Here is a 104,101-nt window from a genome sequence, read left to right on the forward strand (position 1 = left end):
CTGTGCGTGATATTTCCGTCTCCTATTCATCTCTTTTTTTTTTTTTTTTTTTTTAAATACCTAGATCCTGGTGGGGTGTTGCGGCGTGGATCGTGGCATCCGTGGACTTCTGTCTTTTTTTTGTGTGTTAATCCCCACCCTGAATTGATGCATTGCAATTTTTAGCACCTTTATTTCTATTCACAACGTCACTTTTGCGATAGAAGCATTGCACGTTTAGATTTTGCAGTGTATTTTTTTCCTCTCTGCCTTCGCAACTTTTTGCATCACTTCTAATAATTCGATTCACCTTCTTAGAGGAAGTACACAAAGGAATATACATACATATAGATACATATTTTTTAAGAAGACGTTTCCCCCGGCTTGTACGATTCCCGATGCCGAGAAGATGGATAAAGATCGGAAGATGGTAGAGAAGACGCCGGGGGGTGACGGGGCTGCAGCTGCCGCCGGGAAGCCTGGGGTGTGCACGGCCCCAGCTGCAGCAGAGACCGTGGAGAGCAGGCTGGCCCTGTCCGCCCGGCAACAGTGCGAGCTCATCCAGAACATGATCGACATCTCTATGTCCAACCTGCGGGGGCTCCGCACACAGTGCGCCGCCTCAAACGACCTCACGCAGCAGGAGATCAGGACCCTGGAGGTGGGTGACAAGGGCAGAGGGGCACCGGGCTGCTGCTTTAACCCCAAGCAGACCCTCATACACCCCGACATAGGGGAGTATACCGCTGGCGTCGCCCCTGCGAACCCACTGAGGGTTAATACCTTGCTGCAAGGCAAATGACTTCTGTGTTTTAGCGTAAAGGTGTTTGTGTGCGGTGCAGATGCCTCCTGGCAGCGAGGGGGTTAAACCAGTCATTTGTCTCTGTTTTGTAGTAATTGGTGGGTTGCTAGGCCTCTGCTACACACAATGCATTGTGCGGACTCATTTGTCCCTGCTTGGGGAGTACACTGTGGACTGTGAGGGGTTAATGCCCCCTTGGCTTGCTCTGTAAGGGGGTGTTAACCATTGCAGTGCCAGCACTTCTGTATTGTTTCAGGGGATGTTGCTGTAACTGGGTGCTGAGGGTATGAGTAATCTTAGCTCTTCCCCTACAAGGCACTGACCTCCTTTATTATCGGTAAGAAAAGCAGTTCACTGCAGTTGTGGTTTGAGTCATCACTGCTCCTTTTGATGAGCACTTTGTTGCTTTGCAAGGAATAGAATAACTTGCAGGTTTATTTAGAATATATATATATATATATATATATATATATATATTTGGCCAGTATTGTTTTAAATAGACTCTTTACTCTGTCATTGTACATGTACGGGGTTTTCAAAGATGATTGGTTATCATACAGCTGGCTCCGTGTGTACCTTGGACTGGTGAATATGAACCAGGCTTTGTTACCTCCAGGAAATGGAATTGTCTTTATAGTATAGCATTGCACAATGCCGAATATATATACGCCTGCGTCATTACGAATTTCTAGTCCTCCCAGGCATTAAAATGTGCAGGCAATTGCTTGCAAGCAGAATATTCGCCTATTTACATTTTAAAAAATAACATTGATGCGCGAAAGCTTGCATCTCGGGCATTGTAATCATCATTTTGTAAATTCCAGTCAATTTCTCAAATTCATTTAAATGATCTTGTCTATGAAATCCTATCATGGTTACGCAGTGCATAAGAATTTTAGTGTTTCTTTGCACTAGCTTTCATATTTCCATTTACTGATTGATTCTTTCTATAGATTTATTCTTATTGACCTTCCTTATGTTTCCTTGTATGAAGCACTTGACATTTGGGAATGACATCATTCCTTTGGCAGATGGCGGGCAATGTATACTAATCGCTTTTTAAGAATACATTTTGTCTTAAATGTGAAAAGAAGTCTTGGCTTGGTTTTGGCGTATGTAGTGTACTTACTGGAGGACCTCCTGAGAACAAACCAGTTTGGTAGGTGAGAAGTTGCTGCTCCTCCTAGACAAAACAGCCGCAGTTCTACAAGGTTAATGTTTGGCCCAGTTACTGGTGTTCAGGTCTACTGGTTCTCTAGTGATAGCTGCAGGGCAGAGGTGTTAAAGCTGCTGTTTTTAGTTGATCAAGAACCTTTTTCAAAATATGAGTTGTAGGAGATGTATAAGCATATTCATGGCCTCCGAAGGTTGATTCATGTTTAAATTGCAGTTTTTTTGTGTTTTTTGTAACCTAGTCACTGTTCCGTCCATCTGTTGGCCTGCCTTGTGTGTTTTTTCCTATATTAGGTAATCTGGAGGCTATTTATAGAGTAATTATGGAGCAACATTATAAAAGAGTCTTATCACCATAGCAACCGATGCCATTTGTCATGTCACTGTGATAATTTATACTTGTTGATATGGTGACAAGACCACTTTTATCCATTGCACCAGAACTGTACAGCTGTACAACTTTTAAAGGGACAGTCTAAAGTCTCTGACACCCCTGCTATAGAAGAATGCAGATTAAAGTACTTTGTGAGTAACCATAACCCTCTGTTAGCACTTTATTTTTTTATTTGGAAGAATGCCAATTTAAAGTATTTACCCGACAGTATTTACAGCCTGCAAAATTCTTTCTTCCTCCATGATCTGAAATTTCTTGCCCCTGATTTGCTGCTGAAACTGTCAATCAGTGGCAGGGAAGTCAATGCGAGTATGTTCCCGTCACAGATTGACAGCATAAGAAGCCAGTTGGTAGCCGGAAAGTACTCCAACTCAATGGTAAGACTTTATAGATGTGCAGTGGGGGTCTAAATGGACCCCTGCGTTGACCAGAGCCCGCGCTGGAGGGAAGAATATCTTGTGAAGAGAGAAGCCTTTGGCCGAGTGCATCTCCTGCAGGACACTTAGCTGGAGGGTGTGGGGGGGAAGCAGCATGTGCATTTGGGGGGGATTCTGCAGAATCCTATATCTGCAAAACAGTCCACATTAAAGGGACCATACACCTATTTTCCTCATTAAAGTACATATGATGGCTGGAGTGTCCCATTTTATATGAAAACTAGCTGTTTCTGTATCGGCCCAAAGATAACATCGAGTCTCTTCATTGCTTTTGGAGATGAGACCTGAGATCCCACAGGTTTGTGTAACTTTGCATCTTCTTTGAATAAGTAAAGCATGTTGACTTCAACTAAAGGCCTCTATATCAAAACCATGTTACTCCCCCTATGTAAAAAATATCTTCAGGCATTCATCATTAGAATTAAATGTAAATTCCTTCTCGCCAACTTACCAGGGGAGCTTGGCCGTTACTTACGTGGCATTGTGTTTTTCACACTGGAGTCGCATTCTTCTGTGGTGACAACATAAAAATGACATTGCAAGAAAATTAATCCATGGTTTCATATTTTCACTAGGACAGTAAATTGTAAAATAAAGACATCTGGCTAACACAAGCCTACCAGTGTGTTTCTTTCTTTGGTTTAGTTTGTGGTAGCTTTCTTTTGTGTTCCTGGGTCTGCAGTATGACAATAGTCATGATTATAAAAAGACTTTCTAGGGGCGACTATATTTTTACCTAGGTATCTGTGTGGGAGTGAAACCCCTTACAACACGAGAACAAACAAATGTTCCAAACATTGTTGTAAAGCCGAAACTTTGCTAGTAAGATAAAACCTGTTACAATGTAGCAGGCCCGGACTGGGACAAAAAATAGGCCCGGGCATTTAAGACTGAGCAGCCCATTTTTATTTATTTATCTATTGTTAAAGCCCACCCTTCATGTGCCATCTTTGCATTTCCCCAAATCACTTAAACATTCATGATAGACACAAACACTTACTCACTCATTCACACAAATCATTAACACATACTCATTAATGCAGTCTCACAAATCATTCAAGCAATTCATCCACACACGAATTCATTAATTCTCATACGCATTCACACACTTCATCCACACATTTACTCATTCATTCTTGTATGCATTCACACTACCCCCTCTCCCCATCCCCTTATTATCTTCCCCTTCTAACTATGTTCCCCCTTATCACTATGTACCCCCTTCCCCATTTCTCAATATGTACTCCCTCTCACTGGGAGTATCTGTCCCCTCTCCCCCCTCTGCCCCTTCTCACTGCACCCCCCTCCCTTACCCTACTTACCTTGTTGCCGGAGTAAGCAGCAACTGCGACCGGGTCTGCCACTCTAAGGGGCCGGGCAGCCCCCACCAGGGCCGGCCTTAGTGCCGCACAGGGCTTAAATTAAAACATTGGGGGTTTTTTTTTAACTTTATTTAACATCCTCCATGTTAAAGCAAACAAAAAAAAAAAAAACCCCGATGTTTTAATTTAAGCCCTGTGTGGCTGCACACCCCTAAGGCCGGCCCCTTAGAGTGACGGACCCAGTCGCAGTTGCTGCGGGCTTAAGGGGCAGGTGCCCCTTATGCCCTGCGTTAATGCGGCCGCATAGGCCTAGTCAGTCCGGTCCTGACTGAGCCTATTTTAAGGTAGGGGCCTAGAGCTGCAGCTCCATCAGCCCCTACGTCAATCCTGCCCTGGGCCGACCGGGAAAATGCCTGGTGTGTCCGATGGCCAGTCCGGGCCAGCAATGTAGTCCTCACCGCATTCGTGCTAGCCCTTGGCCTCTGTTCTATCATGAATTCAATGGGAATTCTGTACTGTGGGAAGTGATTCTGGTAACTTCTAATGGTTCTTGCTCATAAACCTGTACAAGATCATAGCTTTGTGTATATGTAGGGGATATGGAGAATTCAAATTTAACAATAATTCATTTTCAACTCATGGAGGGGGGAGCAGAGTCGGGTGACTCCGCTGCGTTCCTGGGCGGAACAAGACTCTGTGTGCGAGCAACGCCGAGACAGCCTTGCGAGATTACTGGGATCCACAGGTACATTGTCTGACCGCCTGCAACCCCCTGAAAAACCGCCTGTGCCTGCCAGTTTGTTTTTTTTTTGACTGGTCCCACGGGACTCGCATCCCAATGCAGTCCTCTACTCTAAGGTTGCAAAAGCTTCCATAACTTTACATGTTTTTGTGTCTTGGCCCAAGAAAATCCATCAACCTCAACTAAAGATGCCACTGACGGTTTCATTAATTGAAATAACTATAATTTTATATTTAATACAAATTATTTGTGACTTTATGGTACACTTAACTTTTGTTCTTGAGGACTTTTTGGTTTTGAGCTTCATTCAGTTTCTATGTAGGTAACACATGTTCCTCCAGGATTTCAAGATGTCTGGGAGTCACACAGTTGCCTCACCTTAGTAGGTTCCACAAGACATGCCTGAAGGAACAACCCCCGTGTTTCTATAAGGCACATTGATGTAGAGGGTTCCCTTTAACTTTTATCCCCCCCCCCCACACCATCAATTCAATTAGCTGATGAAAAGTGTTTTTGATTATTTGCGCCCCCCCCGGATTTATAGTTGGTGGGGCTAAATGGATATTATAAGCCATATTGGAAAGTGTGTGTGTGTGTACACACTCATACATACATGTCCTGTTGTAGCAATGCCTTCTAGTTCGGCACATAATGCATATGTTTAACTAGGTAAGAGATTCGTACAGGCAGGTTAAGACCTGCTTGCTTTGGTCTTCCCAGTCACCAGGTTTGTTTACCTACACAAGACAGGTTGAACATCTGGTGGTTATTCAGTTTGAATAGCTTCATCTTCTTTAAGTGGAGTATCATCTAGGTAGCTGAGCCAGTCAGTGCATCGTCCTAAAGTTGCCAATTTCTAGGTAGTCTTTCAATTTATACCGATGTAACCTTTTGTACACTGCTTCACTAGCGCTTCTCAAGTTTTAAAAAATTATGTTAACCTTTATCTGCAAATACTGCATAGATAAGCACTTTATTGGTTCTGTTATTACCTATATGTGGATCTATTTTTTATTTTTTTATTTTTTATTTTTTACTTTTGGGGACCTCTTGTGTTTTTTCTTTTTGATTTTTAAATGGGACTTGTCCTTGTAAAATCTTACCTGTTGCATGGATTTAGTCAGTGGAGTTCATGTAGACGTTAATCAGCAGACTAGCGCTAACAGTCAACTCCTAGAATTCCTAGCCTGAGTCAAAGGCTGTCTGGTGCTTCAGAGTGTAGTCCTGATACAGATGGTGCAAACTGAAGCACTGAAATATTCTGATCTTTTGCTCAGTGTTCTAATTTGGGGCTCTTCTGTTGGTTTTTTGTCAGATGGCTATTGGTTGTACAAGGCCACTTTTAAATATTACGGCTGTTACAGTGCGTGGCGCAAGAGATGTGAATGGAAAATATGAAGGCGATCAGGACGTTTAATGAATTCTTTCTTTTAGTTCTTGTGATACCAGCACTTTCTATTGTGTTCAGTTATGTGGCATTTACTAAGGATAGCTAGGAAATGCAAATCACAGCCACATTAAATAAATTTTGTTTTTAACAGACTTGTTAATTATTTAGACGATAGAGTGGTCAGGCAGACAATAGAATCTTCAGTTACATACTGATTTATTAGAGCAGTTTTAAGCAAATCCTGATGAAATAATGCTGTATAAGTTAGGTGATGGAGAAATGTGAAGGCTTCTATGCCAACAACGGGGCAGTTGTTGGCATAGAAGTAGTGTGCATGTGGGTTCCCGCCAGAAGCCTAGCTTATAACATAACTTTAATACATCACAAAGTTCAAACTGGAATGAAGCGGTGTTGTTGTGGCATGGTTTTCATTGCGTTGAAGCCACAGTTGAGGTTGGGAGTTATGACATCTTTAGCATGGGCTTGGTTATGTAGTTTACACAGTAGGTGCAAGGTAGTTGGACAGGTTTCCTGGGGTTTTTTTTTTATAATGTGCTCTGAATGCAGTTATGAAGAGGAAATAGCTAATTAAAGGCAATGTTAGTTTGTGGTTTGGGTGGAATTTGAGGCTAGCCCAGCCAAGCCACGCGTTTAACCTTATAAATCTTAATTGTATCTTTCCTGATCCCTTCTGCGTCATCGGTATGAGACACTGCAGTGGTTTTGAAGCATTATCTGAATGTTCCTAGAATGCACCCTAGCCTGATGCTGATATATGTAACACACGCACGCAGGCTTATTACATTTAAGCAGAGACGCATGGAGCCCATCAAGTGTCACCTTTTTTTTTTTTGTACTCTGTGTGAAGTGTTACAAGTTATAATTGCTTTGCAAAATCTTGTAGCAACGATAGTGCACTTATGTAATGACAACACCCTTTAGACATTTGAAAGTAAACAAAACCTAAGCCAAGTGAAATACTTACTTGTTACTTTACAATAGACTTAACTGCGCTTCAAGTTGAGCATGGTAATAGGACACAGTGATTACAAATTCAGGCCAGAATTCTCCTTATGTAGTGGAATTAGAAAGCCTTGGTAACACAATTGAGCTTCATTACCATCTAATTGTGGAACCCCAGTGTGCCCAGAAAAAAGGAAATATTCATATTTTCTGTGAATAATCTGCTGTGATATTTTTTTGCTATGGATAGTAGTATACAGGCTTCAAACATGGTAGAAAACATCAAACAAGCCATGGAGCCATATATTCTTTAGAAACACTTTTCTTACAGGTTTTCCCTTCTTGCAGTTTGAAGAACACTGTGGACGCTACATTTACATATGGCCAGTGAGTGGGTGGGTTGATGCCATGGAGAATTTGTTGCTAAAAATTCTCAGAAAAAGAGACTGAGTGGGTAGTAATGAATTATGGCTATACTGCATAACTATTGACATGTCAAGAATTATAAATTTTTTGTTTGTTTGTTTTTGCCCCACCATAGAGAACATTAAGCATGCACATCCTTGTTGGAGCTGCAAGTGCACATTCTCTATTACTGCAAAAAAAAACATGTACTCGGGCGGTATACTTTATCCTGCAAACCATGTGGATAACACATGGGGTACGGTAGCAAAGTATAAATTATATCCCTATAAAAACAACAAAAACCTGGCTACAAAGATATAGTACATTTTAAAAATTGTGACTCTCCTTGACAGTAACTGGGAGTAGGATAAACCACTACGATTTTGCAAGATCTGCAAAAAGGCTTCACAAATATTTTATATTTGCTCTTGGCCCTGCACCACCTTTAGGATGGCTTTGAGATATATATGAATTGTGCTGGATCCTAATTATAAACTATGGTTTAGATGAGCCGGTCCTAAAATTACTTGGCAAAAATTTTTTTTAAAATAACAATATATATATATTTATTTATTTTATATGCAGTTATTTTAGGATCACACTTCTGTTCGTCTGAGTGACGTTATTTAGTGATCAGTTGTAGTTCTGCCTTTTTGTTTTCACTGGGAAGTGCTGCTTACAGGATACAGAGAACTCCTTCCTTTTGCACTCTGACATTTCTTTTGTCTCTCAGATGCTGGAATATCTGTCCCATTTTCTAATTTTAGGTTTTTTTTGTGTTTTGTGCACTTCCCTGTGGGCTGTAACTATACAAACTCAAAGTAGTATCATCTAGAAGTAATTTAAGAATGTATTGAGGTCCTTGTCCTACAGAACGTCCTTTTTTAGGTTCTGAAATCTTGTTGATGTAAATTCTGTGTAGCACCATTTTGTTTTGGCGTTTTATTTATTTCTCTTTTAATGTTGGTCTGTTGGAAGTTTGGTAGGCGACACATATGGTTTATTATGTCCTAAAGTTTAGTGCTATGCCAGTGTGGTTTGAGGATTTGGTATTGGTGCTGGCCCATGTATCGCCTGTATCATGTATTCCCATTTTTTATATTGAAAGTATTTATTTTATGTTTTAGTCTGTAGGCAACATCTGAAACATTCTCATACTGGATGCTGCCTCATTTCAAAACTTGCTGATCTCGACTGTTAGGGGGTTGTTTGTCCTCCCACACTCCTAGTCAGATTTTAATTTTTATTTTTTTTTAATTTTTTTTATATAGGAATATAATTCATACTCTGCACCTATACCCCTAGTGTGGGCCACTGTAATGACTAGGGTTGCTACGGCATTGTAATTACCAACACGGTCAACAATACGGCTTACAAGGGATTTAATAATATACAGAAGGGAAGCTTATTTCAGAGGAGACATTTTAGAATGGTGATAGTCTAAAACTAGATGGCTCAAGTGGTTATCTGCCATCAAATATTTGCATCTGGATCTTCTTGGTGTACTTTATTAAGTTGTGCTTTTTTTTTTGTTTGTTTGTACAGTTTCATAGTGTTTAGTAACCAGTTAATGTTATAACATGAATAATAGGGTGAAACTGTATACAGAGCATATAACTAGAACGGTGACTGCGGCGTTCCTTTGTGAGAAGTTGACGACAGATCAACGCACACTTTCCAAACGAATTCAGTTTACCATGTTAATGATCCATTCCTGGCTTTGTATTCCCATTTGCTGGTCTCTTAGCAACCTGGAATACAGTGATGTAAAATCTGGGAAAAAGCCCGACCAGGATTATCGTTTGCTGTGACCAGGGATTAGTTGATGTGTCAGCCAGGCGCTTGCTGTGTGACATTAATTAGCTAGTTTTTTTTTTTTAGAATACATGTAAAAAAAAAATTAAAAAAAATGAAACGATAGAAGTCGTGTGCAAACATCAGAAGAATTATAAATATTGTAAATATATATTAGGGCTGCAACTGACGATTGTTTTCATGATTTGGCTGATTTTTTCGATTAATCATATCAAAAAATAAGGTACATGTTTTGTTTTATTTAAAATAATTTAATGAACAAACTGGGTGTTTAAAAACAAACAGCAGAATAAAAAATCTTTGCGAAAAATAAATTTCCTAACCTGCCCCTCCCCCAGTTATGCACATCTGAGACCAGGCTTGCCACTCTGCCCTCTCAGATATGCACATTACACCCCCCTATATGCCAAAATGCCCTCTGATATGCCTTATACCCCAGATATACCACTCGGCCCATCCAGATATCCCTATATGCCACTATGCTCCTCCATACTCCTTGGTGTCTAGCAGGGGCAGCTGGTGAGAGTTTGCAGACGCTGGTGCTCCATCATAGATTTCCCCAATTTAAGTGCCGGCAGCAGCGGGGGTTGTCTGCGCACAGATGCCCATCGGCTGCCAGAGTGGCGGATCCTCCTCTCTGGCAGCCGGTGAACGTTACGCAATGCGCGCAGACAACCTCAGCTGCTGAAGCTGACCGGAAGGTCATGTCACGCTTGTGCTCAATCATAGAAGCCCGGCGGAAGTGGAGGGCAATAGTGGAGGATGTCTGCGTGCAGACCACCACCGGCTGTCAGAGAGAGGAATCCATGTCCCTGCAGGGCTGCAGGGGATCTGGATCTTAGTGTTAGAATCTGGCCTCTATTTGAGGTCAGATTATAAAATGAGGGGTATTGTTCAGAGCATTTGCTCTGGAAAAATCCTCATCTTGTATTCGATAAAATCGATTCAACTAATCGATAATAAAAGTTGCTGGCAACGGTTTTTTTATTTTTTTTATTTTTATCAATTAGTTGTTGCAGCCCATACATTGCGCTGTGTAATGTATGGTGATTATCTGCAAGGGTTCTTGATAGGAACACCTGATTTCAGGATGTTCATGATTATTCCTCCTGTTAATGGAGTATGTGTGGGAGGGAAATACCTTATGTCATTGATGGTTCTAAAAGGAACAGTATAGTCCACAAATTTGTACTTTATTTTAAATACATTTTGCAATGAATTTTACTGCCTGTAAATTGGTGCATGCATTCTGTAATTATTGCGGTTATGCTTCTGTCTTATTAAACTCATCCTGCTGTCTCTTCTGAAACTAGGAATATACCCAAGAAGTATAGTTCCAGCATATAGTCAATCTAACTCCCATTGGCTGCTTCATCTCCCATTGAATTCAAGGAAATCTCCACTAACATTGACTGGAATGATATGGCTACTGAACATGTGCAAGAAGTATACATGAAAAGGGTTCCTGCTTTCAGTAGAAGCAGTTGGCAAAGAAGTTAATTGAGACATGCGGTAAAATGTAGGGATGCACCAAAATATCGGTGGCCGAAACATGCTTACCTGTGCGTTGCTCGCCCAGGGAATGCAGGAACCTAGCAAAGTCACGCGAATGTATGTCACGCCACATGACTCTGCTTCCCCTGGGCAGAACAAGAGAAGTTGTTTACACGGAGTGTGAGCAACGTAGAGGGAAGCAGCGGCTCCTGCGGAAGTCTGCAAGCGGCACCGAAATATGCAGTTCGGGTAAGGGGTGGGGGAGGGTTATGAACAAGTATGCGTAATTGAGGGAATGAATGAGTGAATGAAAATGTGTGTGTGTGGTGGGGGGGGGCATGGCACAGGGAGGTTGTGATGCCATACTGCTGGCAGCAACAATACACAATGACAGGGCATGATGGGAGTGTGATTGCTGTTAAATAAATATATATAATATAATTTATGAGTTTTGTGTCCACTTTTAATAAGTGTTAATTTTTTTTTAAAGGGGGGGTCATTTTTGGTTTTGGCTTCAGCCAAGTGAATCCTGAATTTTTTTTGGTTTCCGTCCAGAATTTTCATTTCGGTGCATCCCTAGTAAAATGCGTTGGAGTCCATGCAAAACTGACTTGAATATAGATTTAACATGAAAATGTCTGGCATGGAGCTTTCATTTGTTCGAGCATTCTTGGTAGCTGTGGGACAATTAGAAGAGGAGATTACATTGATTTTTTTTTTAAAAGGAAGCACAAGCTATAGATACCATTTTAAGCGGCTAAATGCCACGAAAGTAACAGTTCCATTGATCCATATATTTTTATTTTTTTATACTGTGGTGTTCATTAAAAATGATAGCTTTTTGTATGCAAGTTTATTCTAGCACATAGTTTGAACAGTTAGCTATGTTAATATGAAGCAATCTCTTGTCTGACATGTCTTTTGTGGATTCTTTCAGAGTCCTACACATTTCACTCACATTATTTTATCACTAAACATAATGACATGTAAAAGGAGCTTTATTTTCTTGTAATAAATTATCTGCTACTGTACTGAAGTGTGTGTTCAGATCTTCAATGTGCTTTTTTTTTGTTTTTTTTTAAATGACACGTTTTAACAATCAAAGTGGTGTATTATATTTCAGTATGTGGGTGAAATTGCATTGACAAATCCTGACATGTTTAGCAATTTTGCTTAAATGGCTTATCACTTGAAATGCATTTATCATGCTTCCAGGAACTAGAATTCTCGCAGTGTTGTGTTCCTTGGAGACTAGTATAAATGTTCACTTATAAACAGTTTAATTCATTGAGCTGATTTTTTTTTTTTTTTTTTTTTTTTTTTTTTTTTTTCTTTAATTAGGAACCTGACGATTTACTGGCATATTTTGGCTGCTTAGGCATGACCCGGGGCAGAGCCCCAGCCATACCCAATACTTGCCTCCCCAGCCGCCATCCTCTATGATGAGGTGCCGGGATATCACTTGAAATCAGATATGCTATGAAGTATGTAGTTTACGATGCCGGCCTTGACAGCTAGGCACAATCGTCCATGGTGTTATATTGGCCAGGAGATCAGAGATTTCTCTGACCAACCTATGGAACAGTAACATGTTGAGGAGCCTGGTACCCCAATAGGGTCATCTGGCCACACTTCCACCCTGAAATATGCCACTGCCAATATATTGTTGATCATTTTATTTATGTGTGCACGATTACATAGGATTATTTGGTGTATAGACAATTTGTTTATTTAAACCTTGTTAATGTGGTAACCCCAGCTACATTTAGATGGTGTTTCCACTTACTTAACTTTGCTTACAAGCAGACAATTTTTAATTGAATAGGTTAAACAATTCCAGACCTGTGTGGAAGTAAGAAAATGTGCTGATGGCCAGCTTGGTAATCCCACTACCTACATGATATCTAAAATCAACTTTTCTTGTAGGAAGATAGAGAGTGCTGCCATATGAGGTTGACAACTTGACATAATAGGTTTTGGAGGCTAACCAATGTTTTGTGTATTAGTGCAATGTGGCTGACTAACTTGCATGAACTCTATTGTTTCTACAAAAATGATACATGTGTACTTGTTAACTTGTAGCAAGGTCACGTTGTGGTAGCCATCTTGCTACCACATGTTTACAATCTATATTGTCAACATATATCATAAAATCATTGGCTGCAGCCAGGGGTAGGCACCAAATCTGCTCATGGTGGACAATTAAATGACATTATATGGACCTTCACAAATTTGCCACGGATGCCTTCCCTATACCTGGCTGCCGCACATGAAATACGGTATAAAGTGTCCTCTGGTGGTGGGTCTTGGCGATGAGTTTTGTTTGTTTGTTTTTTAATTGCTTTACACAGCAGGTCCATGCAAACTGAAAGCTGCAAAGAGTAGTAGACCCTTAAAATTAATGAAGCTCGGAACATATTAAGGATGGCTAAAAGTAAAATCTAATTAGTTCCAAGTAAGAGCCCCGCTGTGTGTATGTACTGTATATCCATGCGATCTTTGTTTAGTCGGAAGGCCTGCACTGTGGTCAGTTGCATATAAATGTTAGTTCAGAAGCTACTTAAATAATTACGGCGTTTGAATGGTTGATAGATTATTTAGCACATATTGTTTGATGTTTTTGTTGGCATGCTCACGTTTAAGTCTGTGGTCCTGGTCTTCAGGCTGTTTTTACGTATGAACTATGGAGTATGTAGTTAAAAACCGTATACTTCTGTCTGCGAATGTGTCAAAATATTTAGGTCTCTAGTGCTCGCTTGTCGCAGTTGACATTGCTGAGGATTCTTGCAGGCCCTAAACATACCTACTGCTTTTACTGTGTATTTGTTATCTGACATAAATCAGCTGACAGATTTTGACTGAAAAGACTATATATTTACACGGAGTCCCCACCAATTGTAGATGGCAGGAGATTAGGTAAGAATGATTAAAGCTACACACAGTGTGGGATGTCAGAGCTGATGTGAGTCGAAGCGCAAAGTAAAATGTTCTTACCTTTTTAAAAAAATAAATAAATAAATAAATGTACCTGTGTTGGGGTATTTACTGGGTTTATCCAACATGTGGTACATGGTGTCTTGAGTGTAGAATATTCCCTATAAACTGTTGAGCCGATGGGCAGACTTCCTTTTAAGAGCTCACATGGGTTTTTGCGAAGGTGTCCTGGAGTAACCGATCGACAGCTTCTGTGTAAAGTAAAATGCAGATCTGATTGCTTGCTTACCGTGGTAAACATGATAGGATGTGGGAAAAGTCTAATGCCTGCTAACGCACGCTGACACTGTAGTACAACTCGGCCAGAATCATAATGGTAACTGAACATAGCCCTCAAATGGTGAAGTGTGTGTTTTCATTTTTGTTACTTTTACATCTTGGTACACATGGGGGGAGAAATGGAAATATATATAATTTTATTTTTTTTCTTTCTTAACCATTATATCTTGTTATAAGATGCACCGTCTTATTTTTGCAATAGCAGTAACCCACAGTGTGTTTACAAACTATGAGAACTGGCTGCGGTGATATTGGATTTGGCCGTGAGTGGATTGGAAGACCTTCCTTATGATTTCAATACTTTTACACCAAGGAGCAGTCTATTTTGGAATTGTGACATGGGAAAAGAGCAGCAGTTCTGCGTTTTGTAGCTTGTTGCTTAGGCATGCAGTTACCGCAAGTAAGGTGGTTTAAAAGTAGTTGCTTTCCACAGAAAAATTACATTAAGTCATGGTGACGTAAAGAACATATTGTCTACGCAGGTGCGCTAGTATGCAGAACTTCAAAGCTATTCTATAAATATACTTATGTACTCTGACCTGAATTGTCAGATGCCTGAATAGAAGGGTAACTTTGTACAGCTGTATGTCTGGGGGAGGGGATACAAGGTTGACGGTGCAGTTTAGATAATGTTAGAATTTTTTTTTAGCATTATCATAATTAGTGTAGACCTGTTATATTAAAAATGACAAGGTGTCACTTTGAGGATGGCTACAGGTGGAAAGTAATAGTTAATCTTATATGTTTTGTTAGCGCAATCTGTATGTGTATCGTATACGGCAGATATAAAAAGTTAAAATGCCAGGTTCTTGTGATTTTAAAGAATGAGACAAAGATAAATCATGTCAGAACTTTTTCCAACTTTAACATGAACCAATTGCAAAACAAACTGAAGACTGAGGGGGGATAACCTGCACACCTGCCCTCACAAATAAAGTTCAGCTGTTCTAGTAGGAATTACCATGGTCTGCAGAGAGCTTCCAAAGCATCAGAGGGATTTTCCAAATCTGATGAAAAGACGAGAAGAAAACTGGCCAGGGAGGCTTACATCCTACTGCAACATTAAAGAAACTGCAGGAATTTCTGGCAAGTACTGGCTGTGTGCTACATGTGACAGCAATCTCCCGTATTCTTCATATGAATAGGGTAGGGTGGTAAGATGGAAGCCTTTTCTCGCAAAGAAAAACATCCAAGCCCGGCTGAAGTTTGCAAAAACAGACATCAAGTCCCCCAAAAGCATGTGGGAAAATGTGTTATGGTCTAAGACCAAGGTTGAACTTTTTGGCCAGAATTCCAAAAGGTATGTTTGGCGCAAAAACACTGCACATCACCCAAAGAACACTATACCCACAGAAAAGAATGGTGGTGGCAGCATCATGCTTTGGGCCTGTCTTTCTTCAGCTGGAACCAGGGCCTTAGTCAGGGTGGAGGGAATTGTGAACAGTTCCAAATACCAAACAATTTTGGCACAAAACCTTCAGGCGTCCGTTGGGAAGTTCACCTTTCAGCACGACAATGACCCAAAGCACACCTCCAAATCCACAAAAGCATAGCTTCACCAGAAGACTAACGTTTTGGAACGGCCCAGACCTGAATCCAATTGAACATCTGTGGGGTGATCTGGAGAGGGCTGTGCACAGGAGATGTCCTCACAATCTGTTAGTAGCTTGACAAAGGCCCTGTTTTTTTTTTTTGCTTTCTCTAAATACAGTATCCTAAAGATTGGAAGCTGTTTGGAGTGCTGGGATTCATTTTCTTTGTGTGGTTCAAGAGGGTTTATGCTGTCCCTTTTTTTCCTGCGAGCACCCAGCTTCCTGGGAGTTGAGTGCAGAACCATTTTTTTTCTTTAACTGCATTCTATTATATGTCAGCGAGTAAAGGTATCATGCTTTTAAGGGAATAGTTATTGCTTGATTTCTTAAGAACAAAAAAACAAACAAAACTGTACTGCCCCTTTATAATCTTATTTTCCCTTGCCATTCCAGGTGGCACATGAGAAGAAGGCTCCGCCTACCAGGTAGGGCAGGAAACACTATAAAAAAAGGAGACCTCCCCCTTCCTCCCCAGTGTTGTTTCCTGCCCTACTCAGGTAGCGGTTAGGCTTTAGCTTACCTTTTTCTCTTCTTTTTTGTTTTCCTGGAGCCCCGGGGGGGCGTCCTTTCTCTCCGATCCCCGATAGTGATCCCGGGGGATCCAGGGTGATGCGGCAGCCTCGGAGGCTGTAACTCCGCGTCCTCGCGGTTACTCGAGGCTCAGTCCTCGTTATATGCTGCCCACAGCCCAGGGGGCTCACTGGGAGGTGCATCCCCGGGCTCCGGTTCTCTCCGTCCCGGGGAGGAGGAATCCTCAGCGTGAGTCACGGCAGGAGAGCGCTCCGGAGGCGCTGCGAGCGGGACTCTATAGCCGGCTGTGCCGGTTTCGCGGCACCCGTTTTTCATCATTTCTCCTATCTGCTTTACTTCCGGCACTGCGTCCGGGGTCACGAGAGGTCAATTGACGGGGAATTTCCGGATGTGACGTTTTCCGGGCCTGGGCGCCTAAATGCCGCTATAAAACCGCCAGAATGGGTAAGATCCTTCCTTGCTCTCGTTCCTGTACTGTATTTTTGCTTTTTCTACTCCTTTTTTGTGCCTGCCTGTGCCTGAGGATTGTATATTGCCTTTTTCAAGTAGGTTTTCCCTCCTGGGTTGAAACCATTGCCTATTTCTATTACTTTCTGTGGTCTCATCCTTGTGTTTTTTCTCCTCAGTCATGTCAGACAAAAATCCAGACATTCCTCCTGAGGCCTCCCCACATAGGAAGTCTGTGGGAAAAACGAAACACAAAGCCTGCTCTTCCTGTAAAAAGACCCTACACGACCCCACGGCCAAAATGTGCAGCTCCTGCTCTCGGCCTAAAGAAGTTTCCGCAACAGAATTTACCTCCTGGTTGAAGGGAGAACTTCAGTCTACCTTTGACTGTTTTCGGGCCATGGCAAGCTCCCCTCAGGCGCCGGTGCCTCAGCATCAACTTTACCAGCAGGGTCCACCAAATGTTCTTCCAGATGCCCTGGAAGATTATTCGGCTCCTTTTTCGGAATATGACTACCAGTCGAATGACCCCCAGTCTTCGGATGAGGAGGGGGAAATTAAAGAGGAAACCTTTTTCTTCCCAATCGAAGAAACAGGGAAGCTCATCTCTGCAGTCAGATCTACTTTGAATCTACAGGATGACATACCAGTCTCAAAACCGGATCCTTTTCAGGGTCACTCTAGGAAACCGCAGACCTTTCCAGTTCACGATTCACTTTCAGCAATAATTACGGAGCAGTGGAGATATCCTGACCGGAGATTCTTCACGTCTTCCAGAATCAAAAAGCTGTTCCCTTTTGATGGTAAGAATTCCGATGCCTGGGAAGTTCCGAAAGTGGACACCGCAGTAGCCAAGGCTACGAAGAAAACAGCCATTCCGATGGAGGACGCGTCCCATTTCAAAGACCCCATGGACCGGCGGGCTGAGAATGCCGCCAAGAGGGCTTTTGAAGCAGCAGCGGTGAACTTTCGTCCAGCCATTGCCATAACGTCAACTTCTAGAGCCATTAAGATCTGGCTTCAACAAGCGGTGGAAGACCTGGCAGCTATTCCAGGGACTGAGCAGGTTGCAAGAAACCTGTCCGACACCTGCTTAGCAATTGACTTCATCTCCGATGCCTCCATTGAAGCTGTCCGTGCATCTGCTAAAGCTACGGCACTTTCAGCGGTTTCTAGACGAGCGCTTTGGCTTAAGTCATGGTCTGCAGATAATGCCTCAAAACACAAGCTGTGCAGCATTCCGTTCCAGGGGAATCACCTCTTCGGCAGCGACCTCGACACGATTCTAGAATCCACCACGGGCGACAAGCACTGGTTACCTCAGAGGAAAGGACCACCTCGTTTCAGGTCTAATTATTATAGAGCTCCAAGAGACAGGGAGTTCTACAGGGCCTCTACCTCCAATCAAGACTACCAGTCCTTTCGTGGTAAACCCTACGCAAGAGGTAGATTCCAGAGAGGAAGAGGCAGAGGCAGGGACGGTAAATCAGGAAGGTTCTGACGCCAGCAGGCTCCAAGTAGGGGGCAGGTTAACCGGTTTCTTTCATGCCTGGGAAGAGATCACCTCAGACCCATGGGTCCTTCGCATCATCAATCAAGGCTATGCACTGGAGTTTACTCACCTACCTGCCCAGAAATTCCTGCTGTCCATGCCTCCTGCGGATCCTTGGGAAAGAGCGGGATTTTTTTCCACACTCAACAACTTAATTCACGAAAGGGCTCTAGTCCCGGTGCCTCATCTAGAAATAGGAGAGGGAACCTATTCCCACGTCTTTGTCGTGCCAAAACCGTCCGGGAAATTCAGATTAATAATCAACCTACAGTTTTCGGATGGAATCCCTGAAGTCCGCCACAGAGATTATTTCATCGGGGGACCTCATGGTCACTATAGACCTGCGGGATGCCTATCTACATGTCCTCATCAGGGAAGACCACCAAAGATTCCTCCGTCTGGCCGTTACACTGCCTCAAGGTGTTCGTCATCTTCAGTTTCGGGCCCTTCCTTTTGGAATTGCTTCAGCACCACGGATCTTCACGAAACTCATGTCAGTGGTCGTGGCCTTCCTGAGGCAAAGAGGCATCAAAGTGGTCCCATACCTGGACGATTGGCTACTAATTGCAGCCTCGGCATCATTGCTCCAATCCCATCTAGAGTTTTCCCTCAGGACTCTCCACAACCTGGGATGGTTGGTGAACTCTCTAAAGTCAAAGTTACTTCCAAACAGACGTCAGACCTTTCTGGGAATGATCCTCGATTCAGACGTACAGAAGACGTTTCTCCCGCAGGACAAAATCCTAAGATTACGGGAATTCACACATGCGGTCCTACAGAGCAAGTCAGTGTCCCTCAGATCCGTCATGTCTTTGCTCGGTCTAATGACCTCCTCCATCTCGGCGGTTCCCTGGGCACTGGCTCACGCAAGACCTCTTCAACAGTTTTTACTGGATCACTGGGATCGCTCCAGGACGTCCCTATACAAGAAGGTCCGGCTTTCTCCCTTCGTTCGGGAGTCACTCCGTTGGTGGCTGTCAGCCAAGAAGCTTTCACAGGGACTCCCTTGGCAAACAAGAGATTGGGTGGTTATCTCCACCGACGCCAGTTTGACAGGCTGGGGTGCTGTCATGGGAAGCCATATTACCCAGGGAACCTGGTCTCCTCAAGAAGCCTGCACATCAATCTTCTAGAACTGCTGGCGGTCTGGAGGGCTCTAAGGTTCTGGTCTCCAATCCTGCGGCACAAATCCATCAGGATCCTTTCGGACAACGTCACCGTGGTGGCCTACCTTTCCAAACAGGGTGGCACCAGAAGCAGACGCCTGCAGACCCTGACTGCTCAGATCTGCCGATGGGTGGAGTTCAGTCACTGTACTCTCTCCGCGGTCCATATCAAGGGTTCACTGAATCAGGAGGCGGATTACCTCAGCAGGAACTCAGTACCTCCGGGAGAATGGTCCTTAAACAAAAAGGTCTTCGCCTTCATCACAAAGAAATGGGGTACTCCCCAGATAGACCTGATGGCCACGCATCTGAACACTCAGGTAAAGGAGTTTTTCTCTTTCACCAGTCGGCCGTCCCCGAGGCCTGGAAGCACTCTCGCAGACCTGGGATTTCGATCTCGCATACGTTTTTCCTCCGCTTCCCCTTATCTCCAGAGTGCTCCGGAAAATTCGGGAAAACCCACAAAAAGTCATCCTGGTTGTTCCTTTCTGGCCTCGAAGAATTTGGTTCTCGGACCTTACCACCTTGTCCATAGACAAACACATGCTTCTTCCTCAGGTGAAGGATCTTCTCGTTCAAGGTCCTGTTCTCCACCCAGATCCCTTCCGATTCAACCTCTCCGCATGGCTTCTGAAAGGGAGATCCTGACCTCTAAAGGATTAGCTGCACCAGTAGTGCACACCAGTCTCTCCAGCCGCAAAAATTCTACGACCGCCAAGTACCAGAAGGTTTGGGAAACATTCATCGCCTGGTGCAATGTGCACGAAGTATCCTCTCCATCTATCCGTGAGGTGCTGCGCTTTTTTCAAGATGGCTTTGATAAAGGATTCCAACCTGCTACTATCAAGGTCCAGATCTCGGCACTGAGCAACTTCTTGGACTTCCATCTGGCTTCCCATCCTTGGATCTCCAGATTTTCTAAGGGAATGTGTAGACTTCGCCCTAGGCTCCGTCCGTCGGTCCCGCCTTGGGACCTTAACCTTGTGTTGCACCAACTCACCACGTCTCCCTTCGAGCCTCTAGAGGATACCTCTCTCAAGCTGCTCACCTACAAGGTTGTCCTCCTAGTAGCCCTCACTTCTGCTAGGAGGGTGAGCGAGCTCCAGGCTCTCTCCAGGGTAGAACCTTTTCTCAGGATTCTGCCGGACTGCATTATCCTTCGTTTGCCTCCGGAGTTTCTCCCTAAAGTAGTCTCTCCCTTCCATTCGGATCAGGAGATCGTTCTGCCTACTCTCTGTCCGGATCCCAAGAATCCCAAAGAACTGGAACTCCACTCGCTAGACCTGCGGAGATGTATCCTGTCTTATCTCTCACGTACGTCTGCCTGGAGGAAATCCGATTCTCTCTTTCTGTCCTTTGCGGGAACCCGCAAGGGCATATCAGTATCCAGGGCTTCCGTGAGCCGCTGGCTTAAAGACGCTATCACCTTGTGTTACGTCTCTGCGGGAAGAGTACCTCCCTCCGGCCTGAAGGCTCACTCGACCAGATCCGTCTCGACTTCCTGGGCTGAACTCTCCGGGGTGTCTCCGTCTCTCATTTGTAAGGCAGCGACCTGGAGGTCGATTCATACGTTTGTAAGGCACTACAGGCTGAATCTTCATCTCTCAGATGAGTCTCGATTTGGTCGTTGTGTCCTACAGACTGGAATCCTTCCCTCCCTATCTTGCTAATTCTTCTCATGTGCCACCTGGAATGGCAAGGGAAAGAGAGAATTCTTACCTGGGAATTCCTTTTCCTTGTCCATTTCCAAGGTGGCACACTTTTTCTCCCACCCATTAAATTTACTTTGTTTGGTTTTTATTTGTCTGAGTCTTTCTTTTTAACCACACTGGGGAGGAAGGGGGAGGTCTCCTTTTTTTATAGTGTTTCCTGCCCTACCTGGTAGGCGGAGCCTTCTTCTCATGTGCCACCTTGGAAATGGACAAGGAAAAGGAATTCCCAGGTAAGAATTCTTTCTTTCCTGCCAATGTAGTGAAGGTAAATACTTTTTACAATGTCTCTTGACATTGGTTATGGAGAGGGGGGGGGGAGTCTGTTTCTGTTTATCACTGGAGTTTCAAATATGTATAAAAACTAGAACTGTCCTGGAATGGGAACACCCAAACAAAACAACATGTAAAGCATTCTGCGTGCATACCAGAGCTTCCATCCATTCTCTAGCCTCTAGGCGTGAAGCAGCTTATACTTGCAGTCTTAGGCGAGATTATCTAAGATGAAGCGTAGCAATTCATTGGTGACTTTTATATAACACTGTTTCGCAAGAGCAAGATTCTGTCTACTATATGCAAGTACAGTATATTAAAGCAGCAAATTGACATAATTTGAGTATCTTTTTATAAAGGACCATTTATCAGTTTGTTTTACTTTGGCTTCAGAAAACTACCGTTTCTCTTCAATAAACTGTTTTTGTGGATCCCACCCCTGCAGTTCCACTTGCTCGATGTGTGTTGTTTTGCACGTGTTTCGGGTTGCCGGTTCCTCTGGCACATGGATTCTCTTATGCCATCACTTTCTCCCAGAGTGCTCCTCAGTCAGTCAGTGAGTTTCGTTAAGACCTTTGAGATGTCTTTATTTATCATGTGTAATATCTGCTAAAGAAAATGTACTAAGTGCTTCACAAAAGTCAGATGTGTAATAAAAGAAATATCTGTTAAAGAATGAGACTTTCAACTCCTTAAGGATCATGTTTTTTTGTTATGTCTTTCTTCCACTGTTACTACTTTCTTTCTCATTAAGCGTACCCAACAAAATAAAATTACATTTTGATTTTTAGGACAAGGGCATTTTTATAAACCAATAAATACATGCAAGACTTTTTTTTTTTCTTTTTTTTATTTCTAAAGAAAATAACATTTATTCAATTTATCCGTGGCTAGTATAACTGTGGAGGGGGGCGGGGACCATGATCAACTAAGCACTCATGCAATTGATTCCTACTGTTGACTTATTCAGCAATTTACCAAGGTCTGTTGCATACCTGTATGTATTATCTAATGTGCATATACAGTGCCAGACAGTGTTATGTCCACTACTTTCTTCTTCTTCAATGATAGGGCCACCCATAACGAGTGGGAACACCGCTTGTTAAAACCTCTGAATATACACTGTATCTATGACGGGGAAGTCGATCGTTGATGAAAGTCTGATATAGCAAAACCGTAATGTACGTGATCTGAACTGACAAGACTTCAGCTCTTATGCCCTTATGGTTGAATGAGTACAGTCCGGTTCCTTTCTGTATTACCGTGTGAACGTTGTGCTCACCAAATAGTTGACCCTTGTTCTGGTGAGAAATGCAAAACTACATAATTTATTTCTATGAACTGGAGGGTCGGGGGATTAGGTGTAATGTAAGGAAGTTTCTTTATATGGTAGGTAAATTGAATAGCCTCCCAGCAGAAGTGGTAGATGTGGTTGCATAACTAACGCTGACTTCTCTATCTGACCTGCCTTTTCTTGCTCCACCTTTTGTGTAAAAATGTAGTAATCATAGACTGTAAAATTTATCTTTCAACTAAAGGAGCCTTTTTTTCCTGCAGAAATTATGCTTGTACATTTTGCTGACAGCTGCTTCCTGAGGTCATTCAGTCAGTGCTGCTGGATCGCTGCATGTGTCTGTGCGATGCATTCTCATTTTACTTCCCCTTACAATATCGGGTGTAGGTCGCATAGGATCACTGTTTATGCAAACTTGCCTGTAATCCTTTTTTATATATTTTTATATATATATAGGCTTTTACAGGGTGGGGTCTGCAGGGCCACTGGTGAGAGTCTCTTCAAACGCACAGCTGTTGCTGCTGCTTCTTCCTTCTCCAACATCAGAAGAATTTTGTATTATCTTTTTTTTTTTTTTTTTTTTTTTTCTTATGTTCGTTCTACAGATGGAGTTTTTGTTGGACATTGTCCAACTTTTTCTTCGGCAGATTCAAATGTGACCAACCTAATTCCCTTTTAGTTGAGAGCATTGATGGCCTGTTGGATGTAAGTGTAATAATTTACTAAGGGTATAGCATGAAGAAGGCCAGAGGGTTAGGTAGTCCCTTTTTGCTTAGGACTTCTCATATAAAGTATGCCGTAGTGAGGTTCCTCTTAATGGGCGACTATTTGTATTTTTAGCTAGACAACCAAAATTCGAGTGTTGCATGGAACAGAGACCCGGTTTACTTTATTTTCACATTGGTATAGTGGAGGAAGTGGTATAAGTCATTTGTGGTTTGTGTTAAGATTATGATACAGTGGAAGAAAGCATTGCATTGTGATCCTGGCTCATGTTCCCATTGTCATTTGATTACAACTTGTCAGAAGGCAAGTCTTTGTTTATATGGAGTTTTGTGTCAATTATACAACTAACATGCAAAGGTCAGATCAGTGGATATACAGAATATATGTATAGCAAGAATTCCGCACATGCCCACTGAATACCATTTAAAAAAAATAAATAAAAAAATAGACATAAATATTGGGGATTCCGTCACGCTATATGGCCATATATTGCTTAGCCAACCACCACATCAGAGTATTCCAAGTTTGACGTGTCATATCTAATTTTTGATGGCTAAATTGCTTAGCAAGGAGCTGAATCAATGGGACTGTTGCATTTTAACCCAAATGAGACTCTCGGGCAACTTAAAGCCCTCTCTGGACACCGTTAATGAGGCACCTGTTTGGTTCCTCGACTCTAAGGTTTGGTCCGAACCTGCAAAAGTACATAGCGCAAAAATATACAGAAAAGAGAGTGCACACCCTAAAATGCAAAAAAGTTATAACAATTCAGATTCCTCGGTTGCTGCTAGGATAATAATGACTAATGAAAGTACACAAAACAAGAATATAAATGTAGAGGTCTCACAAGAGCAGAGTCTATAATCTCCTGTTTTAAGTGCTATTTTGTTAATATGGCTATTTAATTTTTTTTTATTCTCTACAAAATCCACAGACGTTCTATAAATTTAAAATTGTACCTAGGGTAATTACAGTGGTTTCTAGTTTTAGGTGTTTATTTTATATACGTATTTGAGACCCCCCCTCCCTCTAATGTTTTAACGAAACACCAATTTTTTTCATTATCAACCAGATCACCAGTCTAAACCTCAGATGAGACAAGTTCTTGAGAAATGTTCTGCTTGTGATGTAGACAGAGGGCTATCATGACCAAACCCCGCTTCTGTAATCTATGTACTGTATGCCATATAATTTAAAAAAAATTATTTACAATGACGAGTGAGACAGACAGTTACACAATAGTGGTGAGGACAGGGAGGTTAAAAAAGAGAAAGAACTTACACCATTGGAGAGGCTTTGTCTGGAACTGAAGGCACCTTCCCACCTCTTATCCAAATTGTATTTGCTTTTGCTCTCCCCTGAGCCGGTTGCCAAGCCATATTATTTTAGCCTCTGGGAGAGGAACTTGGCTTGCTCGTTCGCTCCGGAGGACTGGTCCAAGATCCTCTCTATAGTCCACAGGGGCACGATGTCTAGCCGAATGCAGGAGACATCTTTCAAGATACTTACAAGATGGTATAGGGTTCCCCTAGATATTCACAGGTTCACTCCTCTGGTTTCCCCAAGCTGCTGGAGGTGTGGTGCCCACCCTGGTTCCCTGTTGCATATCTGGTGGTCTTGCCCTGATATTAGGCCCTTTTGGGATTCCGTTACGGCGGTTATCCGTGATGTGGCCGATCCCGACTTCCAGGCTTCTCCTGGGTCCATTCTGCTCCATCACACGCACCTTTCTTTTTCTTGCTACAAGCGCTCCCTGACTTTCCATCTTATTAATGCGGCCAACACAATTCTCCCCCGCCACTGGAAATCAGCCACCTCTCCCTCCTTCATGGCCTGGGTGAATCAGGTCGAATTCATTTACCAGATGGAGGTTTTGGTGTGGTCGACTCGGCGTGCGGGTCACAAAGTTGAGCTTAGGTGGTTTCACTGGAGGTCGTTTGTTTCGTCCCTGGAACACCGTTCTTTTGCCGGGTCACTGACCCTTGCGCCGGTTCTGCACCGCGCCTATTTGGTGTGTTTTATGTTCGGTGTTTTTGACTATGGAGACTGTGTAATGGAGCTACCCGTCGGACCTTGGGACATATATGTTTTATTCTGTTTCTGTTTCTTTTACGTGTTGCTTTGTGACACTATAATATGAGGAACCTAAACTCTTCCACATCTTACTCTGTGCTACCCCCTGGGGGGTGGCTCTCTTCCGCTGAGGTACCAGCTAGGTTCCACTACTGTTTTTTCACCGTGTGTAGTTTTCATCTATGCTGTATTTGTAAACTTGTCAATTGATGTGACTATGTACTTAATACTTTGTGCCTTGTTACTGTTACCATTTGTGTAATAAACTGAGAATTTAAAAAAAAAAAAAAAAAAAGAGAAAAATCTAATCCGCACCGTTTCCAGAGAGCAAGTAAAGTTTTGTGGCATTGTACTACAGACTGGATCCTGTACCCATCTTGGGGGCAGATTTGTTGTCATGCATTTCAAGGGGTTTGTATTGTATGCTATCTAGTCGTCTAGTGCTGTATAACCTTGGTCTCATTATCTAGCATCTGGGTACAGGATCAACACAATCGAGACGGTATATTGGAAAGGGAAAAACGCTCTGCAGAGTTCTTCGCATAAGAAACTCTGCTGTCAGACATACCAACAAACGTTGTGATCTTATGTTTTTGTGCAGTATGATCCACTGTGGAATCCAAAAGTAAACATGCATGTGCTTTTTATCTTGGACCGAGGTCTTTGCTGTTCCCTTTCCTTGTGGATGCTACGTGTTCAAATTTGCTGAACCCCTTTAGGCATGTTTTACAATATTTTCCACTAAAGGGCATATTATTTAATATTTGTTTGCTCAACCACAGCTCTCTCTTGTATCTTATAGCTTCACCATACACAGTCTTTATTTTTTTGTGTGCGCGGTATTGTCATATTATGTTCCATGTTCAAGAATTATAGACTAAATATGCAGATCTTATGGTAGTTATAATAAAATAAAGTTTTCCATCCATGATGTCAGAGGAGGTGGATGGGACACTGCTTAAGAGCCGATTGTTACAAACTTGGAGAAAAAAAAATCATCAACAATCACAACTACTCCTTTTTTAGTGTGTGTATAGTTTGCTTTGTCATGTCACAATGCTCCTGGTGGAATATGTAATCTACCATCTTGTAATTAATTTTGTTCCATGAGCTACATTTACGCCGTACTAGGCTCTTATGGATCTCCACCAAAACAAGTCGGTACAAGGTGTTAGAATATAGGAACGTATTGCTTATCAATGTGACAATGAAAAGAGGATGTCCCTTTTTGATAAATGTCTATTCCAGTGGGATGCAGTGATTTTCATAATTGAAAAACAAACCACAATATAAAGCTGATATTTTTTGTTTATTGCAACTAAAATGTAAGCTCATTTGAGCAAGGTCCTCTTCACCTTTTTGTTACTGGAAGTCTGATTCAGGGTATAGGCGTCCTGTATCTGCAGTTAGGAATGCCTGCTGACTGATACTGACAGAACCATTTGCTTAACTAGACCACAATGGCCATATAAGGCTAACCCAATCTATAGGTATTATGCATGTTCGCTATTCTTAATTGTATAAATTTTATTGTACCAGTAGTCTGGCTGGGTTGAGTTTTGAATTCCTGTCTGGAACTAGGAGAGATATATAGCCTGCAAGCTGCGTGTTTACGTTCTAAAATGTTAGGCAGTGGGGCTGAAAGAAAGCCAGGTGAAGTAAGTAAAACCAAAAAGAGCAAGCGAGACCAAAATAGGAGACAAAAGGGTGTCATTGTTAGAGATGGTAGTTAATAAAATAAAAAATAAAAAAAAACAACTATAGATGTTTGTAATGATCATATGTACGTTAGACTGCTTTAGCACATACACCGATCAGCCATGACACTATGACCACCTGTGTAATATTGTGTAGGTCCCCTTTTTGCCACCAAATGAACCCTGACCCATGGAGGCATGGACTCTGCTAGACCTCTCAAGGTGCCCTGCGGTATCTGGCACTGAGGTGTTGACAGACTATCCTTCTAAGTCCTGTAAGTTGCGAGGATGCATCCTGGTGCCATGTGTTCTTCAGGTAAGTGATGCACGCGGCCATCCACATGATTCCTTAGACCAGGCCACCTTCCATTGTTCCGTGCTCCAGTTCTTCTGTTCATGTACCCATTGTAGGCGCTTTTGACAGGGGTCAGTATGTGCACCCTGACTGGTCTGCGGCTACACAGCCCCATACACAACAAGCTGCAAAGCACTGTGTGTTCTGACACCTTTCCATCAGAACCAGCATCAACTCTTTCAGCAATCTGAGCTACAGTAGCTCATCTGTTGGATTCGACCACACGGGCCAGCCTTTGCCCCCACCCCCATGTGCATCAATGATCCTTTGCCACCCAAGACCCAGTCACTGGTTCACCGCTTTTCCTTCCTTGGACTTTGAGGGCGAGATGTTCACTTGCTGACTAATATATCCCACCCACTGACAGGTGCCGTGATAACATAATTATCAGTGTTATTCATATCATAATGTTATGGCTGATCGGTGTAAGCTCACCTGCTACGTCAAAACAGCCCATGAGAGGTGAGTCTTAAGGCTAAATGGTTGGGCTTCCAAACGAAGTATCTATGATAAGTAGCTTGAGTTCCATCAAGCAGTGCCTGGAACCATGGGCTCATTGTAAGATGTTTTTCATAGACAGTCATCAGAGCACAGCAAGACAAAGGGACTCAATATATTTCTATTAAGGGAGAAGTTGACCCAATGGTTAACTAGAGTCTTAATAAATTATGCCACACCAGTAATAAAGGTGGAATCATGTGGCTGACTGCACAGGATTCCTTTTTCAGACTGTTGCTTAGAGATGTTATAAATGTCTATATCGTGTTACACCAGTATGTAACTACCTATAAACTAAAACCGCCTTCCAAAAAAAGCATGCAAACCTGCCAAGTCCGTTGTGTGCTATTTTCTCTGCTGTGACGCTAATGGCTGAAGCTTTTCTTCTGAGATTTGAGCCATAATCATTTTAATTCCACATCTGACGCCTCATGGGAACGTAGGAATATAGTATTTAGTTGGGACTGTGTGTAGTGAATGAGGACCCCTTAGGGAAGTCAAATGAAAAAGCGAAAGAAGTGTGGTGCTTAAAGGGAAACTGGTTGTCAAAGCATATAACATAACTATATTAATTGGCGACCTGTAGCATGTAGTTTTGGTTTACAATCTAAACAAAGGTAAAGGGCTATCTAAATCTCACTGAAACCGAGAGCTATGGCTAAAGGCATCAGCAGCCCCATTATCTAATTGTCCTGTCCTAAAGTTATCTCCAACCCACCCGACCCTGTAAAATGTAAACCAATCAGCTGCCACCAAAGAAAGACTAACGTCACAGGGGAGGGATAATCATGTTGGTGTCCAACATGGTGTTGTAAACTGGCCCTTAAAATGGCTGTTCCCAGTGTTTTGGTATATACATGCAGTGAGGTTATAAACCGGTTTTTAAACTATATTCTTAAATACATAGGTGTTTAATTAACTAATTTGGGGAAAAATACATGCAACGGAGCATAATATATGTATTTCAATCCGTTCCCACTCCATTGCCTTGAGTTTTCCCGCAAGCACGATGACCTCATTTTGTGAGACGAGTTCCTCTGTGGAAAAAAAAAAAAAAGTTACATGCTTTTGTGAAACAGACGATCAAGAAAAATGGTAACTGCTGTCGGTTTGTGGTTTGACATCTGAGTTGTTTGTAAACGTAAGCACTTCTCAGAATTTGGTTTTGTAACATGCCTGCCAAGGTTTCTTAGGAACTTCTCATCATGATTTCAAGGTCTGTCCGTTAAGTAAGCCAAAAAACCCATTACACAGTCTTCCAGATCTAAGTAGATAATTTTTTTGTAATATTTGTTTGAAAAAAAAAGTTATACTCATTAGTTTGGCACAAAGGGTTCATTTTAATCTGAATTAATTTTGGGGTATAATTTCATTTTATTGAAAGTAAAGTCAGTACAGTAAGTGTAATGTTAAAGAAGGCGTTGGTAGAAACGTAGTTTCATCTCGCTGACTTCCCTTCCATTATGAAGGGTCAACGGCCAAGAACAGTTTGATTGGCCTTGTATAAAGCACGTTAATGCTTCTTGTGAAGAAATTCAGCAGTGATAGCCCTTTTATAATGCATTATGAATTTAAGGACTTGAAACCACAACTTTTCATGAGAAACTCTCCTGACAACCACTTAATGAATAAACCCCAGGGTCTTGAGCTGTGTCCCTTCTACATCCACACTTATTCAGCTGGTCTCTGGCTCTATTATTTGGGGCCAAACTGATTAAATCTCGTGACAGCTGATGAATGTGTGGTTCAAATACAAGTGAGGTGTGATGTATCATCTAATCTGCACGTTTTTCTTGTAGGCACATGGACCTCAGTCTATCCTTGGTGGTTTTAGGTTCAGGATAGCTATGTCTATACCATGCACGTTTAAATTCCCTGACTGCATTAGCTTCTGCCACTTGTGCTTGGAGGCTGTTCAATTTATCTACCACCTTCTCAGTAAAGTAAAACTGCCTTACATTACATCTATGCCTCTGACCCTCTAGTTTTAGATTGTGATGTCTTGCGCTAACACCGTATGCCCCCCCCCCCAATAAACTTCCCACCTATACTGTTTAAATGTTTTCAGAAGCAGCAAATACATGCTATAAAATAAAACCTATATCTATTGACTTGGGGAGACCGTGACAAATGGAGGATGAAAGTACATTCTGGGATGTAACATTTTGGAAGCTGGAATGATGGTAGCTTTTTTGGCATGAGGGCAAGTAGTGAAGGGTACAAGCTAGCTAATCATAGTTGGGACTATAACATTATTTGTGTATATATTATCCGTCAAATGTCAATCTTGTTGACATGTACAGGCTTATGAATGCTGAAATTATTTCTTTAATTTGCTATTATTGTGTAATAATGTAACGAGCACTTAAAATATCTTAATCCCCAGGCTTTTCATGAAATACTACTCATTTGTTGAACGTATAGTTGGTGACAGAACCTTATTCAGAGATGCATCACTGCCCCCCCCCCACTCCTGTTACTCAATCTTTATCTGCTCTGTATCCTGACTCATAAACTCTTGTGTACTGATATTCCACAGGTTGTTAACATCACCAGACAGTCTGGCTGTATTACGTGGTATTGTTACCCTGTGGACTGTTACTCTCTCAAGTTCTGTATTCCAATATTAGTAATTTGGTCTCTGTTGTATTGCACATGCTTTTGTTGTTTGGGCTTCTTTGATACTGTGTATGCTTTACTGATTTGTCTTGTTCCTTTTAACAAGCAGTGGTTCATTAACAGAAGTGTCTCTTGCTGGCTTCTATCAGCCACGAAAGCCAGGTCCAGTGTGGCATCAACACAGAGCATTGTACTGTGGCATGATCTGTCTGTGCCAATAGCGCTGTAACCAGTGAAACTTGTTAATGTCCCTCCACTGAGCTTCTAGGTCTCCATCCCATGGTGGGAGAGTTGTGTTTCAGCTCTTTGACTTCACTATCCATCCTCAATAAGCTTCTGCTCCAGGAAGAACTTGGCTGGCCCTGTATAATTAAATCAGCAAGACTTCAATCTCTTTACACCTAGTAAAGTGCGTTGTACAGGTCCAGCTCGTTCATTTTTGGAGAAACTTACCAGTGGTGGCCCGTCATAATAATCCACAACTCTCCATTGAGTAAATAAGCCCAGCGGGCTTTCAGAGACTTCTGTTTTTATACACTAGCAAAAAAAAGACCATATTACAGAATTTTGTCTCTGAAATGATAATGCAGTGTTTGCTCTCAGACAGTAGAGGAATGTCCTTGATGAAAGGATACTCTCTCCCTCTGTTGCCTTTAAAAGAATGTATCGTATTGGCCAAGTGTAATAAGCTAACAGTTATGTACATATACAACGTCTATAAATATTGTGCACGTATTGTAACTTCTATGAAGTTTATTTTCTAGCGTGTTTTTTTTGGTATTAATGGTCACTTGGCAAACACCAGCACCCCTGCATTGCTCACTGTTTTTTCAAAGGCTTGCCTGTCGTTATTTATAGAACTCTTAACACTGTATTTTTCATTGTGCAGAATATTAAAGGTTTAAACCAAATAAGAGCTCAGTTTCTATGGAGACACTTTTTGTAAATGCCACAGAGGTGGAGTTCTGTGTTATGGGATTTAGAGATAATTGTCGTCGTAGACTTTAACGTGTCGTGGTAAGTAACGCTTACCTGTCCTGTCCTTAAAGGGACACTCCAGGGTCCCAGGCGATGAAAGAATGCATTGTAAAGCACTTCGTAATTAGATTGTGCAGATAAATATAATGTTTAAGATCAATGTATTCCTTCCTTTGGTATGTAAATAGATCTAGTTCTCTCTCCACCTTGTCCAGTCTCTTGTATTTGGTTGCAAGAGACGTTGCAGTTTGTTCACTTACTAGTTGCAATGTACTTTATTCAGGGTTAATATCCAGGTGACTATTTGAACAATGCACTATTGAGGCTCTTGAGATTAAAGTACATTTTTGCTTTCTTGTGGTACATCCGACATAGACTTCCAATTAAAATGCTTGTATTGTTCGCTCTGATTTCATAATTGCTGCTTTTTCTGCATTCTGTGATTTTGTTTAATTACTGCATAAATATTATTTGTTTTATATAGCGCCATCAAATTCCGTAGCGCTGTACAATCACTGGCCTGTTATAAAACCAATGGGTGGCCAATAATCGAGCTTAACTAGATGATTATTTGCTATTGCGTCCAAATGGAATGGTGGTATAAGTTGCTTGTCTCCTAAAGACAAATTTTGGGCTGTTGGGATACAGGTTGGCTTTTCAGGTGTTTTGTACTCATTTTTTTTTAAATGTAATTGTACAACATTGTACATTTTGTGAAAAAGACGTTTCTATGAAGCAATGTTTTGTTTGTTTTTTAATTTGGAATTCTCCAAATCCCTATTTCTGTGTAAAATAAGTCAACACAATAGTTTACAAAATATAATTATGTCTATATTTGAACGCTAAATGCTAGATCACTTATTGTTTGTTTCTGCGTGTATAAAGCATGAGAAACGGGTAAATGTAGCTCTAGGATGAAAATCTCTTGAAAAGCTGTTTTACAGAGTAAAGTCTGTAATGAATATATGCAAAATAAGGAAACAAAACACACAAACGCTTGTTACACCTCCGTTTAGCTACAGTTTTTTTCATCTAATCGGTTCCCTGATAAGTCCCCCTGTTTTTAGGGGTATAGGGGGTAGCATAACAATTAATTGGCTACGTCTTCTCCCATTACAACCCATTAGAGGGTTCAAATAGCTAATAATTTGTACACGTGTGTGTGCCTTTTAAAGCACAGTTCTGACATACTACACGGTTATTGTTACAGGCAAAGCTGATGACCTATATAAGCAAACAGCTTCAGTGCAAGCTTCGCGTGCCTCATGTTGAAAGAACAGAGATGCTAAACAGTTATCCAAGAATAAGCGACTGGCTGCACACTGTCAATATGAAGAATGAGGTTGTACAGGTAAGTGTACTTTTCCATTCCTTGTGTTTTCATTCCACGTGCCATACCTAGTATATTATGGCTAGGAAAATATTTTGCCAAGATGCATTTGAATCCATTTCCCTGCTTCAGTTAATCCCTTTTCTGCTGTATTTAAACACCATAGTCTACTAGCCTTTTCACCTTTGCCTAAACATGAATGTAACACGAATAATAATAGATATTGATGGTTGCCTGACCAGCACCATATTTATGGTGCATACAATATATTGTAGTGTGTTTGTGCGTATACATGGGGTAGAAAGTGAGTACACCCCTCACATTTTTGTATTGTATTATCTTTTCATGTGACAACACTGAAGTAATGACACTCCACTACAATGTAAAGCCTGTATAACAGTGTAAATTTGCTGTCCCCTCAAAATAACTCCGCAGACAGCCATTAATGTCTAAACCTTGGCAACAAAGGTGAGGACACCCCTAAGTGGAAATGTCCAAATTGGACCCAATTAGCCATTTTCCCTCCCCGGTGATTGTTAGTGTTACAAGGTCTCAGGTGTGAATGGGGAGCAGGTGTGTTAAATTTGGTGTTATCACTCACACTCTATCTCATACTGGTCACTACAAGTTCAACATGGCACCTTATGGCAAAGAACTCTCTGAGGATCTGAAAAAAAAGAATTGTTGTTCTACGTAAAGATTACCTAGGCTATAAGAAGATTGCCAAGACCCTGAAACTGAGCTGCAGCACGGTGGGCAAGACCATACAGCGGTTTCACAGGACAGGTTCCACTCACAACTGGCCTCGCCATGGTTGACCAAAGAAGTTGAGTGCACATGCTCAGCGACATATCCAGAGGTTGTCTTTGAGAAAAGACATATGAGTGCTGCCAGCATTGCTGCAGAGGTTGAAGGGGTGGGGGGGTCAGCCTGTCAGTGCTCAGCCCATAAGATATACACTGCATTAAGCCTCTTCTAAAGATGATGCAAAAAGTTTGCTCAAGACAAGCAGACTAAGGATATGGATTACTGGAACCATGTCCTGTGGTCTGATGAGACAAAGATAAACTTATTTGCTTCAGATGGTGTCAAGTGTGTGTGACGGCAACCAGGTGAGGAGTACAAATACAAGTGTGTCTTGCCTACAGTCAAGCATGGTGGTGGGAGTGTCATGTCTGGGCCTCCATGTTCATTGAGGGAACCATGAATGCCAACATGTACTGCAACATACTGAAGCAGAGCATGGTCCCCTCCCTTCGGAGACTGGGCCGCAAGGCAGTATTCCAACATAACGACCCCAAACACACCTCCAAGACGACCACTGCCTTGCTAAAGAAGCTGAGGGTAAAGGTGATGGACTGGCCAAGCATGTCTCCAGACCTAAACCCAATTGAGCATCTGTGGGGCATCCTCAAACGGAAGCTGGGGGAGCGCAAGGTCTCTAACATCCACCAGCTCTGTGGTGTCGTCATGGAGGAGTGGAAGAGGACTCCAGTGGCAACCTGTGTAGCTCTGGTGAACTCCATTCCCAAGAGGGTAAAGACAGTGCTAGAAAATAATGGTGGCCACACAAAATACTGTATTTGCTCGATTATACGACAACCCTGATTTATAAGACGACCCCCCAAAATCTGAATATTAATTTATGGGAAAAAAAAGAGCCTGAATACAAGACGACCCTATAGGAAAAAAGTTTTACCAGTAAATGTTAATTCATGTAAACTATGAACAATTTTTTTTGTTTTGTTTTTTTTAATAAAAGCTATGATTGAGAAAAAAAAACTTATTTCCTTTTTTCTCAACCTGCCCCCTGGCTTGCCACTCTGTCCCAGAAATGCCTTATACCCCCTATATGCCACTGTGCCCCATGATATGCCTTTTGACCCCTTATGTGCCACTCTGCCTCCAGAATTGCCTTATACCCCTATATGCCACTCTGGCATTTAGGGGGTTAAAAGGCATATTATGGGGCAGAGTGGCATATAGAGAGGTATAAGGCATTTCAGGAGGCAGAGTGGCGTATAGAAGGTTAAAAGGCATTTCTGGAGGCAGAATGGCATTAAGGGGGTTAAAAGGCATTTCACAGAGCACTCTGCCTCCAGAAATGCCGTATGCCCCCCATTTAACACTCCCTCCCTCTCCCTCCTCCAAACTTACCGGACCTTCTGCATCCCCGGTGCGTAGTCCAGGCAGCGTGTAGAGCTCTACGCGATTCGCGAAGACAACTTCCGCTGCAGCCGGGAGGAGGTGCGGTTATCAGCGGGGGTTGTCTGCGTCCATCGCGCAGACCTTCCCCGGCTGTCAGAGATCACCGGGGGACTCAGAAGTACCGGTAAGTTTGGAGGAGGGAGTGTTAAATGGGGAGGGGAGAGACAGGAGGATCCAGGTCTCCTGCATCGCTGCGGGGGATCTGGATCTTGGTCTCGTAGTCAGACCTAGTTGAGGTCTGATTATAAGACGACCCCGATTTATAAGATGAGGGGTATTTTTCAAAGCATTTGCTCTGGAAAAAACCTCGTCTTATAATCGCGCAAATACGGTATTGACACTTTGGGCCCAATTTGGACATTTCCACTTAGGGGTGTACTCACTTTTGTTGCCAAGGTTTAGACATTTAATGGCTGCGAGTTATTTTAAGGGGACAGCAAATATAGCAGAGTGTCATTTCTTCAGTCACTTGAAAAGATATAATATTTACAAAAATGTGAGGGGTATAATCACTTTTGTGAGATACTGTATACGCATGAACATTTCATTGGTGGCTATGGTGACTACAGCCTTCTCAACACCAGAATTTGGTCTTTTTAAATATTCCGATTATTATTGCTTTATATAGCACCATAAGATTCCACAGCGCTGTATAAAGGATAGACGGGACATAACAATCTTTACTTCCCTGTATATGCGCAGCCCACTCAAAAGTAAACCCTGCTGTGCTGATAAGGCAGGTGTAGATTTATACATTCAGGGTGTTTTAAATTAAGTGCAATACTTTTTTCCAGCTGGCTGTTTGCAGCCTAATGTTTCCTGGTGTCACTCTAATTAATGCCATATAGTAATTTGGCACAGAAGTTCTTTCCAAGTTCCATGCAGTGTCGAAGAAGCTGTAATATGCCTTGGCTGTTAACCTCGTATGTACTTGTACATCAAATATCTAGCATAAGATTACTTGTCTGAAGTATCTCAAATTAAACCAGAACATGTCCTTGTGCTGATCGGGTTGTGTTTGTCAAACAGATTTATTCCCTTCTCCGCTTCAAACCTTTAGAATTCATTATCACGTCTGGGCTCATCAACACTCCTTCCTCCCCCATACACACTTTGCACACCACTGTTAGTAGACACACTGGATGCAGAGTGTTCCATACAATCTGTTCTGCAAAGCAAAATGAAAGCACAATCTTTGCCTGGTTAGCCGAGAAAAAACTTGTATATGTAATGCAAAATCCCTTTAACTCTTATCGGTAGATTGCATATACAACAGTATTATAGCCTACCTTTTATTAGGGAAACCTGCATCTATTGAATACATGTTTGTGTATGACAACATTGGGGATTAGATATAAGGTGATTCTGGTGGGCCATCACCATAGCAACAAGTCGGCAGGACAACACTATGGGTTGCCATAGAGAGACCAGTTTTTAAGCATTACACCAGAATCACCACCCCAATAGCTATGCTGTAAAATGAGTTCTGATTATATATATATATATATATATATATATATATATATATATATATATATATATATATATATATATATATATATATATATTACAGAATGAAAATAGTTTATTTTATTTAACGCAGCAAAATGTATTATGTTTGACGTTAATGGAATGTACTCCAAGGGGTCTGTATGTGGTCCCTTTTTTTTTGTTTTTTTTTTTCTCTCTCAAGTATCTGGATGCAAAACTATAGAAACATAATGTTTGATATCAGGGCAAATAGTTCTTACCGATCTAGTCTTCACAATGTATGGGCTCCAGACCTTAATCAGTCCCTGGTCTTGTCTTAGATTCAGGATAGAGTTATTGGCCTCTACTGCTTCTGATGGGAGGCTGTTCCATTTATCTAGCACACTCTCAGTAAAGTAAAAAATATCTAATATAATAAATCACGAAGTGTTGCCCTCCTTTATTGGAGAAAAATTAAAGCACATTAGCAGTTAAATGTTATATGGATTTTAATAATATTCATTTGAGGGTATACCAAGTGGTTGTATGTGTTTTATTTTAAACAAAAAGACATTTATAGTTTGCATTCGTTGAGCCAGAGAAGTAGATAAAGGATATCGGCATAGAAACTCCAGGGCTGACTCTTGATGAATCATGCCAGTTTCTTTATACAGGATCCATTCTAGGTATCGCAATTGGTGGAGTAAGTAAGCAATTTGCTGCAGTAGAAAGCAAATGCTGAATCTCGAGTAGAATCCAACCGGTCTTTTTCCCTTTCTGCGTGCTATGTTTCAGTGTGTGAAATGTATTTTTAACACCAGACTAATATATATAATTAATGTAGGCTACACCCGCTGGGGCCTTCAGCATTTCGCATTAATCCGTAGCTAATGACAGCTCGGATTCCACTCCTCGTATAACATTTTTATCAAATAATTGTACAAAAGACTTTTAACCCTCTGTGGTTCTGGCTGGGTGGGAGCATTCTACGTGCCAGCTGTCAAAAGTTTTCATGTGGAATCCCAGCCTGCCAGAAAATCCAGTTTACTCCGTCCTCTGCATGTTATTTTTATCTATAGCTACATGGTACATATAACTGTATATCCATTTATTACACATCAAGCTAAATAGAGCAAGCTGACGTCACTTGATAACCATAATTTAATGTTTGCCTGGTCTCCAGCTTTGATGTGCGCATGATATACTTATCGCCAGTTAGCATATGCGCGGAAAGCGCTACTGTTGACTTTAAGCAGCCAAACCCTGGCAAAAAATCACCAGACCATGGAAGAGAAGGGCATCTGCCGTTTCTTTCATGTAGTACTTTTATGTGTGCCTGTCTCCAAAATGCTGACTTCAGTATCCTGGCCTCTGCTGGATTCTACGTAATTTTACAATGAGCAGGTTTGAAATAAGAATGAGGAAGTTTGAAATAACAGCTCTTTTGTATGTTACTTATTTTACATTGTATACGAGCTTTAAAAGGGAAAGGTTGGAATGTTAATACATGTTTTATGTCCAGCAAGCAAGATGCCGTATGGAGATGATCATAAATAAGTGAGATGATTTATTTGGATTTTGTGCACAGGTGCTGCACAAATCATGTATACGGGTCCCTGGGGTGGAGCAACGGCGTTGGCCAATAGTCCATTCCTCCTTCCAGTGAAAAGTCCATGCCAGGATTTATGAGACTGGATGTCTGTAGGATCTAGTCCCCAATTCCTATGAAGCTTGCATGAGGCCCAGGTGTTGGACGTTTAAATCCCCTGAAGTCATACAACCAGGGAGACTATTAAGGAGAAAGGAAATTTCCCCACGCTCCGAGGGCAACGAGATGCCCTAAGCCAAGTGTGGTGTTACCTGTGTGCTGTCTAGGGGAGGTTTCCAGAGCGTGGCTTAAGTGAGTCGGGTGGAGGCATAAAGTGAATAGTTGGATAGGTTAGTCTGGGCCAGCAACGTGTGGCCAGAGAGGCCTTCATCTGGGAGTTAGGCTTTTATTTTTATAATTTTTGTAAATAAAAACAAATGTTTCTGCAAACTGGTGTTGCTGAGTCTTATTGCACTAAAGGACTGTGCTTAAGATCCCTAAAAGTGACTTCAACTAAGGTGTTTTGTCTTAACATATATGCACACACCTAAATATAATGTGATAAAATGGCATGGGGGATTCCTTAGGGTTTAACTTTTGTAAATTCTATATATTTGTTTTTAATTGTTTGCTTTTTGTTTTTCCATTTGTTGTGGTAATGGCCTACCAGTAACAGTGTCTGTGATACTTTAGCATGTGTGTACTTGTTCGAATGCTTCTGCATTATTAAGTTTATATAAGCAAATGTACTCTTCTGTCATAAGACTGTTGGTGTTTTGTATAAAAAGCAATTCTAGTGCAAGTATTAAAAAGTGATCTTATCACCTTACCAACCCAGTGGAATGGTCCCATTCCATTGGATGACTTCATGTGTTAAGTCAGAATGCCCTGTTACGGTATACATAACCCTCATTTGTTCCTTTTTAAGATACATTTTTGTTCGACTTTTATGCCTATCTCTTCTTCCTTTCAATTCCAGTTTGGATATTTGCTGTTTTCATAGTGCTTACACACAGGTGGTGTTTATGGGTCTCGGTGTGTGGACAAAAACGGGTTTCTTTTTCTGTCCAAGAATTTTAGTCCATTACAAATCATGTGCTTTGTTCTGTTTGCACATTATAGTAGAAGAGTACCATAAGGTCAGTGAGTAGATCAGAAAGAAAATCACAAGGACTGAAGAAAAATCCAAATAAACTTTTCACTGCTTTCTGATGTCATGCAGACAGGAGAGCATGTTTTGGGAGCATTCGCTACATGGTTTAAATATAGGTCACGACGATACAAAGCCGACAGTCTGTCACTCCACAAATAGCGCTCCACTTCTAACGTTAAAGTATGTGCTGATTTGCCTGAACATAAGGAGAGCCTATATTTGTCCAGAGACTTTCACCGCAGTCATTGTCCAGGTTTAAGCCTTGTGCATTCAGTTGCTGTCTCCAGCACGCGCGCAGGAATGAGCTGGGCTTACATTCTGTAGGGAGATTGTCTTGCTAATAATGCAGTGGCAGGCAGCAGCTAGAGATCCTGCGAGCGTGGATCACAAGCAGCCCTTCACACGGAGGTACTTTAAGGGGCTGTTTTGCGTGGAGACGGCAGACCCTGAGGTAAGCTGGGCATAGCGTAGGTATTGCTGCCGCCATTTCTTGGCTAATCTGTCTGTAGCTTTGTCAACCCCCCCCCCCCTAGTTTTTTGTTTTTATGTTTGTTGAGTTGCTATATACATATTTTTTGTTTGTTTGTTTTTAAAGTCAGACTGGAATTCTTTTCTGTATCTTATGTGAAAGTCAAATTTTTAAAACAAAAAGTTGCCAATTTGTAAACAAAAAGTCTGCTGCTTTAGGGAACAAGGAGCAAACACTACCAATGTCACTGCCTTTTTAATATTGTCTGTCTAAAGTCACCAACATGAGCGGCCTTTGCTGTATATATGTTAAAGGTGTTATGTATGTGGCATTGAGAGAGAAATCCTGATAGTTTTAGCTGTTAAATCCCTGAATTGAGATGTGTAGATTTGCCTTCCTCACTTCTTCCAGGGGAATAACGCAAAATCCTGCCCCCGCTCCATGGGTTCTGTCTAAGAGCTCCTTGCCGTGTATGTAGCCTGGTATTTGAATGGTCAATATTGTTGGACGTTTTGAATCAGTGCACACTTGCGCGCGTTACTTTATGGAGCAAACGAAGTGGCTCGTATTTTGATTGCTTTTAACAACCACCTTCTGTATGCTCTGTAATCAAATATTACAGCAGATTAGGGCCAGTTTCAAAGGGCCCTTTACTGCAGCTTTACACTCTGGGGCCCCTAAGACTTTTGTAATGCTCTTGACAATTAACATTCGAGTGAGGAGTAACAAATTCACAAAGAAAGCGGAAACCAGCATGGCTCGCTAGTGAAGGGTTGGAGGCATCGTAAAAGGTGAAGAAAAATAAACTCAAAATAAAATGGGGTAGCAGCATAATATATAATAGAGCAATATATAATAGAGGATAGAGCATAATATAGAGGCAGAGTATATTCAACTCCATTAAAGTCCTACTTAGCCTGACTAAAAAGCGATAATTTATATCTGTGGCTACACTGCTATGAAGCAACCGTTCCTAGACAGTGAGCTGCCTCGGTCTGTAATGAGTACAAAGCGGAAAAGCCAAGCACTAGTGAGTGGTGCTAGTTTTAGGGGTTTTTTGGCTAGGAATATGTCCTGCACTCTCTTTGCAGAGTAAGCGTGATTAAACTATACAACGTGGTTTCACCAGCCGAGCTATACACCTTTTTGTGGATGTCAACACCATTGTAATGTTGCGCAATGCATGAATAGATGTTTACCTTTCTGTTCCCTGTTTGTAGGCAGATACTATACTTTCCTTTTGTATGATTACTAAACAAGGCTGATGGGAAGACTTAACAAGCCCTTTTTATGATAGTGCTGCTGTAAATGAAATTCACATATGTGGCGCACATTCACCCAGGGAACAGACTGTGAAGACTACATTGGATTACAATAGTTATTCTGGTGGAAACCATATAATCAAGAGAGGTTGAGTTGAAAATTATCAGTTTCCAACAGCATGAAGAATATATGTTTTCAGTGCTCTCGCTGGTGGGCACGCTTAATGTAAAACGTTTGGTGAAAGTAATGTGGCATTGTCAGTTCTGAGAATATTTGTGTTACCATTACTACAAAGTCACAATTTTAGGGTACAAAAATGTTTTGTGTGTGTGTGTGTGTGTATGTATATGTGTATATATATATATATATATATATATTTGTATTTATTTCTGGTACAGTAAAACTCCCATTGAATTGAAGTACAACCAAGGGTGTCCCCTAGTTTCTTTTTTGATTAAGATGCTCTAAAATAATCAATATAAACTCTCCTCCTAAATGTGGGTACTGTAGTTGTCCAGGAACTATATAAATATTTGGTTTTTATCTTGTACTCACAGCTGGAGGCTGCAAAACCACTTCAGGGCATTTCTGATTGCAGAGGGAATAATTGTGCTTTCCTTCAGTCCTACAAAGGCTGGAGTAAGTGTGTAGGTTGAGATCTTTAATATTCTATTATTCTAGCAGCAACCCAGGAAAGTCAATGTTTATGCCTTTTATGTTTTTTTTGTTTTTGTGCTATACTTATTTGCAGGTTCTGACCCAATGTCATTTTTGGTCCCAGAGAGGGCTTTAAATTGCATCTGTCTCATTGGGTTAAAAATGCAATTTCGTCCCACCAGACTCGGCTCCTAGGTAAGCAATAAAGCCATGAAAAATGAGATGGGACTCTCCAAACTTGGGGTACTTTGACGTAGTGGCGGGCTAAGCAATATATGGTCATATATAGTGTGATGGAATCCCCAATACTTATTGCCTTAGGTGTTTTTGATTGGAATGCGCTGAATTCTTGTTTCGTTTTGTGTACTTTGAATATAAACCCTGTTAATTTTCCCAGTCCCAGTGAGTCGTGATATTTTTGTTTGACGGCCTTGTCACCAGCTGCATCTGTTCAGTAGGCTGTGGATCCTGCGAAGTCGATACTGAAGTGCTGGTGCCTGTGGCAGTGTAGGCGTAGTGACAGTGTGTGCTTGAAACACGCATAAAGGCAGTGCTCCATTTTGGATGAAGTGCTGTAGGCAGAACAGGAGTATTCTAGACGTCTGTGCTTGTGTTAACTCGCAAGGCTTGTGAAGTAAAGGCAAACATTCAGTTTTCAGGGCGCTGCTTGGACGGACAGCTTGCGTGTTTCGTATCTGGAGCCAAGTCATTTAATATCGGAACAGAATGTAGTTTTACGCTCCACGAAAGGTAATACTTTTAGAAGTCATGTTAGTGGATACTTGCATCCGTGTGTTTTTGTTACTGTTTTTGGAGAAATGCTGTACCGTATTGCCAAAATGTACACCTCTCATTGCATTGTAATGTGTTCTTCTCTTTGCTGTTTTCGCTTAAAAAAGATACATTTAGTATTATCTGTTTAGTAATAAAATTGGATTATTCTCTGTCCTTTGCAGCCCCTCCAAAATGCAGCTACTGTTTTACGCCTATAACTATACTTAAAAAGTACGTTTCTCTGTAATCCATTTTCCAGCATTGGGTTTTAACGGCCATCTGTTAGCCTTCTAGGAAGCGGAGTGATTGGAAAGCAGGGTGACAACAGATGAGTAACTGACCAAACAAGCCTGCTATTGTGCAGCATCATTGTTAATTTACGTGCACGCTTAGGGGTAGCTTAAAGCACATCCAAGTATTCTATGGCTTCTTTACTGTATTAAGCTTTATTTCATTAGGTAGACATGCTTCCCTGTTTCCAGTACCCGTTCTGTAATGCAGTGGGGTCTGGAAGGTTTTGCCATCATGTGTTGTACTGGTAATGTTGTGAAAAGCATGTATAATAGTTATTTTATAATGCTTTGTAAGTTACATAGGTTTATATTGGTAGAATGAAGTAATCGAATGGCGTCTACCATCTCTGTGCCGAGGAGAGCCCGGTGTGATGTTGGGCTGTATAAAACATATGCAGAAGCCAGGAGCGTATACTAAATATGAATTTATATAACAATAACGTCTCTTTTGTTTACCTTTTTTTAAAGATCTCTTCTTATTGCATATAAACTTAATGCACAGTCTCTTAAAATATGGGTTTGTATATAACATATAGTTAAACCAATGTAAACATTTATGTCTATGTTGAAGAAATATACAATTCAGACAGATAATGACTCCCATGTAAACCGAATATAATGGTATATAAGTCTCGGTTTGACTTTGCTTATATTTTGACTCTGCAAGAATGAAGGTTCGAGCTTTTTTGGCTCCAGCCACTAAATTCATGCTGATCAGTTGCCTGGGGCTTTTCCGCCTCCCACTTTTAAGATTAAGTACTCGGTATACCTGTTTGGTTTATAATATGCTTGCCTATCTCCTCCCAATCTTATTGATATTTATTAGTTTTAGCATATTGGATAATCATCATCTCTATCATGATTCAAGCATAGACGTACTGTGTGCCACCCCACAAATACCTTTATGGGGCTCTGACAGCCTGGACAGTAAAATGAGTAGTGAGATTTTGTGCATGATGTCTTAATGTGTGTGTGTATATGTAATAAATACATGTGTGTCTGGGGCCACTAGCTGGATCGTGGGTTTTATCCAGCTTTGGTACCTGTGTGTATCGAGGTTTCTGTTGATACCAAAAAAAGAGAGAGAGAAAAAACCCCAGAATCTCAAACAGGCATATATATATAATATATATGACCCGTTAACAATGAAAGCCAGTGAGAGGAACCATCTGTGGCAGTAAAACTTCACCTTTATTGCTGGACGAAGCATATATGGACAAAGCACGTCAGTGACCACTGCTCTATTGAGAAATATTGGGTTTCTTTTGAGATTGTCCTGTGTCGTGGATGAATATATTTTTTTAATTTTTATATTTAGCAATATAGGTGTTTTTTTACTGCTATATATAATATAATCCTGTTTGGGATTCTGGGTTTTTTTTCTTGAGTTGCTACACTCTATTGATTCTGTTCTTACCGGTACTATAAAAAAAAAAATAGGCTATGCAGGATTTCCACTGTTATGAATATCTATTTAGCATGGGTGCCATATAAAAATCTTTACAGCTACTGGGTCACTGACTCAAAGTCTGCGAGTGGGACTGGCAGCGTAATTTTACCTTTGGTATTGCGTTTAGGTACAACTTCCTAGTTATATTTCAGATATTATGTTGCATTTAGTCATCAACTAGTGATCATTATGCATGTCTTTGCTACCTGGCGTCGGTAGATTCCCAAGTTCAGCTGGTCCTCCTACAAAAATCCACAGTGTTGTCTACTTTCTGTTAACATTTCAAATCCGAATGTCAAATAAATATTTGACACGATCGCCTCTGTTAGAATTTGGTGTGTATATATAGTCAAAAACTGCAATGCAGCAGATATATCGGCAGGTGATGCAGCAGCTGGAGTAGATTTTCCATCTTGTAAGGAAGAGAATCTTTTTTTTTTTTTTTTTCCCCCAGCCCATCTGCCAGATCCTCAAGCAGTTGCTTGTGGGTTTTTAAAAATATTCCTCCTAAAATGTGTATATGTATAGAACATGCATATAATATATAAGCATTGTAAAGGTAGATGGTCACATGGATGGTTTACTAGTGGACATTTGGGCACATAGGAGAGTTGGCTTGTAGTTCAACAATCGAGGGAAATAAAACTCTGGTCTGTATCTGTTTTGGAGTGTTTTATTCCCATTGGTGAAGTGAATTGGGACACAGGTCTTGCGTGAGGCACCTTGTTTGACAAGATGAACTAACATTTAGTATTTGAAGTCTCTTCCTAATGATGAGTTAAGGGGCCAGATTACTTACACATTATTGTGGCCTTAGCCATCTAATATTTTTAGGCAGCAGTTAAAAAGCCAGTGTTGTAATTGCCCAAGAATTTTTATTTGCATCATTTTCATCTTTTCAGCCTTTTATATGATAATCCATAGATTAGTGCCATAAAAAGTGGATTATGTCAGTAGCTAGCCCTTTTGATTTATTGTCATGACGCATAGGCTATCTGTTTTTGATCTGTGTGCTACAGCAGTAAAAAAAAATAGCATTGACTAAATACAGGAAATCTGCAAAAGTAGAAATACTGTGGATCCTGCCTGGAGAAATTTGAACAAATGCTAAACCATGAACGTTATGTATAAACTGATTTTGGTGCAAAGTCCAAAAAGTGGTATTGCTTATTACCATAGCGACCAATATTTCTTCTGATCTATTGCTTTTGGTTGCTGTGGTAATAAGACCATGTTGGCTTATAAACTGCCTATGAATTTGTAAACCACATGAGCATTTTATTTTTTTTATTTTACTTCTGCATCAAACACCCCAAATATCTTGCTTGGTTAGCATACACCTTATATCCTACATATGTGTAGTCTGTTCAGCTTGATAGGATCTGATGCAGAAGGCTTATTAAAAGCCTCTTGTTTTTCTTTTTCTTCTATCTCCACGCTTAGCTATTGGTGTCACGTGTCATAAGTGCTGGCAGCACGTTTTTTTTTCCCCAAGATAATCTCCTTTCCGTTATTTATACCTTCTCAACACCCTTTTCTGTTGTACTAATTGCCTAAAGGAAAGTGTACTGAATGAACAGAAGAATAAAGTATTTAACCAAAAATGCCTTGGGTGCTGGGATTTGTAGTTGGCTTATACTGCACACTACCCATTTAATTGATCTCCTTATAAATAGAATGTGATGTGGTATACAGGAGAGGGTCTTGTGTCAAGACAACAAATGAGTCAGTAATCCTTACTATAACGCTTTAAAATAAACTTATGTGGCTGCAGGGCCAAACATCAATATCCTTCAAGTGCAAACCTTACTAGAAACTGGTCTCCCGGATTGGCATCAGCCTAGTGAAAGTAAAAATGGCATCTTTGTATATTTATGTAAATGTGGCTGTAAATATAGCATTGTTTACCTAGAATTCAGTAAAACCTTGATAGTAATGGCAGATATGTAGCCTAAAGGTTTAGTGTGGAGGTGACTGTTGTGTTTTTTGTTTTGTTTTGTTTTTTTCCAGTATCCATTATTAATGTTTGGGAAACATGATTGTTTCACACCTATCAAAGATTCTCGTCGATGAATTACAAGTTGGATGGCTGTTGCTTAATAAGTAGATATCTTTCTAATCGTCCACTTCTTCAAAGTTACATAGCTGTTTAGTGGTGTCTGTTACTGCGATTATATGTGATATCACTTGTTCATAGTTGACCTGTTTTGGTTGACTTTACACTCAATAAAAGAACACTGGTAAATTCTTTTCTACTACAAACTGCTTGTAACAAGTACTCCTTTTTAATCCATTGATCAGCTGTCTCCAAATTGATTACCAATCACATTGGCTCGGTTAGTGAGTGCTAACAAATGACTTGATCACTTTGATATGCTACCAGTTTTGCCTTTTATCTTGCACTATAACATCTTGGGATTGTAGGTGTACCAGTTAATGTCCAGGGATTGTGGTGGGCAGAGTTATTGGAATGTAATACACAAAAGGGTTTGTGTTGTGCTTTGAAGAAAAATTATATATAACCTTAACTTCTCAAGTTAATATGGACTCTTGCTATGTTTGCCCAATAATGAGTATTAATATGGACTAAATAATGTAAAGTACCACATCTATAAAATATATCGGCATATTTTTCTATTGCAAGTAAAGAAATGCGTTCTAAACCTAAGTACCACATGTTAAATGGGCAACACCAAGTTTTCATTGGCCATACTCCCAATTAGAAAATTAATAACCTTGTAGCATCAGCTCTACCTTGTAAACTTATGAAATGGCCTGCTAAATATAATTGGTTGTATTTTCTTTTCCTAGAAAATTGCAGAAGATGTAACACTAGATGCCTTATTGGAAATGAATGAATTAAAGGTTAAAGAAACTATGAAGAAATACGGAGCAACCACAGAGGAATGTTCCAGGCTTAATGGAGCCCTCACCTGCTTAAAGAAACTGGCGCGTTCAGGTACGTGCTTCATTCTTCTCTTCTGTTGTGACAGTACATCTTTTAGTCAACAAAGGGAATAGAAAAGGGCCTTCCCTAAACTGTTCCCACAAAGTTGGAAGTATAGCATTGTCCAAAATGTTTTGCTATGTCCCATCAGCATACCAAGACACTTTTTGCACAATGCTATGCTTCCAGGTTTGTGGGAACCGTTTTGGAGAAGGCCCTTTTCTATTCCAGCATGACTGTGCCCCAGGGCACAAAGCAAGGTCTACAAAGGCATGGTTGGATAAGTTTTTGGTGTGGAAGAACTTGACTGGCCTGCACAGAGCCCTGACCCCAACCCCATGAACTTGAACAGAGATTGCGAGTCAGGCCTTCGTGTGTGTGTGTGTGTGTGCGTGTGTGTGCGTGTGTGTGTATATAAATACATTTTGGCATAACCCACTGTAAAGAAATTGAATGAATTAGATTTCTATACACAACATAGAGAACCAGTGAAGTGGAAGTGGCATTTCTGTAGCAAGAAGTATCTAGATCCAACTCTACTAGAATTGTGGCAGGTGGCCATGTTATAAATCAAATGCCAGTGTAAAACAATAAGTTATTTGGCCTTTTCTCGTGCTGCAGTGGTCTGTTGGGGTACATGTAGCATGGCTGATTGCTTCCACTGTATAGTGTTTAGCACTGAGCCTGAAGATCACATTGAGCATATAACCACTGGACATACTGTAGTTAAGAAGAATAAGCCACTGCTCTACAGAGAATGCAAGACGTTACATGTTTATATATGCAATCTACATCTTTAGGTGGCGATATGAAGGATACATCGTGGAATCCAATTGAAACACGCAAAGAAAGTTCTTCCCAATTTCCTAACGATCTCTCCTCACCAGTGGGCACAGTATGGACTCTGAACTCTCAGCTTCCGAAGGCCAATAGCCACCAACCTCGTTCCGTATCGGTGTCTGCCATTCCTCTATCTGACTCCTTTGTCTCAAGCCAAGGATCTTATTATTATGCAGATAATCAGGACCCCTTTTCTTCCCCAACACCCAACAGATTAATGCTTAGGACTCCCCATGGTATTACTATCACCCCACCCACAACTCCACAGTTAAAGAGGCCCATGAAATTTAAGCCTCCCCGGACACCCCCTCCACCCAGTCGTAAGGTGTTTCAACAGCTGCTGCCCAACTTCTCAACACTCAAAAGGAGCAAGTCTCATGAATCACAGCTTGGAAACCGGATAGATGAAGTTCCTCCTGTAAAGTATGTGGCTTTTCTGCTTTTATTGTTGTCTTTGTGAAATACTCCCCTGTTGTGGTCACCCAGGGCAATACATAAACATTGGTTTATAGATTAATATGGATATTAATATTGGGAAGCTAAGCTTGGGTAGCAGTGGTTTTCAATGCAGTAGAGTTCAGATGTTTTGATGGCGCTGCTTATTCTTCAAATGTTGTTGTTAATTTCCTCCTTTATGTTCACGATAAAGATTATGTACCCTTTCTAGTCTGTGCGCGTTGTCCGCTTTTTAACGTGTAAATTAGGTGCACACTTTTAATGTTCATATAAGGGATGTGTTTAGTCACAGAAGATAACAACCATACACTCTGGCCATTCCTTCTCAAATGCAGAACTACCAATAATAATGCTTTCTAGGCAGCTGCATAAAATGTGAGATGGTACATACAGAGCTGTGTCACTGATGCCCAAGTAGGAACTGTGCATAGAGAGTACACAATGTCTTATACGCTTCACATGCACATACATTTGCTAGTGCCTTCTGTAAATCGAAATTTCACCTGTATCAAGTGCATTCAAAAAGATTTACTAAAAGTTAAAATGTGTATGAGATCTTAGTATCGGGTGCTACTGTTTATACCAGGGCTTGACAAACCCCAGATTGCGACTAGAAACTGCTTCCTTGCACCCAGGGTTTTGCAGGGCTGCCATGATTAATCCGGCACTCTGCTTTCCTCCGGGGGTATGGTGTAGCGGGTGCCGTGAGGCTGCCTGCGGGGGCACGGAATGCACGGCGCTCGTTGCACCCCTACAGGAAAGGGTGCCGGATTCACGATAGCAGATGATAGGCTGTGGTGTTGCAGGTCTCCACAAGGTGAGAGGGGGAGGGAGGAGGAGTAGTGAATGAATGCGAGTGTGTGTGTGCAAGGGCGGGCTGGGCAGGGGGGCAATTGCCCCCCAGGCCGCCCGAAATCTAATCTAAATGGGTGCTGATGCCGCCGGCCGGCGCTACTTTAATACTTTTAAAAAAAAATTTCATATGGCAAGCCGGATCGGCATATTAAATAAATAATAAAATTAAAAAAAGGATTAAAGTAGCTCCGGCCGGTGGCATCAGCACCCAGCGGCCGTTTTTCAGCAGTCTGATGGCCGCATAGTGATGGGAGCAGCGTGAGGGGTGAAAGGTGAGTGCGAGGGGGTGGAGCCACTTCACTTTACTTGCCCCCCAGGCCTTAGGCTGCCAGCCCTCCCCTGTGTGTGTGTGTGTGTGTGTGTGTGTGTGTGTGTGTGTGTGTGTGTGTGTACTATAGTGGCAGAGTCGGTGTGTTTGGGTGTATATGCATAGTACTGGAGTCAGTCTGTGATTGTGTGTGTGTGTGTGTGTAAACGTATAGTGCCAGAGTCAGTGTGTGCCCGTAGTGTTAGTGTGTAATTGTATATACTTATAGTATTAGCCAGTGTGTGCGTTATGTATGTTTGCTGCTAGTGTGTATGCTGTTTATTTTACGGTATGGTATTATCTTGTGTGTGTATAAGTGTATTGCGTTAGAATGTTGGTGTGTGTTTGTGAGTATAATATGTTAGTGTGTGGTGTTAGAGTGTGTAAATTTGTTAGTGTATGGCAAGGCTCGAGAAACTCTGGGTGCCAGGGGGGAAAAAAGAATGCATGATCAATCCATGTTAGTAAATAAATACATAAATTGCTCATGATGGTTGTATTTACATGCAACATTTGAATATGCAGATACATGTGTGAAACTGAGTGACTCCTACAAATTAAATTATAAAGTATTTTATGACCAGTGGTGTGTTTATGGGTCTCCGTTGTCCTAAGCCTGACCTAGCGCATAGTCTTCAGACGCCACAAAATCTTCATTCCTCTAATTCTCTGGCAGTTTTTGTGCAAAGTGCCAGGATGTGGTGTCATGTCCCAGCGCTTTGCATTAGGTGTCAATTAATAGCTGCCACAGATGCCTGCACAGAACCTTGCAGTGTAACTTGGCTACTTTCGTGTTAGATTTCTCCAGTTGGCCCTTTACCGGCCCCTTGTAAAGCTGTACAGGGGTTGCCACCCTAGACCAAGGTCAGAAATTGCCAGATAAAATACCTTCGTTTGGGGAGGTGATTGTTAATATAGTTGTCCATGCAAGCATTACTATTCTGTCCCTTTCTCTGGTAAAAATTCTATTTTCTAGAATATTAATATTAATGTTGGTAAGTTACTTAAAGCAGGGTTGGGCAAATTCCCTGTGTTAGGCCCAGAATACTGGCTTTTTAGATTCTCTTGAAGCATTTTACTGCTTTTATTAATTCATATTAATGGCCTTTCTTTTTGTTGTGTTTTGCAGGTTCGGTAAGGTTTGGCTTTATTGCTGTTCGGACAATCACGGACGATTCAAGACTAAAGAAATGTTTTTAATGATTCCCTTAGAGTTTGCTTACTTAATTTAAGTATCCATGTTTAAGGAACAGTTTATTGTCCCATGCAGCCTCACCAAAGAAGAATGCATGTTAAAGTACTTAAATATACATTCTTTAACATATATGCAAAAAATAAAGTACTTGCCTTTTAAGAAGGACTCAATGTCACCTCCCTGGTCTGTTTTTGCACCACTAGTGGCTGCTTCTAGTTGCATAAAAATGATGCCTTTTGAAATAAGTTGGATCACTTTACATACATGTGAGAGGTATCTTGAACCCTCCTGTGGGTGAGGGGTGTACAGAATTCCTCCATGCATTTGAAAAGAGAAGAAAAAAATAATTGAACGGAGATACCCAGGAGGAGGAAAACAGATGGAACTTAAGGAACCTGATCACCAATCCCATAGGTTAACGTTTAAACAAAATATCTCCTAAAACAATTTCACTGACTACCAAACAAAAAGCATAAGCAGTTAGGTAGCCTTACCAGGCTTTGAAAACGCCATTTACTGCTTCTGGTTCCCTTAGATTGTCATTAATATGAAATGTATATTTTAATTGAGCACTTAAGTTTTGTTGTTTTGGGGGTTTTTGAGCTGTGCAGCCAACATGAAAGTTGAGGGAAAAGACTTTCTACTAAAAGTGGCTTCTAGATCTATTTGGTCTCTTGTGATTTAATCTCATGGGTGTATTTGATTCAGGGATAGTCCTTTTTTTATTATGTGTTTTATATAGCACCATCATATGCTGTAGTGCTGTCCTTTTTTTAATTGTACTACCTTCACGTTTTATACGTTCTTTTAGATGTTCCTCAACTCCAAGGTTCCCCACAGATGGTACGGCGAGATATAGGAATCTCTGTAACACACCGGTAAGCTAAAATATTATACAGTGTATTTTTCAAAATGTATAATGTAGTGCATTGTTACAAAGAGAAACTTTCACCAGACAATGGGTATAAAGAAAACTGTTCTTTGGATATGTTATCATACTTCTGTTTTTCAAATTCAGTCAAACATTATGGGGCAACAAATGTATATTTGAAACAATTCTTATAGCTTAAATTGTATTAAAACACCAAAGACAATGATGTGTAACTTTTAGTGATTTTTTTTTTTGTGTGTATATATAGTAGTGTGTTTATGTAAGCATTTACTCTTGTCAGGTTTTCTACAAAATCTTGGCTTTCTCAAGTTTGTCATGTATGTCAGAAAAGCATGATGTTTGGAGTCAAATGCAAACACTGTAGGTGAGTACTCGTTGCTCATGCAACGCAATGACAGCTTGCAATATTTTTTATATATATATTTACATGTTGTTTTTTGTTTACTTGGAAATATTTGGATTGGCTGATATAAAAATCTTAAAATAGTTTCCCTAATGCCACCAATACATACAGAAGTCTTGCTCTGTATGTGTGTTTTCATTACATTTAGAAACTGAAAGCTACCTCATCATTTCAGCATCCGGGCATTACACAAACTGCAATCACACATGCACCTTTGCTAGTGGTTCAGTGCTTTTCACTTTTGTAGCTATATTGTATTTTGTCAAAATAATTCTAATCACAGAACACAATACAAAGGTGTTGGTGTCTTGTGCTGTAGTCAGCCCCCCCCCCATGGTCTATAAGTTTATCCAAAATATCCAAAATATGAAAGTTTAGCTTCCTTGTTGTACACTTGTTGAGTATAATGTGCCCTTTTTGTTTTTCAGGTTAAAATGCCACAATAAATGCACGAAAGAGGCCCCTGCATGTAGAATATCATTCCTTCCTAGTAAGTTCGAAATAGAATTTATTTTGGAGACCACCTACATCGAAAGGTGGAGTTTGTTTAAAAACAAAACTAAATTTTTTATTTTCATTGCAGTACAACCAAAAATAAGAAGAACAGAGTCTGTTCCTTCTGACATTAACAACCAGGTGGACAGACCAGCAGAACCTCACTTCGGAACCCTTCCCAAAGCACTCACTAAGAAGGTATTACACAAACCAAATTGTGCTTCTAGCCAGCTCATCAACTAAAAAAAATGAATGCTAATTAATGACAACGTAAAGCCTTGTTAAAGCATAACATTTTGAAAGCGGGTATGAAGTATGTTTATGACAAATCTTATTGGGTTGCAAACAAGATCATATTTATTTTTGTATAAGGAACACCCTCCAGCAATAAATCACCTTGATTCAAGCAGCAATCCATCTTCTACCACCTCTTCCACGCCTTCATCTCCAGCACCTTTTCAGTCCTCAAACCCCTCCAGCGCAACTACTCCCCCAAATCCATCTCCAATGGGCCAGAGAGACAGTCGCTTCAGCTTCCCAGGTAACACACAAACCATATATATATAAATGAGACTAATCAATATAGATTTCTCTAGATTTAAACGGTATTTATCAGGGTGGGGAACATTTGAAACCTCAACCCTTAATGTTCTTACTCATTTGAAGAGTGTTCGAGGATACCGGGAGTGGCAGTCAAAACAACCCAAATTGTCCTGCCCAAGCTTCACTTTATATGTTTTCTCATATGTATTGTACTGTTTAATGAAAACAAACAAACAAAGCATTACAATTAGTTAGTCAATACTCGGCTTTTTAGCATGGAAGATTGGACAGTTTCAGTGTTGTTTCACTTGTTTGAAACAAGTCCTGTTAGTAGAAGTGTCTTAGTTTGATGGAATATTTAACCATTGCATTGCAAACACAATAAAATTTCCTTATGACAATGTGGAGTCTAAGACATGCGTACAAAGACACAAGGCAGGCCACTTTTCCATCCCTTACCCAACACATCACCAAGGCATCGGATTGGTGATGTGTTGGCCTCCACATGGCTTCATCTGTATACAGCTGGTCCAGCCTTATTAGATCTCATCAGTACAGAACACTAACTACTCTGGTAAATGCAAGTGAATTTTGAATTTAGCCAAGGATACTGAAGGTTTGTGGCCTTGCCATTGTCTAGTTACAACTTGGGCAACTAAATAGATATTGCAAACACATATACAGCATATGGTGCGTTCTTAAAGCATAATACATTTTACTTAGAATATGTCTTTGTTCATTGCACAGCTGTTGGGTGTGAAATCCAACAAAGGGTTATGCTCATGACTCAAAGAATTTGTAATAAGCCTAGATAGTAACTTTTATTTTTGTTTATAATATAAGGCTTTCTCTGTTGTTTGCATGCTTTCTTATTGCTTAACAAATGTCTAACCTAATCCATGAAAACACGGCTTCAATCAGTCAAGGTGTTCACTCCTAGAATCCCTTAGTTTATCTTCAGATTTAGATCCAGTGGGCACAGCTTCCCATGACCTGTTTAACAAGAATGATTATGTGTTGGCGTCTTTTTGGACTGGAAAGCTAACAGACCCACAGCCGTTGCAGAAGTATAATGTTCCCAATGTCCTTGTATATGGTCCTTGTGACCGACATTAGCGGGGTTAGCTATGACAAACATCTTTCCTGGTTGTTTTTAGTTATTCAGCTTTTTTTCCCCAAGAATGTAACAATTACTGTTATCTACAATCTGAAAAAAATCTTTATACTTCAAAAAGGATTCTAATGCTATCACAGCTTCAGAAATAAATTTGTAAAATAGACCATCTATCATATAATATATCTTTTTAAGAGTCTGGGATCATCAAAAGCCATAGATTTTAAAAAAAAAAATCTGTAATTTTCAGGAGATTCACATTCCTGGCCATGTTTTGAGCCATTTAATGTGATTTTTAGTAAACTGATAAAATTAATTGAGCTGATTACAGATGATCCCATTTCTGCCAGATTATTTAGGTTCAAAAAGAGGTGCTAGCCACCTGCCATGGACGTTACAGAGACGTATAACTGCAGTCTTTTAGATCGCCTAGCTGCTCTGAGGCTGCTTTTGTTGAAGAGGTTGAGTCACAAATTTAAGTATCCAAAATAGCTCTGTGGAGCCGGTCGGTCCAGCAGCTGTTCTTGGCACCTGTGCTTCTTCACTGACTGGGACAAGCAAAAGTTGGCCATGTTTTGACCCCTGCCTGCAAAATATGCCTCAAGGCTTATCAAACCAAGTTCAATGGAGGGAAATAAACCTAAAGTGAGTCATGTCGCTTTATTTTTCAATAGTTTAGATTAGCTCATCATGGTTATCCTATTACTTGGTAATGGGTTTTAACCGAGCAGAATTCTTTGTCACAAAGTAACAGGTTTATTTGGCACAACGTTTAAATTAGCATGTAATCTGTTTGTTTAATATCACAGCCTTGATAGACCGGACCCTGGTGCTACATGTTATGTGCAAATGGGCCAAAAACGATTCAAAATTTTCTGTTTCTTTTTGACCCCTTTGTTTTCAGGCAAATTTGTTGCCCGGTGCCCATATTCGCTCACACTCTCGTTCTCGTTCATTCTCAAGCTCTCTAAATGTTTCCCTACCTTCTCTGCCGACCACTTGTGCTACTGCCAACCGCTTCCGCATCTCCTTCACCTTCTATCGTCTCACTTATCCTCTCGGTTATATCTTAAATCCTTAATCTGCTATCTTTTTCTTTGTCTGCATCTCCGCAGACGTAACCCAGCAGCAACTTCCGCCAAAGTGGCAGCGTTGTGGCGATCCCCAATCTGGGAAGAGGGAGTCACTCAGGGAAACTTGGCAGCGATTGCAATGACGTCCTCCCTGATTGGAGGATCGGGGAGGACGTCACTGCAGCGCCGCTGTTCTGCTGGAAGTTCTCACCAGGCTATGTCTGCAGAGATGCATTTGCTAAAGCTAGCAGATAAAGGAGAAGATAGATGCGGAAGTGGTCGGCAGAGAAGGTAGGGGGAACATTTAGAGCACATGAGAAAGTGAGTGAATGTGGACCCACACACAGCTTTTTGCTTCATTTTTATACAATTCATACTTGTTTTTGGGTCTTACTAGTGTACCTGAGGTTTTTAGCACAAAAAAAAATAGAGCAAATGTAGAATCAAATATTTAGGAGATAATTACCAGGAATAAGAGCTATGTAATAAATATTAGTTGTTTCAAACATGTCCAAAAATTGATGGTGTACATAATATTTTCTTAGGTTTGCAGTGCGACATGTTTTGAACTGTAATAGTGATACCAGAGAGAGAGTAGCAGCAGATAAAAGATTCTAATAGAAGGAGACAAAATGGGAAGATTTGGTGTATGAACCAGAACATTCAAGAGAAGGAGAAGATACAGAGAACATCTTGTGCACATTATATTTATGGGATTGTCTTTCGTTTAATTTTACTATTGTTAGTAGAGTGCCTTTGAGTAATCTGGAGAGGGTTGTTACCGAAACCTTAGTCTGTATGCCCTTAGACTGCTGGATCAAATCAGGAGACAGATCTGAGCACGGTGTGGTTTTCAGTCTACCAACAGGATAGCAATGGTCAATTTATCAGTGAAGCCTACAAGAAGTGGGCACTACATTTCTAGATATATCTGCCTAAGACATTAGCAACTTATTGTTTCTGAGGTTGGAAAGGATGGGCTTTTCCTTGCCTGGCCGGTAACACTCTTGAGAGCCTTTCCTGGGAGAATATCTTTCTGCTGACTTGAGCTGTGTTCATTCAAACAGCATGCGGAGTGCATATTTAGTGGATGCATTTGGGACCGTCCCTGGTGTGTCTCCCAATGCTCTCTAACTGGTTGTTTTTCTCATTCTGCCTGGCTGGTTGCTGTCATCTTTTATTAAAAGCTGCCTACTACATTCAGCATAGACAACAATTTATCTTCCCAGGTGAGTCTGCTGCTTTAATCTTACTAACAGTCTTTTTTTCTGCTCTTGCAGTTTAATTTGTTCAACTCGGGATCTCACATCTGCTATGGATGAGGCCGTAATGCATGCTGGTGTTTTGTCAAGCCTGTTGTAAAACTAGAAATATAATAAAAAAGTAAAAATATGTCCTCACCAAATATAAAATCATATAGTCTTACTGAGAGAGGCTATGTTTGATGCTTCACTGATGTAAGCGTATACCATTTACATTCAGCATATAGCTTTTTGGTTTTGTGTTTTTGCCTGTTTAGCCAGATTATTTTCTTTTGACTATGCTTTATGGAGGTGTCGGTGAAAATATGATTTTTTTTTTTTATTTTTTTTTTTTCTTTCTCTCTTTATAGAAGTCTCCATTCCACTGCAAATAACTCAGCCACCTGAGCCTTGTGAAAATCCCAGGTAACCATACATCCGGTCTCTGCTGTAATGGATTCAATGCATGTTTTAGACAGTTTGCTTATTTACTTATCTAGGTCCAATAAAGTCACTAGCAGAACACGAATGGCTATAGACATATTCAGTTATTTCTCCCCCTAGCATCATCTCCGTTATGTTGCCTATTGCTGTTGATTATTTTGGATAGCCTTTGTAAAGGTTGATAACAAGAAGGCAGCGAATGTCATGACAGGGAATTGTTCAAGTAATGCAGGCACAGGCCTTGGCATATGCAAATAAAATCTTTTAAACAAATACAAAGAACAAAGTTTGTTGGTTTTTTTGGGTTTTTTTTAAATAAGTTGTGCTGGCAGTGCTTTCTTCTAAATGCACCACATTTGTTACATTTTGTAAGAAAGTTGATTTAAAATTAAAGAATGCTGCAGAAACTATATGTATAATGGAGTCTTAGATGTGCTAGTCTTATTAGTAAGCGCCAAATCATGCAGCGGCCATCGCACCATTTTTACGCATTTCTTTTGAGACTTAACTTTTTTTTTCTTAACATTAGTGCGGAGGGTGAAATGGAGACTGAAGTAGTAGAAGAACAAGATGCAGAGGTAATTAACAATTGAGATCTAATACCTTTTCAGTGGCTTACCACTAGGGGGCAATATACTTCAACATATGAATGCTCAATACAGTAAGTGTAATGAAATACACATGTAAAATAAGAACAAAATAGTGATCACGTTTGTTTTGTACAAAGTATTTAAGACATATGAGCTGCCAATAAATATATAATATTCAATAGTCTTAAACCGATTACATATTTGTGTTTAAACTTTTTGTTAATTGAATTTCTTGTTAAAAGGTGCTGTTCAGCCTCCTGGGCTAAAACAAGATGCAGTAATGGAAATATAATTCCCAGTACTGTTAAATGACCAAACTCTTGCCAGCAATAATTCTTTAATTTATATACAATTTTGCCTCAGTCATATTTGTGTCATGTGACACAACCTTATAGGATGTTGAAACAAACTGGAAATTATTTGATTTTAGGACAGCATAAACAAATCTGCTGGAGACCTTTTTTTCCCTTTTATTATGGAACAGCACCTATAATGAGTTTACACAGTTGGCATAATTGATTATACATTAACTATGGCAGATTTGTTTTTTTGTGGGTTTTTTTTTTGTTTTTTTTATGTCCAGACTAACCTGTATTAACATAGCAACCAAGAAAGGAAGTCCAAGCTCTAAAGAAATGCTTTAAGTGTTTCAGATCTGATCTTCAGTGGTCCAGTATAAAGCTTTTGTGTAGTAGGTAGTGATCTTGTTATTTCATTCACTACAGGCTGAGGAGCAAGACGCCAACAAGTCTGAGCCAGAGTATGATGATGATGAGCTAGATGAGCTTCCTCCCACCAGGTCTACAAGTGGAACTTTCAGGGGAATGATCTTCCGCAAGGCCAGTCAGACCAGCGTGTATCTGCAGGAATGGGACATTCCATTTGAGCAAATCGAACTTGGGGAGCTCATTGGCCAAGGGAGGTGGGGTAAAGTTTTTAGAGGCAAGTGGCATGGGGAGGTAGCCATCAGATTATTGGAGATTGATGGAAATAATCAAGACCACCTGAAGTTGTTCAAAAAAGAAGTTATGAACTACAGGCAGACACGTCACGAGAATGTGGTGCTTTTCATGGGAGCCTGCATGCACCCTCCACACTTGGCCATCATCACCAGGTCAGTAAACCTCAATGTCCTAAATGGGACAAGCCACTCTGAAGTGAAATGAGAAGCCAACGTATGTTCACTAGGTTAGAGTGATTTATTATATGAACTGTGCAATATATTGACTGTATAGTTAGTTCATCTGTGTTGTCCAAAATATGCACTAGGTAAGAGAAATTTTAGAATACACACTAATAAGTGTTATAAAATTAGCAATTTTATTTTATAAATACCATATTTCCGGACTTTTTCTTTTTCTTTCTTTTCAATCTTCTTTCAAATTTCCCATTGCGTGGTAGTCCATTGACCTGTATATGAACACTCTTCTTTTATGAAATAAAATTTAAGATCAGAGAGTAGATATCTGGAACCTGTCAGTGGTGTTAACCTACAAGTGGGTCTTGTTGGTTCTGCACCATGTATATGGTGACTGGATCTACCCTTGATACTATGTGCACTGTATTACAGCCATACCTATGATTTAACACTGCACAAATCCTTTTTTATGTGTAGTTTGCATGATCATACAGTTAAAGGTCAGAGGCATATAGCCATCCATATGTTAAAGTTAAGTCTCCTCAAATTGCTGCCATATCAGTTGGCAATGTAAGGAGCAGTTTTCCTGTGTGCCCTGAAACGTGTTGAGGAATCACAATGTGTTGTCATTACAGGGTTTATATTTTACCCTTTTTGTTTTACAGTTTTTGCAAAGGGAGGACACTTCACTCATTTGTTAGAGATCCCAAGACTTCCCTGGATATCAACAAAACCAGACAAATTGCACAAGAGATTATAAAGGTAAATAAGATTTGCATTGATGTGTGTATGAGTTAGGATAGTGTAAAAATAGTACAACTTTGTTCTGTGGCGAACCTTAAAATTCCTGAATTTGTACACCGCACGAGGTAGACCTTTACTGGTATGTTCCATTTGTTGGACTCTTCATTCAGTGCAGCACACATGTCACTAAAGCGTACAGTAGACCCCCCCATGCTAATAACATATTACATGTAAAACAAAATGCTGGACCTTGGCCTCTGGCCTCACCCAAGGATCTGAAATTTCAACAGACTATATAGTGTTTGTTGCCTACAGTGCAAACTCTACTCTTGTTGCTGTGTAAATAACTATTAACACTCTAACAGTAGGATCCGTGACTCATATTTGTGCTTTTTATATGGTTCTAGGTTTGTCCTTTTCATCTGTTATATGTGAAAATACATAAACTTAATCATATCATAAACTCTACCCATAAGGCAAACTCACAGTATTGCATTTTTAAAAGCACTAAAAACAAACCAAAGGTCAGTAGGTCTGAATCATGTTTTAAAGTAATATTTTTGTCTACTTTCTGGCTTCCATGTTTCGAGTGTTTTCTGACTTATGTATAGTTTTAATCAGGCTACCTGATTTAGATTTTTAGTATTGCTACTGGAACCACTCACTGCATTGTGACCTAAATGTTTCATTAGTCGTTGGTTTTCGATGGCGTTTATACGTACAGAGTCACATTTAATGTCTCTTTTGCAGGGTATGGGATATCTACATGCCAAAGGCATTGTCCACAAAGATTTAAAATCCAAGAATGTATTTTATGAAAATGGAAAAGTCATCATCACTGACTTTGGGTTATTTGGGATTTCAGGAGTGGTTCAAGAAGGAAGGTGAGTGGGGAGTGAGTCATTTTGTTGCTGTCTTTTAAATTCTAAAATCTTAGAGCAGAAATTGAACATAATGTTACTGCTAGAGAAAATGGATGTAAGCCAAATTAGCAAACTCACACTTGTTCTGTTGGATGTTTGCATGTTCATTGTGTCTTACAAAGGGCTCTTGTTGACCTGCAGCCTGACCTTTATATGTTTTGGTAGCCCAGTCCTATTAAAACAGTATTATAAACATTTAGTACTTTTGTTCAAACAGTTGCTTTGATCTCAGTATTAGATTTATTTTAAAGTGGTGTTTGTGTCCAAGTTTTTTAAATTCCAGGTTCAGTGAAGTCTGAGCAGCATTCCCTTTAGAAATAGTCACTTAGTTGAGTGCTGCCTGCTGGTGCACAACACAACATGTTAGGGCGCCCAGCAAGCTGTGCTGAGGAGCCACCAACTCAATGTGCAGTCATATTGTTGGAGCTAATACGCATTAGGTGTCTGACACCATATCATAAGATGCCTTGCAAGTGCATGATTATAATAAATGACAACATTTGTTTTCAGTGTGTCCTATGTGCATCAAATAGTCCACCCAGAAAGCTGTGGGGGGGGGGGGGCTGGGGACATTCATATGTCCTGTTAGTGCCTTCTCTACCAACTGCTGGATTTGTGGTTGACCAAATGTGGATTAAGGAGCTAGGATCAAAATCCTGATGGACATTAATTATATTGGATATAAAAAATAAAAAAAAATCACAGATGCCTAAAACATTGTAATGTTTGTGTTTCCCTTTTTTTCCTTTGTTTGTAGACGTGAGAATGAATTGAAGTTAACACATGATTGGCTGTGTTACTTGGCCCCAGAAATTGTTCGTGAAATGGCCCCAGGAAAAAATGAAGACAAGCTACCTTTCTCGAAAGCTGCTGATATTTATGCTTTTGGGTAAGGCCTCAACTGTGCATCTGTATTAATTACTATGCCGCTTAGGAATTCATTTGATTTTTCATAGTAACATATGGCTTGGTATTAACGTAACCCTTAACGCCTAACAAAATACGCATTGAAGGACATAGTACTAGACAAGTGTTAAAGCATCTCTTTTGCATTAAAATAGATTAATAGCTACGAAAATAGGCAAAAATACCTATAGCTATACACTGAAAGAAATATATGAACAAAAGTATTGGGACACCTGACCATTACCCCAACAGGGACTTGTATGATGTTGTATTCCAAATATACAAACATTTAATATGTAGTTGGTTCCCCCCCCCCCCCCCCCCCCCCTTGTAGCTATAACAGCTGCCACCTTTCTGGGAAGGCTTTTGGAGTGTTTCTGTGAAGATTTTTTGCCCATTCATCCAGTAGAGCGTTTATGCGGTCAGGCAGTGATGTTGGACGAGAAGGCCTGGCTCTCAATCCCCGTTCCAGTTCACCCCAAGGGTGTTCGATGGGGTTGAGGTCAGGGCTCTGTGTGCAGTACAGTCAAGTTCTTCCACGCCAAACACATCTAACCATGCTCTGTGCGCATGGGCGTAGGAACCGGGGGGGATAGATCCCCCCCAGTAACTCATGCGGGGGGACCGATAATTAAGAAATCCCCCCCAGGGCCAGGGCAACCGATCTTACGCGGTCCGCACCTCGAGCCCTGCTACTTACCTGTGGGAGGGTCTTCTGTACTGCACAGAGGAACCGGAACCCAGCAGAGTTCATGTGACATTACATCACATCCTCTGTGCAGTACCAGAGAACGCAGAGGGAGGCCGCGCCCTCTGCTGAAGACTGTGAGCGGCATCGAGGAGCTGCAGTGCAGGTAAGGGGGTGGGGAGGGTGTTTGAATAAGTATGCCTGATTGAGGGAATGAATCTGTGAATGAATGAGTGTGTGTGTGTGATAGAATGGATGTGTAAGTGCTGGAACCTAGGCATGATTGGACTGTGATTGATGTTAGCAATCACACTCCTATCATGCCAAGTCAGCCAGTACATGCTGAAACATAGCTAGCTGCCCCCCTTGTGTATTGATGCTGCCAGCAGTATGGGGTCTGCACATCACTTACAGCCACCGTGTACCAGCATGTACTGGCTGACTTGGCATGATAGGAGTGTGATTGCTAACAGCAATCACAGTCCCATCATGCCTAGGTTACAGCATTTACTGGTTGGATGTAAAGGTGCTGGAACCTAGGCAAGATGGGACTGTGATTGCTGTTAGCAATCACACTCCTATCATGCCAAGTCAGCCAGTACATGCTGAAACATAGCTAGCTGCCCCCCTTGTGTATTGATGCTGCCAGCAGTATGGGGTCTGCACATCACTTACAGCCACCCTTTACCAGCATGTACTGGCTGACTTGGCATGATAGGAGTGTGATTGCTAACAGCAATCACAGTCCCATCATGCCTAGGTTACAGCATTTACTGGTTGGATGTGAAGGTGCTGGAACCTAGGCAAGATGGGACTGTGATTGCTGTTGGCATGATAGGAGTGTGATTGCTAACAGCAATCACAGTCCCATCATGCCTAGGTTACAGCATTTACTGGTTGGATGTAAAGGTGCTGGAACCTAGGCAAGATGGGACTGTGATTGCTGTTAGCAATCACACTCCTATCATGCCAAGTCAGCCAGTACATGCTGAAACATAGCTAGCTGCCCCCCTTGTGTATTGATGCTGCCAGCAGTATGGGGTCTGCACATCACTTACAGACACCCTGTACCAAAATGTACTAGCTGCCTGGGTATGATAGGAGTGTGATTGCTGTTAGCAATCACACTCCTATCATGCCAAGTCATATTGCTAATTTTTTTTGTCCAATTGTGGTGTGTTACCTACTTTTATTAAAAATTTGAGTTTTTATTATTATTTTTAAAGGTGGGGGGTCATTTTCGGTTTTGGCTAAGTGAACCGTGAATGTTTTGGTCCAGAATTTTCATTTTGGTGCATCCCTAGAATAAATAGAACTATTTCATTTTTAATTATCCTGAATTTGTAGTCACAAAACTTTCTAGGCCCAGAAATCAGTGAGAGGAAAAGTAAAGGTTTTGTGTTATTTACTTTATTTTAATCTGCATATTTTATTAAAGGCCATATTTTCTCACAGTGAAAAATGAGTGTGGCCCGCGCACGTATACAATTCTGATGAAGTGCCCACTGCAGAAAAACCTTGGACACCCCTGGGGTAGACAGTGAGAAGGGGGGGGTAGGGAGAGGGTAGCTAGTGAGAAGGGGGGGGTAGGGAGAGGGTAGCTAGTGTGAAGGGGGTGGTAGGGAGAGGGTAGCTAGTGAGAAGGGGGCGATAGGGAGAGGGTAGCTAGTGAGAAGGGAGGGTAGGGAGAGGGTAGCTAGTGAGAAGGGAGGGGTGTAGATAGTAAGAAAGTGTGAGAGGGGGTAGATAGTGTGAGAAAGTGGGGATCTGATGGGGGAAAATGCTGTCCCCCCCCCCCCAGATTTTTAGGGGTTCCTACGCCCATGTCTGTGCGCTGGGGCACAGTCACGCTGGCATAGAAAAGGGCCTTCCCCAAACTGTTCCCACAAAGTTGGAAGCATAGCTTTATAGAAAATGTCTTGGTATGCTGAAGCATCCGCCAAACCCATACTCGCCCATCAGACTGCCAAAAAGACAGACGCGTGATTCGTCACTCCACAGAACATGTTTCCACTTCTCCAGTGGTGGTGTGCTTTACAGTGCTCTATGCGACGCTTGGTGATGTAAGGCCTGCATGCAGCTGCCTGGCCATGGAATCCCATCCCATGAAGCTCTCGCCCTAGTTTTTGTGCTGAGTGAATGCCAGTTGAAGTTTGGAACTCTTCAGCTATGGAATTCTAGTGTTGAAGACTTTTACGCACCATGAGCCTCAGCACTCCGTGACCGTGCTCTGTGACTTTGTGGTCTTCCGCTTTGTGGCTGAGTTGCTGCAATTCTTAAATGTGTCACTTTCCAATAATACTGCTTACAGTTTACCATGGAATACCTAGCAGAGATGAAATTTCACAATCTAACTTATCGCAGTACCATGCTTGAATTCACTGATCTCTTCAGAAGGACCCAGATGTTTGTAAATGCAGACTGCATAGCTAGGTGCTTGATTTTTTTTTTTACATCTGTGGCAATAAGTCTGATTGAAACTCCTAAATATAGAAACTAAGATGTGTGACCCAATACTTTTGGCCATATAGTGAATCATCATTGTAACCCAAATAGTCATTGTAATTTGATTAAATGTAACATACAGCATTGCTTTCTCCCACTGATGTGCATATTTTTTTTTTTTCGTTTTAAGAAGAAAAAAAGCCAGGTGGGAAAGCAAATGGTGGACCATGATCAGCAGTTTTAACATTTACCATCCGTCTTTTATCCATACCCAACCTAGGATCTACTTTTTTAATAAATGTGTTTCACTTGGCTTCTTTTTTAGAACTGTGTGGTATGAACTACAAGCTAGAGACTGGCCATTCAAAAGCCAAGCAGCTGAGGCTCTGATCTGGCAGATTGGAAGTGGTGAAGGTGTAAAGCAAGTCTTGTCTACAGTTAGCGTGGGGAAGGAAGTGACTGTAAGTGTTATTTCCTGCAAAGCATATGGCCTGACATTGGAAATGCATTGTATGTACTCATTAAATAGGTGTGTTTCGACCAAAAACAATACAACAAACTGGGTTTGCATTATTTGCACTCATAATTCTATTGTTACTAAACGCCAACTAAATCCAATTTTCTTTTTTGCATACCCTTGTCTGTACATACAATAAACCATTCAAAAACATTATATACCACTGGTACCATCTCATAAACACGCATCTGTAATCCAGTCTTGGGGTGTCATGATTCAGAGTTTAAAGTATAAACATGAGAGGGTTGCCATCACCTCCCTCTGTAACGCACATAACCACTGGCACACATATGTAAACTCCCTGCAAAGTACCTAAATATCTTTCCATAGGCGACCTTAAGATACTCTTATGATACCCATATGTTGATTAGATTGCAAGCCTAGAGATCATTTCTCAAATATTTGATCTTTGCAGGAAATCTTAGCAGCATGTTGGGCTTTTGATGTCGGTGAAAGACCAAGGTTTACTCTCCTCATGGAAATGCTGGAGAAGCTGCCAAAACTGAACCGACGGTTGTCCCATCCAGGGCACTTCTGGAAATCCGCAGAGTGAGTATCCTCTTTAGTTCTAACTGGAGTGCTGATGGGGACTGGCTGTAACACTGCTACTTTTACTGGGATCACCTTCCAGACAGGGGGCATCTTTTTGGGGTAAAGGGGGTTACCTGACACTTGATTTTTAGCCTGGCTGTTGTCAGATAGATCTTTATCTATCAGGAAACAAAAACAAACAAAAATCCCAACCTATGAATTATATATATAGTATAAACAGAAAAGTCTACTAACTGACTGGGTTTGAAATCCACATATAACCTCTCCAATTCTTCTTCTTTTTGCAGTTAATGAAGGGTGATGAGTCAGAGTAATCAGTCTACAGCCATGCACAAAAATTTAAGCTCTCAGTTTATCAAGCTTATAAAAAAAGATGTGCCCTAAATTTTCACCCTATGGCTGAAGTATAACAGTCTTATTTAGTACTTGTTTGTGTTGAATCTTCTTTAACTACATCCCTAGATCTTAAACCTATAATATATCTTATAAGATCAAAATTAAAATGTCACTAATGTGATTTTTTTTTTCCCCCTCATGTTCCCTGCTTTTTTTTTGTTTTGTTTGTTGCCTTTATTATTTCTATAGTTTCCCAGCTATTTCCCTTCTAAACATTATAAGCATGCATACCTTTACATACAAAATGCATAAGAATTATTATTATATGTGTGTGTGTATGTATATATATATGTGTATATGTATGTATATATATATGTGTGTGTATATATATATGTGTGTATGTGTATGTATGTATGTGTATATATATATATATATATATATATATTGTGTGTGTAAGTAGAGGTTGTAGCCGTATTAGTCCAGTGGTGTCAATATCAAATAACAGATGGAATAAGTATCTTGTGATAATACCTTTTTTTTATTGGACTAACAGAATTTTGGAATGACAAGCTTTCGAGAGCTCTTCTCCCTTTCTCAAGTCTAAAACATTTCTGAGCAAAACGACACATAGAATTCAGGGGGGGGGGGGGGCTTACTACTATCTGATAAGGGAGGGTGAGATGTTGTAAAAGTATGTGTCCCTCCAGAGGGTCATAAATGTTCTGAGTAGGGAATGTTAGTCCAATAAAAAAGGTATTATCACAAGATACTTATTCCATCTGTTATTTGAGATATATATATATATATATATATATATATATATATATATATATATATTATACACACATTATAATATTTATGTCCTGTGGTGCTGTATAGTGAGTAAATGTGCTATAAGTGGTTCACCACGTAACAATTTGGACCTAAAGAAACAAAGGGTAATGAAGGTCCTGCCAATCAAACTTATATTGTAGAGGACCACAAAATCTCTCTCTTCAGTATTTTAAAATTCTTTATCCTAGCACCAATCTGTATCATTCAGTGGCAGTCAGTGTAGTGTCTCTACTGGGTGCCCAGGTACCACTAATTCCTTTTCAAAAATACTATTATTTTACTCGTCGAGTAGGAAAGGGCTTTGGCTCTTTTTTGCAACCTGGGTTGCATATGAAAATGTTGCGTCTTTTAACGCTACCAAGCATGTACATTTTATGTATCACTTTTTGTTTAACTAAGAATATTTTTACTTTCCTTTCTTCTTGGTATAATATGCCGGTCTCATCATGGGCGTTCCTTTTTTCCATTCTTCATGGAACTTGCACAACTTTATGGATGTTTCTGCACTGTTTCTCTGGGCTTCCGATCTATTTACATCATCCTGTACTTGCAAACTTGACATTTGTTTTGGCAATTGCATATGTATTGATGAAGGCATTGGCACAACTTTTATATAAAGGGCCAATACTATGAGCATGGCATCCACATACACTGCCCAGTCACTAACAAATAATTTGCTTGGTTTGTGTTCCTCAGCAGCCTGGTGTTCCATGCACTGCCCACCTCTTGTCAAGCCTTTATATTACATGAGAACATAATAGATTTAATGATTCCATAATTGTTGCAAACAAACCTAAGAGGTCCTGTATTTGCATGCCATTGTTCTAAATCAAGAGCACACAGCTTTTCTTTTTACCGTCTTCGGCTACCAGACCTATATATACTGGTAATCTATGCTGGTATGCTAATAAATGGCATCTGTTCTAATGAGCCTATTGAAGATCAAAATCGGAAGGAAAGTAAATTCATTCCGTGCAAGCTTCCCCTCCCCTCATTGTAAATATCATCTTTGTTTGCAAAGATGGTTAGAAGATGCAGTAGCAGAGAAGGCTAAAGGTTCTTTTCATCAGTATGACCACTGGTCAAAATCTGTTTAGGACGCATGGGTCGACTATCATACATCACCAGTGGATCCAGCGATTAAGTTACTGCTTAGGACCTGAAAGAGAAAATATAGTGCAATGTGACAAACTGCAGCCTACACTGACACTGGTTTTGGTGGTGAAATCCCCGTAGCAGCCAGTGGAGCAGACCTATCAATTGGGTCATTCCATTTGATACTATGGTGACTGAGACCATGTCTCAGATTTTGCACCACAGCCACTATAGTGTGTTTTGTTACAGTAAGCATACCTTTCACATGATCCATACCTCTTACTGAATTATATGCTTGGATTCTGTCAAGCTGTGAGGAGTAGCCGAACAATCTTTCTGTTGTGTTACAGATGATGCTGGGAAACATATTTCTTTACCTGTACTAATTTTCTAATGCCCTGTCTCCTCACTAATGACTATCCCTGATTAACCCTTTGTTTTCTCCCTCCTATAGGTTATAGCTGACGGCACTAACTGGGCATTGCCTTGCATGCTTCCATGTGTCTTCTGCTAATCTTCAGCTTCATGGACAATTGCCTTCCATCCACAAAACAAAAATATTCACCAATATTAGAAAATCTTTTTTTAACCCTCGAATATTTATCTTCTGCTTTGGTCTCCTCTCACCTGCTATTTCCTTGGTGTGGGCTGTTTTGCTTGAATAACAAATTCTGACTGCGAAAAGCCAACTTGGCACTAACAATAGGACCAGCTGAGCTTTTGCAAGCACTTTTCGAGCAACAGTAACTTTCTCCCGAAATAATGTTTTACCAGCATTTTAGTGAAATGATTGCAAAATAATTGCACCGAGTGCTTTTCTTATGTACTACCCTGCTAATAAGCTATCGTATAGCATTAGTTTATATGTGTGCGTGTGGATAAGATTGTCTATCAGATAAGGGCCTCCTTACATGTGATTAATACACGTGTACATAATTTTTTGGTTAATTTATTTTTTATTTATAGCGCAAGGGTGTTTTATTATCTTTACTTGTAATTATGTGAAAGGATGATTATATTCTTCCACATGCTCAGTCATTCTGCACTGTTGTTGGGAAGATCAGCTGAGCGTGATATGTTAACATAATTATTAGAATGCCAGATGGACTCCTATACCTTCTTTATAGTCATTATATGAGTATTGTTATTTACCTCATTGAAAATATAACTTTGTTACTTTGTTCATTGAGCTGTTTAAGGAGTGATTAAGTTTTATTATGTATGTGTATATATATATATATATATATATATATATATATATTATTACAATAAGCAACCAATCAGGATAAAAGACAAAACACATGCTAGTATTCTAGGGAGTGTGTTAAAAGCACTTTTAAAAATGAAATGAAAACTGAACATTTAGACTTTTTTCCCATTCATAACTGATATTACACTCACATTTGGGAACTGCACTGCAATTATATTTTTTCCTTTGTTGTTTTTTTTTTTTTTATGACACCAGTTTTTCTTAGCACTACATTGTTAGTAGTCTGTAGGGTGAAAGTCTATCAAGAAATGGAGGTTGGTCAATATTTACATAAATGCATGTCTGGCATTCAGCTAATTTAATATAAAAGCCCCATTTTCAGTATTATATAGGATATTCAGCATATATGTCTAAGTTTTTATAGTGTGTGTTTTGTTTTTTTACCATTTTATGAAGTATATATAAAAAACTTTTAGAATATGTTTAATATTCTAGTCTTTATTTTAGCTATAAAATATTTAGCAAACAAGCCTCAAAACTTGAATATCAATGCAGCTTTTTAACATATTTTTTTTAAGCTAGAATTTGTTTCAGACCATGTTTAAGGGACCGAGTCTTTAAGGTGTCCAATTTAATTTGACTCTTAACCACAAGGCAGGCTTTCTTTTTTGTTGGGCAATCTTATAGCACACTATATTGATGATTGAGTTTTGAATTTTTTTTAACCCATCTAACTTAGATATGTTTGCTTTTTTTCCCCCTTTTTCCAGCATTAACAGTAGCAAAATTGTCCCCCGTTTTGAAAGGCTTGGCCTGGGAATCTTGGAGCAGGGTAATCAAAAGATCTAGACTGCTATGGAATGTCCAATTCTAAATTTCACTCCTAACACTGCAGAATCCAGCAGGTTTGAATTGAAACAGATTGCAGACACACTGATGACTCCCTTTTTTTGGTTACTGAATTCTTTTTAACCCATTCTGCACTAAACAGGAGCAATGCTGTGTCACCAGACCTTTTCAGTGCTGAATGGTTTACGCCTTAATCCTACCTGCTGTTTATGTTGTTTACACATGGTTTTAGGTATGTGAGCTGTTTCTTGATGGAAAATAATAAATGTGACTGACTTTTTTTTTGTTACAAATGTATGTGTATATGTCTGTGTGTTTTGTACATATGTGTATAGGTATATATGTGTATGTATGAATATATATGTTCATATATTCATATATCTATATGTATGAATATATATATGTATATAACACACATGTACTTTTTTTATAAGCTAATGATCAGTTGAAATCTTCACTTTTATGGTATAAATAAAATTACTTTCCTCCATGCCTAATCTGTGAAATGTACTGGACTTGGCCACTTTATTGTGTTACTGTAAATACTGTACCCTGGGTTTAATTCATTAGCTTAACAAAAAAAACTTTTATTTATAAGACAGTACAGCTTCGTACGCGCTATATAAATGTAGCTTGAATTAAAAAGAAAAGGGTGTTGTGACAACAAAAATCTTAACACCATCTAATTATGTGAGTATAAGATAAGGTGTATTTAATAGGATGCAACTCAGCCAATAGATGCATGGTGGTCGGGCCTCAACTCAGCCAATAGATGCATGGTGATTTGAGGCTCTACTCAGCCAGGAGATGGGCAGTGATTAAAACTTTCACACTCATGATGATACTTGGCCATACATTGCCCCCATGCTATTCATAAACATATTAACTAATAACTTGAGTTATTTATTGTTTTGGACATGTAGTGTGTGTGTGCATATATGTATGTGTGTATGTATAGATAATATATTAGCACCATTATATTCTCCGGCACTTGCTTTTAAACATTTAGAAACTTGCAAAAACTGTGTGCAAGCAGATGTTGGCTCACAAGGTCATGCTTCCACGCTTATGTTTTAAGAATTGGGGTCAGCATTGCCGGAAAGCTTTTTACTAATTTTGGATATAGTTCTGGTGGTGTACTAGCACAGATTCTAACTAATATTCAGTCTTTTCTGTGTAACTTAGTCTTGTCACTTAGTATTATGTGTTTAAAATAAAATATCAATTTTTGTAGCATCATTTGCAGCACAGCTTGAACTATGAGCTAGAATGGCCTCATGACTCCAGACTAGAGTCCTGCGCGGGACTGTTTTTATTAATCATGCTCCCGCTGAATTTCTGACCATTACCGCCCGCTCTCGCAACGTGTGTGTCCAATCCCGCTCGCTCCCGCAAACGTCATTCACAAACATTCATTCCCTCAATCACGCATACTCATTCATACAAACTCCCCCACCCTCTTATTTGAAAAGCAGATTTCCTGCGCACTCCCACAAGGCTGCCTTCGCATTTCTCCCACACAGCTTCTCTTCTCCTGCCCAGGGGAAGCAGGAACGGAGCAGAGTCATGTGACGTAAATTCACGTGACTCCGCTGGGTTTCTGGGCGGAACAAGAGAAGAGACGCTGTGTGCGAGCAACACGAAGGCAGCCTTGCGGGAGTGCGCAGGATTACTGGGACCCGCAGGTACATTGTCTGACTGCCCGCAACACGCGAAAAAACGCCCGAACCCGCATGTTTTTTGACGGGACCCGCATTCCCGATGCAGTCCTCTACTCCAGACCTTAAGTGTTAATGAAAAGTTTCAATACCTTTTTATGAACTCCTGATGTACAAATCTCTAACATCAACTATGGAAGGTGTTTGTGCTTCATACTTGCACTACCAGGAATACATGCTTTTGACGAACATATATGAAAAAACAAGGCTAAAAGTACAAGATGAACGATGAAAAAAAAAAAAAAGTTTTTAGTAGACGGTTTGTGAAGTAAAAGTATATAATGCTCTTAAAACTGACATTCAATAATGATTGGTGACTTTGTCCGTCATATCAATAATAAAAATAATTTCATAGAATACTTATCTATTTAAAATTTACATCCATACCCCAAGACTGCCTCAGACCAGCTTTTGTCAATTTAAAATTCTAGAATAATTTGAAATAGAATAGTACTGAACAGCATCAATTATCCGATTTAAGTATTTCTGGATTAGATCTAAGCACCTCGCTAAATTACTGAATCAAGAAAAACTTTGTCTAAATATTCTTTAACAATTGAAAAAAGTATGTGTGTGTGTGATATATACATACAGATTTTGTTGTGAGTATGTATATGTGTGTGTGTGTGTGTGTGTGTGTGTATATATATATATATATCTGTTTTGATATACCCCCCTCCCCCAGGGGAAAAAAAAAAAAAAGTTTCTTATAATTTAAAAATAACTATCTTATTACGCTATCTGTTTCTTGTCCTACACCTCCCAGTTTAAATAATTGTGCATTCAGTTGGGAAAGTTGGGTGTTATCATTACACCTTTGTTAATGTTAGGGGAGCCCCTGGCTGAAAAGGGAGTTTCCTTTATTTGCCAAATGTATTGTTTTGTAAATGATTAACTTGATCAATCATTCATGGGAATGGAGGGGTGTCAAGTTTACAAGCAGCATTACACCGTTCTTTACCTAGCAGCGCCATGTTTAATAGTAGATTTTTACAACATAACTCCCTAGCTATAGAAGCTTGGCAGCGTTGTATCACACGTAGGGATTACTTTAGGATGTTTCCAGGTAATGGATGCCCAGACTTTCAACTTGCTGTGAATCTAAAATATATTTCACTATATATATATATATATATATATATATATATATATATATATATATATAATATAATATATAGTGTGTGTGTGTTTTGCTTTTAAAATATGTCTGGTCAAATCAGAATTAAAGTTAGTGTTTATCACATGGAATATGTCTCATAATACAACATTTCCACAGTTGTAATAGCGTGTCTCAGCCTTTTTTATTAATAATATAATTATTATTAATAGGCTTTTATCACATCTAACAAGTGTAGATTTTTGGCTTCTGGAGTACATTTCTTCTGTAACCATAAAGCCTTGCACACTGCAGTCATTAACTTGGTATAGTGTACCCCGATACTCCTTGAAATAGTAACCCTTTACCACAAATACTTTTTTTTAAGAGATTTTGGCATAAGGTCAGATAGTGTAATTTATAACATCATGGAAATATACCGTATTATAACGGCAGACATAAACTTCCCATTTACATGTTTAATACATTTGTAAGGGTCATTCTGTCCATCTAATGATTCAGCATTCGGCTTAACCCTTTTTCCTTGTTAGTGTAGTACTCTTTCTGGCTTTCTTGAGAACAGAAATGACCAGTAACAGGAAGAGAAAGAAGATGATCTAAGAGGGAGAGAGAAAGGAAAGGCACAGGGAAAGAGTGTGGAGATAGAGACCTAATGAGGCCGCGAGACACTTGGAAGTGGTAAATTTTCGTGCTGCTACTTCCATGACCCTCATCCTACTTTGGGATCTTCAGCACCGAGGACTTGACGTGTTTAGCCTTGCTGGCATATTCTGATAGGTCAACACTTAGGAAGAACTAATTAGTTTAGCCGCACCATAGATACTGTAGTCTTTCAAACTTCAGGATAGTGCCAGAAGAACTGTGGAAGAGGTCTTCCATTATTAATGTGTTCTATCCAATGTGTAACTGGTCAGTTGAGGGTAGAGTTTGTGATTTCCAATTTTGTGCTAATAACACTTTGGCTGCTATTATGATGTGGCCAGCAGCTTCAAGCTTATCGGTAGCCCATCTGGTCATATGGTAAATAAAGGAGGTCTAGGGCTGCTATGTCTTGTGTAAGTGAAAACTCTGTTCCCCAGTAGAAAGACATCTTAGGAAAAGCCACCGTATATGCCACACTCTCTTCAGCATAGTTTTCTTGTCAGCACAGGGTAATTTCAGCAATGTGCCCAGAAAGCTAAATAGCTACTTTAATATTCCATCACAAAGGTTCTATGGTGCTACTTTGCTTATGGTGGCAACCCAATCGTTTTAACAGTCCTTTTAAAAAGCATGATTATACTTTAAATTAAATCACCTGTATTTTAAACACAAATTTCAGCCATGATATACGTCTAAGGAAAAACTCAATTTGCAATTTACTTGACATCAATAAATAAGAGCAGATCATGCATGAGTCTGCCCTATACTGTGTGACAGTTTCATTTTAAAAGTTCCCAGCTATGGTAAAACATGTCCCAAAGCAGAAGTCTATATAAACGCCAATATTCTATTACAATATCTGTACCCCTCCCACTTGTTAGACCAGCAACAGGTCTACAAAATAGGAGAAAATGCAGATCTAGTATATGGACACTGGTTACTATACCACTTTTCCTTTGCACACCGACGTCAGCCATCAATTCTATACCTTCTGTCATCTTCTAATTAGATATAAAAGCAGCGGTGTATATGTATATAATAATATGTATATAATAATATATATATATATATATATATATATATAATAATTTATTCCAAACTTAACCTTCAGTTGGACAAGGTGTATTTATTTACAATTTTATTGGTTCATTTTAAAGGTGATTTTAAACATTCATTGACAACTCTGGATTATATTTTAACTACTCCATAAACATTAGATGTCAAACCAAGTGTTGGTAGATATCGTCTTCTGTTTATTGGTTATACTTTATTTACAATGCAGTAAAATATGAAATTACTGCACTACATTTTGAGCCACACCTTACTTATGATCCAGACACTGAACCTTTACCAAGTAGTTGGCCCAACAATAGGAGACATGTTCTTCAAATCATTTCTAATAAATCTGGCATAATGAGTAATATTCCTCTGAAAGCGGCAGTGTTGGATACCGAGAACAAATTTTCCCATTTAACCAAGGATGTTATATGATTTTCTAATGACTACTGAAACTAACTTAAGTATTTCTACTATTTTGAATGATTTTGATTGTACAAATAACTCACTGGAGTGTTGAGCTAAGGTCTTAGAAAACCACATACACACTGGATCTTTAGGAAAACACGTAGCACGGTCAGTGATACACATTTCTTTCCTTAATTGTTAGTGCGATAACTCTTAGAACCCTGGCAGGATTCTGACTTTGAGGACATCAATTAAAAGTATTTTAATAGGTGACCTGTACGTTTATTTTGTTCTATAAAAGTACATTGATACTTTTCATGTTGTTTGCAGTTCACCAGTGTTGCAATCCCTGTTCAAAATGTATATTTGGAATTAAATAGTTTATTGATTCTTTAGGTGTGTTCCTTTTTTTTTTTTTTTTCCTTCCTTTCACCCAGAAAAATCCCTTTCTTTTGAACTGAAGCTCAAAGTGGTAACCAACAGTTATAGCATTGTACACAAAGGTGTGGAGGTCGTGTGTGCATGTCACGTAGATGAGAAGCAGTGACTACTGTCTTCCACTGGCTGTCTTGTATCTTTAAGCAATCTCCATTGTGGGTGAGCGTCGCTTGCCGTTGGCTGCTCCCGCCATTTGCTAATTAAACCTTTATGCAGTTTTTTCACACTGGTTTAGCTTCTGGAAGTTCCATGTAGATACAAGAATAGCGTACCTGGTGCAAGACAAGTTTCTAACTTCTCTCATTAAATAAGATACTTTTAGGCAATCAGGATCTGTGCACTTTTTATTTTGCTGTGACATTCTTAGTCTTTCTTAGCCCACTTCTGTTAGGGATATCTTTAGGACCACACTTAACAGGTTGGCATTCAGGCGGACATGACCCTGGGACATAGACCTCTAGTACAATGATACAGTAGAATTCATTCTTACTGTATGAAAAGGTGGGTTTATTACAATAGTGACCAATGGAATTGTACAGGAATATTTGGTTGCAATGGTGCACAAACCCCAATAATAAAACATGGAAGTGGTATACTGCATACACACTACTACTAACTACTAACATGATATGTTAGATAATTGATCTTGTTTGGATAATGAAGTAAGTCACAAACTGCAGCATGAAGCCCAATGTAATATTCCCAACATTCATTGGTGTGCAATAAACCATGTTACATCAGTGTCGGCAACTGCTAAACCCTTCTTCATAAACAGTCTGACACATGAATGCTATTGCTTGCCAGGTAAAGGTAAAACAAGCTTCGTTTGTGGTTGGCCACCACAGTTGTATGGGAAGTGGGTAAAATAAGGTGAGAGATATTATTGTCACTGGAGAGAAGAAAACCCAGAACTGACATGCCACTAACACACGCGTTATTAATTTTCATATTAATTCATTAACTTTATTCATATTTTTTTATTGATCTTAGACCACTAAGTTAAATGTGATCATTTGGTAACTTTCTCTTTTGTGGTATTTTGTAAGGGAGTGAACAGGAAATTCTATCACTTTCACAATGGTAAAATGTAGAAATGTTTCTTTATTGCTCTATTGGCTGAGATGTTAGTGCTAATTGGAAATAAAGCCTGTACTATGGTGTAATGGACATGTATTTTTTTTTTTTATGTGATGTAAAATTTTGTACAGTAAATTTTTATATTTTCTATCAACAGAGTTTGTCTTCCAGAATTGATATTAATTTAATTAAACAGTCTGTATTAGTTATGCAACTCCTATTCTATTAAAGTTCTGGATATTTAGGATTCTTTCAAGTCAATAAATTCATGAACTCTAAGGAAAAAAAATGTTTTGTTCTATGTTGGCATTCATTTTGTTGATTATTGTCTAAATAATTATCCATAAGATGTACTCGGTTGATGCAGATTCTATCAAATTCGTGGAAAGCAGTAAGTCTATAGAGAGCTCATGGAGGCTGTAAAACACCTGCGTTTCTCATGGATGTTCACAGCATATATGTTTTCCATTTCAACTATGAAGTTCAGCTCTGCGATATATATACACACACTTGCTCACTGGTCACACCTTGTTAGTACCAGGTTGGGACACCCTTTTGCCTTCAGGACTGCCTTCATTCTTTGTGGCAAACTTTCTACAAGGTGCTGGAAACATTCCTCAGATATTTTGATCCATATGGACATCATGGCATCATGCTGTTGCTGCTGGTTTGTCAGTTGCACGTTCATGATGCGAATATCCTGTTCCACCACATCCCAAAAGTGCTCTATTGGATTGAGATCTGGTTGCTGTGGAGGCCATTGGAGTACAGTGAACTCATTGTCATGTTCAAGAAATGAGCTTGAGATGATGTGAGCTTTGTAACTTGGTGTATTGTCCTCCTGGAAGTAGCCATCAGAAAATGGGTACACTGTGGTCATAACGGGATGTACATGGTCAGCAACAATACTCTGGTAGGCTGTCGCGTTTAACTGATGCTCAATTGGTGCGAAGGGGCCCAAAGTGTGCCAAGAAAATGTCCCCCACACCATTACACGACCACCAGCAGCCTGAACTGTTGATACAAGGCAGGATGGATCCATGCTTTCATGTTTACACCAATGTCTGACCCTACCATCTGAATGTCGAACCAGTCTCCACTGACATCAACAAGGCATTTTCATCCACACAACGGCCACTGGATATTTTATCTTTCGGACCATTCTCTGTAAAGCCTAGAGATGGTTGTGCGTGAAAATCCCAGTAGATTAGAAGTCTGGCACCAACAACCATGCCACACACTTAAATCCCCTTTCCCTATTCTGATGCTCGGTTTGAACTTCAGCAAGTTGTCTTAACCACGTCTACATGCCTAAATGCTTTGAGTTTCTGCCATGTGATTGGCTGATTAGCTATTTGTGTTAAGAAGCAATTGAACATGAGTACCTAATAAAGTGGCCAGTGTGTGTATGTATATATAATAGAAATAACGTATTTTTGCAGAAAGTATTTCCTGCTCTTTTTCATCTCATACTTTGTGGACACAATTAGAGGAAGGACTGAGGTCAACAGATGGAATCATCTAATCGGCAGAAGCACTCCTTAGATCTGCACCAGATTCTCATTTAATTTCCTGTGTCCATACTCCTGATATGTGATAACCTGTTGTAAAAAGTTTCTTCACTCAAAGTAATGGATATACAAATTCTCAAATCTGTGTTTCGGATACACTGCATGCAGCTTTAAGGAAAGCTTGCTACACAAATCTTTCAGTACAGGCTATTGTATGACACTGGGAAACGTACTCTTTTTGTAAGCTTGTTTTGAATCCCAAAGAATAACTGTTGCAAAAAAAGCCTAAAAGCATGTCAAAAAGCAAATTTTCATCTTAAATCAATTATACTGGTATGTATAATTATGAAACAGTTTTTCTGGATTTCTTTGCAGAAGTCTTGCATGACTTGCATGAACAAAAGTCAAATTCTTAAGTTCATACCACCTGAAAACTCTTTAAGTTTTTATTCCTGTTGCCAGTGGGTTAATCACCTTCATTTAAACAGTATACATTAGTAGAAATTATTTAAACTTGTTCATTTTAATTTTTTCTTACTTGGTTTCAATATAAATAGTTTTGCAAACAATTATGCATGATTACCAAGTGTATTTTTTCATATGAGTTACAATGTTTATCTTAAATCCAGAAGCCGCTAAACCAAATGAAAAAGAGGAATCGTAAATAAAAATATTGCTTTGCATCAGTCATGAGAGACTTTATAGAGAAACTGCGAGGTTGCAAATTTCTAACCATGCACAGCAACTAGAAGGATTCCACTGCATTTGTTACCGATAAATAACAAAATATTTTCTTAAAATATCTGTGTTGCAAGACCAGTTCACCGGGTTGATCTCTGTTTACTGCAGCCTTTTGACTGGCATATCATCATCTATCCCATGCGTTATCAGAATATGGGAGTGGAACCTTGAACTCAATTTCTCAGAGACCGAATGGGCCAAAATATTCTAACCCAAAATTGCTCAAACATAAACTACTGCCTCGGTGGTAATGTGTTCCAACTGATTTATCTAAGATCTACATACGGTGGAGTTGCCCTAAAATGAAGCACTACTGGAGTGGAATACAGTAAGTAATGTAGTAAAACATATCTCCAACATAGGGTTTAATGCAACCCCAGCCTCTGTTCTGCACCACACACACCCGTTGCATTAGGCCCATACAAAAGATCATTGAAGATCCAACTAATAATACCTAGGCCCTGGAGACAGGCTACACCTCCAACGACTGGATGGGGGTGGAATCTGTAGACAAGTTTAGAATAGTGGAAAAGATTATTCAACATCGAGTGGTAGTGGTATGGTGAATGAGCTTAAATGGTTCAATTGGATGGAATTCCTGAGCTCAGGCCAACTTCATACCTCAAACCCATGAAATCATGACCACACCTACCACTTAATTGTTTTTTTACCACACCAAATCTTATTATCAAGGAAAAATGGTACGCAGAGCAGCACGCAAACTGTCTGATTTATTGTTTTTACAGTTCGATTGTTTGTGTATATGTATCTATCAGTAAACATTGTACAACATTTTGTCGAATGTCTCTCAAGCATTCTTAAACAAAATAGGGAGGTCTTTTCCTACTAGGCATTGGCTATCCTGTCAGAGACTTCATCCGATATCATTTGTCTCAACATCGTAGCCAGAGGATTGGGATGAAGCAGAAGAATGGACTCTTTAATCAGGGGTTGTGCTAACGTGCTACGATGAATTTGTCTTATATGTTGAAAAGAGAACAGGATATCTGGGTTATGCCCTTGTTGAGTTCAAGCAGTACTTCATGAGAATATTATATACTGCTGCACACTAAGAATATAGATCAAAGCTTCACTTTTGTTGTATTACTAAAACTGGTGAAAAATACAAATACGACACCAAACATGCAGAGTGAAATTCAAAAATATAGTAAGCACTAGGACAGGATAGCTTTCAGAAGACTCCTATTGACAAAGGTTAGCTGAAACATTGAGTGGTCTGAACTCTCGTCCTGTGCCTTCTTTGCCTTTTAATTTTGTTAATGACTACACCTAGGAACTCTCCAGGTTTGACCTGGAATCTCCAGATGAAGTCCTGCTTCCTGGAGTCTCCGGACCAGTTCTTTTTTTTCCCCCAGTCAGGGGAATGCTGGGTCACCACACCAACTCCTTGCTCACGTTTTACATTTTCTCTGCTTGGTTCGCTCCCAATAAAGGGTTTTGAAGCTAGCCTCACCTCTGCATGCAGTTAGCTCTGATCCCAAGCAAAGCCACTCTCCCATAAGAACTTTGTCTGCCCTCATCAATAAACTCTACAATTTCAAATTGTGTTCTGTTTTTAATTGCAAGTTCCAATTATTTGTTCCTTTTTCCCTCCTACATAAGCTCTATTTACATAAAATGCAAGTTAAGGTATCGGGAATTTCCACAAACACGTTCATGACTTATGACTATGACAAAGAACATGATCTGTTACATTGTGAAACTTTGTGAGTAAGAATGTTTGTAAGGAAAGTTGACCTTATTGTGTGTGATAAAAATCACAAAAATCGTCCTAAGCGTTTCATCTGTTACCAACTTCTTCAGGGGCTTGCAATGCCCGTAGAGCATTAGTGGTTTTGTGATTTTTATCGTGATTGGTAGTTCCGGTGAACGGTCCACATATTGGAGTTGTACACAATATCTAATTATTCATACCATCACGTTACTCAATGCGTTTTTGCACTTAAGCTGGTCCTCTGTACCTGGGTCTCAGAGGAGATGTTTTGCTACATTTGTTCCTTGTGAAAGTGGATGGTGACATGCGTGATTTTAGATAATTTTCACTTAGCACTGCATGTAGTGTTTAGAACTTTAGAATGGCCCCGAAACAACCAAATGTTTGATCAGCTGTGCCTTACTTATGACAATGCGAGAACAAATACATTTGTTACAGTAAGTGAATATCCCGAGAGAATGGACAAGTGAATTCACCATTCACTCTACAGGACCCTGATGTCTCCAATTCATTCCTTAATAGCAACGATTTGATGAATTATTAATACAAAGCAACCAGTTGCCAGTTATTAAAGATTATGGCAAGGAGACACAGAAGAGAGTGAGAAATAACATTTCTCCCTCTTCACACAAAAGTAAAAAATCAAACAATACAGTGTGCTTAGTGATGTCATTGTGGCATCATTGGCATAAATAACATGTATGAGAGAACCCTAAAGGGATATAAAGAGCTTCCATCATCTTTCCCTAGCACTACGTGTGAAAAGGATAACCCCACCCCTGTTTACTACCCTTAAGCCAGAAATATAAAAAATACTACCCTATAGAGTATTATGGAGTGGATGTGGGGTATGTCTGTAATTAGGGACATTGTTCATTATTCGTATTTTTCTAGTTTTCTTTTTTTTTCATACTAAATCTTTTTATAAAAACATAACAAAAGGATATATAATTTGTACATCAAACTTGGAAAAGGGGAATTAAACCTACCTATTAAAAATAGCAAAAAAATTGCACTATTTGGGGTACTAAAAACCCTTGGTACTTATGGGGTTAAAATATTTATAACAGCAACGTTAAAGGTTGTTTTAATAAGTTAATTTAGTTATGCTTAGAGCTGCGAAGGCGAAAGTTCTCATTAAAAGTAGAGAGGAGCTTTATCTTTCGGTAAACTGAGGAGATTTTTTTTTAAATAAAATTCAGGTAGCTTTTAAAATCATTATTTATATTATTCCATTTATTTATGTACAGAGGAACAGGAACTGGACATTGTATTTGGCAAAATGATAAATTATGGAATTCATGAATAACAAAGTATAAATGAAGAGTAACAATCATGTTTTGTCATGCATATGTACATAATATACAGCAAAGCAAGGAATCAACACACGCACAGCAAATACTTTTTAAAAACGCCTATCTGAGGGATAAATATTGCAGATTCCATCACACTATATGGAAACATATCGCTCAACCCGCCAATTCTGGTAAATTCTATCTTATCCTAACGTGGCTGTATTTCCTACCATGGAGACTGCAGTATAAATGCAGTAAAAGTGCAGTAAATGTGCAGTAATACTGCAGTATTACTTCAGAAAAACTGCAGTATTTTTTTCATAAGGGCTCTGGTAGACTTGTAGATTCGCATTCGTAGAATTTTTTTTTTTAACAAGACTTACAAATTTTAATTTGTGTAATTGTTTGAAAATGAGGAGCGCTCCCCTTACAAAACAAACAAAAAGAATGCAGAGAGCTCTGAATTTTAATTTGCATTTCTTTGTTTTTTTCCCACTCACGCTCTCTCAATTCTCTCTAGTTTGCTACTATATCAGGCCAGAATAATGCAGACGTTTCTGCACCTCTCTTTCTCTGCAAATTGGTCTGCGTCAGGAAAGAGCTGGCAGCCTAAGGCCTGGGGGCAAGTCTAGTCAAGTGGCCTGTTTGCGCCACCGAATCGGCCCACCATCCGCGCCCATCTTTTCCTTATTTTCTAACACATATTGATGTAATGTGATGGGATTGGGAGTAATCAGTACGCTAAAAAAAATCATCATACACGAGATGTCTGAAGCCACAATTGACTGCCACTAATCCTTTTTAATAAAATATGCAAATTGAAATAGAGTAAATAACATACAACCTTTACTTTTCCTCTTACTGATTTCTGGGCCTAGAAAGTTTTGTCCTCTGAAGTGACTACAGATTCAGAAGGGCGTTTTATCTCTGGATAAGTAAAAAAATAAATGTGTTCAATTTATTCCTACAGAAAATAAAGTGCCAGGAAACAGATGACTAAATACAAACACACCAGCATGGGTGTAGGAACCCCTAAAAATCTGGGTACAAAATGGGCATTTTTCCCCATCAGATACCTCTTTCCTCACTATGCCCTACCCCACTTTCTCCCCATCTCTTTTTTTTGCAAACAAGTACAATCATATATAACTTGAAACACTGGTAAAATAATGTACATTTAATACATTAAATATATGAAAAAACAGAATCTTTGTAACAAACATTTTCTTAAATATTCCGGCGCTCAGCATTACAAGCCGGCACCGAGACTGAGCTAGAGGGCTCGCAGAGGAGAGAGAGGGGCGCCGAGCGAGTACTGACAACTTGGTAAGCGAAAACCACTCGGCGCCCCTCTCTCCTCTGCTAAAAAAAAAAAAAAGCGCTTGGGGCGGCAAAGTGCCGCCTGGGGCAATTGCCCCACTCTGCTCCATTGTAGGGCCGGCTCTGACACTGCCCACATAGAACCCGACCAGCACCCACATTACACAAACAAATTACAGTCCAGAGTGAGCCAACTTTGTCTCCAAACAGCCCAGCGTGAGCCAACTTTGTCCCCAAACAGCCCAGCATGAGCCAACTTTGTCCCTAAACAGCCCAGTGTGAGCCATCTTTGTCCCCAAACAGCCTTTCCTGACACCCGTACAGGCTCTGCAACATCGACGCACCAAACACACATCAGGACAGGCTCTGCCACACTGACACCCAAACACACACTCACCAGGACAGGCTCTGCCACACTGACACCCAAACACACACACCAGGACAAGCTCTGCCACATCAATACCCAAACACACACACACACCAGGACAGGCTCTGACACCCAGACACACTTTGGATTGAGCCTCTAGTTTACATGACTGTAAGGATTGGCTGAACTGAAACTTAGAGAATCCAAAGATCACTACAGGGGCTCACTACATAGAAGACAAAGAAAAAATGACAGTGAGATTTATATAGGAATCTTGACACAGGAAGGGTGATGTCTATGCATCATCCGGCTGTAAATTGAATGACACTTGAAAAGTTTGGAAAGGACGCCAGTGTGTTCGCTCGTATGTGAAATAGGCATGAGAATATCACCAAAACTGCGTTGCAAGGGGCAACATACTGCCCTCCACCAGATACAGATGATACAGAAACTCTTATGTCCTATGTGTTATTTCTAGAATTGTTGAAAATAAATGTTTAGAGTTCAGTGCAAGCCTAAAATGATATGGCACAAGCATGGCAGACACCTCCCCTAGTTTATTTATGGTAGAAAAGTGCAGCATCAAAATAAGAACTGTTGTGGAGCAATTTTCCTGGTATACCATTTCTTATAGAACGCAGAAAAATAGTAGAATGAGCAAACCAATAACACCCCAAACATATATAAATATATAAACAAAGACTAATCTCAATATGTCCACTGTAAACCGGGAGCCTGAAAAGAAAAAAAATGCAGGCTAAAAACATATACGGAATCCAAACAGCGCTCAGAATATGGACACTATAAAAAAGGAAAAAATAAACCAGCCTCTATGCCTATATAGTACATAAGTGAAAATAAAGCAAATATCAATATAAAAAAATGTAAATTAACAACTGAAAAAAGTGATGTACATAAATAACTATGAAGGAAATGCTGAAGTGCAAACGGAGTGACACAACAAATGATGACCACCTGACTTCTTTACAAAAGGTGAGTGACTACACATAAGTGAAATCACAATATAATAAAATAAAAGCTCACAGCACCATAAGTCCAGTGAATTGTCCAAAAGCCTAAAAGACAATTAAAAACACAATGACCTAGTGCAATATGTAGGTGGAAATAAGCAGAAATGGCAAATAAACTGGACTCAAAATTGAGGTTGCTAACAACATATTAGCATAGGGTGATAGCCTAGAATGGCATACTTGCCGCTACAGCTACCATTTCTTATACCATACAAACCTTGAAAATGTCTGTGGTAGATGTTGGAGGTATGGAAGTCTACCGTCCTGTACAGTTGCAGTAAGAAAAGTAACCAATGTTAAAGGCCATAGACACCTCATAATTGGGACAAGTTAAATAATGCTAGAGAATATTAAAAATCAAGCAAGCTAATTTTTTCTTGAGATAATCAACTATTGCCATGTCCATGAAAAGCCTTGTGGAGGTAATTGATGCCTATGGGGCCTGGCCAAAGCGCACCAAAGAATGCCGCCATGGTATTATTGGAAGCACCAGTGCAGCTTTTGAGCAAATTGCCAAAAAATTAACTTAAAGTGCTCCCCAAGAGAGGCCAGCAAAACGAGACTCACTGGGTAGATCAATAAAATACATGGCATGAGATGCAGAAGTCACTGGTTTAGACTTTAGACCCATTAACTAGGTTCAGCGCCCATCCCTAGCATCAACATATGGTAACGTTTACCCAATACCAGACACCTTTTGGCAAGAGTACACTCGAATGTGTGAGTAAAGGGCGCTGCTTATTTATGACTTCAGGTACCACAAATGGTGTGAAGAGCACCACTCCGAACTCGCTACACCTAAGCTGCAAACCTCTTAATGATCTGTACCCCACAGCACCCATCGTGTCTTTATCATATTCGGTGTGATAAGTCATGAGACTACTGCTATTGCTACACCTACAGCTTTTCCTGTGACCTCTTCATAGTTCCTCATTCCCCTACTAGGTCACAAGGCATTGACGATCAGCCCAGTCGTTTGGTGGCGATGCGACCTCCCACACCATAAAACCCCTCCTATCACCTGGGCGGGTTATTGTCTTCTACTCCGCTATAAAACAGTTATCTTCTCCATTGCTTCTCCTCCTCACTGTGACATCTAACGCCGCGCACCCCTCCGGATCTCTGCCACCCACCATGTCTTTCGGAGCGATCTACAATCCAGTAAGTGTTCTCCCTACTTCCTTACTTACTAACGTCCCAGCTCATCGGTCACTTAAGGTGCCGTCTACAGTAGGGGTCGGATTCCTAAACTCCAAGGGAGTAACAGTATTAACCAATTAATGTCTGGTTCTGCAATCAGTCTCTTTGCTGGCCGTTGTGTGCGTTTGGATGTATTCACTTTATCGATCTGTTTTCTCGATCTCTTTCCATGGATCGCTGCCAGCGACAAATGTGGTTTTCGTTAAAAATCATGTGATGGTGTTTAGGGGGAAAAAAACCCAGTTTCCTAGCGGAACTTCCTGCATGGATTGTGCTTTTTAGTAGGATCGGGTCTGCTGCATGTCAGATCCAGGCATCGCTTGAAACAAAGTTGTATGAGTGTCAATGTATTACAATGAACTGAAGTTTCTTACCATGTGTAGGGGAAATGCATTAGTCAATATAGATTGTCAGCAATATAGGTGCTCTGGTAATGTCATAAACATACATTTTCTTTATACAGAGGTGTATCTCTTAATAGGTGTTTGCAAAAGGAATTATTCTAAAAGGTTTTTTTTTTAAGTGTGCTGACACTAATTTTTTTGGTTTTTGTTCACTCTAAAGGGTTAATTGGGTGGGGTATATAAACCCTTTATAATACCAGATACTTGATTGGAAAGCCTGGTTCTTCTGTATTGGTTAAGTGTCACTCGCCACCCATGGGGTGCCTTGATGAGGGAGGTGAGCTTATCCCCGATCAATTGAAAATACTAATTTTGTAAGTTTGGATTGTTGGAAGTTTGTTCTCCTTTTTGACAATGATATTTATTGAATTCTATTGCATCATCATATATGCAAATAGAACATAACAACCCGTCAGATAAAAATTTGGAATAAACAAAATGTTGGGAAAGAACGTGCTTCATTAATACTTTAATATGCATTTGGTCCATGTGTGAATGTAAATGCATGTATGAATGAAGCCAGAGTTTTGGAATGTTCAAATGAGGTCTTACAAACTTATCGCTTGGTGAATTATCACCTTCACATGGTTGCAATGGTCAGGTGAAATGCAGTATGAGGACATACATTAAAATCAAATAAAAAAAAAAAAAAAAAGTTAAACTCATAGGTATAGTTAGTCCGACTTGCTTTAGTTGTTCCATTGCTAAATAATATATTGGAATTGCAGTGTTTGATCACCATCTCAAACCTGGAGATTCAGATAATAATCTTCTACCTATAATTGTGTCCAATTAAACCTGTAACCTTGACAGATAAGGAAAGAGGTAGCCACGTTTAATGATACACTTTAATGATGTAACTTTCTTTGGGCTCATAGGTGAACATACACTAAAATTAAGATGGGGCAGCTGGCTGTGGCTGGGAAGGTAGCAGGGAGTGGAAGATAAGGAGTAATCACAACTGAACACCATCTAGTATCTTTCTCTTAATATATTTTCTTCTTTATTGTTTGTTTTGTTTTTACCAGTCACTGATAGCTTCAATCTACACAGTAACTAATCTAGTAATGTTTTGTATGTATACAACTCTGTACGGTTCTGAAGTTCTTTACGGTTAAACCAGGGGTGGCCTATTGATAGACATTGTGCTACCTGGGACCAAGGATTAAGTGCTGCCCCCCACGCCCACCAAAACCAAACCCACATCCGTTGTATCATGCTTAATAAACTCACTCTCTCGTTCACATTCGTTTACACTCTCACACTCTCCCCCAATGTTTTCCTACCATCTCCGCTAATTCTGCACTGTCCCTGTCTCCTTTCCTGTAGCTCCGCTCTTGTCTTCCTTCTTCATCCACATCTCTGTGAACTTGGCCTCCTGAATCCTATATTTGCCCCTCCTCGATTAACTCATACACACTTTCACAGTTGCACAGACTTACACATTCATGCAGACACTTATACCGACACCTACTACACATACTCCCTCTTACACACCCTTACACACACATCCATACGTCCTCATTTACCCTCTTTCTTTCCCTCGCTCGCCTCCTTACATCAATCACCTTGCTTTATGTGACCCTGCCACGTTTCTGCCAAAGGGCCAGCTCATGGTTAAACACAGTGCCATGCCGTCCACCAGTATGTAGTTATAGAGCTAGACTGATTGGAACCCATGAGTATGAAACTGAGCGCTTCAGAGCTAGTTAAATGTTTGTCACAAATTAGCTTTTAATTGATTTTCATCTATAATTGTAAGGGGTACCTGCATAGAGATCTAAAATAGTTGTTACAAGTCAACAGGAGCTGGCAGAAATAATTATCAAAGATGTGATACCCTGCCCAGTGTGATAATTCATCTTGAAGACAAATCCCCTGTGAGTTATACGGAATGAACCTAAATAGAGTTAACGGCTTCTTTGGTCCTTATTGCTGCGACACTTTTGGTTAGTATTTTCTCAAGTTATGGTTTATACTAACTGTTTTATACTTCTTCAGATTTTGTGTTAAGGTAAACCTGTACCTCTAGCTCAATCATTATTCTTTATGCTGTTAATGGTAAATATTAGACAACGCATGGATGACAATACATGACTCTGGTTATTCAAACACTCCTTTTGTGTGTTGCAGCCTGTTCCTTTCACAACACCTTTTCCAAATGGACTCAATGATGGAAGCCTTGTGGTCATCACGGGCACAGTCCTTCCTTCAGGTGACAGGTAGGTTTATTATATTGTTAACCATTACATTACATTTATTTATAAAGCGCCGTCAGACTCCGCATCGCTGTACACCACTCCTCCCCTATGTGAAGATTTCACCAGTAATAAGATTACTTCATTTCACTGTTGATGTATTTTGCCTGGGTGCTGCCCTAGGCTCTGCAACTGCAGGTCACTCTGCTGAGTGTCTGGATATGATGTCATATCCTGTTAGACTGCCTTTTAAGGAAGGGCCCTTTGTAAACTATTTTGAACTGGCACAGGGAGACAAGACCATATCGGGGTTGCATGACCCCACGATGAAACCGAGGCTGCCTGCACAGTGTACAAGCAGCCAGACGGCAAGCTTCAGGAACGGTGCAAGGTAAGTAGTGGTGGGAGGTATGTATATGTGTTTGTATAAATGTATGGATGTGTAACTGTGTGTGTGTGTGAGAGCATGGATGTGTACATGTGTGTTAGTGAGTATGAGTAAGTGTGTCTAATTTCTGTGTGTGTTTACCTATGTGTGCCAGAGTGTATGTTTGAAGAAAGCACAGACAAGTTGTTTGGGGGGCAATGATGGCACAGACCAGATGTTGAAGTTGGGCTGTTTTTTCTAGTTAAGCCCCTGGGTACAGTGCTCCATAAAGTGTGGGTTGGTTACAAGGAATATATTTGATCTTCTCATCCGACCCACAGAGCAGTGGCACATCAAAATACTAAATACATTCTGCTGCTGTCCCCATAGAACTGTCTAAAATATGCCACCGATGATCATTGCATTAATTGTCGGCATTTGTTATTTTTATTTCCACTGTGTTAAAGTTGTGTGAAGACAATTCAAAATTTATTTCCACATGTGGCGTCGCACAAAAATGTATTTTCCAAACAATTTATGAGGAGTCTCATGAGATATGAGTTTGTGTTTACAGATGATACAGCATTTTCTAAATGAGAATGCAATCTTAAATATTCCTATATACTTTTCTGGGATTAATACCAAAGCGGATACCATAAAACAGCAGATTTAAGCTTTAGTTACATAGAAACAAAAAACTTTTTTTTTTTTAATGTTTCAGTTTCATTTTCTTGTCACGTGAGTGTTCCTATGAAATATTATGAAGGAGGCAAAAGTTTACATGGTTAAAGAATGTCAGGGTTTAGACATTCAACAGTACTAGGAATGATGCATATAGTTCTAAAAGTGTTTAAAATGAGCAGAGTAGGTGGAACAGCTCTTTTAAAATGTTGTCATACATGCATGGTGGCATGCTTAGTCTAAAAAGTGCTGGAATATCAAAAATGTACTTTTTTTTTTTTTTTTTTTTTTTTTTTTTTTTTCTTTCCAACTGCCTGATTCCCGAATGCCCAAATGTTCAACTTTTGACATGCTTATGCTTTTAGCTAATTGTTTTTGGCAGACCCAACTGTATTAATGAATAGCCTTCCCTGGTGTCAACAGCTTTTTAAATCTCTGTATTAAAGCGAATGTTAACTCTTTAATAGTGTGTGTAGGGGGGCTATAATCTGTTCTAGCGAAATTCCTAGTAAACCGTAATAAAGTTGGAAGACCAACTGTGCAGAATAAGCATGGTTCATTGTGGTACATAGTTCAATGTGCAATGCTGAACAACCTATTCAGCATTAAGTGAGTTGGTAAAAAAATAAATAAATAAATGTTCTGATTTATCTATATTGTAGGTTTGCGGTAAACTTTCAGTGTGGACCCAAGGAAAATGATGATATTGCATTTCATTTCAACCCACGCTTTATTGATGGTGGAATTGTTGTCTGCAATACCAAGGAGCGTCAGAGCTGGGGCAGAGAAGAAAATAAACGTGAAATGCCTTTCCATAAGGGGCAGCCGTTTGAGATCCGTGTCCTTGCTACAAACCATAGTTACAAGGTAGATTTTGTGTTAATTATTGTCAATAATAATCTGGCCATTTCATACGTTTTTTCCAATTGTATTGATTGCACCTTTCTTTCCTTTTTGCCTTTTTAGGTGTCTGTAAATAGGAATCACTTCTTGGAATACAATCACCGGACTCCCCTGCATAAAGTCAAGATCTTAAACATTTGTGGATCTGTTAATCTAACAAGTGTTGATATCCAAGCACAGGGGGTAAGCCTCATAATATTTTAGTTTTATTGTCATTCACAGGCTATGGACATGACATTACCTCGTATATGCAATACCACCACCTTGGATTGATTTATGCTGTAAATACATGCTAGAAAAGAAAGAAACCTTTAAGAGAAATTCTTTTAAAATGTTCTGTGTTAGTAAAGACTCAAAGATTTTGGCCTTGTTAAGTAGCTTTTTAGCATATTTCATTCATCTTCTGCTTTAAAGGAAAAATCATGCCTTTTTGCCATTTATTTAACTTTGAAGCCCCGTTCCCTTAAGTATAGTGTTTCTGATTCATGTCAAGATGCAGTGGACAGGTGAGTAACTGAACAGTTTCTCATTGAAATAATGCTTGTGTTCTCAAGAGAGCAACAGCAAGACAAAGTTAGTTTCTCTTCGTGATCAGGCAAAAAAAAAAGCATAAATACTCCTTTTAAATCAGAAAAAATACCACATATGCATGGACATATGATCGTAAGCTACTTTAGTTAACTTCTTACCTGTGCGGAAACGTGACCAGCATTTTTAACTTTTTTTTATTTATTATTTTTTCTTGTAGGCAGGTTTCCAAGGCCAGCAATTTCCTCCTGGCCAAATGCACAATGTAAGTTCAGGTTTTTGGATACTCTTTGTTTATCATACTGCAGATAAAGAGATGTAATCAGATACATACCTTACCTGTGTTCTGTCTGTGATTAGTCTTTATGTCCACCCGTCAATAATAGGTGACGATGATCTAGTTTTAGCCATTTCGGGACCCGTTTGTATATACAGAGGGGGTTTTACTAACATCAGAAAATGAAAATATATATACCCTCGGGAACTGAACTTTTCTGAAAGCAACTTAAACACTAACTTAAATAATTTTATTTATTTATATATTTTTTAGCCAGTGTACCCACAGCACCCAGGATTCGCACCACAACAATTTCCCGGTGGGCCCGCTTTTAATGTAAGTCTTAGATTTATGAGATACTATCTCAGTTGTTTGCATTGTCACACAATGATTTCTTACTTAGTTTCCCTAAACTAGCTTTATAGGTCTATTCTATATAGAGTAAGATCCATAACTTCACTAACCCCTGGCACAAGATAGGCGAATAGGGTTTCACCATTAACCATTTCAGTGCCTATAAGGCAAGCTGTGCATTGTCATTGGATATTAATTATGCTCTGTTAGGTAGTTGTTTTTTGGGGGGGGGGGTTTATAAGCTGTATTAGTTTTGTAACATTTGTTCCCCTGCCCATACAGTGTATGTTTAACTCAATACCAAGTATTATGGAAAGATCTTCCTTCCTGGTGACCGTGTCCCTGGAATTTTTTGCGTATCCATCACATTCTCAGTAAAGTAAATCTTCTTGATATGAAGTAAATCACTTCTGTTAAAAGCAAAGATTTGCCGAGATCCTGGTCCATTTGTGTTCTTCAAAGCCAGGGTGTTTGATACCCCTGATTTAAAGATTTCTCTCTCAATCATTTTATTTCAATTTCATCTTTTTAGCAACATATACTAAATGTCTTTTCTTTATAGCCAGGGTTTCCTTCAGCTCCAATGCAGTCTGCAAACTATGTAAGTTGTTTGAATATATCTGCTATTTGAATGTACAAAATTTCACTCTTAAGAGGATACCCTGTAAACATGGGAGGTGATTACCACTGCAAAAGGATATTAAAAATATATGGATGAATAAATGAAAATATTGAAAAAAAAATTGTAGTGTCACATCCATGTAGTCTGGAAACTGAAAAATACACAATCCCATGAATATTTTGCTATTATAATAATAATAATCTAATATGAACTCCTGATAAGGGCCTTTATTCAACAGAATAATAAATCTATACATTTATAAAACATGTTTGCTCTTAGTTAAAATAAATATACACACATTGGATTGATTACTTCGCAGTGAAATTGAATTTAGGGAATTGTTGTTGTTGTTGTTGTTGTTGTTGTTCAGTTCCCACTAACGTGCTCCTCTATCATCATAAAAACTTTCTGTTAAAGATTTTGGACAACAAAATATTTTTGGATGTTTTTCCAGTTTCCTGTTGCAAGCTTAATTTGTTTTAGGAGTTATCTGTAAAAAGAATGCTGTACCAAAATTATATATTTGCCTGAAACATAATTCATTAATTTATTTGTTTGTCTAGACAATGCCATACCAAACCAACATTTATGGAGGTCTTTTTCCATCAAAGACTATTGTTATCAGAGGAACTGTTAATGGACATCCCAAAAGGTAAAGTTCAAGTTATTTTTTTTCTTTTTTAGTGATATTGAATCGGCAACAAAAAACAGATTAGTGGAATAGCACCCAAAATGTAAATTTGATTATTTTTAGATTCCATATCAACCTGAAATTCAGCGGTGGGACAGCACTACACTTCAACCCTAGGTTTGATGAGAATACAATTGTACGAAACAGTTTTTTGAACAACAGCTGGGGGAAGGAGGAACGTCACTTGCCAGGTCATGGAATGTGTTTTGCACCAGGGCAAAGTTTTGTGGTAAGTTCATGTATAATGATTCTGTGTAACACTTACACCATTTAAGCCCTTGACTTTTTTAATGGTATAAAAATATTTTTGTGGTATACTGCCAGACGTTCTTGACTCGCACAGAATCTGGTTTTTAGTTAAGTGTAACTCTTTGGACCATATAAATCTGTAGACTTCAGAATAACATCACAGTGGTAGCACCAGCGCTGCCAGCCTTCTAACAAGCTCTAAGCTATCTGTATGGGCACTGGTCAAACCTAGACTACAGTCCACAGGGATCTGGGAAAAAAAGTAGGATGTTTTTTAATGCTCAAAGAAACTCATGCCTCCTCCTTTTAAATACAGTGTTCATAAGTAACAAGTACTCATGACCAGTGTACAAAATAGTTTTTTCACACTACAGAACCAAATATCTTTTTTGTTTGTCCCTGCAAAAAATGCTAAAATGTAAATCTGCACCAAAATACTTTGTGGCATGGTGTTAACGCGCCTTCCTTTTTCACAGATTGAAATCGTAAGTGATCATCATGCTTTCAGAGTGAATGTGAATGGGCATAATGTGTGTGACTTCCAACACCGGGTCCACAACCTGCAGCAGATAGACACTCTACAGATAGAAGGCGATGTGGTGCTGCAGCACGTACAAATCTAGAGCTGGGATTGGCTAATTTGCACATCCTCCTCCTTTTCCTTCTCTTCTTTTTTATGTTTTATGGCATTCATTAACCTTATGCATATCTCCATAAGGATTTGTTACTTTTTGTTCAGTGATCCATATAATTCAAAACATTAAAATCAATTTTCTATAGCAAAAGGAAATCTACACACCTTACTTGATCCTAATACATTTATATCTGTACATTTATCCAAAATGGCTTTTGTAACGTTACATAGGTGATTACAATAACTCTTATTGGTATCTTAGTTAACACTGATTTTAACATCCATTGACTAAAATTAAGTACTACACTATACATTTTATAAGACTAAAACCTCCTGTTATAAAGTATTTCATTTGAATTGCTCTGAAAAAAATATTTTGGAAGTTGGTAATAACAATGCAGAAACAATCCTCGTGTTAGGCAGCACTCAAATTCTTGGTGACTGAGCAGGACGCCACCCAATCCAAAACTAGCTTGAAAAAGATCCTGTAGTTGGGTTGAAGCGTTGCCATGTGGTGGAATAAACACTTCAATCCACTGAGTGTTGAGTTATATTGTTTTCTTCTAATTTTGTAATAAAGATACAGTTTTAGACTTTTTTTTTTATCTGAAGAAGAAAAGTTCCGATCAGAGCTTCGCATCCACAGAGTCTTCAGGCACCCAGTTCCACTGGGGCATTCCCAGTATGTGCATTCATTGAATAGACTTATACAAGAGGGTGTTACATATGCACAAACAAAAAAGTGGCTGGTAACATAAAAAAAAATATAGCACTGCCAGCTATAGACTAGGCCAGTCCAAAAAAAAATGGCAATGGCAGGGTCAGAGTACTTGGATTTTGCAATGAGTAAATCATCGGTCACTTGACCTCCAAGAAGGAAAAGGAGAGTGAGGGAGTGGGATGTAGGCTGAAAAGTGCAAGTTTTGGAATGTAGCAAGCCTATACCACAACCCCTTCTTTCACTAGGTTTGGGAGTGTGAGTGAGGTGGAACCCACCATAGAAGAGAACAGCTAGATAAACAGTGTTAAATGGTGTTAGCTAGCGTTCAGTTACAGTGAGAAGGTATAGGCAACTAGAGATAAAGTGATCATCTATAGCGGTTTTAAATTATTTGCAGAACGGACGTTCCAAAGGGAAAAGTTGAAAGAAGGGCAAAAGAAATGGCAGAGTATGTGGATAAAGTTACTGACATTCTTGGAATTTTGAGTAGAAGGTGGAAAAGAAGGGAAGTAGAGTATTGATTGAAGGAGTACTTCCTTATTTCTCTTTTGTATTTCCTTGCAACCTTCGTGTTGAACAACTTGGTGAATTCCCCTGGTAAGCTCTTTGTTACTGGCACTTAAATGGAAAGGGGCACACAGATGAAAAGTGGCCTGTGCCTCCTTAACTATTTTATGTCCACTGCAAAGTAACATTAAGAAGCAAAACCACAGAGACTGATTTATACCGGTAATTATTTATTAGGGGCAATAATAAAAATATAAACAGATTTTGTGTACAGAAAAATATCACAACAGTGTATATAATTACAGACAAAATAAGGGAACAAGTGTCACTACTCAAAATATAAAAAAACAAACAGAGTAAAAGGAGTTAGGATGTTTTATTCCACTGCTCATTGCCTTTGTAGGCCTTACCAGGTTCACATAATAACATTTTGACACTAATATTCACACTGGAAATTATATCAGAAGACAAAAAGTCTGTTGAAAGCCGCATAATTTCAATGTATTGGTGTTTAATGCCATTAGGACTCTTACTGATTGTATATTTCTTAACATGTGGGCCATGAATGATTAGGATCAGGGAAAGTTCTAGGTGCCCTATAATTTTACAAACTCATGTAGAGTCATTCATGATATAGTACTTAGTGGTCCAAATGCAACTAACAGTGTAGTGTTGGTTGTTAACAGTCTATAGTAGTATACAAATAACCATTAGCAGTTATTGTGCTTTGACAAGCAGAAGCATTACTCAAACCAAAGTTCACAATTATCATTACACTAAAATTGTTGCATTGTTAGTAGAGAGAAATAGTAAATTAATTGGCTAAAGCTGACATTCCATAAACATGCAGGTTACATATTATGTGAGTACTTACACATGTAATATAAATATGTATATACACACACATAAATGTATACATATATAGATGGCTACAATGCCACTCACCCAACTATGTGTTCCTTGCTACCAAGATATCCTAGATGTAACTTAACAATATAAGGTGATTATATTATTATTTTCATAATTTCCATTATAAATTGAACCTAGAACTAACCTAGATGGAGAACGGGATATTGGAATAGATGATGATCAAAGCGTGATAAATAATCCAAAGGGCTGGAAACCTGTCTATTCCTCTTCACAACACTGGACAGGGTTAGAGGCCTAAAGGTTGGGGATGAGTACTTCCCAGAGTTTATTCTAATTAGCGGTGTTAAGAGAAATATGTGTCATTACCTTTAAGACCACCACATCCAGAATTAATTAATGAGTCACCTTGAATTTAAAACCCAACTAAGATGCTTTTTAAGAAACCCATACTAAGGGTAGCCAGTTTACTTTTACACCATACTATAGATCCTCTACTTCCTCAAAACTAATACTAGAAGATACAAGAACTGAGATTAAGATTTTCGGTTTACACATGAAGCCCTCAACAAACATGGCATGCAATTGTGAATTATTTTCAAGAATTCAGTCTGCTGCCAAGCTTCTCAATAAATAATTCCAACTCAGGAGTTTATACATTATATACCATACAACACCTTCATTTGGGCTACATCTATCAGTCATAATATATCTTGCCATACAATTACGTCAATTACAGTACGTAAAAAACCCTCAAACCTATTGAACATATTACTATATGTTTGGCAATTTGATACTGAGCATAAAGTCTCCATTCCCAACTATCCTTTGTAAACCCTATTGGACCCTGATTGATATTATGGGGCCTTTTGTAAAAAATAATTGCAGTATTAGTTGCCACAATGCTTTTTAATGCTTTAATGTTTACTGGAAATATGTTTAACAAATAAAATAAAAAAATCAGGAAAAGCAACAGCAACATATAATAAATATGATGTACTTTTTACATTTTTATAATCCAAAAGGATTGCCCATAGTTAACAAGACATTAACAGATGTATGCATGCATACCCCAATCTTTCCAAATTCACTATTCACGTTTCATATATTCATGGGGTATCACCACATCATCATAATCATCATCACTGGAAATGTCTGGTATTACGTAATCATACTGAAGATGTTCTGTATTTGTTTCACAATCTGAAAAAGATTTAGAAATGTTTTGTCAAAAAAACCCTAGACATTCATATACTGAGCCAGACTCAAACGTTGAAAATCAATTCAAGAGAAAACATGTTAACTTAAATTCAGGGGTGGGCACCGACATTGCGCATGGTGGACATTTACTCGGGCCAGTGGTGGGCAATTTGGTGATGTTCTATAGACCTCACAAACCTTGCCACGGATGCTGGTGACACTGGTGCCTATCCTTAGTTTAAGTTAAATTCCCCAACCTTCGGTTGGAGAAGCAAAAGTACTCTTCCAGTATGTGCTAAACTTAGCAATGTGAATTTCTAACTTGTTAACGCATTAAACATGGCATCACAGTCACACAAGAACAAGTGCTGCAGCACAATTTTCCACTCCAGACCAATAGATCCCTTAATCCAGAACTGTGCTCTGATAGCTTTGAAATCCATTAGTATTTTAGCACTTTAATTTGGGATGCAGCTGAGTAGGTCTTAATTCCCTTGGATTATAACGTTAGAGTGTGAGAGAGCATGACTGAGCGTGTGAGAGAACACAAGAGAGTGCATTTATCAATCATGATATAACATAATGGATGTGGATGTGGTTTTGGAAGTTGTGAGGGTGGCAGCATTTCACCCTTGGACCCTGGCAGCACAGTGTCTTGGGTAAGCCCTGCCATAAAAACATGGCTCTGTTGGCATATGTTAGACTGACCTGGGAAACACAGCCCACCATCATGGTTGCATAAAATTGCCATAAGCTTTGTGCTAATTAAAGAACTATCGCTCTACAATTGAAAAAAAGGAATCTGTTATGTTTTTATAGTGACAAAAATTACATTCTGGATTGCTTACCATCAAAAAAAATATATTCATGGTCTGTCATGCTTTCTACATAATAATGACTCTCAGATTTTGTATCTTCCATCTTTTCAGTTGCTTTATCTGTTGTAAAACAATATTATGGAACAAATATTAAACATGTTAACATATAGAAACTATTTACAATTTTAAGTTTTGCTAAACCTTTCTTCCCTGAATTACTTAATTCTGTCACTCAAATCCCTAGTAGTAAGTGTACAGCCTGTATAACAGTGTAAATTTTCTGCTCCCTTAAAAATAACTCAACACACAGCCATTAATGTCTTAACCTTGGCAACAAAATTGAGTACACCCCTAAGTCAAAATGTCCAGATTGGGCCCAAAATGTCAATATTTTGTGTGGCCACCATTATTTTCCAGCACTGCCTTAACCCTGTTGGGAATGCAGTTCACCAGAGTTTCACAGGTTGCCACTGGAGTCCTCTTCCACTCCTCCATGACGGCACCACAGAGCTGGTGGATGTTAGAGACCTTGCGCTCCCCCACCTTCCGTTTGAGGATGCCCCACAGATGCTCAATAGGGTTTAGGTCTGGAGACATGCTTGGCCAGTCCACCTTTACCCTTTACCCTCAGCTGCTTTAGCAAGGCAGTGGTCATCTTGGAGGTGCGTTTGGGGTCGTAATGTTGGAATACTGCCCTGCGGCCCAGTCTCTGAAGGGAGGAGATCATGCTCTGCTTCAGTATGTCACAGTACATGTTGACGTTCATGGTTCCCTCAATGAACTGTAGCTCCCCAGTGCCGGCAGGACTCATGCAGGCCCAGACCAGGACACTCCCACCCAGGGGCGTAACTAGACGCCTCAGGGCCCGGGTGCGAGAATCTGTTAAGGGCCCCACCCCCTCACCCCCCCAAAAAAAACATGGTTTTTACCCAACAATTTTTTTTCAACAAATTCAACAAATTCAATTTACATATTGAATCATATCTGTAAAAAAATCAAAGAAAAAGGGGCGCATGTACAAAGGGCATAATCCAGGGGTGTCCAAGTTTTTTCTGCAGTGGGCCACTTCATCTGAATTGTATACGTGCGCGGGCCGCACTCATTTTTCACTGTGACAAAAAATACGGCCTTTAATAAAATATGCAGATTAAAATAAAGTAAAATGACACAAAACCTTTACTCTTCCTCTCACTGATTTCTGGGCCTTGAAAGTTTTGCGACTACAAATTCAGGATTCCCTAGATTTATTCTAGGGATGAACTAAAATGAAAATTCTGGACCAAAACATTCAGGGTTCACTTAGCCAAAACTGAAAATGACCCCCACCTTTAAAAATAATAATAAAAACTCACATGTTTAATAAAAGTAGGTAACACACAATTGGACAAAATTAGCAATATGACTTGGCATGATAGGAGTGTGATTGCTAACAGCAATCACACGCCTATCATACCCAGGCAACCAGTAAATGCTGGTACCTAGGCATGATGGGACTGTGCTCGCTGTGATTGCTGTTAGCAATCACACTCCTATCATGCCAAGTCAGCCAGTACATGCTGGTACAGGGTGGCTGTAAGTGATGTGCAGACCCCATACTGCTGGCAGCATCACTACACAAGGGGGGCAGCTAGCTAGGTTTCAGCATGTACTGGCTGACTTGGCATGATAGGAGTGTGATTGCTAACAGTAGTCACAGTCCCATCATGCCTAGGTTCCAGCACTTACACATCCATCCAGTAAATGCTGGAACCTAGGCATGATGGGACTGTGATTGCTGTTAGCAATCACACTCCTATCATGCCAAGTCAGCCAATACACGCTGGTACAGGGTGGCTGTAAGTGATGTGCAGACCCCATACTGCTGGCAGCATCAATACACAAGGGGGGCAGCTAGCCAGGTTTCAGCATGTACTGGCTGACTTGGCATGATAGGAGTGTGATTGCTAACAGCAATCACAGTCCCATCATGCCTAGGTTCCAGCACTTACACATCCATCCAGTAAATGCTGGAACCTAGGCATTATGGGACTGTGATTGCTGTTAGCAATCACACTCCTATCATGCCAAGTCAGCCAGTACATGCTGGTACAGGGTGGCTGTAAGTGCAGACCACATACTGCTGGCAGCATCACTACACAAGGGGGGCAACTAGCTAGGTTTCAGCATGTACTGGCTGACTTGGCATGATAGGAGTGTGATTGCTAAGGGTAGTCACAGTCCCATCATGCCTAGGTTCCAGCACTTACACATCCATCCAGTAAATGCTGGAACCTAGGCATGATGGGACTGTGATTGCTGTTAGCAATCACACTCCTATCATGCCAAGTCAGCCAATACACGCTGGTACAGGGTGGCTGTAAGTGATGTGCAGACCCCATACTGCTGGCAGCATCAATACACAAGGGGGGCAGCTAGCCAGGTTTCAGCATGTACTGGCTGACTTGGCATGATAGGAGTGTGATTGCTAACAGCAATCACAGTCCCATCATGCCTAGGTTCCAGCACTTACACCCTCATTCAAACACCCTACCCACCCCCTTACCTGCACTGCAGCTCCTCGATGCCGCTCACTTCAGCAGGGGGCGCGGCCTCCCTCTGCCTTCTCTGCTAAAGCACAGAGGAAGTAGGATGTCACATGAACTCCGCTTCCTCTGTGCAGTCCAGAAGACCCTCCCACAAGTAAGTAGCAGGGCTTGAGGTGCGGCTCGCGTAAGATCGGTTGCCCTGGCTGCCGATCTTATGCGGGCCGCACCTCGAGGTCTCGCGGGCCGCATTTGGCCCGCGGGCCGCATGTTGGACGCCCCTGCCTTATTTAAAAAAAAAAAAAAAAAAAAAAACGGAAAAAATATTTCGGGTGGCCCCTTGGCTTGGGCCCTCCTGCCGCCGGGCCCGGTCGCAGCCGCGACCCCTGCGACCCCGGTAGTTCCGCCACTGCTCCCACCACCATGTTTGACTGTAGGCAAGACACACTTGTCTTTGTACGCCTCACCTGGTTGCCGCCACACACCCTTGACACCATCTGAACCTAATAAGTTTATCTTGGTCTCATGAGACCACAGAACATGTTCCAGTAATCCATGTCCTTAGTCTGCTTGTCTTCAGCAAACTGTCTGCGGCTTTCTTGTGCATCATCTTTAGAAGAGGCTTCCTTCTGGGACGAAAGCCATGCAGACCAATTTGATGCATTGTGCAGCGTATGGTCTGAACACTGACAGGCTGACCCCCCACCTCTTTAACCTCTGCAGCAATGCTGGCAGCACTCATACGTGAGAAGGGGCAGAGAGGGGGATAGTGAGAAGGGGCAGAGGGGGGTAGTGAGAAAGGGGCGCCAGAGGAGTGGTCCGCACTGGGCGCCAGAACACTTAAGGCCTATAACACACTATAACACACATTCATACTCATTCCCTTTTTAATTCCCTTACCTACTCACTCCATCACACTCTCTCTCACTTTTTTCTTTCCACTTACCCCTTTCCTGCACATTGTGCAAGCAGTTGGCCTTTTGCTGCAGGCTCACGTAATGCGGTGTTCCCACCCCCGCGAGTGGGCCGGTCCAAGTCGGTTCAGCTTTTTTAAGAACTTTGGAGTGGCCCCTGTCCCCAGGCCAGCCCCCCGTGCTCATCGCATACATGTTGCGGGAAACTGTGGGAAGAGCGCTAGGGATTAATGATAGTGCTATGTTGCTAAACAGTTCCGTGGTATTATTAAAACTTCAAAAGCACTTTTAGGTGATAAAGAGCCTTAAAGAGAACAATAAAAAGAGAGATCTGGCGGTACTCTTAAAACAGTGAACTAATCCATTCTCTTGAATTATTTTTCACTATAAATGTTTTAGATTAGTTGAAAAAATCATAATAACCATTTAATTAATGATCATTTAATAAATAATTTTTAAACATTTTACGATACTAGCAGTAGATTATGTGGTCACAGAAGCCACTAATTCAAATAATACTTACGTGTAACAGGCTCTGTTTCTTGCTCTGGTAAAATTTTTGGCAAAAATGATTCATGAGATGTATTTTGTCTGCGAATATAGATGTATAAATCAAAAAGGATGAGTGTTTTTAAGAAGTAAAAAAATCAGAGGTCAATGTCATGGTCCTACTTTATGTTTCAAAGTTTTAGATACAGTAGGGTTTCTCCTATGTTCTCAAATGTTTCAGCCAATGACATCTAGTAACATATTTTATTATAACCACATTAATATTATAATATATATAGATATAGATATATATATATATATATATATATCTATATATATATATATATATTCATCCCTTGCAATGGCATGATTGTGCATAGACTGCAAGAACCAACTAGTTTTTGCCACATAAGCATACCTGGGAATTCTCCGAGTTTGACCGGAGAATGATAGGAGTGTGATTGTTGTTGTTAGCAAATATATATATTTTGGTCCAACCACACTTTTATTAAAAGTAATTAACACACCAAAATTGGACAGAAAAAATCAATAACAATATTAATATATATACTGTATATATATATATATATATATATATATATATATATATATATATATGATTGCTAACAGCAATCACACTCCTATCATGCTAAATCAGCCAGTACATGCTGGAATCTGTGTATGTCTGGGCATGATAATCCTTGTTGATTTTTTTTGGCTAATTTTGGTGTGTTACTTACTTTTAATAAAAGTGTTTTTTGGTTTTTTTAAAGGTGTGTGTGGGGGGTCATTTTCGGCCACGTGAATGCTGAATTTTCGGTTTTGGTCACAAATTTTTATTTCGCTGCATCCCTGCTATATACTAAGCCAGACACTGAAGTGGTAGGACTACACCACATCAATGTTTGGGTTAGTATATAGTGATAGGGGTTATGCTGCATTATTGTCAATGTCTGGCTCTATGTATAGTGATAGGGATTATGCTGTACCACCGTCAATGTGTGCCTCAGTATATAGTGATAGGTGTTATGCTGTACCCCCGTCAATGTTTGCCTCAGTATATAGTGATAGGTGTTATGCTGTACCACCGTCAGTGCGTGCCTCAGTATATAGTGATAGGTGTTATGATAGGTGTTATGCTGTACCACTTCAATGTTTGTATCAGTATATAATGATAACAGTCATGCTGTACCACCAATAATGTTTGCCTCAGTATATAATGATAGCAGTTATCAGTCAATGGCTGCCTCAGTATATAGTGATAGGTGTTATGATGTACCCCGTCAATGTCTGCTTCAGTATATAATAACTAACATAATAAATATAATTATGTTAGAAGCTATGCAGTTTTAAAGTGTGTGTGTGGGGTGCCACATACAGGATCCGCCCCAGGTGCCACATACTCTAGGTACGCCCCTGGTTATACTTAAAGAATACAGGACCCCAAACAAAGTAAGCTGAAATGTACAGGTATATACCCTAGTGTCAAAAATGTTAATGCAACACAGAGGTACTGTCATTAACTGGTTAATGTCAATATTATTTTTGGACAGAACCACTACAACAGCATTTGTAACTGTAAAATTTGGCTTTGGTAGGTAAGTCCATAGTTTAAAGTGCATTAAAGGGGGAACTGAACTCATGTACAGGATATGTGGTCAGCAACGTTGAGCCAGGAAGCTAAGCCGTATCCCATACCTTTTCTGTAGTGTAGTGGGGCTGGCAATTGGCAGACAAGTTCTAGTTTAGCATGTTTAGCTGTACACTTAAGACTTCTATTAAAGATTAGCTTTTATTTATATAGCGCCAACAATTTACACAGCGCTGCATACATTACATATATTAAAGGGGTCTGACAAGAATAGAATTGACAGACAAACCGATACATTTAGTGGAGACCCTTACGAAAAAATTACTGCAGTTTTTCTGAATTAATACTGCTGTTTTTTGGACATGAAAAAACTGCAATACTGCACTTTTACTGCAGTATTACTGCACATTTACTGCAGTTGTACTGCATTTGTACTTCACTGTACTGCAGTTTTACTGCACATTTACTGCACTTTTTTTTTAAATTGCAAACCTACAGTTGTACTTCAATGTACTGCAGCTTTATTGCATTTGTACTTCCGTACAAAAATAACCGCAGTACAACTGCAGTACAGTGAAGTACAAATGCAGTACAACTGCAGTAAAATGCAGGGGGAGGGCCCTGCTCGAAAACTTTCAATCTGGAGGGAACGGGCTAAGGACAAACATAAAGAAAAAGAGAAAGGCAAGAGGTAGTGTTGGGTTGAATCAGTGACAGGGAAGTTCCAGAAGCTAAGCTTGTGTGGCTTCTCTGAGGAAATGGGTTTTGAGATTTTTCTTAAATGTTGGGAAGGCGAAAGCTGAAAGTTCAGTAAAAGTAGGTTCCAGAGGTATAGGGGCAGCACGAGTTAAGTCTTGTAGACGGGAAAAGGAACAATTGATAAGTGAGGAAGAGAACCTTAGCCCATGAGAAGAATGTAAAG

At 39.9% G+C, this 104,101-nt stretch overlaps 2 protein-coding genes across 2 annotated transcripts; both read left to right on the forward strand.

The window, feature by feature from the left end:
- The first annotated feature begins 529 nt into the window (after window positions 1-529).
- Window positions 530-69,986, forward strand: LOC149300887 (kinase suppressor of Ras 1-like). The gene is made up of 20 exons (XM_089484466.1): window positions 530-640; window positions 32,910-33,050; window positions 47,166-47,313; window positions 48,102-48,568; window positions 50,375-50,390; window positions 51,784-51,832; window positions 52,127-52,210; window positions 52,678-52,739; window positions 52,833-52,942; window positions 53,117-53,285; window positions 56,662-56,703; window positions 57,087-57,141; window positions 57,689-57,737; window positions 58,475-58,863; window positions 59,553-59,649; window positions 60,382-60,515; window positions 61,312-61,443; window positions 64,919-65,054; window positions 65,526-65,659; window positions 69,908-69,986. The coding sequence occupies exons 1-20, from the start codon at window positions 548-550 to the stop codon at window positions 69,984-69,986; spliced, it is 2,586 nt and encodes an 861-aa protein (XP_089340592.1). The 5' UTR covers window positions 530-547.
- A 15,590-nt stretch (window positions 69,987-85,576) lies between these two features.
- Window positions 85,577-93,539, forward strand: LOC149300888 (galectin-9-like). The gene is made up of 9 exons (XM_089484641.1): window positions 85,577-85,603; window positions 88,180-88,268; window positions 89,955-90,159; window positions 90,259-90,378; window positions 91,274-91,336; window positions 91,917-91,955; window positions 92,540-92,628; window positions 92,731-92,896; window positions 93,393-93,539. The coding sequence occupies exons 1-9, from the start codon at window positions 85,577-85,579 to the stop codon at window positions 93,537-93,539; spliced, it is 945 nt and encodes a 314-aa protein (XP_089340767.1).
- The last annotated feature ends 10,562 nt before the right edge of the window (window positions 93,540-104,101 follow it).

This window comes from Sceloporus occidentalis, unplaced genomic scaffold (genome assembly GCF_023333645.1).
Source record: "Sceloporus occidentalis isolate IW3139 unplaced genomic scaffold, rSceOcc1.0.p SCAF_22, whole genome shotgun sequence".
Lineage (NCBI taxonomy): Eukaryota > Metazoa > Chordata > Lepidosauria > Squamata > Phrynosomatidae > Sceloporus > Sceloporus occidentalis.

Bases quoted from the DNA above. Each gene is read 5' to 3' on its own strand.
- LOC149300887 (XM_089484466.1), top strand. From the start codon at position 548: ATGATCGACATCTCTATGTCCAACCTGCGGGGGCTCCGCACACAGTGC. The intron at 53,286-56,661 runs GTAACACACAAA...TTTTATTAAAAG, and splicing joins CAGTCGCTTCAGCTTCCCAG to CTGCCTACTACATTCAGCAT. The intron at 65,055-65,525 runs GTAAGTGTTATT...TGATCTTTGCAG, and splicing joins GCGTGGGGAAGGAAGTGACT to GAAATCTTAGCAGCATGTTG.
- LOC149300888 (XM_089484641.1), top strand. From the start codon at position 85,577: ATGTCTTTCGGAGCGATCTACAATCCA. The intron at 91,337-91,916 runs GTAAGTCTTAGA...TTTTCTTTATAG, and splicing joins CCGGTGGGCCCGCTTTTAAT to CCAGGGTTTCCTTCAGCTCC. The intron at 92,629-92,730 runs GTAAAGTTCAAG...GATTATTTTTAG, and splicing joins GTTAATGGACATCCCAAAAG to ATTCCATATCAACCTGAAAT.